At 36.2% G+C, this 105,593-nt stretch overlaps 2 protein-coding genes across 3 annotated transcripts in view; both read left to right on the forward strand.

The window, feature by feature from the left end:
- The first annotated feature begins 16,792 nt into the window (after positions 1-16,792).
- On the forward strand, positions 16,793-84,969 carry LOC121374913 (glutamate receptor-like). 2 transcript variants are annotated; one of them, XM_041502049.1, is made up of 17 exons: positions 16,793-20,809; positions 25,672-25,821; positions 43,419-43,673; positions 44,692-44,888; positions 45,400-45,453; positions 46,009-46,104; positions 46,846-47,055; positions 61,803-61,913; positions 63,061-63,168; positions 64,851-65,063; positions 66,761-67,110; positions 70,076-70,274; positions 75,664-75,908; positions 77,644-77,755; positions 78,620-78,757; positions 79,321-79,425; positions 84,190-84,969. In XM_041502049.1, exons 2-17 carry the CDS (start codon positions 25,701-25,703, stop codon positions 84,241-84,243), a joined length of 2,568 nt encoding a protein of 855 aa, XP_041357983.1. In that variant the 5' UTR covers positions 16,793-20,809; positions 25,672-25,700; the 3' UTR covers positions 84,244-84,969. The 2 variants fall into 2 exon arrangements, with proteins under 2 accessions (XP_041357983.1, XP_041357982.1); XM_041502048.1 differs by having other exon boundaries at positions 16,793-20,684.
- A 19,703-nt stretch (positions 84,970-104,672) lies between these two features.
- The window catches only part of LOC121374915 (glutamate receptor-like), a 90,794-nt gene continuing 89,873 nt past the window's right edge, over positions 104,673-105,593 (forward strand). The window contains exon 1 of the mRNA XM_041502050.1: positions 104,673-104,832. Coding sequence (XP_041357984.1) covers positions 104,745-104,832 — 88 coding nt within the window. The 5' untranslated portion in view covers positions 104,673-104,744. The remainder of the gene's footprint in view (positions 104,833-105,593) is intronic.

Consider the following 105,593-nt stretch of genomic DNA (forward strand, 5'->3'; position numbering starts at 1 on the left):
TTATTCCTAATATTTTGGAGTTATAGAATGATCTTGACAGTTTAACTCAAAATGAACCATGTCTGCGTACCTATAAAAAAATTAATAAAAAAGGAAAATCCCAATCCTTCATCTACTCTCTATCTTTATGGAAATCGTAAATGTAACATTATCCATTGTCAGCTTCGTAACTATGCTAGCAACTTAAACTATCATTTATTTTTAAGCCATCTTTCTGATAGCCCAAGCTGTGCATGTGAAGATAACTTTCATTATTTTTATCTCTGCCCTCTGTTTATCAGACAAAGATATGATTTATTTGCATCGTTACGGAATTACCTTGATATCTTAGACATTAATCTATTACTATCCGGGTCAATAAACCTACCAGTTGAAGAAAACAATTTAATTTTTAACACAGTACATAAATATATAGCTTGACTATCCCATTTCTATTCTATCTACTCTCTACCTTTTATTACTATATATTAAAAAATATTAATTATGTTAAATATTTTATGCCATTGGACATTGCTATTATGCTTTAGATATCTATGATTATGAATATTGTCTGATGTCCATCTTGTTTAGGAGAGCACTTATATAGGCTCCATAACCCGTGTGCGTTTACGTATAAGTAATCCGAAATGCGTAGTCTGTAAAAATAACGTTCTATGTGAATAGGTTGAGTAAAAAGGTTGAGTTTAACGACACCACTAGAACACACTGATTTATTAATCATCGGCTATTGAATGTCAAACATTTGGTAATTTTAACATGTTGTCTTAGCGAAGAAACCTGCTACATGTTTTCATTAGCAAGGGATCTTTTATATGCACCATCCCACAGACAGGATAGCATATACCACGGCCTTTGGTATACTAGTGATGGTACACTGGCACAAACATACCGTGCCCGTTACCACTGGGCTACGTCCCGCCCTTAGGTTGAGTGGATTCCGTCTATGCGTCTCCATATCCTTAATTATGGCTGTATGCGTATCACCAAATATGGACATATTACAAACAGAAAATTCCCTAAGTGCGTCACGACAGTTGGGACTTCCCATCCTACCAATGAGACCGAGAAAGGGGTGGGCGAATTGGATAGAAATAAGTAGCTATCAATATCAAATTTTTTAAAACTTATTTATGTATTGACTTAATACTAGTATTATATACCAATGATAAATAGTAAAAAAAAAAAATCAATCAAATACTGAATGAAAAGATTCGAGTCTTCCCATTTTTCTGTGTAGGCTTGGTTTCACAGAAACACATTATGTTTTAGGCATTGGACACATGGCTAAAATACATATCATTTTGGAATGTTTGGCCCAACAAAGCCGGAAATAGTTGGAGCAATTTCGTCGCACTATTGTTTCTGTAATAAAATTTCTATATGATTAATTTCATATTGACTTAAAATGTCACTTGAATGTGAACTAGACCAAAACGGCAAGCCACTGGCTATAAAAGGCCCGCAGATCCTACCGTACTCGCAAAAAGGTTTTACTGACGGATATGTCTACGCTTATAGACTGCGGAAAATGGAACTTGCGCTTAACCCAGCAAAACGATATCGTTATAGTAATAATCTGTATTTTAAAAGAAAACAAAATTCAATTATGGCAATAATTAATTCATCATAAACGTAAACAGAATACCACACGACTGCAAATATTTTGTGGCTTTAATTGGATTGTTTACTTTGTTATTGATATTTCACATTATTTCAAAAGGCTGAACATGCTTTATTACTCTTTAGAGAAAACAAAATCAATTATGGCAATAAATATGTTAACATGAACGTAAACAGAAACCCACGAGGCTACAGTTAAATATCTTGTGACATTTATTTTGTTTTCGACTTAATAACAATCATACCCTGAACATGCTTGATTTTCTATGTTGGGACTCAAAGACTTTTACATTATTTAGCGAACTAGTGTTTTGGTAAATATACGTCACAGCTTTAACAATACATGTTTTATTGAATAAACATGAAAACATATTCAAACTACCGTATCCTCTTATGCCCATTCACTCCGCTTACTACACACCTGTAACTCGCACATACCTATTGACTTAACCTATCACACACCTTTAACTCGCAACACTGAACAAGCCGATAACGACGTAACTCAGTTCACGTGACTCCTAACTATACTACCGGCCTCCGTGTCGTCGTGGTTAGGTCATCGGTCTACAGGCTGGTAGGTACTGGGTTCGGATTCCAGTCGAGGCATGGGGTTTTTCATCCAGATACCGACTCCGAAACCTGAGTGAGTGCTCCGCAAGGCTCAATGGGTAGGTGTAAACCACTTGCACCGACCAGGGATCCATAACTGGTTCAACAAAGGCCATGGTCTGTGCTATCCTGGCTGTGGGAAGCGCAAATAAAAGATCCCTTGCTGCTAATCGGAAAGAGTAACCCATGTAGTGGCGACAGCGGGTTTCCTCCCAAAATCTGTGTGGTCCTTAACCATATGTCTGACGCCATATAACCGTAAATAAAATGTGTTGAGTGCATCGTTAAATAAAACATTTCTTTCCTAACTATACTAGCCTGTAACCGTCATGTCTAACATTCTGTTGTATGGGAACTGTAATATTTAATCTGTAGCATCCTGTCGACCTATTACAGCATCTTAACTGTTGTTAAAATTGAGTTAAGGGCACTAAAATGCTATTTGGTCTTAAAAGAAATTATCTACATATTAGACAGTACACATTTTGTTTCGAAAAAAGGTAGTATCTGGCTAATATTATATACATTTTACCAGTCCGAGAGTGCCATATTAACTGAGATATGTGTCCAGGTCAACGTGCTTGAACCTTAACTAGATATAACACGGAAAACATGTTAACGGGACTATCGTGAGTTTTTAGCCCTAACAAGATTACGTTTGTTTCCCTTAATAAACACACATCCTGCTACAACCAACACCAACTAAAAAACCAATGATAACATGGTCCAAGCTGTTAACTTTTGATATTGATCAAAGGCCAATCACAAATTACTTCACTCTTTTTTACATCACCCCATCCCACTATGTATTTGATTTCAAGTTATTTTCGTGCTTATATCCAATTAAGGTTCAAGCACGCTGTCCAGGTCACACACAACAGCTAGCTGTCTGTCCAGGACTGTGGTTTGTGAGAGAGAAGAGTCGTTAAAACTCGTTCTCGGTGGGAGGTTGTACAGGGCTGGGAACCCAAGTATTTACCAGCCTTATGTCCGATTGCTTAACGACACACCGAGGCCGGTCTCACTATGTAACATTTTGTAACGCTAATGTCACCAACCTTTAAAATGACACAACGCTCGTCAATATCCCTCCTCCCGAAGTCTCGGTCATAGTGACGTAATTTGACCAATTGCATTAGATTTTTCTGCCTGTGGTTCCGTTTGCTTGGTCTAGTAATACATACTAGGTAGAACATCATCTGTTAAATAACACAGTTGAAATTACTGGCTGCATTTATCTTTATAAATAAAAAAAACGAAACAGTTATTTGGAAACGTTACGAACACCCTCTCCCTCCCACCTGTAACATTTCGTAATGCATATCATAATACCCTCTCATCACTAGAGCGTTACGTAATTGTAGAACGGCCCTAACGAAAACTTATCTTTATAAAATTACATCCATACAAACACTATACAGAACCCTCCCCTAAAATAAATAGAGAATAATACATGAGTGGCCGTTAGATACCATTTATCTCACAACGAGTTGTTTTAAAATGTATCTAAGGAGCAAAAGCGAGTTTGATACTCTTTTAAACGAGTTTTATCTAACGGACACGAATGTATTATTCTATTTTTTAAAACTCTCAAAAGCCAGGTTTTAAGCAAATATTTACATCTTTATCGACTAAAAGATATTTACAACCCTTTGCACTTGTAGCTGCCTTACGCGTCACAGACACATGATTGCCAGGTTAACTATACGTCACAGTGCAATCGATTTCCACAGCATTGGTGATTGGTCATCAACTAGGAGCAGCCAATCGTATGTCTTGAAATTGTTAACACACGCACGTGTGTAAACAACTATGTGTTATCAAAAATAATATCTCACATGGTGTTCTCACCAACGGGTGTGTAAGAAATTAAATTAACAACTTACCCTACTAACTATAATTTATAGTTACTACTGAAAACGTCTATATTGAAAGAACGTCTCTACAAAACACCCATTTGTATTGGTTGGTTGATTGATTGATTGATACTTATTTTCTTGCATGTATCCAATTAAGGTTCAAACACGCTGTCCTGGGCACACACTCAGCTGAGTGTGTCTAGTGGGTGTTTGATTGAAAACATATTCTATTTACAAAGAACAAAAGAATCGGGCACAAGTTTGCCAACTTACGAGGCCCTCTTCTATATAAATACAATACACATACAATATATAGGGCGACTTATATAGCTGTAAATTTGAACTGCATTTAAACAGTCCAGTGGGTTAGTGGTTAGTGAGAGAGAAGTCGGTGTAGTAGCCTTGCCATTGAGTCGTTAAAGTTACTCTGGGTTGGGGCCGGTACTGGGATACGAACCCAGTACATTAGAGCTTTAAGCCCGATGGCTTAATACTACAGATGTAATAGGTTCAGAGCAAGCTGTTGTAGAACACGTCAACACTACACCACCGATGCTGGTAGTGTTGTATTGTCGAACAACTTGGAGCACATCAAATTAGTCATGCGTTCAGCGACAGCTAGTGACGCTAAATCTCGCGAACTGTTTGATTGGTCCACGATGTGGTGATTTCATTTAACAGGAAGCGTCTAAACCAGTCTAGCGAAATAACCAGTCTAGCGAACATTTTTCCGCTCTGCCCAAACGCAGCCCAGTTCTGTGTTCACCGACAGCGAGAAACCCTAACGTTCGCGAATTATTTAACTGGTTGCTGATATGAATGTTCTGTTTAACAAGAAGCGCTTAAACCAGTCTAGGAAACTTTTTTTTTTTTTAAAAGCAAACTCGGTCTGACTGAATTTGGAAAAATGTAAAATTATATATTATGTAAAAAGATATTTGGACCAAACAAAAAGACGAAAAATCAAATCCCTGTATATAAAACACGAAATATATTACATATTACTACGAATCTAGGATTTTCTATATAGAAACCACAAAATACATTACATATACTACAAATCTAGGGTTTTCTAAATTTATATTTAATTTGTTTCATTAACTTACTGGTCTTCTTTAACGAACTGACAGTAGTAGGGGGGCCTGTTGCGCCTCATGACCTACTTTCCGTGACCTTGACCTTGATGACGTCACGGCCTTATCACGTGACCTCGTCCTACTGACCCTGACCTACTTAGACTGGCCTTGACCTTGATGACGTCACGGACTACTGTACCGTGTGGAACGTCCTACTGACCCGGCCTTGACCTACTTAGACTGACCTTGACCTACTTAGACTGGCCTACTGTGCCGTGTGCAACGTCCTACTGACCCGGCCTGACCTACTTAGACCGGCCCCTGACCTACTTAGACTGACCTTGACCTACTTAGACTGGCCTAATGTGCCGTGTGCAACGTCCTACTGACCCGGCCCTGACCTACTTAGACCTGCCCCCCCCCCCTCCAACCTACTTAGTCTAGCCATGACCTATTTAGCCCGGCCCCGATCCGTCGTACTTAGCAACGCCCGTGCTATCCTGTCTGTGGGAAGTGTAGGATCCCTTGCTACTAATGGGAAAGTGTAGCGGGTTTCCTCTCTAAAACTGTCCAAAATATGTTTGACATCCAATAGCTGATGATTCATAAATCAAGATGCTCTAGTGGTGTCGTTAAACAAAACCACTTCTAAGGACTCAGCCCGACGCGAGTTAGTGTGTTTAATTTTAGCGCACTGAATGTTGAATGGTTATAACTGCTTACATCCGGGAAGCGGTGGTATCCTATTTTATTGTTGGTGGCAATACTCTTAGGAACTAGAAGTTACATTCTTAAAGACGTGAAATAAGAAATGATTTAAATAGGTGTAAAATAGAATTCTCGTCCCACTATGTCTCCCGTGCTAGCAAGATTATTAAACCATTTTAACATACCCAAAGAACGCGCTTCGCCACTCGCATATATGTATATGTGGTTTAAATGACACGATTTGTTTACATGTGTGAAGTAGTCAACTGCGAACGAGTTCGCGTCCAACGCGGAAGGTATGCCGTTCGTATCTGAAGTGGGGAAATTAAAAAATGTCTATTTTTTTTTTTTAAATTAATAATTTATAGTTTATTTATTTGTTTTTATTTATTTGTTGCTTATTTATTTATTTATTTATTATGTTACGAATTTTTTTCAAGCAGCCTCCTTTCACCTTTGTACAGTCAGCCTATATATATCACCTGTAGGGCGGGGGTCTATATAGGTAGGTTGTTTTGAAATGTAACATTTCATGTTTAAACAGCAGTTTAATTAATTTATATTAGATTTTAGGGTACATATATATATTCACACTCATATATAAGGACATTTACGCTTTAAAACTGTACCATGTATACAGAGAAGATTTAAAACTAGTATGCCTTTAGAGGTGTATTGTGATTTTGTTTTTAGTCAGTATATGTGGATGTAACCTATTAAATATACAGAGATTGTGTTGTTCAATGGTTCAATGCTACCCATCATGTACACATCTAAAAATTTTGCAACAGGTGATCAATGTAATTTGCATGGTCCCCACAATTAGGCATGACTGATATACAGTGGATTTACTTGACATATGTTTTTCCCAGTATCCACAGTGAAATTTGAAATTTTCAAATCATTGGCAATATATATTGTAGTGAAAACAAAACACAGTTCCTACATCCATCCGTCCATCGTTTTGAGCTGAGAGACACTGGTCATACCTATCACACACATTCATTCAAACACTCCTGTCTTTTTTTCTTCTTTTTAAAAATATATTTTTGAGGGTACCGAGTTCCTTTTCCTAAGAGTTTTTTCAAGAAGCCTCTAATAACCCTGTGGGGACGGGACGTAACTCAGTGTTCCCTTGATGTGCGGTCGGTCTGGGATCGATCCCCGTCGGTGGGCCCATTGGGCTATATCCAGCCAGTGCTCCACAACTGGACAACGGCCGTGGTATGTACTATCCTGTCTGTGGGATAGTGTAGGATCCATTGTTATTATTCAAAAAGAGTAGCCCATGAAGTGGCGACAGCGGGTTTCCTCCCTCAATATGTTTGGTCCGTAAAATAAAATATATTGAGTAAATAAAACATTTCCTTCCTTGTAAACTAAAGATTAATTGAACACAAATATTTTCTTTTCTTTTAGTCATAGGAAAAGAAAGACATATTTGTCTCGAAGAAAGGAATGTTTGTTAAAAAGAAAGGCATATGTGTTAAGGAGAAGAAAGGAATGTTTGTTAAAGGAAGAAAGGAATGTGTGTGTGTGTGTGTGTGTGTGTGTGTGTGTGTGTGTGAAACACCCCAGCCCATTGCTTTGAAGAAAGAACGCGTGACTGCAACTCAACGCTCCAACCTAACCTATGATCTTTTAACTACATTTTAAACACAAGTATTTCCCTAGAGTACAAGCCAGTACAACCAGTGTATTATGTCTGGTATATCAAAGATCGTGGTATGTTCTGTCTTGTACACACAGCTCTTGCTACTATAAAGTAGCGGTAGAAATATCCAATCACAAATCTAGTCATAGAGTAAAAAACACAAAACACAAACGCAATGGTTTGGTTTTTCATTTATTTCTAAATTACAAATCACTGACACATATATAAAATGGGCACACATTAGGTTACATCGAGAGGCCTTAAGAGCGACATGTGAATAATATGAGTGTTCATTTCTCTTCATCTTCGTCCTCATCATCAGTATCATCATCATCGGTATCGTCGTCGTCTACTTCGTCCAAATATTCGCCGATCCAAGAACGATACTGATTTAATTTAGAACGAATCTGTGGTCTGACATCTCGGCTAGGATTCACAGATTGTAGAAGTTTCCTCGTGTTGGGGCCTTTGTCAAAGTAATGCATATAGGTCAGAAAGCGAGAGTACGTGTCTTTAAATAACTTCCATTGTAAAGTCTTCATGGTTCTTTCCATGGCATCTTGGGACATGTTATTTTCTTCGTAGCGTTTTTTCTTGCTTTCGATATAGTCATGATTGATGCCTTCGTTTTCCAGGTCGGGCGACAGCTCTTTTTCTTTTTCATTTCTTTCCTCACACGTTTTAAATCGCAGATGTCGCTGCAAGTCGCTTCCGTCTTTAAAGACCAGACCAAACGTATCGCAAGACTGCATCCTCTTGACTTTTTTCAGATAGGGTTCCACCTCATCTTCTTCTTCGTCGTCACTTTCGTAGGCGGGTATGCCTGGTAGTTTTCTTTTGAATGCGTTTCTTTGCATGATTTGCATGTAGAGCTCTTTCTTCGTCGGTGGCTGCAACTCTTCTGAGACATTCGCCGTTACGTTCGTGCTTTTATACCATTCAGACGGCCCCGTCTCTAAACCATTAGGTCGAAGGCGCCAATGTTCGAGCGTGGTCGGTTTCAAGCCCACCAAGAGATATCCGTAGGGCCTGTGGGTAGCTTCCTCAAACCGCTGCATGAAATGACGAGTATTTCCAGGATACATCTGCTGTGCCAAGGTTAGGACTTGCTGCTTGTCGATGGGGTTGTTAAACAGTGCCAGGTAATGACAGTTTCTTCTCTGTGTCGGGTCCTTGCTGTGATACAGGTTCTGGTTGATGGCAATCACAGAGAGGTTTCTGTGGTGACTTCCTTCCGTGAACAGGTCGGTGATGCGAGGGTCTTTTCCAACTGTAGACATCAGGTCGTCCAACACGATGAGATTTCTGACTCTCGAATCCAAATAACGATCCTTTTCCAAATTCTCGGGTATGCCTTGAACAAATTTCACTCGAGCAACCTTTTTGATCATATCATAGAGGGGTTGCCATCGTTTGTAGAGCCAGATGATGCGCTGGGGAGGCGGCTGGATTTTACCATCCCTTAGCAGTTTGTACAACAAAAATGTCTTTCCACACGACGTGGGTCCCGACACGATCATGGTGAACGGATGTAACAATCTTAGGGGCTGCTGCTGTTGCTGCTGCTGCTGCTGTTGTTGCTGCTGCTGCTGCTGTTGCTGCTGCTGCTGGGAAGACTTATTTTCAGATTCCAAGAGTATGTTTATTTCGTACGTGCCGAGTTAGGTCGTGGGTCCAAACATATTTTTTTTCGCAAATGCGACACTGATTCATGTTGTTGACTGTTGAAGTGTTCGACGTGAACTGACGATGTTGAAACTGCCATGCCCCCCTTTTATAGCCTTCTCAGAAATGCTTGTGCCGTTTTTGCCCAGTCTGCTCTCGTCGTTTCTGTTCCACGCCACTCTGTTCTCGTTTCCCTTTCAGATCGGCCTTGGCTTGCTCTACCACCTGTTGCGTTGGGGAGACCATGACAACATTGGGTGCCGGGGGTTTGTTCTGTTCCTCTTTTTCTTTTTTCCATGTAGGGTCATACAGTTCTAGACATCGATCCACACTGTACATGATCTGACTTTGCCCACCACGTTGAATTTCGAAGTGAGGTTGAAGTTTGCCTTGTGCCTGCAGTTTGTAGAAACGGGTCCATTTGTCTACGTCGGGAACGTACAACTTGTACTGGTCTGACATGTTGCTCCTCTGAAGGTTCTATCTCAAATGATGATGGTTTTTGACAGACATCCTATTTATAGAGATCCTGCATATCTCCAGCTATCCGTGACCACTGACCATACGGTTTTTGCTTTCATCTGATCCAGGTGACTGTCGTCCAAAACGAAGGCTAACAAAGGGGTGTTTTGTTTCAATATACGTTTTCTAGTTCTATTCATCACGGCAGGTCATACGAGCATTTTCATCATGTTCAGATATTCATTGTTAGACTGTAAACATCGACGTTTCTGTCCTGCTCCGACGTGAATACGTCCGTCCAGCAACCCTTGAACGATATTCCAAGGCCAACATTTGTTCTTCATTCATATCATTCAGTAATCCCAGAGTCATATAGTAATCGTGAATATTCGTCATCAGTTTTAAATAATTGTAATGTTTTAGAACGTATTCAGCCATGTTTCAAAACCAAAACCAATTTTTCGTCTTTCCCCTGGTTTAATGCTGAAATTGTTTCGTCAATTTGGCTTTTACATCCACACAGTTCGATCCACTGTTTAAGACTAAGGACAATACCTCGCTTGGTGGGGAAAATTTTCCCCTTGTCACTGTCAAATTTCCTTATGTGAATAGCAGTGTCCCCTTTCCATAACTTGGCCACCACATAGACGTTAGTTCCAAGTTCTAGACGACATTTCGCTTCATCTCTGGATTGAACGTAGATCTGATCGTTTTCGGCGAGCGAATGACAATGAAACCGTATCTAGCTTTTTATACTCTTTCGTGCCAGTCTAAGTAGGTCAGGGCCGGGTCAGTAGGACGTTGCACATGGCACAGTAGGCCAGTCTAAGTAGGTCAAGGTCAGTCTAAGTAGGTCAAGGCCGGGTCAGTAGGACGTTCCACACGGTACAGTAGTCCGTGACGTCACCAAGGTCAAGGCCAGTCTAAGTAGGTCAGGGTCAGTAGGACGAGGTCACGTGACAAGGCCGTGACGTCAACAAGGTCAAGGTCACGGAAAGTAGGTCATGAGGCGCAACAGGTCCCCCTACTACTACTGACTATTAGACATAAGTTATTTAAATTTGAGTGTACTTGGTTTTCAGCAGAAGTATGGTTTTAACAGCGGTTTACTAATCTGAACGACAATGATTGATTTCACGAATCTCTATCTAGTGCTTCGTCTATAGGAGGACAGCCACAACAAAGGAGAATCTCGTTTTTTGGACAATCCTTGCTGCATCGCCAAAAAGATCTATAGAAAGTCACATATTAATAAACAAATAATGAAACTCGTAACCAGTATCGCATTTGTCACGAAGTGGACACAGCCAATCTTCTAGTATGATGTTCCGGCGTTCTCTTTCTAATGGTACACAGTGATTTGTTTACCTGATAAGTTCTGGTCTAAAAGCTTATTATTATTTGGTTAATATTTAATTTCAATGATATTCATTTTAGTTGTATATAAATCATAAAAAGTGGAGTAAATTTTTAACGAGTTAAAAATATCTGTATTTTTAAACACACAAAACACAAATTAGATACACTGTCTTCAAGGCATAATCAATTATTAAGTGAACTGTCTTCAGAGCGTAGACTAGACTGTCTTCAGGATTATTGCAGTTACTCCCACAAGTAGTGTAAACCATTATTATTTTGATCATCCCTTTATTAGAGTACAAAATAGGTATATTATTGTATGAGCGAGAATGCCATACGGAATTATAAACGTTTGTATTCCCCAAGCGAGAGCAAAGGGTATAAAACAATTCCCAAACGAGTTCCATAAATTCCACAGATATACAGACAGACAGACAGACAGACAGACAGACAATTTATGTAATTACACGTAATCAATGCAAATAATATTAACTAGGTAAAACCTAAAAGTGAGCACAAGTGAAATAAATTAAAGGAACAGACCCTAGTTTTTAAACACTAAGCCATATTTTTTCACTATTAGAGCCGTTTATGATCACTGAAATCAAACATTACTTATATGTTATTGTTTAGATTATCCATTTCTGTACAACCGAAGTGTATCTGGTAATCCTGGTGTTTCTAATATCACAACATACATTTTTTTCATATTTTTAAAAACGCACGTGCGTCTGAGAAGTAACGGTTATGGAGTCGAATTTTAGTCTATTGCTCGGAGGTTTCCACCACTCTTGAAAAGTATTCCATAAAAAAGAGAAGAAAAATGGCAGTCGGCGAAAAATTACAGGCTTTTAATTTCTCCACGATATCTCAGCAAAGATATAGGTGACATGGTTACAATTTAGTATGTGGAATTTGTGTTATTATAATAGTTTTTTCAAAAAATTTGTCTGGACAAAATATGGGGAAATCTAACGGTAATTAAATGTAGGAGAATAATTTATCACAGTTGATAACATTAACAATGTGGTTCGGACTTTAGAGCATTACGTAATCATTGAATGGCGGGACGGAAGAATGTGACGTAATCTAAAACGTCATGACATGCGTTGATATGTAATGCATTCATGATGACGTCTCGTTAATTACGTTATATAGTTCAGAGACTTCAACCCATCTTGAAGAGTATTCCATAAAAAACAGGAAAATGGCAGACGGCGAGAAATTACACGTTTTTTGTCCTAGGTGATCTCAGCGAAGTCGATACAGGTGACATGGTTACAATCTGGTATGTGGAACCTGTGTCATTGTAATATTTTTTGCCACCTTTTCTGTCTTGGCAAAATTTTAGGAAACTAAATTTGTAATTAAAAGTAGGAGAGTAATTTATTATAAGTGTTAACAACGTGGTTAGGACTTTTAAAGCGTTACGTAATTGTTGATATATAATATATAATATTATTTTTTAATGGTCACACTTAGGTGAATGACCATTAGATTAATTCATGATCAGTGTTACAGCGTATTGTGGTACAAGTGTATTACAGTGAAAAATAGTCTAGAATAGCTAAATATTTTGCAATGTGCACATGACAAAAATAACAAAACGCTAAACGTGTACGCCTTTTTTCATACTATTGTATTTACTACACTTTATTTATTTATGAGCCTATTGATTTCCTAATTTCAGACAAAATAATTTAAAAAAAATTATTTCCCCAAAACTTGTACTTTTATTCTTACGTAAAACCAAATTTAAATTATTTACAAAAAAAACAACACACAACAAAACAACAAAAACAAACAAACTACAAAATACCAACAACAACATTTTTGTAGGAGGTTGGGACGGACTATTGTCATCATTCGCTGTATTGTCAGTGATAGTAACAATTGTCATAGTAACAATACTGCAATGATTAATCTTATTTACAAATATACTTCGCCAGTTTTCTAGCACATGGTATTTTATTATTTCTGCAAAATCGCGGTGTTCATTTATAGTTACTTTCTTACTTTGACAGTTGCCACCATTTTGACGAGGTATTACTAGGACAGGTCAAAAAAATGTTAAGCAAAATGGTTATAAATATAATTTATGACTTTTGACCATCAATAGAAAAAACTGAAAAATACAATGACAAGAAATAATGTTCAGATCTGATATCAACGATGAATTAAGAAATTCGTGTGATTTGTCAGACATTTTTACCGGTAACATTGTATTGGCGTCAACTGTAAAACTTGTCCCCTGTTACAGCGTTAGTTCAAAATAATTTAGCGTTGCTTCAAACAATCACTTGTGATTAACGCAATTTTTTAAGCAACCTAGATAGCAAATATATTAGTATTCGAATGTTAACCCATTTTAGTTGCACTAGCTGTTAATATAAAACAAATCATTTAAGTATTGACGTTAGGATTCGGGACGGACCAGAATGTAATATTAATATCGTGCGTCCGAGGTGTAAATATCTATTTTTCCAATATTAAATACTTAGAAAAATATATTTTTAAAGAAAAGAGCATTGTCAGTGTACTATTTACATTAGTATTTGTTTTAAATTATCGTCAACTAAAATTTGTTTTACGAATCATGTCATATTCGTTTGTTTATCATATTATTTAGTTTGTTCATGTACTAATAGATCACAATACGTGGCAAAACAAATTTATACTGTTAATATATTTATAAATAAACCGATTTGATTTTTAAACAAAAATACTCGTCTCACCCACCCACAATGCATATACGAATCCGCCATGTTTTTTTCTGGTCAAAATTGTATTTAGAATATTCAATGCATTCCTGTTTTTCACGGTAATGTATCGAATGTATTTTCTAGAAATATATCAACACGATCCCGATAATAAGGTATTTACGAAAGGAAGATTAATTTGCCTTTTTCTTCATTCGTCGCAGATCTGTTACCCATTTACTCCGATTTTTGTTTTTTTTAACGCGATTTTACTTCCGCTACAAAGTTTTGACAAATGTTTTCATTGCCTTCATATGGGACTCAGTATGTATAGGTCATTTCACTTTGTCATAAGCGCTCGCTGACGCTCGCTATTATTCACAAACTGTATAACCAACATTAAACGACGTCAGTTAAAATGAATGAATGAAAAATACATCGGCTATTGGATGCCAACCTAACGTTGAATACAATAAGCTAGTTTCCATTTATTATTTATAAGAATAAGACAATATAAATCCAGCAACCATTAATTAATTAAATTATTATGTAATACACATTTTGTTTTTTCTTTACTGGATGCAGTTTGCAGTGTCATAGTTGTATCGATGATGTCAATGTCACGAACTGCAACTGTCGCGGACTTGCAGTCAATAAGGATTAGTGACGTCACATAAAGATGGCGTGAAATAATACGATTGCACTTGTTTTCGTGCTTATATCCAATTAAAGGGACATTCCTGACTTTGTTGCAATGCTATAACGTTTCCGGCTAATAAAACCTTTTTTAATTGTTGGAATGACAATTTACTTACATTTCCTTGTCCAGAATATCCATATCTGTATATCCAATGTGTTTTTGGTCCCCCAAATGTTCGTAGTAGCTCAATATGCATTTTTGCCAAATATTTTTTCGTACGTATCAATTTATTTTCCCCTTCAAATGTCAAATAAAGTCTATTTTAAGACGACGGATTCCCTTCGACTTGTCATGCATTTGAAGCCCATCACGTGACCTTTTTGTGACGTAGAGCACATATAAATACCATGCTGCCTGGTCATTTCGTACCCTAGTCATTTCGTACCATTGCAAAAAGTCATTTCGTACCGTAGTTATTTCGTACCTTTGTGAAAAGTCTTTCCATACCATAGTCATTTCATACCAGTATATAAAAAACGAATCGACCATAGCATAAAAGCAGTGTTTTTTTGTTTTGTTTTTTAAATTTACTTTGACAGTTTGAAAATCAGAACACATTATTGTGCAGCATATCGTTATTGATTTACCATAACACCTGTCAACTGTTATTTCCATTTTACCTGAGAAGAGCCGTATTTGGTATGTACTACTAACGGCCAACTTCGATGGTTTCTGAAATCGGCTCCAATTGACCAAAGTGTGCTTTTTTTACATTCATAATTAATAAATATGCTAATAATAATAAATAAATAAATAAATATGAACAATGTTTTTCAGTTACCAGCTGAAATGGTCGAATATTACTTATTATTACTTATTATCTTATTTGTTTAAGAAATAAACAATAACAACCACTGAAAACATTGACTACCCTATCGATTACCAAATCAGCCAATTACTCATGTTTATTACTTATTTTTTATTTATTTTTTTCTGATCAGAAACGCCCCTTAAATTAACAACAAATTTGTTTCAGTGTATGGTACGAAATGACTTGATCATTTTTTAGGGACAAAATTAAATATTTAATGATTTATAAAGCGAGTTGCAGGTGGTGTTTGCATCTTATATACGTAATTAGATTGGGTACGATATGACTTTCAATTTTGCAATGGTACGAAAGGACCAAATTAGGTACGAAATGACTATAGTACAAAAGAACCAAGCTACGAAATGACTATGGTACGAAAGGACTAAGGTACGAAGTGACTAGCAACCGGCCGAAACGACCAGATACCCATAAAATTGCACCATCACAGTATTATGAGTATAATGCTTGGGTTGGGGCGAGTTGACTAATGGACAAAGTTCCGATCTTTCCAACATCTATAGATCTCTATAGCTATAAGTACAAGTGACCCTAACCCTAAATGCTAAATGTCCAAGCCGAAGGCAATAGAAAAGAGACCAGATCAAAAAGTTGCTGAAGTTGAAAAAAAAGAAGAAAAAAAAGAAGATTATTATGAAATCTTGGAATTGTTATCGGCATCATTTCTACTTGTTTCTTTTAAAATGCGTCCATTCGTATCGCTTAGTTTAACGAAAAACAAAATTGTAATACTACTGACTTGTAGGAAACAAATGGAAAGTCGTTGGTAATCAATGCAAAACGTCAATATTAAAAAATAAATAACATTAAAAACGTGCTTTCCATACGGTTCGTCCACTGGACAATTCGTCCACGGACGATTCGTCCACTCGATGACTGCATTTTTTTCATACATATTAATAGTTATTTCTTTGACATTGTAATCGTTTCTTAACATTATTTTGTGGTATACTATAACCAAAAAAGTAAAATAGAGTTAGAATTCAACATTAATATCCATTTTTTATTAACTGTTTGTATTCATTATCATGCCCCGGACGATTCGTCCACTCGCTCGTACATTATCTCGCATGTCACGATGTGGTAAATAGGTAATGCAAGCCTCCGCGTCGGAAGACTTTATTACGCCCCCCCCCCCCCCCCATGTCATGTTCTCCTTCAATGGCGTACATTATATCCACTGTACCCTCCCTCGTCACATATTATCCCCATATGCCTAATAACCTCGAAATAAAATAAAAACTCGGTGTCTTCAATTCCAATATAATTAAATGTACATTAAAAAACAATTCAACAAAACAACAAATGTCATTCAAACAAAGCGTGTTGTTTTAGACGCGACTTGATTCAACTTTCCGGATCTCGTTTCACGGACTGCGATTTTGTGTTTCCGTTGACTGGTGATCGCATTGAGTCAGTTTGTCGGAATCGAACGAAAGGATCGGCGATCTCCGTACCCCCCCCCCCCCCAAAAAAAAAAACCCAAAACAACAACCCCAAAACACAACAACAAAAAACCGCGCACTTACTGAAATGTGCATCTGCTAGATCGGGGAACTTTCTCGGAGTGAATCATTGCTAAAACTAGGTTGTAGAATCGAACTTTTTGTTGAACTTTGGAGTAATCATCTATCAAAAATCGGAGAAGTTGGGTCATAACCCCTACCCACTCCCCTATGAAAATCTCAACGGATTTACACGATTTGGAAAAACGACCCTTAGAGATCCAGAAAAATCGGAAAATCCGGCATATGCCGGAAAACTTTCACCCATAAAAACCCAGTGGACGAATCGTCCGGAACTGATTTTTTGTAGTGGACGAATCGTCTCGAGTTACTCAGTGGACGAATTTTCAGTGGACGAATCGTCCGTGGACAAATTGTCCAGTGGACGAATCGACTGCATCCCAAAAACGTGTACAACCTATGTTGAATATTGCATTGTGGGAAATTTGTGTTCTCGTCATCACTGCGACCTCTGACCTTCACCTTTCCGCGAGGATTTCAAATAATCGTGTCATGGGGAATCCCGAAAGTATTGGTCTATGTAAGTATTTCAATTTCGCACTTTTCATTGATTTTTTTACACAAATGTATTACAGGTGAGTTTACTAATCCATATTACTGTCTATTTTATTAGCTTTAAAGTCAGGAATGTCCCTTTAAGGTCCACACACAGCCGTCTAGGCTATTAGTTGTTAGTAAAGAGAAGTCTGCGTAGTGGCCTTACACCTACTCAACGACTCGTTAAACTCACTCTAGGTGGGAGCCGGTACCGGAAAGCGAAGCCGGTACCTACCAGGTTTAAATCCGATAGCTTAACCACTACACCACCGAACCCGGTTACAATATTATATTTGGGACACACATCGAGGGGGCGGGGTGGGGGTGTTATGGAGCGACAGGAAAGTATAAAAGGTGGGAGAAAAAGAGGTATGATGGGAAAGAGGGTCAGAGTATAGTAATTACTTAACCGTTTATTGTATGTAATAATAGTTGTTATTGCAATTAGTTATCGTTGTTGATGTGCATTTGTCCAAAACGTCTCTTTTTTTGCCATTCTTTGAAGACACGGGTTTGTGAAGACGATCCAACAACGTATTTCTCTGGAGACATCTGACAAATGACTCCTATCATTTTTAGTGGCAGAAGAACAAGCGCCCGAAGAGAATGGTCAGGAAAAAAGCAGATCTCTGATCCAGTGGTTTTAAATTACGCCGACTCTTGAATCCCCCAGTGTGTGACACACCAAGCATCATCAATCTTAGAACGCAAACGTGGACGTCAAAATCAGAGTCTATATAAAAGCCAAATCAAATCATTCTGCAAGAGACGGACGCATAATGTTTTAGCGCTCGGTTTATTGAACATATATTTTATTCTTAGTTTTCTCAAGAAACAGAATAATATTGTTTCATTGGATTCTGCTGAAACTCTCGAGGACAGACCGAAATGATCTCACATAGCGCAATGAGTGTGTAGGCGGATATATACATAACAGAACACTGGAAGTATAACTAGGTCAGTGATGAAGATGGCCCCTTGTCTTATACCGGGAACTGAATGCTGTTTAATAGCATTTCAAATCAGACGGGCAATTTTGACTTTTATAGACAAACTATTCCCAATGGCTCAACAAAACTGAAATGAAGTAGAGGTTTTTTATTGTCCCGTTATACGCTTAATATCATAATACCTTACCAATCGGTGTTATACCCAAAGCCACCAGGGTAGCTCTCATCAGAAATGTTCATTCATTTCAATCATTAATTCGTTCGTTCGTTCGTTCGTTTGTTCATTCATACATTCTTTTAGTTAGTTCAACAGCCAGTTACTATTCATAACCAATGACGTAGCCAGGATTTTATATGGGGATGGGGTGGGGTGGGGTGGGGTGGGAGGGGGGTCAACCCACACTATGTATATATGTATGTATGATTTATAAACTTTAATACAGTAAAAAAAAAGAGGTTTAATTAGGTGTGAAGGTATCATGGCCCCCGTGTCCCCCTCCCTACGCCACTGTTCATTAACAGCCACCTCCATTAAAAATAATATACTGCTTGTATCCAAATAAGTTATAAGCACGTTGTCCTGGGGACATACCTCAGAATTTGTCCAGAATTAATGAATACTTATTGATGATTAATGAGAGAGATGTCCATGTAGTAACCTTACAGCTTTTCATAAAACTGGTAAAATTAACTCTGGGTGAGAGCCGGTGCCGGGATGCGAACCGAATACCTTTGAACCTTAAGTCCGATGGCTTAATCAACAGCAACCAAGCAGTGGTGTAGCTAGTTTGGTCTTTAATTGGGTTGCACCAACATTGGGATTGGGTGGGGGTGGGGAACCACACTCTCTAATTGAAATTGATTGAAACAAATGTTATTGCTTTTTAAAAAACAAATAGATCATGCACAAGTGACATAACTTACTAGTCCCCCATAATACATATAAGTTACGACAGTAATATATTTTTGCAATTTAAATATGAATCACTTTCTCTATAAGTCTTGTTATTACGCAACAGGAAAATATAGGGTGTTTGGTGTGTGTTTGTGCGTGTGTGTGTGTGGTGGGGGGGGGGCATAACTCCCATCTCACCATTACAAACAAGGCCATCACCCTCTTCAGTTTGTTTTATTGTAAAACAAATAGTACTACTTTAAAAAGGTGAACTCATAATAAACTAATAAAGAAAGGTCCCCCCCCCCCCCCCCCAAAACCCAGCGATACAAAGCATTCGGCACGCCATACGTGCATCCTCGTGTTAAACGCTTAGCAGTTTAATAATGTGGCAGTAACTTTATGCCATTTTCCTTTTAGTATTAGACATATGACAGCTTAGCATTGTATGAAGTTTCCGATAATTCATTCGAGTGCCGTAGCAGGAATCCCCGGGGTTTATATCAAGCGAAATTAAGCATCATCGAAGCCGCAATATGGCCAAACAGTTGAGAAAAGTTGCATAAATCAATTTTGCCCAGCAAATGGCAAGTGTTTGGCGAAGAGACGAACCGTTGTCTGCAATAACAAGAAACACGCGCCGCTTGCACTTTGTCCTGTTCCAATACGTGAGAAACCCGAAGACCATTTCGGCACGTCTTCATGTAATATTTATACTTAAAAGCTTAAAAGCGCTGGGCTGTGAATTCCGTCACTGTTTAAACGTACACCATCCCGGTAATTATTCTCCTACGGGCAGTGTCTTCATTAATCCAGTTATTCCCGCGATCATGGACTCCTGTATAAAAACGTGATTATGGAGTGGATTAAAAGGCAAACAGAGATGGAATTCCGTGCTACACTTAGCCGTGAACATCCCCTCGTTTCAGTTTGAGAGCACACATTTACACACACACACACACAAGGAAGACCACACGATGGCACTGTTGGATAAGATTTCTCGTCGATCGCGCTCTCTCCCGCTAAACGACCGGTATCACCGAGTTCGCTTCATCTCCACTGTAGTATTTTTCGATTATTGAAATTGGAAGATGTATCAACGGTCAGGAGTCGTTATACCGAGAGAAGTAAATCACCATGGGCTGTTACTGCAGTTAATAACGCTACACCAGAAGACGTTTTAAACGATTTCTTTTAAAAACAACAACCAAAAAAACAAAGCCTAACAATGAGTTTACGGTTGCGGTGGTAAACGTCTCACGAAATGTGGATTGGATTTTTGTTTTTGATAACAGTATTCAAGACTTCACAATTGTTTTACGGAGGAGTCCTCACGCATGTGCAGTACGTATTTCCTACCCTGACAGTTCCTACACGCCGGATTGTTTTTTGTTGTCGTTTGAGTGAAGATTAACTACTCGTGGTGAAATTGCACCTGAGTGATGCCAATGGATGCCAGAATGGTTGTTCGTCAAGTGTTTGGAATAAGCATCGTGTCGTTGCTTATCACGGCCAAGGTACACAAGATCAACGTAGGTAAGTGGACGATTTTATTGATTGTACGGTCCATAGCCAAACTCTTGTTTCATGGTTTAGTTTCTGTGTGCTTTCTTTTTGTCAGGTACACAGGCTGCCGAATGTACACCTTTACTATTTAGCAGGTACATTTCTAAAAGAATGGGCGGGACGTAGACCGGTGGTAAAGCGCTAGGCTGATGCGTGGTCGGTTTAGAATCGATTGGGCTATTTCTCGTTCCAGCCAGTGTACCGCGACTGGTATATCAAAAACCGTGGTATGTGCTATCTTGTCCGTAGGATGGTGCATATAAAAAGATCCCTTGCTACTAACGGGTATGTACCAAATGTTTGACACACAATAGACGTTGATTAATAAATCAGTGTGCTCTAGTGGTGTCGTTAAATAAAACAGACTTTAACGTTTTCTAAACAAAATCTAGAGATCTTTCGATGAGCAATTTAATTGTAAAAAAAAGTCTTATTAATTTTGTACAGTACAGGTAAATACCTTAAAGGGACAATCGTGTGTTTTCGGCGTTAAGATGATGTCGACCAAATGACTTCTTAATCACTGTAATTAAATATTAAATACATGTATCTTTTTTAAAAATAAAATATTAGTTGTTGTATATTAAACGTGTTTCTGATCGTCCTAGTGTTTACAAACATCCAACGTCATTTTATTTTCTATTACTAGTATATATTTAGTCGTACCTACAATATTATTGGGATACCAAATCCAGTTTAGGCTACTTACAAATATTAGAACGATCAGAAACGCATTGATTATACAGACACTAATATTTGAAACAAGAACATATATTTAATATCTAATACTACTCTTTGCACAATTTTATTAGTCGGAAACATTTTACAATGGAACAAACTCAGGTTAGTCCCTTTAACTATATGTTATATTAATATGGACATACATTGACTATTTAGTATAGAAAGACTGCTTTACATTATATATATATATATAGATATATATATATATATATATATATATATATATATATATATATATATATATATATATATATATTTGCATTTATAAAAACCCTTGCTTTAAAACGTAAGGCAGTCTTTCTAAACTGTATTCATGGTAAAACGTGCTATATACATCAAAAATGAAACAATACATCATAATGGCCGATGTTAAGACAACATAAGTACAGGTAGAATTGTCTTTTCACAAACGTGTATACTTAATCATTAATGCGATTTAATACGGGTGTTGAGCCATCTGTACAAGTCTTAATTGGCCCATGTTTAAGACTTACGTGTATCTAAAATAAACTGTTCATATATTTGGCTCATTGTGTTTACTTTTGTGTATCATTTGTTGAAAAACATTCAGTTTGATAGAAAATATTTTTTGAGTGGTGCAAACAAACAAAGAAACAAACAAACAAAAACATCAACAGCAAAACACAAACAACCCACACCTTCCAAAAATAACGAACAACAAACGAACCACCAAACGAAACAAAAGCAACAAACTCCAAAGAAAAACAAATTCAAAACAAACCCAAACAAACAACAAAAACAATAATAAAAACAAATGAAAGAACAAACAGAGACATATAGTTGCAGGCATAAGCTGAACCGAGTTTAGTCGAATTCTGCAGAACCTTGACTGAAAACGTTGCTCTTGTATAATTTACCACCAGTATTTTCAATCGGTCCTAAATTATTTTTTGTTTGTTTTCGAAATATATTTAGCTGTTAATAAGAAGATACAAATAAATACGGCAATTAAACTAAAAACAGCAAGTCATAGAAATAACAAAATAAAAAAATAAAAAAATAAAAAAAAACCCAACAAAAACACCCAACTTGCACCAACAGACTAATTAGAAGCAGTGGTGGCAAGTGTAGATTCCCCAGTGCCTACGTTTTAAATCGAAGTATAATATAGATTTTTTTCATCAAAGGATATTTGGCGGAAGTTGAATACATAAAGCTTTTCCACCAATGACATCTTTCAATGTCCCAACCTCGGACTGGATCAGTTATGAACTAAGGCCAAAGTTATACAAAAACCATTTCTTTAAATACACGGCACTCGATACTTCTTACAAAGACTCCAGTAACTAAATTAAGGTAGTCTAACCCATTTCCTTTGTACAGTATTGTTGTACATACTATATACAGCACTTACGTAATACGTTCATTTCATAATTTTGTTTTCACGTTAAAGCTATTATGTCAGACTTGGGCTGGGTATATATTCACAGCACGCCAAGATTGCTTTCAGTTGTTTTAATTCTGTTGAATTCTTTTCATGGACTATATGTTCTTCGTGAACAGCCCTAGAGGCTATAAAGGATTCATTTTGTGGACCGTCTTTACAATATAACGTGCTTATGTATTGGACCATCTTTACATCTATCACATATATATCTCAATTGTAGTGCGGTCACCTATGGTGCGATGGGTTGTAGTATTGATCCCCGGTGGACTCAGTGGGTTTTCTCCGTCCCATGACTGATATTCCAAAGACTGTGGTATGTGCTGTCTTGTCTTTTGAAAATTGCATATAAAATATCCCTGGCTGCTGTTCAGTAGACGTTGCTATTTGTCGGCAGTGAGTTTCTGCTCTTGTATTCTAGACAAATGGTGGTTTAAAACTCGCTGAAGTGTCATTAAAAAAACATTCCTTTCTTTTCTCAGTTTAATGATTATATTACTTTGCTCTATCCCTTGGGAAACTATTTTCCACATTCACTTAACAGAAACAAACGTTAACTGCAGTTCTGGCGAGTGCTGTTAGGCAGTTTCACCAGACAATTTGTTGAGACTAAATGTACGAAAAGTAACACATCTAGGAGTCATGGCTGTAGTTTGATAGCTGTATGAAAGATTATACAGTTACAGGCGCCATGGCCATGGTTAACTGTGTAATTAAGTGTATGAAAGACTATGCAACTAGTTGAGTGATGCTTTAGTTAACTAAGAAACTAACTGTATGAAAGCTGACACACTTCGAAAAGTGTTGACTGTGGATAACTAAGCAACTGGCTGCATGGAAGTAGTGATGTATGGTGTGAACTATGTAACTAAAATAATATAATCGTGACAGTAATGCCTACGATTAACTTTGTAATTAATTGTATGAAAGTATTAGAGTTAAGAGAGTGATGCCTATAGTTAAGAAAGTAATTAACTCTCTATGGACGTTGATACGGTTAGGAGAGTGATACCTATAGTTCAGTTTGCAATTAACTCTATGGACGTTGCTACAGTTAGAATAGTGATACATAATATAGTTAACTGTGCAAAAAGAAATAATTTTTTTATTTAACGACACACTCAACGCATTTTATTTACGGTTATATGGCGTCAAACATGGTTAAGGACCACACAGATAATGAGAGAGGAAACCCGCCGTCGCCACCATCCCACAGACAGGATAGCATATACCACGGCCTTTGGTATACCAGTCGTGGTGCACTGGGTGCAACGAGAAATAACCCAATTGGCCCACCTACGGGGATCAATCCCAGACCGACCGCGCATCGAGCAAGCGCTGTACCACTGGGCTATATCCCACCCTCAGTTAACTATGCAATTAACTCTATCGAAATTGCTACAGTTAGAATAGTGATACATGTGGTTAACTATGCAATTAACTCTATAGAAGTTGCTACAGTTAGAATAGTGATACATGTGGTTAACTATGCAATTAACTCTATCGAAGTTGCTACAGTTAGAATAGTGATACATTGTGGTTAACTATGCAATTAACTCTATCGAAGTTGCTACTGTTAGAATAGTGATACATTGTGACTCTATCGAAGTTGCTACAGTTGAATAGTGATATATGTGGTTAGCTATGCAATTAACTCTATCGAAGTTGCTACAGTTAGAATAGTGATACATGTGGTTAGCTATGCAATTAACTCTATCGAAGTTGCTACAGTTAGAATAGTGATACATTGTGGTTAGCTATGCAATTAACTCTATCGAAGTTGCTACAGTTAGAATAGTGATATATGTGGTTAACTATGCAATTAACTCTATCGAAGTTGCTACAGTTAGAATAGTGATACATTGTGGTTAACTATGCAATTAACTCTATCGAAGTTGCTACTGTTAGAATAGTGATACATTGTGGTTAACTATGCAATTAACTCTATTGCAGTTGCTACAGTTAGAATAGTGATACATGTGGTTAGCTATGCAATTAACTCTATCGAAGTTGCTACAGTTAGAATAGTGATACATTGTGGTTAGCTATGCAATTAACTCTATCGAAGTTGCTACAGTTAGAATAGTGATACATCGTGGTTAACTATGCAATTAACTCTATCGAAATTGCTACAGTTAGAATAGTTAACTATGCAATTAACTCTATCGAAGTTGCTACAGATATAACAGTGATGCATATGAATAACTATGCAATTAGCTCTATCGAAGTTGCTACAGATATAACAGTGATGCATATGGATAACTATGCAATTAACTCTAGATGAATATTGTTAACTGTACAATTAACTCTATGGAAATTGATATAATTTGGAAAGTGATTGATGTTTTTAACTGTGCAATTAACTCAATGGAAATTGATATAATTTGGAGAGTGATGCATATTGTTAACTGTGCAATTAACTCAATGGAAATTGATATAATTTGGAGAGTGGTGCATATTGTTAACTGTGCAATTAACTATGGAAATTTATAGTTAGGAGAGTAATATCTATGGTAAGCTTTAAAGCTAAATGTGTTGAAGATGATACAATTAGAATAGTGGTACCAGTTATTAACTATGTAACTATGTACAATAGTATAATCAGGAGAGTAATGCCCATGGTTACTTATGTAATTAACCCTGTATAAAATTGCTACAGTTAAGGAGTGTAATGTCTATGTATAAAATATGCTATAATTAGGAGAGTGATGCCTATGGTTAACTATATAATTAACCATGTATAAAAGTCGCAAAGTTGAAGTATAAAATATGCTATAATTGGGTGAATAATGCCCGTGGTTTACATTACAGGAATAATTTACGACGATGCGAGTGTTCAGATGAAGAAGCTGCTGGAGGACGCTATGAACGACTACAACCAGCTGTCTCCCTACAACATGCGCCTGGAGGCTCACAGTCAGCTGGTGAATCTCGAGGACAGCTTCAACTTCACGAACGCTGGTAGAGTCTCGATTCTTTGTTAGTCTTTGTGTATAGCATTGCCATGATATGTTACAGATCAAGTTTAAGTTTCATAGTGATTTACCCATTTTTTGACAACGTTATTGTCATTGAACTTTGTTGAGCCCGATAGGGAACATGTATTGCTTTAACAAAACCGGCCTCGGTGGCATCGTGGTCAAGCCATCGGACATAAGGCTGGTAGATACAGGGTTTGCAGCCCGGTACCGGCTCCCACTGTATTCGGTATGTGTAAGACCACTATACCCTCTTCTAACTCAAAAACCACTAACACTTAACAACTAACCCACTGTCCTAGACAGACAACCCAGATAGCTGAGGTGTGTGCCCAGGACGAAAATTAATTGAAACGAAATGCTTTAGCAATACTCTCAGAATGCTCACGTTTCCACAGACAGGACAACACATACCACGGTTTTTGATATATAGATAGTGGGAGCACTGATTGGGACAGACCCACCCCCCCCCCCCCCCCCCCCCTCTCCAATAGGTTCGATCATACACACGATTGATGTACCCACTGAGATGATTTGTTTGACGAATTTCCAGCAAACACAGCACTCCAAGATTGCTTTCAGTTGTTTTAATTTCTGTTGAATTCTTTTCATGGACTATTTTTTTCTTCGTGAACAGTCCTAGAGACTATAAAGTATTCATTTTGTGGACTGTCCTTACAATATAACGTGCTTATTTATTGGACCATATTTACCATATTTTCGTGTTTCGGCCTTACCACTGTAACAAGTGGTCATTTCATGTTCCGACCTTACCACTATAACAAGTGGTCATTTCGTGTTTCAGCCTTACCACTATAACAAGTGGTTATTTCGTAGAGCGTCCTTCCCACTCTATACCTTATCTTTACTCACTCTTCTATTGGATGTAACTGGTGTCTGCAGCATAGAAATTAATTACGTTTGTATTGATATTGCCTGTGGGTGTGAGAGCGTTTTATTGCAAGAGGATATTATTTCGTTTACTGTGAATTAATATTTAAAGAGATGTGCCACTCTACTCCATGCGGTATTCGAATGATCTGTGATCATTTTTAAATATATAGTTGTGTTCGACATTAAGATTGGCACAGCAAACACCCTGTTTTAAAATGGATAAAAGTGTTAGTAGTCTTTTAGAGAGAGAGAGTAGTCTTTTAGAGAGAGAGAGAGAGAGAGAGAGAGAGAGAGAGAGAGAGAGAGAGAGAGAGAGAGAGAGAGAGAGAGAGAGAGAGAGAGAGAGATATGTGGTGAGGGAGGTACATGTAGTTATAATTATAACTATAATTATAATTAATAAACTTTGGTTATATGGTTATGTAGCTGAACAGTAAAAATGATGCTCATTGAGATAGTTTATAATTAACTTAATATTTAATATTTCCCCAAGTAGTCACTAATATTCTACTATTTGTAATTTGTTCAAATCATTTACTTTTATTGTACAACAATAGTCAATGTGTAAGTTTGTGCTACATTTCGTGAAGACTTTATAGGTATTGCGAAAAAAAAAATAACGGTATATATATATATATATATATATATATATATATATATATAATCTCTATCAAATGGCATATGGAATAAACAGTTTGCGCGACATGTCGATCATTCATTAAAAAATAAAATAAAATAAAATCAAAAATAAAATCAAAATCAAAATTGAAGTAATGAAGAAAAAGGTCAAACGAGTGCTATAAGTCAGATCTCTGGACAAGACCACGTCTGTAAATTATTTTAGACAATCGAGAAACCAATTCCATTTACTAGACTTAAAAATAGATTTTTACCGAAAATAAACTGACGGTTTGGACTTTGACAGAGATGCGAAATGGCAATGCATTCCACAGAGACCGGGACGCTGACAAGGCAGATTTGCCTGCTGAGTGTCCCCTTTGCGATGAACCTCTGGTCTGGCAGGGTCTGGGTCTAGGTCAGTCGGTAGGGCGCTCGCCTCAAGGCCTTGCGTCGTAGGATAGAACCACCCTAGTGAACCCATTCTCTGATTAGTAATTTTTCTGTTCCAATCAGTGCAGCACGACTGATGAATGAGAAAATGTATATAAAATATTCTTTACTGTTAATGTAAACATGTAGTTGGTTTTCTCTAAAACATCGTATCAAAAATTACCAAATATTTGACATCCAATAGCCGATGATTGATAAATCAATATGCTCTAGTTAAACAAAACTAACTTTCTTTTGTCAACTGAGCGTGGTTACACAGAGTACACGGTCTCTAAGACTATCAGAAGTTCCAATTGTTTTATATCCAGTAGCCGATGATTAATAAATCAATGTACTCCAGTGGTGTTGTTAAACAAACTTTAAGTTAATATTGTCTTGCACTATTTACTCCAACTTTTGGAATAGCTTGGGCCATCTGATTTAATTTTTACTTTAACGAAAGACTATTCTAGTGTAAAATGCATTAGGTTTTGGTTTGTGTTGAAAAACATTTTTAACAATGTAATGGTTTTGCCGGAAGGTACCGGGTGTGCAAACCCCTCTCACGCGAATCCTGAAAAGTTAGTGTTGAACGAGACTATATAATCTGTTTATATTTGTTTCAATCAGGGTGGATGGCGAGAGAGAGAGAGAGAGAGAGAGAGAGAGAGAGAGAGAGAGAGAGAGAGAGAGAGAGAGAGAGAGAGAGAGAGAGAGAGAGAGAGAGCTGTGTAATTGATATTTATGTTCGAGTTTATTTCCACCTACATTTAAAGAGCACACCTCAGCTATTTGGGGTGTCGATAATACGAACCTAGCCATAAACACGACGGATTAACCACCATGCTGCTGACCTAGATACGACATAAGAAACAATTAACATCCTAATCAAAGCAAGCTGGTGTGATAAACACTCGAGCGCATTTGAGCACCTGTTCTAATATGAAAATGTTTCTTGGGGTTTATATGGAAGGAGCTTTAAGGTATGTCTAATGAAAACAATCGGTTTCACAATATAATACACAGAAAATATGTAAATATGTAAATGCTGTTGGTTATTGAAACATTAATTAAATTATTATAAATTAAATTACATTAATATGCGACCATTGTAACATGTTTCTCACTTACAGTGCCCTTTTGACGAATAAATTTACACGTTAAATACATTTTCTTGTGCAGACTAACAGCATGTGTGTATACAATGTGTTTGCTATCTTGTGCTAATGATTGTAGCAGTCATGGTACATATATATATATATATATATATATATATATATATATATATATATATATATATATATATATATATATTTGTTTCGTACGTACAGGATTAGAGAAAAGTAAATCTTGTTTGGAATCCTACAAGCATTAGGACCACAACAAACACCTTGAGTCTACAGCTACTGATATTCCACACAGAAAACCCCCATCTTTAATGTGTAAATTTAGTCATCAAATAGGTTCTGTTAATTGTAAACATGTTACAATGGCAGCACACTCAGGCCAGTTCCCTGAAGAACTGTGCTATGAAAATTTTAATACAGAATACACTCATTTTCCGCGAACACCAACGCACTGACCATGATTCATACAATACAGTACAAATTGGCACAGATGGAACCTTTTTTGCACCAATTTGCATAGCATTAAATAGTTTGCTATCTTAAGCTTTAAGACACCCGAGCATAACAGATTTATAGGAGATCGCCCTTGGAAAAACTCCGGGGATTCTGTTTCATCATAAGAATCCATACAACTTGAGATGTATTGGTTTGCTCGACAAAGTATCGTTAAGTACTGCGACACACATCCAGATTCTGGTTATTTCCAGAGACACTCGTAGACAAGCGGGATTAATCAAACTTGGGGCCTCAGTAACTCTCGAGATTTACTCGAGATTTCTCTGGCTCTCTCCAGATCAAAGGTTACCGATGTTAAACGGTTTGTCTCTGCAACACTTCACACCACAATTCCCCCTGATTAATATAACGATAAATTGCATCCCTTTAATCAAAGGTCATTGATTGTGGACAAGAGTATATGATATTATAAACGTGCAACTATTTGCTACAGATCTAAATACTTTCTCAACTAATCTAGCTAAATCACAAAATAGGAATCTGCTAATGGAATTCAATTTTGATTCCAGACTACGACTGGTATAGCTGGCTGTTTACATCCCATTGATTAACCTGTAAGTAGTAAAATCATAAAACATTATCAATCGTCGGTTTACGCTCTGAGAGTTTTGCTATTCAGACACTTAAGGGTCTATTTCACGTTTATCAAAATTCACTCCAAATGTTTCAAACACGCTTTCCATAATATAACAAACTGAACACTGTTTAGTGAAACACATGCACTAAAAGTTGCTCTCGCATTTGTTATATAATTATATGCTATTCATATAATTATTCGACATATCTACGCTTGGTAATATATATATATACACACACACATATATATATATATATATATATATATATATATATATATATATATATATATATATATATATATTAGCCACACTTGATAATACTTGCGAGTTTTTGAGTGGTTTTGTTTTTTAAGATTCTGTTCAAACTTAAAATCGGATTAAAATTTGGTTAAAATGTTTATTACATTTCCGTAACAGCCAACAACACCTAGTAATATCCTTTAAATAATGCATTTGTATGGTCACTAAGTGAACTCATAGCAAAGTCAACACTATTTGTAAATCTAAATATATAAACATGTTTGTGAAATCGCCCGTACTTTTCGAAAATATATCGACTGAATACAGACATTTTCTTTCATCACAGTATAACACTTGGGGATATTTGTTGATTCAGTACACACATTTTGTATCATGACAGAGTAACCTAAGATATATAAAGTTCATACAAATGACTAAGATCGGTTATCTTGACTTTATTTTGCATTTTACCTGTTCTAGAAATGTTAACGTTAGAAGGATAAGAGGAAATGTTCATGAACACTGACCAACCACATAGTAAAATTACATGATTGAGCCTGCTTGCATTAAAAAAAACTTCTACCAAACCTAACAGGCACGAAAACACGATTCTAATGTTTCTACTCCACACCATGTGATTATTTCTAGAACAGGTCTTACATTAGGGTCACATTTCCTGCAATATAATAACTAGGCGCATACATCTTCGTTATAAAGCTACAAGACAAAAAGGTCACGTTTCTTATTACACTGATAAACAGCGCTTATTATCTCGTGAAGACGATCCCAGCTCTTTCGGAGTGGTCCATTAACCCTTTATGTGCCAGGAACGTAAATTATTGATGGCATATCAAAATGAATCATTGGTAATGCAAATATGAAATTTAAGGTGTTGATATCATCTACTACAAATGATGGAAAATGCCATATAAAATATAACTGTTTATAGGTCACAGAACCAAAGAAGAGAAGATTTAAATGTGAATGATCAAAACAGATTATATAATTTCCCGATGCATCATGTTTTAGAATTTACCCTTAAACAGAAACATGTGAAAAGCTTTCAGGAATCATAACCCAGATAAAACAACATTTATACTAGTTGAATGATTTGAAATCAACAGAAATTGAACTTGCTCAGTATTATTTCACAAGTATTGCCTTTCTTGATTTAATTCAACTATCCTGCCATGCAATTACAACAGATGAGCTAAACCTAAAAGGAAAGAAATTTAATATCATCTGTAATATAAGGGAAAAGCCCCAAACAAAGTTAACGATACCTTTGTATGCCAAAAGCTATTACATCTACAGCCGGCATTAATCAATTTATGTTGTGTTTGTATTGAATACCAAGTAGCTACCGCTCCCACTGCCGCAAATTACATAAAATACATCAGAACACGATCATGTATCAAACGTTTGGGCCTTATACTGACTCATCCAATTTGAATCAAACTTATCTTGATATTGGAGTTTAAATTATGTCCTTATTTTTTCCATGTCAAATTAAGTTTGTACCATAATTCTAAACTCGATTACCCCATGCAAGATAATGTTATCTCTTTCCTTGTGATATTCTGACAAATCCATCACGGAGATGAAAAGATATTTCACAAATTAATAATAATAATAAAATATATTTTTGCATGTTTGAAAAAAGGACTAAACCCCAGTTGATTTTAGATTGTTTCTGTCAATTGTGGTACCGTGAAACCAAGAATCGACGTCAGCATCATCAGAGATGGCTGTGACCACACTCCACTGGTTCACCTATTAGCTGTTAAAAATGAGTTTATGTGGGGGTCTGTACTGAGACGCGAACTTATTAGTCTTTTGTTAGTTAAGGTAAAGGGTTTGGAATAGTATTTTGACTTTAACATTATTGTACTACTTGTTGATACGGCCACTTTTTAGTTAGGTACTAGTATATAATAATGAATTATTACCCGTATATGGTTAAAATATCTAGGTGCAAACTGATACCTCCCACTAGCACACCAAATGGAACGTAACACCTCAGCGTCTACGATGGCATCATTAAGCAAACGAATTTAATGATATAAATTGAAATCGATTAATTAGTAATGAATAGCATACTAAACTCGCTACCATTTCGTTTCATGTTTATTTCCCTCGTGTAATAATTTTCATTGTTAATTGAAAATTATTTCACTCGGGACATAAACGTGATACAAAATGGAAGCTCGTTTAATATCCTATACTAATTTATCAAGTTAGAAAAGAACACCAGTTAAATTTATTTATTATTTTATTGTTATACCAGTAACCTTGTGTGTGTGCGCGCGTGCGCGCGTGCGTGCGTGCGTGCGTGCGTGCGTATATGTATGTGTGTGTGCGCACACACACGTTCATAGTGTGAATTTGCATGCCGTCATTTTATTAATTCGTATTATATTATGTTATGAAAAGAAGAAACGTGTAAAGCAATACTGATGTTTTTATACTCAAAAAACATTATCCAAATACCACATGGACTATCTGTACAATCAAATTGTTGTGACTTTTATTGTGGAAGAACTAACGGTTTACCAATGATCATCTAATATATCACTTTTATGGCTTACATTCTGGATAAACGAGTTTATTTGTTTTGTTTAGCGACATCACTAGAGAAGATTGATTTATCGGCTATTGGATGTCAAACATTTGGCCATTTTGACATCTAATCTTAGAGAGGAAACCCGCCCCCCCCCCCCCCCCCCCCCCCCCCCCCCCCCCCCACACACACACACACACTAGTAGCAAGTTTATATGCACCGTCCCACGGGTAGGATAGTACATACAACGGCCTTTGATATATCAGTCGTGTGAATGAGCGAATTAAGGTATACCAATAATCATCTAAATTTATCAATGTTGTGACTTTCATTCTGGATCAACGAATGGTACACCGATAACAATCTAAATAAATTACTCACTCAATAGTTCAGGAATATAATGATATTGTATTAAATTCGTTAGAACTATAGGGAAATCTATATGATACCACATATATCATAAACAGCTTGACACTCTATGAAATCATTTAATTTTCACATACATATTTTGTACTGGCATTATAAAGAGGGTCGTTTTGAAATTGCTTTCAGTTATCTGATTTTAGAATACAACGAGGTTTGTTAGATGATCAAATCTGTTGTAATTTCACGGTTGGGTTGAAGCAACCTGCAGCTATTATTGATAAGGACAATAATAAGCGATCCACCACCATCCGAGACGAATGGCCGAGGCCAAAGTGAGGTTGATGATTAAAAGACAAAACCCGCGAGACCATGGACCAGTTTGAGCTAGCAGTTTCGTCATGTGCATTCAAGCCTCGCTATTAGTGTGATGGACGACACAATAATGTAGATACATCGCGTCTGTAAACCAACCGGTACAGTCCCAGACAATGTCTCCTAACAAACAAATCCAATAGCAATAGCTCCTTAACAGTATACCAGCTGCAGAACTACTACTATCACTGCTACTAGTACTACTACTACTACTACTACTACTACTACTACTACTACTACTACTACTACTACTACTACCACTGCCACTGCCACTGCCACTGCCACTGCCACTGCTACTGTCACTATTACTATAACTACTACTATAACAACAACTACTATTAGTACTGCTACTTCCAGCTAACAGCAGCAGTAGTAGTAGCAGCAGCAGCAGCAGCAGTAGTAGTAGTAGTAGTAGTATTAGCAGCATTAGTTCTAGTAGTAGTAGTAGTAGTAGCAGTAACAGCAGCAGTAACAGAAGCAGCAGCAACAGCAGCAATAGTAGTAGTAGCAGTCGTAGTAGTAGTAGCAGCAGCAGTAGTAGTAGTAGTAGTCACAGTAGCAGTAGTCGTAGTAGCAGTAGTAGTAGTAGTAGTAGCAGTAGAAACAGTAACAACAGTAGCAGCAACAGCAGTAGCAGTAGCAGTAGCAGTAGTGGTTTTAGTCGTAGTTGGTGTATTAGTAATAGAAATAGTAGATATGATAGTGTAGTGATTATACAACAATAAATGATGCGTCAACAAAAACAACAGTAATAAAGAAATCAAACAATACAATACAACGCACGCACGCACGCGCACAAACACACACACAAACACACACGCACGCGCGCGCGCGCACACACACACACTTCTCGCCAAGTCGTTCGCCAGTCCTTGCGGACCTACATAATAGTATGCCATATGTTTTCAGTCAAACTGATGGAAAAATAAAAACAAAACAAAAAACGAGATTGCTTCTGACAGATATGCACGCATGTTTTCAATGCATTATACCTTTTCACTTCTTTAAATCCATAATCAGCATTATAACACACAAAAGAACGGAAATCGTAAACATACTGCAAAATGATGGTTCCAAGAGAGGAACTATGGGGACCTGTCTCCTAAAAATAAGGTGCCCTCTTACAATTTTACCCTTTTACCCTGAACAGCCCTTTTTTTTTATGGAATTGGTTCATGTGTCCTTTGCTCTTGTCTCCCATATTGAAATATCTCCTGGGTTCGACCCTGAAAGCTGTCAGTAATTAGATGAATCAGGATTTCTGTGACGTGTATTTCTTTTCTCCGGCACATGAGGCTGCATTTAATTTGATTGGCTACTAAAATACCTAATCCCCTTACGTGTTGAAACAGCGGTCCGCCGTGTTGACCTATTTCTATCAGATGTTCACAGACACACATCTGTTCGTCCTAACGTTAAAGACAAATTGCCAGATTAAGAAATGAAACCTTACTTAAGATGACAGGGTAGGTAGTTACCTCATCAGGATCCTAACTCGCTAATAAATCTCTCCCTGTTTGAAACAGATATTCGGTCAAACTAGCAGACGGATCACACCATCAGACGACTTACAGTGACAGACGTTATTCAAATCAATCGGGCAAGTCAGCGTTAAAGTCATTTCCGCTTCCGTTTCTCTTGATCTTTTTTTTTTTTAAAGAAGGATGTGCGATGTACCTAACGTAATATTGGATTACAAAGACGATTTATTTGAAACCTATTATGGGGCAGGATATTTATTTGTGTCTCAAGGTTATCTGTATTGTTTGAAGGATGGGGGAGGGGTAGGGCAACTGATTCATTAGTTTACGAAAAACCGTAAAGATCTAAGTATGGTTTGTGTAAAAGAAAACATTGTAATACAATTTGATTAAAAGTGAATAAATGGATGATTGATTGAAAGGAAATAATAGATCTAAAGGAGGAATTTGTTATCACATTGTAAAATCATATCTCTGCAAATAGAAGTGCCAAAGGGGTGCTTTTACAAGGTTAGGGATTGCTGCCACGAAACATTGTCGTGAGTGTTGTCTGTTGGTGGACTGCCATTCCACATGGCAATACATGATTAACGATTCCAATAGCAAGGACACACCACTGGGTATCAACCAATGGTAGATGAATACCATTCATTATGGATATTTACAGTACCGGCCTCGATGGTGTCGTGGTTAAGCCATTGGATATAAGGTTAGTAGGTACTGGGTTCGCAGCCCGGTACCGGCTCCCATCCAGACAGCTGAGGTGTGTGTGTGTGTGTGTGTGTGTGTGTGTGTGTGTGTGTGTGTGTGTGTGTGTGTGTGTGTGTGTTTATTGCTAGGTAGAACACTGAATTGTTGTAAGTAACACTATGCTATTCATGGTTCCAGCAATAAGGACGAGAATGTTTAAAAATAATTAACACGATATTTTGTTTGCAAAAAAAACAAATCAACGTTCTCGAAAAGTAATTCCTTTATCAAGTCTTAATTTTTTTTTTTTTATCAGTTACGTTATTTCTCGATTGTTGGGAGCAAAAAAATGTGAATTTTAATTGCAAAAAAATCTGAATCCGTATTGACAAAGAACAGGCTGCTATTTTGATATATATATTTTTTTATGTACTTTATCGCGAAGATTCTCCAGGAAACCTGAAACGATGCTAACACTTGACATTCTTGAGTTAATTATGCCAAGGTTATACGGATCGATTAATCTCTAGCTATTTATACATACGGGGACAGTGACGTGAAGCCTTCGACTTTCATAATGCACCTTTAAGAAACTGTTTTAAAATATGTGTTTATTATCTATATCATTATGCTATTTTATATTCGCCGCTGATTTCAAATATTAACATATATATTAAAATGTTCATTCATATATTTTGTTCATCATTATATTTCATTAACTGACTGTCATGACGTAAAAGGGACATTCCTAACTGTACATGCATTTAAACATGCTTCCGGCTTTTAATTAATAAAACTGGACATTAATTACATTTTCTTATTTAGAATATTAATGTCTGTACATCATGTCTTTCTGGTATTCCTAATGTATATAATAGCTTAAACAGTTTTTGTTAAATGTACAAAATGTTTGAAGACAACATCTAGTTTGGGCTGCTTATTTGAATTTTGTTGTCTGGTGTGTTTTTTTGTTTGTTTTTTGTTGGGTTTTTTAAACTTTATTACCCCAGATCACTGGCAATGTCAAGGTTGGGGTGCCTTGAGTCATCGTCTTACAAATGTACAATAATAATAAAATTATAACATATTTCATATATACATGTATGCACACATACACATACATATAGATACATACACATACATTGACAATATTGACAGAAAATATGTGAATTGGAACTGAATAAAATTAAAGTTTGTTTTGTTTAATGACACCACTAGAGCACATTGATTTATTAATGATCGGCTATTGTATGTTTTTGAGAGAAAACCCACTATTTTTTCATTACTATCAAGGGATCTTTTATATACACCATCCCACAGACAGGATATCACATACCACAGTCTTTGATATAGCAGTCGTATTGCACTTGCTTCAACGAAAGATAGTCCAATGGACCCACCGACGGGGATCGATCATAGACCGACCGTGCATCAAACGAGTACTTTACCACTGGGCTACGTCCTGTCCCTAGGAACTCTGAATAGTGATGACCTTTAATTAATGAAATTTGTTAAATTCTGGAGAGACGAGATGGTACTGTTTGCAGTCAGCAACACTCTAAATATAATTAGTATTAAGCAAAACCCCCAGGATATTCACTGTTAAAAATAGCAGGTACTCTTATCATATCATATTGCTTTGTCTTTATGTCCTTTGGTTATGTTTACCATCAGCGGGTTAGTCATCGTTTGAGTATGTAGGACATCGCCAATGACACATTGTCTTGTAGAAATGATAGCACGAGAACCTTTACAAATCGTAAAGTTGTTTCTCAAATTAGAATTGTAAAAGTTTTTTTGTTTTTTTTTGTTTTCACTAAGTACATATCAATTCATCTGTAATTTGTGAATATCTTCCTTCCAACTTAACTGAACAATGGCAACAATTATTAAAAGCAAAACCCCCCACTAATTTTAGCTATGTGTTTGTTAAAGTCGCAGACTCTAGTTTCAACCCATAAAAATGGACACACAGTTTAGTTAATCAACAAATATGTAACATATCTTGATAAAGTTAGAACAGAGTGGAACAAGAGTCTGTGACATTGAAACGGGGGAAATTCCCTTTAAAATTGACTAAAACTCGACTAACTCCATAATAATTACTTCTCAGACGCACGTGCGTTTTTAAAACTGAAAAATACATGTATTAAAAACACCAGGTACTCTTTGGATGTACAGAAATTAATAATCTAAACAATACAAATCTAAGCAAAGTATGATTTCAGTCATCAAAAACAGCTCCAAATGTGAAAAATATGCCATAGTGTTTTAAAAAAACTAGGGTCTGTCATCATAAGGATTCCGAAAGGTTTCACATCGATCTGCATCTCGGCACATTTGAAACAAAACTTTGTGCTCGAATAAAATGGTTTTTGCTGTGCTAATGCAGCACGTTTCTAGTGTATATATATATATATATATATATATATATATATATATATATATATATATGTATAAATTATATCCAAAAAGGAGCACGGTAGTTATTACCTTTTGTACACATGCATGACTACATCTTACATATATATATATATATATATATATATATATATATATATATGTTTTGGGCAAGCGGGTTCACATTCCCACTGTACGTGGAAACAAAAATTCAGAAATTTAATTCTCTGTATATGGCGAACTTCATAAAAGTCATCATTTAAAAAAAAAAAAAATCTTTCTTACAGATATCAGTAAGAAAGTTATTCACAAACGCAACACACCAGAACATACAATTTATGCATGCATATTGTATTCTTCATTTTTAAAATCTTTTCAGTCACAAATTCAATAATGTACAAAATAAGATAATAGTCTGTTTGCCAGGGCACTAATCATTGCAGATCGGTACCCACAATTGTTCTTTATGGTTTTTACATCTTTGGAAGATACTGACTGAGGATTCGAGGAGTACAAACCTGACACCCTTGAGCATTCTGAAATATTCAAGATGGCTGCCAAAACACAGAATTCGGACACTTTATTACATATAAAGAAACTGTTGATGTCTATTACAGAATTTTAGGGGTCAAGGAATTCATTTTGAACTATCCCCAACTAACCATTACATTTAAGTACCATTTATATCCATGATGGCCACCACTATACCCGTCAGAACAAGGCAATTAAATAAAACATATTTAACGAATAAACACGCACACACAAGAACCACTCACAGAACTACTCAGAACTCTCACGCTGATTCATAAGCTTTTCATGTAATAATTGATATGCCCTTATCATCTTGTTTAATAAATGTTATCAGTGGCGGATCCAGAAAATCCATTGGGTGGAGGGAGAGGCATGCGTAAGGCCAGACCTTTTTATTAGTTGTTCTTCGGATTCTCCAACGTAAAAAATTAAAAAAATTAAATTAAAATATAACTGTCGCAAAATGTATGGGGGGGGGGGGGGGGGGAGCTTTAGATCCGCCACTGGCTATTGTGTTTCTTGGAGTATCCGGATGCTTGTTTTATTTTATCTCCGAGACATGCTTCAGGACACGCAATTCTGTGTCGCCCTGATAAGGGGTAACGAGATGCACGCGCACACACGCTCCACACCGGACCCAATGGCGGGCGATGTCACGAGCTGATGGCCGTGGGTGAACATTAGGTGGATGCATGTACGCTGATCACAGATTACCTTGAACCCAACTTACACACTGATTGATGATGGACGGAGGCAAACAGAACGGATTTTTAGCTACTTAATCTTATTTAAGCAACCAGATGTTTCCAGATTCTCGGAATGTACTTTAAATGAATTTCCTCGTCTCCGACCGTGCAGATTAACTTAATTTTGTTCTGGTTACGGTTAAAATTATCTAAGTATCACGCAGCAGTAGGTGGTCCACTGTCTTGTGTTATATATTTTCCATTTGCTTTTCTGTTAAACAGCCGTTTTACATATATTTTTCATATGCAAAACCCCCACAAAACCCCCCAAAAAACTCAAACAAGTTAACGTTTTTTTGAGGCACATTGATTAATCATCGGCTAATGGATGTCAAACATTTGGTAATTTTAAAATATAGTTTAAGACAGGAAACCCGTAACATTTTTCTATTAGCAACAAGGGATATTTTATATGCACCATCCTTCTGACTGGATAGCATATATCACAACCTTTAATAAACTATGTGTGGAGCAATGGCAGTCTGTCCTATCAATGGAGATCGATCCTAGACCGACCGCGCACCAGGCGAGCGCTTTTCCATTGGGCTACGTAACGCCCTCTTTCTCGTATGATGGCCCGAATCTAAAAAGCTGATTTCTCTCATATATTAAACAATATATTCATTAAAATATGATATTTATGTCTAGACAAATGGAAAGCGGAGCATCGCAAGTCCAATTTCAATTTGGAAACAGCACTTTGTATTACATGGGTTTGAGAGAGAATATTAGGACGTGCTATCTTGGAATCGTCGGTTAATGGAGCAATTTATGTGGGTCCTTGCGGGCAAAGACGTTACAACAACGAACAGTGTAATGCCAAGCGAATTTAACACAGCAGGTTGGAATGGCATAATTATGTTCGAATCACCGTGCACATTATATTTTTATTGTATGTAATTGTCCGATTTCGTCTGACCATTACGTGTTATTGCGCTTGTTAAGCTATGCCATTTTCATCTTGACTTTGAGCCTTATATTGAGTCACTCTGTCAATTCTTCACACAATATCTTGGAGCTAAGATAGCTAAGTACACACGTGACAAAAGCCATTAATGCAGCAGAGTGCTTCCTAAAACATCAGATGACTTTACGTCTATCCAAATATTTTTTCTCTAAATGCCTCTTTAATAACCCTGTCTGAGGTGCATTTTCAATGTGTAGGAAATCTTTGGTACAGGAATTGGTAACATACCACTGATATTGTCGTTAAAATATGAGTACAGAAACTAAGGATTTGGATCTCTCTTTCAAACAAATACAACATACATGTGTCATGTTAAGATTGTGAAATCGGTAAAACAAAAGACCCCAACAGTTACTTAGTAACTTAAATTGTCAATAATTTTCAATAATGTCTTCTAAGGACTATTTCACTCAATGTTTTCATGGAATTTGTAATGTTTTACAATGGGGCTTCGGTAATTTCGTGAAATTCATGGCAGACCACTTCAACAACTTCATGAAATGTTCAAGAATTGCATGGGTGAATCAATGAAACAATAATTTTTGAACATTTCAGGATTTTCACAAAATCGCTGGGTTTACAATCTTATTGTATTAGGTACACCGAATCGTTCAAATTCCATAGTCTTATTTTTTTTTTCCAAGTGATTTGATTTGTACAAGTATGTCACTCACATGGCTAAGTTCGTAGCATGAATGCTAGTATGTCATTTAATCTGTAATGTGAACAAAGGAAACTCATGGAAATATACACTTTCGGTAATAAGAATTACCTTATATGAGATGACAACGAATTATTGATACCACAGTGTGGAATTCTGTGTGGAATTAAATAGTAATACGAAATTTAAACCTTGAATTGTTTTAGACTGGTGATTGTCAGCAAGAAATAAGGTCAATAATGCAACTTCCTTTACCACTTAGGAACAACAGATTTCATCATATTAAAAATGTGTATTTGCTTAACGACATAATACCCGTAACTGAATAAAACTCGATTATCCAAATATCTCTCCTAACTGTTTATCTATTAGATCTCTCTGTATCGGGAAATCCAATACCCGAGTGGCTCGTCTCTAGGTATATCAGAGATACGATCTTACATAAATATTTATATATATATATAGCACGTTTAGTTCACTAGAAAACACAACAAAACACAATACTCTTTGGAATCTGTATTAACCTTACGCTGACAAATATATTTGCCGCAGTAGTTAATTAACAACAACAATAATAACAACCCAGAACTGATCACTTAATTAGTTAATCACTAGGTGTCTAGTTTACACGATATTCTAATCACTTCACCGTGACACAACACCCACACGTGTTATATTTGAGAAACACTTCCAGGAGAACTTAATTAATAAAGGAATTACAACTCTATTCCTACTTGGTTAATTTTTAATTAACCCTTAACTACTCATTCAGTAACCTTGTAATACAGAATTAATACTGGTACATATCACCATAAAGACAATAACCTACAGTTTACCTATGTCCTCTAGGATGACTGGCTAAGCTTTAATAATTTTAGACAGTGAAGCCTACAATTTACTTCGTCAGTTTACCGGAAACACCGTCTAAATAATATTGGTATAATACAGTATTAAAATATTTAAAGTCACACCAATCACATCAAGGTTATACAACAGAGCAGAAAAATATATATTTACCAAGTCCAAACGGACTAACGTTCCCTGGGAGCCTTCCTTTTGTTTCTCCCCGATAAATCTAAATCCTAGCTATTTATTAAAAAAACGAATATCGCCTGGGGGTACAAGGCGGTACCGAATACCTACAAGTCATATTTCCACAGTGACCAAGATGGAATATTTTTCTTAGCTGGTCAGACTAGCTGTCGCCAATCGCTAAAAATCCCCGGTCGTAAAACAGAACTCGCGGAGATATTACGTAACTACTGGCCACATGGCCTCCGCATCTGGTCTGGGTGTGTATTGGCAACAGCTTGACCACCATCGCGCGGAGGTATTATGTAACAAGGTGCCCACCTCGTCTAAGTGCATATTGGGACTGCACACGGCCCTCTAAAACAATTAACATCGCCACAGGCGAAAAACAAATAAGAGCATGTTCCGTCACAATATATTATATAGATATATATATATAACTTTGACTCTTTGGTTCCTAAGCTATGGTAAGTACGTGAGCAGATACATGTCGCCGCCACATAAGTTACTCATACTCTTAACACAAACAAGACATTTTAATACAGTAAATACCACGGCCTTTCTCAACATACGTGTATACATATACATACCCCCCCCCACACACACACACGCACGCACACACACACACACACACACACACACACACACACATACAAAGAAACTCGTATACACCAATACATACATGAAGTATGCAAATATACCTGGCACGTTCATCTATATAAAACACATTTTTCCACTGATATCCATTCCTTCAATCATTTCTGATTGTCGTATCGCTGTAAGAGTTGTGTATGATGATTTTCATTGCAGTGTGTTACCACTTGTCTAATAATGTCTGTATGTTCATTTAGTTATTTTGTGGTACATGGTACATGATGATTGTTATTTCTGTGTGTTGCCACTTGTCTAATATTGTCTGCCTATTCCTTGAATCATTTTATGATTCTGTGACACGTGTATATGACGCTTGTCATTCAGTGTGTTACCACTCTTCTAATAATGTCTATCTTTTCTTTAAGTTATTTTAAGTGGTACATAGTTATTATATTTATTATTTCAGTGTTTTTTCCACTTGTCTAATAATGGCTATCTTTTCGTTAAGCTATTTTAAGTGGTACATGGTTATGACATTTGTCATTCAGTGTGTTACCACTTCTCTAATAATGTCTATCTTTTCTTTTAGTTATTTTATGTGGTACATAGTTATTATATGTGTTATTTTAGTGTTTTCCCACTTGTCTGTCTATTCGTTTAGTCGTTTCTGTATTTGTAAATTTCTCATTACAGAGTGTTGCCCTTGTTTAATAATGCCAGTATTTTCATTCATTTATTGTATATGGTACATATTTATCGCGCTTGTCATTTCAGTGTGTTCCCACTTATCTAATAATGTGGTGGCCATTATCGGCATCTCCAGCAAGACTCTCCTGGCCACCACCAAAGCCTTCTCCACCAGCCTCAAAGTGCCGTTCATCCTGCTCAACAGTCCAGCCGACCCTCTTGATCCGCAGTCCGTGTCGAAATTCCTATTTTTCATGAAACCCTCTCCATCCAGAGCGATAGCCGACGTTGTTCAGACGTATCATTGGGACGATATGCATTATTTCTATTATACCAACGAAGGTAAATATAGAAATGATTAGATCTCGTTTCGTTTGAGCACTTTGATCAAGTGTTTCGTGTATTGGATTAGAGATCAAATTGTGCTGTTGGAATCGGATGGGAATTCCTTTCTGATATTAATGCAGTTTTGAAAATTTATTCTCCTAGCGTACGTGACGTTATAGAAATAATGCTAATTTTCACACGCATTAATCATAATGAAGTAGGCAAGTTGTGCATTTTGTGTATGCGATCCGGCCTGTGGACATTTGGGTATTACCATTATGTTGGCGCCCTGATGATTAAGCGTTGTATATTTAGTGCCTTAATTTTGCTGCGATGTTCGTAAAACTTTAATACTCTGTCCTGTCAAGGAGGTTGAATCACTGTTTGTTTAACGGCGCCTCAACATAGTTTTAATCAACAACCACTGGGTCTCTGGCTCTTTTTTTCTCTCGTTTTGTTTTCCTTTCTAAGAAATAATGTGATAGCTGTGTATATGATGCCAACTGATGTCACCAGAAACAAAAAAAGAGGTTCCTTTCATAGTAAACTATGAAGTGAAAGTATATTTTAGATTTTCACTAATTAAAAGATGTCGTTGTTTATTTACAGCAGGCATTTGTCCTCTGTACAATTCCACAATGACTGAAACTTTTAAATACAGTGTACCTGTATCTTGGCCCCTATGTTCAAATCAGATATCATATGGAGTAAAATTCACAAGACTACTTATTCTTTATATACCAAAAGCATTGGTATATTATGGACAACCGTGACTGCTGTTAATTACAAAGGATACAATAGCAAGTGTTTGTGGGGACTTTTGTGTTTGTGTGTTGTTTTTTTTGTGAGGTTTTTAAAATTATGTAGGCAAAATGTCGCTCTAATATGCCAGACATCCAATAATCGCTGATTAATCACTACAATTTAATTGTAACCATCATTATTAAGTAAAATTTGACTTGTTTTCAAAACATGCACTATGAAGCAGTTTGAGCTGATTCCAAATAATGATACTAAATCATTTATTCCACAGGTCTGACTCGTTTAGAACAAGTATTTGACCATTTTCACAGACAGAAAATATCCCCCGACATCAGCGTGATGCACGTCACTTCCGCCAATGACACGTTCAACACACTGAAGCAGATTCACATGGAGAACAAGTCACGTGACATTCGGCTCGTTTTAGACCTATCATCAGATGACGCTGCAGAAGTCATTCTTAGACTGGTATGAATATCATGTATTGTGTTAATGTGCTTAGTGGATTTTTTTCGTGGTCAGATAAGTTTAAATGTGATAATGATTGTTTTTCTTTAAAACAACGCCCCCCCCCCCCCCCCCAAAAAAAAATCAATAAAAAAAAAATCCAAAAAATCCAACAAAACCCCCTACAAGTACAAAAAAACCCCAAATAAACAAAAAACAACAACAACAACAAAACAAAACACCTAATGCAAACAAAACAACAACAAATGTCCCACAAATACACAGGCCAAATTTCATTTAGGCTACTTTACACTAGGACGACCAGAAGCGCACTGAATATACTGACATTGATATTCTAAGCAAGAAACTATATATTTAGAATGTACTATTAGTGGTTTGAAGATTTTATTAGTCACACACATCTTACAATGGCAGCACACTCTTTTAGATTACTATTCAAATTAAATATACACACTAAATATTATTATACACACTGCTATTAATAGCCGTATATATACATTGTTTATTACAGAGAGATGCAGAAGACATTTTGAAGATACGATTTCACTTTATTGTTCCTTTAATGGTAAATATATATTTTATAAATTATTTATGATATAATAAAGAATGAAGCACATGTGTATAGTAAAAATATATATGTACTTTGAATCAAATGAATATATGCATTTTACATATTATATTGGAATCGATTAAATATGCAATCTTAGCATTATATGAATCAAACATACACATTATGCATGTACTTAAATGAATCATTTATACACATAGTGGATGTATTAAAATGGATCCTGATGTGACAGGAGAATTAAGCAAAATTACTCTTTTGTACTTTAATTATTCTTTAAAAGCTTTATAGAAATAAAATAATCTTTACTCATTCCGTTACTGCGTTCATGAATAGCCATGTTGAATAGTGTCTGAGACGATATCTATACCGTAGGGATCCTTTGAGGTAATATTGGCAAGCAATGCTTATTAGTTGTACAGCTACTACACTATGCAAAACGGAACAAATCGATGATGGATAATTCAGCTTATGTGGATCAGCTCAATAACAAAACAGTGCCACCTCCATACATTATTTATTATGTGATTAAGTATATTCGTTTTACATTTTCAGGACCTTAAAACGTTAAATCTGACACAGTTCAAAATAGGAGGAGTAAATATTACAGGATTCGAGTTAGACAGGTCCTCGATGTCTTCACCGTTTAAGGTAACTTTTTAAACAGTATGGTTTAGTATTAATGGAACTTTTCTTTGGTGTGTATGACATGTAATAAATCTGAACTATTTCTGATAAACAATAAAGGATGGGGATTTTTTTCCATAGCTCAAATGTATGTTTCTTGGCATATTCCTAGAAAACGAATACTATTATTGTAATTAATTAGATCTATATGCATTTTGTAGTAATTTGGACTGCATGCCAATACAAATTTCCAATAATAATATGTTTTAACTCCAACACCCGGGCACACACACGCACACACACGCACACACGCACGCACGCACGAACGCACACACACACACACACATATATATATATATACATATATATATATATATATATACCATATATATATATATATATATATATATATATATATATATATATATATATATATATATATATATATATATATATATATATATATATATATATATAAAGTGATAAATACAAATATATGTTTTACCCTCTTCCCCAATAAAAAAATAAAACAGCCCGTTAATAAATAACACAAAATAAATTCTGTATTCAAAAACCAAATGAGTATTTCGGTGGGAGGAAGACGACGCACACATGCATCACTATCTCAGCGGTATTCCCTGTTACAGTCGACCTATATGTACCCAATTCTCACGTAATCTCTTTAAGCCTTCGCTGTTCACAACGGGATTTCCCGCAACAACACTGGTCGTGTTATATTATCATAATACATTTTCTTTGTTTTAGATAGACAAAGCCTTCGCCAAAGATGCAGTTTTGGTTCTGACGAAATCTCTAGAGGAAATACTTAAAGAGATTGGAAGCATTCGACTATTCAAAAAAGTCAGTCGATGGCGTGGAATCAATAGACTGTATTTTGAGACGACCCCCAAATGTGGAACATCTCAGAACTGGGTTAAAGAACATGGGGAGAGACTCGCAAAGAAAATATCCACAGTGAGTTTAGATAATAAATGAAAATACATATGTAGCATTCCTTTTCCAGCCCAGCAGAAACATCTTTCATCAGTGATAATTATTCCATTATTCATGTATTTTATTATTTATAATCGGAATATGGATGTGTCAAAACCATTAAAACATTCAAAATATCTGCATAAAACAGAGTCTAGAGAATGTTTCAACACGGTCATTGCTTTTCCCGTAAATCACACTTTAGCAAGTCAGCAAATCAATTAATTTTGAAATAGTTTGTTCTTTGTGTCCATATTTCCTCTTGGATAGGTGTCAAAGGTAAATTTCCTGTATATTCAGTATACTCTGTTTTCAAGTAAAACAACTTTCTCTTCATTTTTAGTTACCTCAAAATGTACATTTCATTAACCCACAGAACGAACTTAACATTTCAACTTTAAATTCCTAAGGTCTTGAAACGTTGCCAACATCGTTGAGTTTAACAATAGGTGTTTTACACAGCGTTCTTATCCTAAGGACTAGTGATCGATAATCCCGATATGCAAAGAGAATAAATTTTATTTATGAGGCCACACTTATATTAACTGAGTTTACCGTGTTAATTAAGTTCTGGCTCCACATTAGCCGATCGTGCCCGTGAGAATAACCCCATCATGAGACAAAAGAATGCGGTTAAAAGATGATTTGTGTCCAGGGCATATCTATCTAAAATAAAAGAAAATAACACGATAGCACTTAACAGTTGTCTTGGTGATGTATTGCTAAAAAGTCATCGTTCTTAAAGCTGATAGGTATGGAGTCGCACCGCAATACCGGCTCTCATCCAGAACGGGTTTTAATGACTGTTGAAGTGTAAGAAGATTATTTACCGACTTATCTGCCAGTATCCATTAATAATTAACCACCAATCACTGTTCAGTACAGACAGCCAAGATAGCTGAGGTGTATGCCCATGACAGTGTGCTTGAACCCTAATTTCATCAAAGCACGAAAATAATAAACTGACATTGATGAAATGTCTCCGTAACGACACCTCAACACATATCAAAAAAGACTGATTCATCAGTGCATGTCATAACAGCTGTATACATTCTAATCATCTATCATGTGCTACTTTTGATAGTCAGCGAGTTGCCGTCAAAATTATGTATTTTTCAGTAAATGGTGTCCTCGGGAGTGGCTGTTCTCCTCTAGACAAAGCACTAAATAGAGGTTCATGGAATCAACCATTATTTTGCCAAATACCCATTTGCCTCTGATTTGTGAAATGCTACAGTCTAGATCAAGGAAAAACGTTTTGTCATTCTGATTGGTAGATCAGGTCTCGACCCTGGTAGTTAATCGGAACATTTTGGCTACCAAAATCTAGTTCGTGCTACCAGATTCCCAAAGCCGGTAGTATTTTCTTCACTGGTGTCTGAAATCCGTTTTTTCTGGGATGGGATATCGTGCCACGAGTGGCGCCATCAGTGTTAATGTTTCTCCTGCTCGGTGCACAGATAGAGACCTAGCAATATGATGTGCCACAAAATGTGTGCATTTTTCTTTGGCGAATATTCTGTAACACAGTGATTGATTAAAATCATTACAGATAATCCGGTGGATCCGCATTTTTTAAATATCCTGAATGATAAATTGGGTGTCAAACTATGGTAACATTCAAGAGTGAAATAAAAACACAGTGTAAAGAACTGTGTAAAAATACAAATAACGCAGATAGAAAAAATTAAAATTAAGAATAAAAGTCCGTATCACGTAAAACTTGTAATAAAAGTTCTGGATGGAATCGAAAGGATTCCATCACATTTCTTTGACCACATATATCTTTTCTAGTTTCTTTGAGATGATGGCACTCCATAAAAAATGTGGCGTACCGTCAGGGCACACTGGCAGAACAAACACTGAGGTGGAGAATCTTTCTTCATGATAAAGGAATGGGTCAAGTAGGTATGACCAATGCGAGCATGACACAAAACTATTTCATCCTTTCTGCACTGTCTATAGAAGGAATGCCACTCTCACAAGACTAGCTCGATAGCATGAAGCTTGTTCGCAACCGCATCGCTCGAATTATTTTGCCAAGTCGAAAAGATAAATTAGTTGATACTATGTTTAAACATATGATATGAATGAGATACCGTTTGTATATTGAATCAGTGAAGGTTCACCATCAGTTATATAACCAAATGAAATAACCAGTGTACGTCAAGTGTCGGTCAAACTTAGCTATCGGGTTTAATGTTGTCAGGTATGGATTTTATTTCCAAACACACGTACTCTAACCCAGAATGTGTGCACCACTATATTTAGTGGTAAGTATAGTGTGAGCCAAATACACGGACTGGTTCCTCATGACTAGTACATGCTTTTCATCTACTGTGGTATGACCTGTCCTGTATATGTGGAAATGTATAATTTATAAAAGTCTACACGGTAATAAAAGTAGCAGCGATTTTCTTTCAATCTAATCAGTTTTGGACAAGATATCCCAGTAAGCAGTTATATGCTCATGTTTGAACCTTAATAGAATTTCATCACTAAAATGCATTAAATGCGGGCAAAGCAATGTTCTTATAAAAATTGTGTTGCTTGTTTGAGCGCTATTTTCGTGCTTATGTCCATTTAAGATTCAGGCACGCTGACCGTGGCACATACCTCAGCTGTTAGTGTAGTGATCTTACATTTCCCCACAGACCTGTTAAGGCATGTTACATAATAGTAGTCTAGCTACCTTACATCCCACAATTATGTGATTATCTAATGATCCTTACAACACACGGCGGCTTGAAGTTCCATATACACTTGTACAACAGATAGCGGCAAACACAACAGATGGCGGTTTGAAGTCCCTTTTTCAGCTGCAGATGTCGAACTCTATATAACAGATAGCGGCAGCAACTGCAACGCTAAATGTAGTTAATGCTGATAGCGTTGTTACTCAAGATCGCTGTCGCTCACTCTTATATGGAATATGAAAATGGAAAGAACTCGGTTTTATAAACTGTTGCGATCAAGCTATGATAACTAGTTCAATGTTAGAGAAAAAAAACCCATTAGGCGTCACATAGGCTACGCTTTCCGATTAGTTGCAAGGGGACTTTTATATGGAATATGAAGATAAAAATAACGTGGGTTCACCGAGGTCGATCCAACCTCGAACAATCTCTAATCTTATGGGAAGTTCCACTATTGAGCTGCGTATGTCAGCGATATAGTAAGATTGCCATTTACAATGATTCCAATTAATTTAACACTCACACTACTACCCTCTCCCCCACGCCCACAATGGCACAGCAGTCTGTGATCTTTCTATCAGCGTCTAGGCTTCCTGTATTACTTCAGAAATTATTAGAATGGCTACCAGATTCTATCTGCAACATGAACACAGACATCTCTCTAGAATATTGATTTCTAAAGACGCAATTTAAAACGAAATAAAACTGATCGTGTTAAACTGCGAGAAAACATTAACTTAAAAACGAAATGCATTTTTAAATGAATAATACGTTTCTAAAAGAAATAATGTAACATAATTCCATGAAACTTAACTATTTCGTGCAAGAAGATGAATCATTTTACATCATTGTTGTTTTGTTTTTTTAATCAATGAGGAAATTAGTTGTGTTGTGGGAAACATGCCCTGAGCCTCTAGGTCTGCTTCATTAAAAACAATTGTTATTGACAGAATATTAGTAATATCCGTCTGTTACAAATATTGGCAGTGAAACAGAGATAGGATTAATATAAAATATACCAGTGTGTGTATTATATATGAATCCGCATCTGAATAATCAGGCTTAAAAAAGGTTTGTTTCAGAAAACGTAGTCCTGAATAAAAAAAGCTAGGATAGATCGGCGTTTTACTTATGTTTTGACCATATTGACCCTTACAGTTCCTGATGAAATGTTATTTATTTTATATACTCGTTTTACCTATATTTTAATGAAAAACAAATATGTAATATAAAAATAGGATCATCCCTTTTTTTTTGTCTAAGTAGGGTCGGGTTCCCGAAAACATAATTTTTAGGTTTAATAGGAAAATAGTTTGACATTCCAATAACCGATGATTAATAAAAATCAATGTACTCTAGTGTTGTCGTTAAACCAAACAAACTTTATTTTTAATAGGAAAATATGTATTCACATAGTAGACAGACATATAAATAAATAGATGGATAGATAAATATATATATATATATATATATATAGATAGATAGATACAGGCATGCAGACAGTTAAATGTTCATTAAATCAGAAATACATCCACACTATTGAATAACGTATGTTACCGCCTTTACCACATGGGATACACGGATAACTTGACGAACGGACGAACGTACGGCTTGATATTCATTGCAATGTTAGCCGATTTACTTCATTGTTGAAATAAATATAACTTAAATGATGCGAACAAATAAAAAGAAGAAAGAAACCTACTACGTTATGACTCCAGAGCCATTCTTATATCCGGAAGGCAAATGGGGTGGATGTATATCAAAGACCGTGGTATTTGCTGTCTTGTCTGTAGGAAAGTGCGTATAGAAAAATGTAGCGGATTTTCTCTAACACGACGTGTCAAAAACGACCAAATGTTTGACATCCAATAACCTATGATTTATAAATCAATGTGCTCTACTGGTGTCGTAAACTTTATTAGAACCAATGCACAGCTATGTCAATATTTTGGGCCACATCTAGTGGGAGTGGGAGTGGGTGTGGGGTTAAGACAGTTGCTCGCCAGAAATATACAATAATTGCGATTTTTATTTAAAAGTGTCTTTTTTATATAGATGTAAATGTTATAACATTGTGCCATGACTGTTTTTGTTTGTTAAAGGACCTGTTTTTGTATGCTTGTATTAGGTACGGCACGAAATATGCATTTAATAATTAAAAACGGAATTTTCGAATAAAACACCTCAACATCTGGTTCATCTGCTAGCCATGAAGTGTCTAATATATGATTACGGTAATTGTGATACATAGAATATATATAATTTTAGACAGGATATTGACCGACGCCACTCCTTACGTGTAGCAGCAATTCACAGAACGTACCAAGCCCTTTGACACACCAGTGGCGGGGCTCTGGCCAGAAGACATACTAATGGACAGACTTTACAAAGCCTGCTTATGACATACACGCGTGTAAATACATGTAATTACAATGCTTAAACACCTGCGTTTAAGAAAAACAGGCTTCGTAAATTTGGCCCATGAACTCTTGGAGATGGATATTACGATATACCGGACATGTATCAGTCAAACAGTCTAGCCACATCTTCATTTCATTTCAACTTATTTTCGTGCTTATATCCAATTAAGGTTCAAACACGCTGTCCTGGACACACACCTCAGCTATCTGGGCTCTCTGTCCAGGACAATGAGTTGGTTGTTAATTGTTAGTAAAAGAGAAGTGGGTGTAGCGGTCTTACATCGAGTCGTTAAAACTCGCTCTAGATGGGAGTCGGTACCGGGCTGCGAACCCTGTACCTACGAACCTTATGTTTGATGGCTTAATCACGACACCACCGAGGCCACATCTACTTCCTCTTTCCTTAAATATACGAGATATGATTTGTTCTCTATTTTATATACATTAGAACGTTAAGTGGATTTATCCTTTGTGCACTGTCCTTTAAGCACAATAAAGTACGCTCTGCTATTAGCGGCAGACTGTCTATTATTAGCAGTAAAGATATAACCATCGCAGACAAGAGAGATACTCGCTTGCAATCATTAGACATATGATCTTACAAAATCGTTCAACATTTTCAGCACCCCCTGGGGATAATTAGTAATATCTAATTATATCATAAAAATAGAAGTATAATGCTCACAATTAACTTCTTATGCATCTATCTTGTTTCTCGTCTGCTTGACACTCAAAGTTAAAGATATAGAGAATAATATATGATTGGCAGTTAGATACCATTTATCTCACAACGAGTTGTTTTCAAATGTATCTAACGAGCGAAAGCGAGTTTGATACGTTTTTAAACGAGTTGTGAGAAAAATGGTATCTAATGGACACGAATGTATTATTATATTTCTTACATATCCTCAAAAACCAGGTTTTTAGCAAATTTTAACATCTTTTTCGACTAAAAGTTGTAGCTAACTTATGCGTCACAGACACATGGTTGTCAGGTTAACTATACGTCACAGGGTAATATATTTCTACCGTGTTGTTTTTCGCTGGCTGCATGACACTGGTGACTTGATCATCACCTAGGAGCATCCAGCCGTATGTCTGAAATTGTTAACACACGTACGTTCTCCATTGTAATACCGAGTTCTAGTTTACTGGTTTGTATTATATAATAAAGTAGATAGTGTAGTAGAGTTATGCTATAATGGTGCAACATGTGGTACTAACATGCCACTTTGCATACAGTTAGGCCATCATGTTAGCTTTGTTTAATGGCACCACTAGAAAACATGGATTTATTAATCATCGGCTACTGGATGTCAAACATTTCCAAATTTTGACCCGTAGTGTTCAGAAGAAACCACCTACATTTTTCCATATGCACAGACAGGACAGCACATATACCAGCCATGGAACATTGGTTGGGACGGGATAAATATAGGCCATACACGTTAGTGAAGCAGCATATCCCAAACAACACCACAAACATAAATACTAATGGGGATAAAATAAGGAAACACATAAATAATAATCGAAAATATCGATTGGAACCCAAATCCTCATCGACAGTATCAGGAAGTTAATCGTGTTGCTGGCAGTCAACCGCACGCATAACTACTCTAACAGTGAATTCAATTTCGTCTCCAAAACCATGTGTTTCTTTTCATCAGTGTACAAATTGGTTACTCTCACGAGTTGTATAAACTGCTACTGTTTTTACTATGATTTTAGGTTGTATAAACTGTTACTATTTTTACTATGATTTTAGGTTGTATCAACTGTTACTGTTTTTACTATGATTTTAGAATCTATTGCACATGCTGGCTACCTCAAACTCAGCCACCTTTTTCCACCGCTAGACCCAGTCAAAGGCGACGCCTGAGGTAGTTCCCTGGTGTTGGGGCGTTCCTGAATCTTTTGAGAATAGGGTCACTTTAGTAGGTGGCAGACAGTCAGTGTGATTTTATTAAATAAATAAAACATATTATTAACACCGTGTGAATATTAAATTGCGGATAGTGCGTTGTGATTCAAACGCTCTAGTTCGCTATTTTCTAATTAGTAACTGGTGCATTGGGAATCACTTCCAGTTTAACAATATTCATTTGTAATGTTTTTTTTTGTGTCTACTGTACTTCTGGTTATCTTGAAAATCGATAGGGAATAAATGGATATTTGGTTCAAATTAGAAAAACTCCGGAAACATTTACCCTTTTGACACCTTCACTGGAGAAATGAACTCAAAAGAGAAATAAACAGATTATCACGTCTTATTGATCCGTCAGCCGACATGTTAAGTACAAAAAAACGAAACCGATCCGACTAATTTACGCTTTAACTCGGTGCCGAATACTGCTTTCCTTCCACTGCACCTTATTGTCTTCAACAATATGTGTGTAGGGAAAAGGTGCATTAATATAACAGATTGGGTCACAGGCATCTGAGAATAGAAAATTTGCCATTTTCTTCTCTAAATGTTAGGAACTCGCTTTTAAGGCCACCCAATGATACAATTTAAAAAACCACAGAGCTACATTACTCCGGATCGCACTAAATAGTTTCTGCCGACCGCTTCAAATATCATTCCTGAAGGTAGCGATTTTATTTTATGATATTTTCACATGTCGTAACTGACATCTGATAGCCAATTTTTAATACAAGTTAGAGTTTGTTTTGTTTAACAACACCACTAGAGCTCGTTGCTTTTTTAATCATCGGCTATTAGACGTCAAACATGTGATAATTCTGACATAATTTTAGAGAGAAAACCCGCTACGTGTTTCTATTAGTAGCAAGGGATCTTTTATATGCACCATCCTACAGACAGGATTGTACATACTATTGATATACCTGTCGTGGTGTACTGGCTGGTACGAGAAATAGCTCTATGGGTTCATCGACGGGGATCGATCCTAGATCGTCCGCGCATCAAGCGAGCGTTTTACCTCTAGGCTACCCCCTTCCCACACGATTGTTATTAGAGAAAGCGAATTTCATAATAATCTATTCAATAAATCCATTTAAGACACCAAAGTCATGTAGATAGACAATGGAATGGACAAATGAATGTTTAACAAAACCCCAGCATGAAACATATATTGACAAATAAAGGTAAACTGACACAACATCAGTATAGATATAGACAATAACTTACGATTTACGAGGAATTACAGATTATCTGTCCAGATTGAAATTAATGTTGTCAGTCACGAGCTTTAGCGAGTGACTGACAACATTAATTTCACAAGTGCCAGATAATCCGTAATTCCGAGTATCGAGTGGGTTATTGTATTTATTAGCCACAGTGTAAATAGTTTAGATACTTAAACTTTAAAAGTCTTACATTACACAAACTATATAGACGTGAATGTCTGAGGAAACAAATGACGTCACGAAAGAAAAGCAATGACGTCAAAGGCTATCTTTAGGTACACAAATCAAATGTAAGCAAGAGTTTCAAGTGGGAAGTGAATGAACTACAAAGAAATTGGTTTAGAGCATGTTTATCTAAACATTCACAGGTGTTTGTAACATCTCATCAACGAGACAGTCGACAGTCATCACCAAACTAACGTCATGACGTCAGCGGAGAAAGATAGCTTCTATCTTTCCCTAGAGAAAGATAGAAAATATATTTACCCGCATCTCACTGCCCATATGGGTAATAAATTTTAAAATTACGAATGAAACCGTCTATAAACTGCTGCCACATACATAAAAGATCCACATAAACATGCTTTGAAAGAAATTAAATTGCTTCACAGGTTTTGTTTTGTTACAAACAATATGTCACTGACAAATTTAAATTAATCGTATTCAAGTTTCACACTTTTACCACGGAGAGCGTTTGTGTTCTGTTATTTAATGCACGACAAATTCTCGGCATTTATTTATGTTCAATCAAGCAGACAAAGCGTCTTAGCATTACCCGACTTTTATGGGAATGGTGTTTGCAAAATTGGCTCATTTCACGGACACCATAAGCAATATTCCCTAGGTTTATTGTGCTTTTCGTCAAGCCAAGTTGTTAACCTTATAGCTTTCTTTAGAGCCCAGATTCCCCAATGGTATTGTTTACATGTCAAATAAACAGCAGATAAAAAGTAGCACAATTCATATAGTGACGTCATAAAGGATACCAGGATCAAACCTCAATAAGCTCAGATGTTACAAATCGCCTTCCACAGTTTCAGACTAGAGTTGATGCTTTGAACTCAAACTGACTTCTCTTGATGCTACTTTAAACTAGAAGAAACGTTTAGATATCTTTATTATTTTTTCTATGATACATAAATTCGATAATAGATTGATTTCGCAACCATACCGTAATGTTACTATAAGGATAGTGATAGGTCAGTGCTGTGAGTCGTTGAGTGTAGTTAATGACGTCACACTGTGACTCACAGCAATTTGCTTCCCGCTCTTTACGATTAATGGGTCTGCTAATTTTAATCAATTTCATGACTAATTAATACAAAATTTGATAAATAATAATAAATAAATAACACTTTTGAGAATGCCGTCATATTTAAGTTACTAAAAATGCCGATCTCCAAAAGTCGGTAAATGCTCTTTTATTGACACGTTTAGTATGATAGACTCTATCATGAATTACTTTCAATACCTATATACTATTTTCTTTTACATGTACATGAAGCTAAACTCACATCCACGTAACCTTTTTTTTTCAATACACAGTTTTTATTTGTAAACATTAAGACTTGTTTAAAACGAAATGAAGCAGTACTGCACAGCACCTTATTTCAACATTCGTTGTGCGTGTCTGGTTCATTAAAATATGCTGGTAAGCTTATACTAAATCTAAGATATCGTGCAAAAGGTCCTAATCTTGGGATGTAATGAGTCAAACTATATGGCTAATCTGGGATACCATGCAACTAAGTAATCATTCTCTATCAACAACAAACCGGCCTCGGTGGCGTCGTGGTAGGCCATCGGTCTACAGGCTGGTAGGTACTGGGTTCGGATCCCAGTCGAGGCATGGGATTTTTAATCCAGATACCGATTCCAAACCCTGAGTGAGTGCTCCCCAAGGCTCAATGGGCAGGTGTAAACCACTTGCACCGACCAGTGATCCATAACTGGTTCAACAAAGGCCATGGTTTGTGCTATCCTGCCTGTGGGAAGCGCAAATAAAAGATCCCTTGCTGCTAATCGGAAGAGTAGCCCATGTAGTGGCGACAGCGGGTTTCCTCTCAAAATCTGTGTGGTCCTTAACCATATGTCTGACGCCATATAACCGTAAATAAAATGTGTTGAGTGCGTCGTTAAATAAAACATTTCTTTCTTCTTTCTATCAACAACAAACAAGGAGTAAATAAAAACACAGAATATTGTTTAAATTAAAGTTAATATAGCTATACGTTTAATATTGTTACATGAGAAACCTGATATGAAATATGCGTGGGCAATCATTGCAATCATATGGAAAGGAAAGGTAAAAGTAGCCAGTGACATATGTTCTAAATATCCGAACATGTCAATAGTTGACAAGCTTCTGTATTAAATTATTATAACACGACAAGAAACTTACCCCCCCCCCCCCCCCCCACACACACACACAATATCGCATTCAGTCACCTCTTTAGCAAATGACGTTCAAGATGAAGTCTATGATAAAAGACAAAGCAATTTCTGAGTGTTGTTCTTTAAAGTTAGTAGACTTTTTTTTCTCGCTTGTACAGACAGAATACATGAATATTTAAAGCAAACGGTGTAAGAACGGGCCAGTAGAACAGATTGTTTTGTGAAGTGCGAACAGTGCGAGAACAAGCACATTTTATTTTGGATTGTACATGAATGACAAAAAAAGGTAAATGTTTTGGGTCTCAGTACCCCCGCTTACGCCCCCGACTCCTCGAGGCCTGTCCAGATATACAGTGTCGAACGAGGAGAACCAGGTAGATCTACATTACACCAGTCACGTCTTAGAGCAGCATTCTTCACAAAGTATTGGATGTTCTGTTTTCAGTATCAAATTTTTATTACACCAGGATAACATTAACTGACAAAGATATTTTATTTTAGCCTGCAGTCACTATATTTATTTTCAACAAATGATGACCAGATAAATTGCTATATTTTTGACGAAAAGTTCGTGCATTGGCTGATAATGCAGGCTTATCCTTACTTTGCCCACCAGGTGCATTCCTTGCCTGATTAGCTGACCAACTAGATGACTCTCCCCGATAGTTACTTTCCCGGAAAAAACCTGGCGGAAATTTCTTCTTATCACCCTGTTGTAAAGAGCTACCATGTACTGCCTGAGCTTTGTGTATTAACACGTAATCATCTGACACTATGCCTGCCTCCTCTATCTTTTTGACATCACGATCCTCTAAATGAATACGTAAGCTAACTGGTAATCCATTTTTAATGTCCTGTAAGATCAACAACTCCCGTAACTCGGTATATGACTCTATCTGATGAGACACCACCCATTTATCAAACATCCCTGCCTTCTTAGCCACAAACTCACTATAAGACTGACCCTGCGTTTTTCTCAACTCGCTATACCGTAAACGATAATCCTCAGGTCGTAATTCATACGCCCTCAACACTGCCGCCTTAACTAGGTCGTACTGACTTGCTCGCTCATCACTCATTGAATTATAAGCTACACTAGCCTTCCCCTTAAACTTAGACACGGCTAACAATGTCCACTTAGACTGCGGCCAATTTAGCTGCTTAGCGGCCCGTTCAAAAAGTTGGAAGAACATATCTACCTCCTGTTCGTCAAATACAGGCACTGATCTATAAGCCTCCGACATGTTAAACCCATTTCCGGCTTCCCGTCTAACTTCTTCAGTATTCAACTTTAACTCATGTTCCACTTTTAATTTTGCTAACTAGAATTCACTATCCCTATCTCTCTCCTCTCTCTCTCTCTCTCTCTCTCTCTCTCTCTCTCTCTCTCTCTCTCTCTCTCTCTCTCTCTCTCTCTCTCTCTCTCTCTCTCTCTCTCTCTCTCTTCTCTATCTACTCTCTCTCTCTCTCTCTCTCTCTCTCTCTCTCTCTCTCTCTCTCTCTCTCTTCCTTTTCTCTATCTCTATCTCTATCTTCTCTATCTGTATCTTCTTTCTCTCTATCCCTCTCTCTCTCTCTCTCTCTCTCTCTCTCTCTCTCTCTCTCTCTCTCTCTCCCTCTCTTCTCTTTCTCTATCCCTCTCTTCTCTTTCTCCCTCTCTCTCTCTATCTAATGCACGTTCTTCTCTTTCGTACTCAAGCTTTTTAAAAGCTAACTGTTGTTCCATACTCAAGTCATTTATCTCTTTCTCTGGTACAATCTCACTTTCTTCCATAACAGGACTATCACCAAAAACTTCCTGGATAATACTTGTCCGTATATCTCCTAATGTTTTAGCTGATGTTAAATCAATTTCCCGCTCACTCGCGAATTCAACTAACTCGGCCTTACGTGCTCGCTTAATCTCCACTACACTGAGCGTATGCCTATCCAGCAAATTCTTATCCATGTTTAGATATGACGCACTTATTATTAATTAATTTTCTAGTGAACAACGTTGCTACTTCTAGTTATTTGTAAAAATAATTTATAAAGCCCCCATTTACAAACAATACTTTTTTAAATATGCATGTCCCGTTTCAGATCTGGGACGAGCGCCCCAATTTTCACTCCTGTCACGGGGATCCTACAATACCCGTAACTGAATGAAACACGATTATCCAAATATCTCTCCTAACTGTATATCTATTAGATCTCTCTGTAACGGGCAGTTCAAAAAACCCGCGTGGCTCGTCTAGGTATGATCAGAGATAAGATCTTGTATAAAGTATATATTATTATAGCACGTTTAGTTCACTAGAAAACACAACAAACACAATACACTTTGGAATCTGTATTAATACTACGCTGACAAATGTACTGCCGCAGTAGTTAATTAACAACAACAAATAATAACAACCCAGAACTGATCACTTAATTAGTTAATCTCTAGGTGTCTAGTTTACACAATATTGTAATCACTTCACCGTGACACAACACCCACACGTGTGATAATTGAGAAACGCTTCCAGGGGAACTTAATTAATAAAGGAATTACAACTCTATTCCTACCTGGTTAATTTTTAATTAACCCGTAACTACTCATTCAGTAACCTTGTAACACAGAATTAATACTGGTACCTATCACAATAAAGACAATAACCTACAGTTTACCTAGGTCCTCTAGGATGACTGGCTAAGCTTTAATAATTATTTAAACAGTGAGCCTACAGTTTACTGCGTCAGATGACCGGCAGCATCGTCTAAATAATATTGGTATAATACAGTATTAAAATATTTAAAGTCACATCAATCACATCAAGGTTATACACAGAGCAGAAATAATATATAATTACTAAGTCCAAACGGACAACGTTCCCCCTGGAAGCCTTCCTATGTTTCTCCCCGATATCTCTAAAACCCTAGCTATTTATTATAAAATCCCAGACTGGTCCGGAGACAGCACGCGGAACCGAATCTTATGATGTATATATTTCCACAGTAACCAAGCGGTATTTTTTTTCTTACAAGCCTAGACTTACTGTCGCCTAGTTCGCCAAATATACCCCGATCGTACCGAACTAGCGGAGGTATTACGTAACTACTGGCCACATGGCCTGCACACCTAGTCCGGGTGTGTATTGGAAAGTACAGCTCGACGACCGTCGCGCAGAGGTATTACGTAACAAGGTCCACCTAGGCTTAAGTGCATATTGAGACTGCACACGGCCCTCTAAAACAATTAATATCGCCACAGGCGAAAACAAAATTAAGAACATATTCCGTCACAAGCCTCTTAGGACGTAACTAGTTTATGACCAGCATATGAATGTTATATTGTTAAAAGTTCATTATTCGTTTTCTGGCTATCCAGAGATCGGCCCCGGGACAGACATGCTCAAAGCCTTAGTGGTATGTAAGCATGTACACAAAATTACCTGACCTGACTTATTCGTTTTTTTTCCAGTTAATTGTTTTAACGTTTAGAAACCGTTTAGAAGACAATTTTTCATTTAAAAATAAGAAATGAATTGTAATTTAAGAACTATTTGGTTTTGGTGTATAAATATAGTAGGCGACAAGACATTCCATCATGACTAAACGTACTATTCCAGAAAGCGGTAAAGTGTTAAATAAAAGGATTGATTTTATAATTTGTGGGTTTGTTTTTTGTGGATTGCAGAACTAATAAATTATCTGGTTATTGTCTTAAGATATCGGTGTTATCCTGCTCAGGAGGGGTGGGATGTAGCCCCATAGTAAAACGCTCTCCTGATGCGCGGTTGTCCTATGATCGATCCCCGTCAGTGACCCATTGGGCTATTTCTCATTCCAGTTAGTGCACCACGACTGGTATATTAAAGGCCGTGGTATGTGTTATCCTGTCTGGGATGGCACATATAATAGATCCCTTGGTACTACAGGGAACAAATGTAGCGGGTTTCCTTTCTATAGTCGATGATAAATAAATCAATGTGATCCAGTGGTGTCGTTAAATATAACAAACTTCAACTTTATCCTGCACAGGATAAAGCCGATATCCCAAGAATGTAACCAGTTATTCTCTATGTACTTTGTTATGTTTCAGTTAGAATTTAACGGCGACAGCGGAAAGGTGGCCTTCAACGGAAGAAACGGACAAAGAAAAGAGTTCCAGCTGAATGTTTTAGAGGTTACAATGTATCTTGGTGCGGCAAATGTGAGTATCAAGTCACTAAGTCAAATATCACTTACAGGCATTTAGACAACCTACAACCTTAATTAGCTTTATTAGACCTAGGGTCGAATACAACTAATGGAAACGCCCAAAGAAAAAAACCGATCATTGCAGAAACTAATCTGTTTTTATCGACATTCCAACACATTGAAATATTAGTATACATTTATTTTTCCTGGTCTCCTATTTTTATCTCGCCAACTAGGTCACAAATTCTGCTTCTTAGGCCTAATATTAGTAAAGTAAACCAAATCTACGAATGACGGAATACAGTTGGTGCCAGTGGGAATACCATTGTCGTATGTAATGTCAGATATGACATGAATATTATTAACGAGGAGTCCACAATTTTATGTGTGTCTGTCTGCGTATACGGACATCGATTTGCCTTCAACTGTGAAAAATTGCTCATATCTGCAAACTACTCTTACAGTTTTGTGTGTATTCGTCTTTATTTATTATTTGAAGGAGATAGCATACTATAGACAAAGAAAGAAACAATTATAACACATTATTAAATGCTTATTCCTATATTGTGACTTATTAAAAAGTATGACCGTATTTCGAATAACATAAATTATTTAAAAAATAGCGGTGGAATACAAAAATAGTATATATACAAAGCCTATTTCTGTCTTACACACGAGAAACTACGTACATTTAACAATGCTTAACACCTGCATTTAAGAAAAACAGGCTTCATAAATTCGACCCATGTTTTTTTTTATAGCAATCTAAAAACATCACAAAGAAACACTCCTTCAACCCCGCCCCCCCCCCCCCCCCCCCACTCCTCCGAAAACAACAAACAACAGGTAACAACGAAATAAAGACCCCTCAACAAATAATAAATTGTAACTTACTACTACCCTTCAGGGCCGTAGCTAGGACGTTTTGTTGGGGAGGGGCAACTGAGTAGTTAATAGTCTAAAACTCCCTAAACGGTTAAGAAGAGAATTTTCTTTAAGTTTCTATAATTGTTTCCGGCCCTGCCCTTATGCTGATACATCATTTTTAGTAACATATATATTTTCCCACTATATTCTGCACTATGTGTTAAACTATCATATGTTTTCACTTTGACGGGGTTTTTTTGCTTGAGATAGTCTCAGATATTTTGATGTTTAAGGTTGGATTGTGGAACGACAATGGCTTCCAACCACAGAGGCCGACACTGATTCTGGACAAGGCAAACCGAACAATAGACAACCGGACCAGGATTGTGATATCTATAGAGGTAATGATCACCAGGCGTACAGAAACATATCATGAGGAATATGTTACAATTATACTTAGGTTAAAAATACTTTAAAATTATATATGGATGTGATTAATGGGTGATTGTGGGGTTTTTTACCTACCTGTAGAAAACTGCATTGAAATGACCTAGGACATTTTCTACATCTGAATGACAGAATATTAAAACATGATCAGGGCCGTATCTCTGAACAATGCAGAGTCGAATGGGCATTTGGCAAAATTTCGTTTTTGTCAAGCTAACATGAGCCAGGGCGAAAGTTCCATACTGCTGTAAATTCCAAACACTTCATAACCTGGGTCATTCTAATCATGAAGTGGAGATTGTCGTTATAAACATCCGCCCGAAGACTACTAAACTCTTGAAGACATCTTCATGCTTCACAGAGTGAATAGGGAACACAATAAGTGTTGGGTGTACCACTGGAGGACCTTCAGTGACCATACAACCAGTGAGTAATTTGCTGTAACACGGTCTGTCCCCAGTCTGTTTTTCCTTTTCCAGTTAGACTGTGAATGAATATTTAGCCATGCCCTATCTTATAAAATATGTCTTGCTGTTAACTGAAAGTCGTAACCTATTATATATTGCCTGTTTTAGGACAGTATATCATGTACACACACACACGCACACGCACCCGCGTCCACACACGTATGCACATACATACATACATACATACATACATATGCCAGCGGTATGGTTTATCGGTATTTTAAGGGCCTATTGGTTAGTTGTTAGATATTAGTGAGGGACGTCTATATAGTGTTGTTGTTAGATGTTAGTGAGGGACGTCTATACAGTGTGCGTCACCACAACTGTTTAAATATCCAGTGGACTCTGCCTTGTCCAGGTTTAGATTTGTGAAATGTCTGGGAGTGGCAGTCCTCTTATAGGCAACGTAGAAATGATGTATCGCCCTGGGAAGTGATAGTCATTTCATAGGCTAACCATCTGACAGTCTCAACATTGTCAAACTGAATTTGACTTTGTCTTGTATAGAGATACGATTTCTTAAAAAGTTGAACGTACAATTAAAAAAAAAAAAAAAGATCCAGGCGCTTGGCAACAAAGATAGATCTTTACAATTAACTATTTAAAACAAAGTCAATATAATATTATCTCTATCAACATAGCCCTATGTGTAGAAATATGAATTTGATGCCAGTTTGCGATTACTGTTTTATCATTCCGATTTAATGTTTTGTCAAGTGGTGAGGCGCTTGCATCGTATGATTGAAACACCTGAATGAACCCATTGTCTATTTGTTTTTCTCCGCCCCAACCAGTGCCCCGCGACTGATATGGTGGTAGTGTCTGTCCTGTCTGTGGGAATATGCATATAAAATACCCTTTCTGTTAATGGAAAAATTATTACACCTTTTTCTAAGACATTGTATAAACAATTCTCAAATGACTGACGTCCAGTAGCTAATTATTAATACATCACTGATCTAATGCTGTCGTTAAACAAAATAAACATTTTAACTTTGTTTTGTCAACTGTGAATGCTTATCAACCAATCAACCATTTGGCACATGTTTAAATCCACTGAAGGTTCAAGCACGCCTGTCTTGAGCACATTCTCCGAGATCCCCCGGCGGATGTGTCCAACACAGGCCGAGCGTACTTACAATGTGTTCACGGTGTACGTTTACCTGCAGGAGGCGCCATACATGACGCGGAGGAAGACGACGGAGCACGGCTACCCCGTGGTGGGCGTGGAGCGATACCTCGGCTTCTGTGCCGAGCTGGCGAACAAGGTGGCGCTGAACGTGGGATACGAGTATCACCTGAGGATGGTGTGGGACTCCGAGTACGGCAAGACGAACAAGGACGGCACGTGGAACGGAATGATTGGGGAGCTCATTCGGCACGTATGTACACGGGTTCCACGAATGCCTAAACAGATTTTGCATAGACAGTGGAATCTCTTTAGAGAAACAAATTCTATAACTACCTACACTAGTATTTCTATCATTTTAGCATCGTTTCCCAACTTACCATAGACAGCGAAATCTCTGTATAGAGAAATTCTATAACTAATTATACTAGTATTTCTATCATTTGAGCATCTTTCCCAAACTTTCCATAGATAGGGAAATCTCAAAAGAAACAAATTCTGTAACTACCTACACTAGTATTTCTATCATTTGAGCATCATTTCCAAACTTTCCATAGATAGTGAAATCTCTATAGAAAGAAATTATGTAACTACCTACACTAATATTTCTATCATTTTAGTATCGTTTCTGAACTTTCCATAGACGGTGAAATCTCTGTATAGAAACGCATTCTGTAACTACCCATACTAGTATTTCTATTATTTGAGCATCATTTCCAAACTTTCCATAGATAGGGAAATCTCTATAGAAACAAATTATGTAACTACCTACACTAATATTTCTATCATTTTAGTATCGTTTCTGAACTTTCCATAGACGGTGAAATCTCTGTATAGAAACGCATTCTGTAACTACCCACACTAGTATTTCTATCATTTGAGCATCATTTCCAAACTTTGCATAGATAGGGAAATCTCTATAGAAACAAATTATGTAACTACCTACACTAGTATTTCTATCATTTGAGCATCATTTCCAAACTTTCCATAGATAGTGACATCTCTATAGAAACAAATTATGTAACTACCTACACTAATATTTCTATCATTTTAGCCTTCGTTTCTAAACTTTCCATAGACAGCGAAATATCTGTATGGAAACAAATTCTGTAACTACCTACACTAGTATTTCTGTCATTTTGGCATCATTTCCAAACGTTCCATAGGCAGTGAAACCTCTGTATAGAAACACATTGTATAACTACCTACACTAGTATTTCTATCATTTCAACATCGTTCCCTGCTTGAATCCAATTAAAGGACGTTTCACTGTCCTGGACACTTAATGAAATAATGTTTTGTTCCGTCCCAGCCAGTGTTTCATGCTTGGTACATCCCAGCCGTGATTATATATAATTTCCTGTCTATGAGAAGTGTATATAAAAGAACATTTGCTACTTTGTCGTTAGGATGAGCCTATTGTGGGTACTGTAGGCTTCCTCTCTCTCTTTAACTGTTGAATTTTTATATTGATGTTGACCATCGCTACGTTGTCTTTACCATGCTTTGACATCCAATAGCCGATGTATTTTTTCGTGCTGGAGTGTCATTAACCATTCATTCATTCCTGTCACTCTCGACCATATGTTAAAATAACCATGTTAGACATCAAATAGCTGTAGTAGTTTAAAATGTACTGAGGTGCCCATTGAACAAATATTCTAGCGATCGACCAAGTAATGAAATTACCATATTATGTTAAATACCAAATAGCGGTAATTTCTAAATGTGCCAAGTTGTCTTTAAATATCCTTTCCTTTCTTTTAAATAATCCTTTTGTCATGTTACACATGCACAGAGCACATACATTTCTGATTATCAATAATGTCTACACAAAATTAACTGTAGTAAAATGATGAATGTGCATACAAATGTATATTTTTAATTATAAATAATGCACTGTATATACACAATTAACTGTAATACAAATATGATGATTGTAACCCACAGGATGCGGACATCGCCGTGGCACCCCTGACGATAACCTCGGACAGGGAGAAGGTTCTCGACTTCACGAAGCCCTTCATGAGTCTGGGCATCAGCATCATGTTCAAGAAGCCGGAGGACCAGGAGCCGCACGTGTTTTCGTTCATGGAGCCGCTGTCCCAGGAGATCTGGCTGTGCACGGCGTTCGCCTTCATCGGCGTCAGCGTCGTCCTCTTCCTCGTCAGCAGGTTCAGCAGCGTCGAGTGGCAGCTGGACGGACCCGAGCACAAGCTCACCAACGTCTTCACCATCGGCAACAGCCTCTGGTTCTCACTCGGTGCCTTCATGCAGCAAGGTTGTGATGTTTTACCAAAGTGAGTATCGTTGTACTTCATTCTCGCTCTAGCCAGTGTATCACAACTGGTACATCAAAGGCCGTGGTATATGCTATCCTGTCTATGGGATGATGCATATAAAAGATCCCTTGTTGCAAATCGAAAAGAGTAGCCCATGAAGTGGCGACAGCGGGTTTACTCTCTCAATATCTATGTGGTCCTTAACCGACGCCATATAACCGTAAATAAAATGTGTTGAGTGTGTCGTTAAATAATATTTTGTATTTCGTTGTACTTCATTACAGTATTGTTACATGTCACCTGGCTGACATAAGTATGCACGTCAAATATTTCAAACTTCGTGTAGCAAGGATCTGATGTTTTACAAAAGTGAGTATCATTACTCTTCGAAATCATTAAGTAAGGTAGTAATGTTTTGCCAAAGTTAGTAGGCTTACTGTCACGTGCACCTGGCTAGCGTAAAGTATGTCAAACTTCGTGTAGCAAGGTTGTGATATTTTACCAAAGTGAGTATTTTTACGCTTCATACCTTATGGACGTGTTGTATTTCCATAGTGAGTATTGTTACATGTCTCTTGGATATCATACACATGTACGTAACGTATTTCAGACTTCGTGTAGCAAGGTTGTAATGTTTTACCAAAGTAAGTATTGCTACGCTTCATACAGCACTGATGAGGTGCTTTCCCATAGCGAGCATTGTCAGTTAACAATGTCATTGTGTCTTACCAAAATACTGTTATTTGGCTAACATATAGTCCTTTGGCTAATATGGAGAAAAAAAGAAGTTTTATTTAACGACGCACTCCAGACATTTTATTTACGGTTATATGGCGTCAGACATAGTGTTAAGGACCACACAGATATTGACACAGGAAACCCGCTGTCGCCACTTCATCGGCTACTCTTTTCGATTTGCAGCAAGGGATCTTTTATATGCACCATCCCACAGATAGGGTAGTACATACTACGGCCATTGATCTACCAGAAGTGGTGCACTGGCTGGAACGAGAAATAGTCCAATGGGCCCATTGACAGGGATCAATCCCACACCGACCGCGCATCGAGCGAGCGCTGTACCACTGGGCTACGTCCCGCCGCTGGCTAATAATGGTGTCAGGTAGCTAACATACATATCCATGCTAACTTTTGCGATAAATTATTCCAAATGACTTAATATAAACAACCATGCAAGAGTCTAGCTAACTTTATTAATAGTCAGGAAAATACTGCCATTTTGCACGTTTATTTTCTGATCTAATATTTTAATTCCATATTAAAGTTTCATTTTAGATGTCTGTTTTATTTTATTCAACTAAAATACCGCACATTATTAATGCATAACCAAATTTGTAACGGAAATCTTCTGTTTTATATTATGCAGATGTGTCTAATGTATTTTTATGAGTTCGGAAATCGACTACTAGCATTACAACTAATACATCCTGCTTACTGGTGTTTATGGCAATTTATCAGTTAAATCTTATCCTATGTAATACAACCATTATGAGCTTAAGTTGGATTTACACTACACAGAATGCCTTAAAACTAAACATGCTAAACAAAAACATATATCAATGCCCCGACGGCAATGTTTCGTGGTGGTTTGTCTATGGTTCAAAAAACAAAACCAATTATAGAGACCGATTTAGAAGCACTGGTGTATTTTTAATGGACTAGGATGTAATGCTTAAAAATCTATTTAACATCATCCTACAGATGAGCTCTATGGGAAATGACAGCCGAGATTATGTTGTGTTTTTATCTTCTTCGATCTAAGCCTCGCGAATTGATTTCGCTATTCTATCCGTGATGCGCTATTGAAATCACATTTGCGATGTTTGAAGTAACACAGCGCGCTGTCGGTAGAATTCTATCAGTTTAATGATCCAGATTTCATTATTGTTTGCTGAAGCAGGTGATCTTACGCGTGTTGATGACAGATCTGTTGAAATGCATCTCATGCGTAAATATGACCTATTGATTTCGAATTTATCTACATTAATCACATTGACATATATGAATTTTAAAACGGTAAATAAAATGTGTTGGGTCACAGCTAACGTATTCCTTTGGGTAAAGGGATGACAATGATATTGATAACTCATATCTGACATCGATCAAAACGCATATGGTTTCTTTGGTAAAAGAAACATTTGTTGTAAGGCAAATTCAGTCTGCTGACTAATGTTAGCTTGCATTAGTCTTTTGTTTTCAAAGCAATTGCTAGGAAATATCAAAAATAGTTAAACTCGGCTGCATTTTTGGTATCGATGTGAGTTTATTAACGAATCTGATTCGAAATGTATTTACTATGTATAACGTCATGTAGTCACTAACTTACTCGAATCTTTACTCTGCACTATACATTTATCAGAATCCAGATGTCTGATTGTCGTGGTAAAAGGACGCAATTAAAATACTTTGCTATCAGTTACAAGCATATTTTTCTACAATTTCTAAATAAACCTGTATAATACGGTCGTTGAAGTATGTGGAATAATGTTGAGATTGCACCCAATGCTTAGATAGCCTCACACGTCTACTTGTGTCCCCACCTTTCACATTTCAAATACTTAATTAACACTTGTTTGCTAATAACTATGAAATATGTCTGTATACAAAACCGTCTTATTTTATTTTCAAATCCGACCACCATCATATCAGTGATATTAAAACTGTCTTTAAACATTTTGTTCTGTTATGTATCAGGTCGAATTGTCACCAGTTGTGTTTGCCATTTTCCTATCTGTATCAGGTCGAATTGTTACCAGTTGTGTCTGTTATTTTCCGATCTAAATTTGGTTGACTTGTCACTAGCTGTTAGATAATGTCTGGTATTTCCAGATCTGTATGAGGTTGAATTGTCATTTGTATGGCATTATTGATATCTGTATTAGGTCGACTTGTCACCAGTTGTTATATACCATATTGTTATATCTGTATCAGGGCAAATTGTTACCAGTGTGTATGTTATTTTCAGATCTGTATCAGGGCGAATTGTTACTAGCGTGTGGTGGTTCTTCACCCTCATCGTCATATCTTCCTACACTGCCAATCTCGCCGCCTACTTGACCAACCTCAGGATGACGTCACCGATCTCGTCTGCCGAAGACTTGGCCAAACAGACGGAAATCAAATATGGAGTGCGGAAAGGAGGAAGCACGTATATGTTTTTTAATGTGCGTATACTTTCATAGCTCAGTACATGTTCACCTTATTCAGTATAGGTTTGGATACCACCGTTTAACCATTATGGTATTTCAGGATGGCAACATAAATACACACAAACGCTCACACACACACACACACACACACACACACACACGCACGCACACGCGCACACACACACACACACACACACACACACACCAAAAAACTCCAAATACCTAGTAGTGTATGTTTGAAAAGTATATATGCACCGAGTTAAGATACATTCAGAAAACGACATTGCATGCATAATTTCAAAATGTATTCAGTATTCTGTATATTACTGTAGAATCTAATCATTGAACATTCATAGAATGATATATACCAAAATTAACACTGCATTATCTGTGCAACAGGAATGTTACCGACACTATCATCACTGGTTTTTAAAGCGACATTCTTGAGTTTGCTGCAATTTGTAAGATGTTATTGACTAACAGATACTTTTAACAATTGTAATTACATATCAAATATATTTTTTTGGCATAACATATTAGTGGCTGTATATTGAATGTGTTTCTGATCGTTCTAATATTTGTACCATGTTAAATTTCATGTTATTTCCTAAAATATAATGTTTTTGTACGTACGAAATTATTTGAAGACAAAATCCAGTTTGGGCTTCTTGCAAATATTAAGACAACCATAAACACATTGAATATACAGACACTGATATTCTAAACAAGAAAATATATTTAATATGTAAGTTTTATCGTAGAAATATTTTATTAGCCGGAAACATCTTACAATGCAGCAAACTCAGGAATGTCCCTTTAAACAAATAGACCATTTACTTTTGAACTTAACATTTTGCAGATTAAAGATCATATGAACAATACATTAGAATTATGGCCTTATGAAGGTAGCTAGTGTTGTATATTACATATATAGTGTACTCCATTACTAATAATAATTTCTATCAATGTTTAATATGTGACAGACTGCCACTAACCGACTCTTTTTTTTATAAACTCACCACAATTCTCCTGCTAGATCATCAGTATTTTATTATTAAATTAAGCATTTAGTATTTATTTACTTTAAAAAATTTAAATCATAAAAGCTCCTCAAAATCCAAACATTTTAATACTTAATAATATACTAAAAAACAAACAATTCCTCAATTAATGAATACTTGGATAAATAGATTCATCTAACACGAAGATCTTAAACAAACAAGAAATAAAAAGTTATTCATCCTCAGTATAATCATATGTTCATGAATTTCCGTTTGACTAAATATTAACTCTTGTTTCTTTAGAATATTATTAATTCGCATTTTATCAGGTAATTTCCCCCAATTCGGTTCCATGCTGTCCCTTTCACGATCCACAACTGGCCCCAGACAACGTTACAGGGCCGTAAAACAAACAGTTCATGAGACTGTGATTTATTAAATTGCTTCCGATTGATTTCACTGTTGGTTTTGGAGAGTCGCGTGCCACCACGATCAAAGTGCGTTCGTGGATGCTGGAAGAAAGCGATTCTTGCAGCAGAGATAATTTCCACTCATCCATCAGTGTGGCTTTAATGATTGATTTCAGTTAAAGAAGCGTTCAGGTGTATGGATGTCTGGTGTCTTTTGTGTCTTCTGCTTCGTCTTCTTCTTCTTACTATTATTTGCGTAATACATCTGGGTAATTGTTAATTAAAATGTGCGGCACTAAAGAAGATATTTTAATGCATCTCTCTCTCTCTCTCTCTCTCTCTCTCTCTCTCTCTCTCTCTCTCTCTCTCTCTCTCTCTCTCTCTCTCTCTCCAATAATGCATCGTTCTTGCACCACAACTCCCAGACTAGTTTACTAAATCAAAATGAGCACAGGACAGAGGTCAGTGAAATAAATACCTAACGAATTAGTGTTTACAATTACAATAGAGGTATAATGCTAGTACCCAATTCTACTTCAATGCATTATATTTTAACTTGGACAGTGGATTAATTATTAGTGGTTAGTGAGAGAGGTGTCGCGGTGGCCTACCCACCCCTTCACCCCAAATGAGCCGTTAAAGGTAATCAATGATGGAGCCGGAATTGTATTGCAATTCCATCCTTGAATGACCTTTAATGGCTCATTTGAGGAGTATAAGGTCACCACGCCATCTTTTGTCTCTCTCTAACCACTACAACGCTGGTATTGTAAATCAGAACGACAAAACCGTAATACACGATCAGGGCCGTGTCTATGCACAACGCAGATTCGAATGGGCATTTGTCAAAATACTGGTTGATTCCATGAATTACTAACTAGTGCCTCGTCTATAGGAGGACTGCCATGCTCGAGGAGATCCTTTACTGGGAATTGCGAAGGGTGATAGCAGTCGATGGAGCGCTCGTGCGAGGTACTCAGGATGAAGGATCCAACATCATTGTGCATTCATTCTTTCACTGGCTTCTTCCCGTCCCAACCACTATATCAAGTCATGTATGTGCTGTCCTGTCGGTGGGAAAGTATTAATAAAAATCCCTTGCTACTAATGAAAAGGAAAATGTAGAGGGTTTCACCTCAGACTGTATGTTAGAATTACCAAAATTAATGTTTGACATCCAGTAGCCGATGCTGAATTAATCAACGTGCCCTAGTGGTGTTGGTATACAAAACAAACATTAGCTGTAATGTGAATCTAATAAACGCCGGCAAAAAGGCCGATGAGTTAACTACTAAGTAACGCTAAGGAGGTAGGTATCCGATAACCGGCCAAGCTGGAATGATAAGAGACGATTGATTATTCCCGTTACATTTCCGTCATAATTTGTGTTCATTCATACATGTTCAGCAATATTATAAAGCACAATTTCAAGCCATACACTACGACATTCTGAACATATACTGGTACACGTGAATTCAATTCACCCGAGGAACATGTCTCAGACAATGCAGTAGCTGTACAGGGAGATAACTCTTTACTCCGACTATACATAGATCAATCGATGGATGAATGCTTAATGACACCCGGGCACAAAAATACATCTACTTTTGTCAAACAAATGTAAAAATAGTTATGAATGATCAACATGAATATAAAAATTAAAAAGTTAAATTAAAACACAGCGTAAAAAGCTATGCAAAAAGACAAATACCATAGGCAGGTAAAATTACAATTTAGAATAAAAGTCAGCATCTCTGAAACGTTTCAACACAAGTTCAGGATGGAATTGAATGATTCCATATAATTTCTTCTGCCGAATTGATCTTTCCTCGTCAGCTTAAGACGATTACACTCCACCAAAAAGTGGTGAACCAGCCGTTAATACTGGCAGTGCTCATACTGAGGTGGGAGATCCTTCTTCAGAACTAAATTAATGTATCAAGTATGTATGACCACACGAAGTATTTTATTTTTCCGGCACCAAAGACGGCACCAAAGACGATTTGGCAGATGAATCTGCATTTTCAATACCCATTTGGCTGGGCACCCAACAAAATACATATTTATTCCAGCTTCATATTATGTAAAGTTTGGAGACACGAAAGTGAATGTGTGAAAATAATATATTTGAATCAACCAGAATCCTTAATTTTCTCCAAGGCTTTAATGATTGCTCAGGTTTTGTCACAAAACAACAAATGCCGAATCAGGCCATCTCATGGAAATCATTGCACCTGATGGAAAGACTGTAGCACAAGCCTCGGGATTCCCATCCCGTAATCAATACGTAGGAAAAGGAATGTAATCACGGTGCTTGTGTTGAATTATCACGAAGTGTGTTTCTATAAATACCTGGATCTTCAGATGCACAAGGCGAAAATACAATTTTCGGTGGTTTGATACACCTAGGCGGCCAAAACAAAAACAATATGAAGGCATTTTCAAAATGTAGCAGAATATTGAACTGTCTTGGAGCTAACGTAATTCTCAATAATATCTGATTGCAAGACGCACGCTAAACTGATGTATAAAGCGTTTTTGCTGGAATTAGAGTTGCATGCTAATGCCAGCTACTTTGAGGTGAATAGCATTGTCGTTATGTTAAGCAATTACATGTCCTTCTTTAGCAGGCAGCAGAAGCAGCTAGTTGTTTAGATGATGAAATACAAATTCCAGACGTTTTGTTTATTAAATGCCTCTAACATTCGCGAACACCAGATATTATCACTGTTCACGACAGTAATTACTGAATGCATGTCATCAAAGCTGTACTTATAATAAATTCCGTCCGGTGCTAGTAATACTAGTCTGTGAGTGGCAGTCCTCTTTTGGTGGTGCATCAGGAATCAAATATCCAGTAAAGGATCTCCACAGAAATGGCTATCCTCCAGAAAGAAAGAAGTGTTTTGTTTAACGACGCAATCAACACATTTTATTACGGTTATATGGCGTCAGACATATGGTTAAGGACCACACAGATTGAGAGAGGAAACCCGCTGTCGCCACTTCATGGGCTACTCTTTTCGATTAGCAGCAAAGGATCTTTTATATGCACCATCCCACAGACAGGGTAGTACATACCACGGCCTTTGATATACCAGTCGTGGTGTCCTATGAACGAGGCACTATGCCGCAATAGACAGAGATTCATGGAATCAACCCCTATTTTGTAAAATTCCCATTCGACTCTGCATTGTGCAGAGATACGGCTCTGATCATGTATTACGGTTTTGTTATTCAGATGTTTTACCATTCGTCAATGAACCCATTCTCTAGCTGTGTTCCCTACATCTCACCCAGTGTTCAATGACTGGTATATCAAAGACTGTGGTATGTGGCGTCCTATCTCTGGTAAAATACTCTGTTATTAACAAACTTAAAAACTGCTTTAAATTTTTTTCTTAACGATGGGAAATATAGCTGTAAATGGCTTTATTACCCATATAGTTAAAAACATCTTGGTACATATCAAAGTGATACGTCCCACTAGAACACAAAGTGGGACGTAACACTTCGATGTCACACGATGACGTCTTCGATTGGCGCACTACAACCTTACAGGAACGTCAACCAAACGAGCTGAGTGATATAAATTAAGATGAATTATGGGTAATAAATAGGATATTAAACTTGCAACCATTTCGTATCATGTTTATGTCCCTCGCTAAAGCTCGTGACAATTGAAAAATATTTTACAAAGGGACATAAACATGTTACAAAATGGAAGCTCGTTTAAAATCCTATAAATATGGGATACATTTCAAAGAAAGTGCTTGGAAGATGGATCAGAGTGTGAGGATTGGAAGGCTTAATAAACATGTTGTTATATACGGCAATCAAGACATCAAAATTTTAACAATTCAACAGTTGGAATTTTAATGTACACCTATTTTGTTAGAAACAGAATATTAGTCAGGATTACCAAATGTTTGACACCTAACAGCCAATGATTAATGAAGCAATGCGCTCTAATGGTATCTATCTGTGCTGCAGGGTTCAACAGTTTCGTTGTATCAGCGCATGATGTCCTTCATGGGATCCCAGCCATCGGTGTTCGTGGAATCAAACGAAGAAGGGATTAGACGAGTTAGAGATCCGAAGGAAAAATATGCTTTTTTAATTGAATCAACAACAAATGAATTCTATAACAGCAGGGAACCGTGCGACACCATGCAAATAGGTAACAACCTCGACTCCAAGGGATACGGGATCGCTACGCCAATGGGCTCAGAAATACGGTACGTACAGAAACTGCTGCTCATTACGTAAGTACTACTTACGTAATGAGCAGCAGTTTCAAGTAGAAAAAAGGCTATAAATATAAATTAAATAGATAGATAAAATTACTTCATAGCAAATACTGTATAAGGCACATACAACAAAAATAATAATACATATAGTACAAATACCAAGTATAATAATTCGAGATACATGAAAATTACTGTATATATAATTTTTTAAAGTGTAAAATTAAAATAGAAAAACTATTGGGCTATATATTTTTATAACTATTTGTTGTAAGACTTACAGCATCCATGCCCCACTACAGTTACCCTCTAAATCTCCGGGAAGAGATAACTAATTTGTCTTATGCTGTCATGTGCTCAACGTTATTAACATGTAATATTTAAGATTTATTTTTGTGAAAACTGTAAAGACAAAACTAATTTGTCTTGTTACCAGCTCAATTTTAATGTCATATTTAATATGATTTACAGTTATATTCCCCCTTATCTTTCGAATGCACCGGTGCTCAGATTCATAAAACTTACTAAGCCTAGTTGGTTGCTAAAGTAGCCAAACATATATCATTTTTCTGTTTGTTTTATTTCTAAATACAGAGCCGCAAATTTACTGACCTATAAAATGTTGCAGATTACTCTCGCTCTCTCTCTCGGTACTTTTATTTGGTATTCATTATTCCGATATTTCAGAACGCCTATTGATTTTTTTTCTCTCTTATTGTTTTCTAACACAACATGCTTTATAATCTTAACTTATCTTTTGTTTTGGTTCAGTTTATTCAGTTACAATTCACAGACGAATTAGATAGCCCGCAGTCTCCGATACCAGTTAGACAAATACGCGAAAACGGAGTAAAATCAATACATCGGAAACAAAATGATGAATTTTACAGTAAAGCAAAGAAAACAATGTAATGTCTATTTTAAAACTCTGTTTTAGCAACTGTTAAATGTATAGCATGCAAGGTGTGTCAAAATGATAATAAATACTAGTAGTATACTACCAGGAACATAACATATGATTGAACATTTTTAAATAACTACTCTCCCATATTTATAAAAAGAAAAAAATATTTCAGTATAATTGACTGATGATAATAGTAAGAATTTAAAAAAAAAACAAATCTGATTTTTACAAATAATGTTTTAAAATGTGTATATTTTGTCAAATATTTGACAACTTGGATTCCAAAAGGAACATTACAAGTATTCAGATGAAAAACAATTTATGAAACATAAGTGTCATTTAGCAGCAGCAGCAGCATTATCATCAACAACAATAATAAACAACAATACATGGAATACTACTAACAACAGATGAAAAATAAAACAATTTATGAAACATAAGTGTCATTTAGCAGCAGCAGCATTATCATCAACAACAATAATAAACAACAATACATGGAATATTACTAACAACAGATGAAAAATAAAACAATTTATGAAACATACATGTTAAAGCGCACGCCTGATGCGCGGTCGGTCTAGGATCGATGCCCGTCGGTGGGCCCATTGGGCTAATTCTCGTTCCACCTAGTCCTCCACGACTGCTATATCAAAGGCCGTGGTATGTGTTATCCTGTCTGTGGGATGGTGCACATAAAAGATCCCTTGCTACTAATGGAAATATGTTTAACATCCAAAAGCCGATGATTAATAAATCAATGTGCTCTAGTGGTGTCGTTCAACAAAACGAACTTTAAAAAGAAATATGTTTGTGTCATTATAGAGATATGTTAACGCTTGCAACCCTGGAACTACGAGAACATGGAATACTGGAAGCTATGAGGAAGAAATGGTGGCACCCGAAGAAGGCTTGTCCAGAACCGAAGAAATTGTCAGTAAGTCTACAGTCAACTACGTTGAGTTTGTTTTGTTACTTTACTGTCTGTAACATGGGGTCGAGTGTATACGTATTACCGGTTATATGCTAGTAATTCGACTGTCAATCTAGATGTCTGTTACCTTATGTATGATCATGTCGTTTTTAAAGCATATATACCTACTATATTATACGAATAATGAATATATTAATGAATATATTAAATAATGAACGAATTTACTAATGAATAAATGAAGGCCGCAGTTTCTTATATGAATAATAAATAAATAAATGAATGGATATACTAAAGAATGAATCAATTTACTAACCATGTCCGGGTGTCTTGTACGAATAATGAATGAACGAATAACTGAATGAAATAATGAAGTTACTAATGAATCAATGAAAACACGTTTACGACACTCCAATATGGAGAACCGCAACCGGCTTTAATTTGGTGTCAAAGATAACTATACGAATTAATTAACCAGTGTATCATACAAATATAAATATATTTACAAAACGTCAGTTTAGAGATGACAGTTTCTGTTGATTTGCCGTGTTCTCTTGCCGCAGACCAATCTGCCATATACATACCTTAAATACAGAAAACGTCTTGAATACATTGGCTTGCATGCGTAGTATTGCTGAAATGTGTAAATACTGTACATGTATATATCTTATAACGTATTTACGTGTGGTATACGTTTGGTTTGGTTTATCTCTTTCACTTCAAGGAATACAACAGATATTAATGTAACTGTGTATTTGTAGCATTGGACATACTGATATTAGTAAAGACACATTTGTTCCTTCTAAAAGACTTTGAGTAATATAATTCACAAATAAGTATTACAAACATTTTTTTTTTTTTCGTTTCCAGGATAAAACTGACAACTCACTGACACTAACTAAAGTTGCTGGTATTTTCTACATCCTAATAGTAGGACTAGGACTCTCCGTTATTGCTGCCATACTCGAGTTCCTCTATAAAACAAGAGTGGATTCCAGAAAACAAAATGTATGTACAGTGATTTGTTGATTCATCATAATGTTTATGTTTAAAGTGTCTCTTATTTTGTGTATAGGCTTCTACTTTCATATTTTGATAGCATCTGAACGACAAAACCGTAATACGTGATCAAGGCTGTATCTCTGCACAATCCAGAGTCGGGTGGGCATTTGGTAAAATAGTTATCGATTCTATGAGTCTCTATCTCGTGCCACGTCTAAAGGAGGACAGCCACTCCTGAGGAGATCGTATACCGGAGATTCCCTTCTTCTTGCCCGGACATACCACACCCCATCACACCACACCACACCACACCACACCACACCGCACCACTGCACTGCACTGCACTGCACTGCACTGCACTGCACACACCCGACTACAAACAACACCACACCATGCCCATTTTCATTTTCTGCCTAAGACGTTTAATATATCTGTAACTAGAATAAAATCATAATTTAAATGTTTATGAAAATTCATTTGTTTCTATTCTACATTATTGATAATGTTACGATTGATTTATTGCTAATGCTATATATTTTAAACGTATGAGTAATTTTATTTCGTTTCAGAAAACGTTTCGTTCCGAGGCTAGATCCAAGTTCCGGTTATCAATTAGCGGTCACTCTGACGACGAATCCATGGGCGTAAGAACACCTCTGAAAATAGGCGCTACGGTTGGTTTCTATAATCCTTGTGTTGTGTTTGTTTCTCTGTGGTTGTGTCTGACAAACTTGTAAAAAAATTGATTGCATGATGTTGTGGGCTACGTGAAGATATAAGTTATTTCAAACATGTTTTTTCTATAGATTGCTAATTGCAAAATTACAACATCACAATAAAGTACCGAGGTTTTAAGAGTACATGGGATATCATGTTTTTTTACTACAAAATTCAAAATGTAAACATTGTGAAATATTTGTCCAAGATTATAGCTGTAAACAATTACAAAAAAAACAAAGAAAACCCCAACCCCCCCCCCCCCCCCCCCCCCCCCCAAAACCCCAACAAAAAAACAATTACGTAGTTAATTTGTATGGTATACAGTAACATTTCCTCATATTTACTGCAACTGATAAATACTTGTTGTTCATTGCCGGTTATACATTTCGCGAGTTCGTCAATAAAAAACTGAATATAGCGGTACAGGTTGTGTTACACTGGTACAGCAAACAGATAGTAATGAACAGGTATAAATATAAAACAAATTTTGTTCCACATACTAAACTGACACGACTGTGATAACATTTTGAGTTTGACAACCTTTGACTTCCAAAAGGTCTTTAGCCTCTAGAATAGAATAGAATAGAATAGAATAGAATAGAATAGATGTTTAACGGCACCCCAGCACGAAATATACATCGGCTATTGGGTGTTCTTTAGCCTCTAAAACATATCCAGTGTGACACACCGAACACCCTCACGGCTAACATTTCAATAAACGAGGTAATCTTTATTCCTATAATATCTTCCAGTCTGAATTGGCTGGTTGCCTAGACTGGTCAAATTAATTAATGAGAAGTGTTGCTTGTCCAAGACGTACAAAAATTACTCTAGGTTTGGTTTGCGCTTGATAAACAGAGGATGATGAAGACTATGTTATATGTCACGTATTGGAAGATCTGCTTAATCAAATACTCAATGGCCGCATAGTTAAAAGTTCGAAAAGTCAATATATTATTGTTCACTGATTTATAACTTCAGTTTGTATTATAGTAATATAATTCAGACAGCATATTCATATCCCAACCATCCAAATGAAACAGAAACACAAAGCAACAGCAATTAAAACTACACTCGAACTCTCCCCCCCCCCCCCCCCAAAAAAAAAAAAAGAGAGACCCCACAGAAAACTCCCACAAGGAACAACATGTTCTTGTTTTTGTTCAAAATCGTAAGCCCATGTCAGCTACATTCCAAATGTTATTTAACCAAGTGATACATTCAGTTGACTCACTATCAAACCATCAATGGTCCCCCAAGTTAGCAATTTGTTATACCTTTCAGTAAATTAAATTAGCAATAAAACATTACAATCAAATCAACCACAACCACTTTCCCTGTGTTTGATTTGTAACATTTTGAACGTCGTCTTTGTTAAAGACAGATATTACTATTTGGAATCAAGCCAAGATATTATAACAAAATAGTATTACAGATTGGAATTATATGACTACAAACACTTTTTTGGGGTAGATTTAGCATCAAAAAGCAATAGATGGTATTATTCTTAATAACTAATGGAAACGAACAAAAAATATAAACGCCCTCCCCCCGAAAAATAAAAAAAAACATTAAATAAAAAAATCTCACTTTAAGGCTTTTGCATAAATGCAGTCATATTTCAAATTAAACCTCAGCATTTATTTAGAGTTAGTGTCTGACCTACAGTTCCTCATAAATGAGTATTCATATCATTGTCTGAGTAACAGTTACACATGAGTACATGCCCATATCGCCAGCTCAACTACAGCTACGCGTGGCTAGACACCAATTTGATTGTCTGAATTTGCGCTACATATATGAGCACACCGATCAGTTTTATTAGCTAGACTTTCACGTGGTATCATTATCTATACTACATTTCCACGTGAATGAATACCAATGTCATTGTCTGACATAAAATTCCACAAGGATGAACACTCAAGTCATTATCCGAACACGTATGTCATTGTCAAACCTACACTTCCACGCAAATGAACACCCATGTCATGTTTCAGAACCACCGTTCCATTCGATTGAACACCCATGCCATGTTTCAGAACCACCGTTCCATTCGATTGAACACCCATGCCATTGTCTGCAATAGTCAGTTATTTAATCTTTACGGCATCTCAGGGTGAAACTGTAATTGAAAATGTCGGTTGATCGGACATCCCGGGACATAAATATTAACCCGCTCGGCCTAAATCTTTATTTCATTCTGCTGCTGGCGGAACATCACATTACAAACATTTTCACAGAATTCTGCTCAGCAGAGGGGGATCTTGGTGATAAAAATCGGAATCCCCGAACAAATTTTCTACGATGTAGAAGATTAATGATCTCTCTTTCCGGATGCACCAGAAATAGGGGTTTTCCTCCCCGAAGAATTGAGCGCTAGTATTTGTGAAACGTTTAATGTATTTCAGGCCGGGTTTCCCAAACTCAGAGCAAATGGATCAATAGACCATTTGTCTTGGGCAAGTAATATGTAGTTTAGATCAGAGCTCGCAAATCAGCGTCAAGTGTCACAGCACCAAATAAGGGATGAATGAGAATAACTAAGGACGATCGGTGTTACTAAGCAACTTGAGAAATGAGTGTGTACAGCCAATGACATTTAAATATTGTTGAAGCTAGTTTGGGGGATTCATAAGAGCGTTTGTGAGTCGCTAGATAGAATGGGGGGGGGGGGGGGATATTAGTATGGATTTTCTCTCTCCCCGTTGTTAAGAGAGAAAAAAGAAAGAGAATTGGATTGCGTTTATTTTACGTTTTATTGGATGGAATTCAAATGGAATATGCACTGCTGAACGCGAGAAAAATTACACATAACTTATACTGGTGGGATTTTGGTGTCCTTTTATCAAAGTACGATTTTTCTTTCTTTTAAGTCAATGAATTTGTGCGGAACTTCAAACATATACATCGTTCATATGCACTTTTCTTATATTACATGCTTACCACGAACTAAATGTTGCAACAAAAAGCACACAAAAAATAGATACAAGAAAACGTTATTGTCTATACAAGTTGTTCCATAACCTTCCGACACCATATAACCGTAACTACAATGTGTTGAGTGTATCGTTAAATAAAACATTTCCTGTTCCATAACCTGACTTTTATAATGTTTTCAAACCAATATCTTCTTCATGCAATCTACTTTCATAGGAATATGTGTCGTTAAAGATTTCATGTTTTGTCATATCTTGAAGTCTAAAGCTTTATGATAAAGATTAAAGTTTGTTTTGTGTAACGACACTACTAGAGCACATTGATTTATTAATCATCGGCTATTGGATGTCAAACTTTTGTAAATTTTGACATATAGTCTTAGAGTGGAAACCTATTGCATTTCTTCATTAACAGCAATGGATCTTTTATATGCACCATCCCACTAACAGGATAGCACATACCACGGCCTTTGATATATCAGTTGTAGTACACTGGCTGGAATGAGAAATAACCCAATGGGACCACCAACGGGGATCGATCCCAAACCGACCGTGCATCAAGCTTTTGTACATAATTTATTAGTTTTATTTATTTTTCTTTTATTCGAAACATATATCGATGCATAATAATATAATTTACAGCAGAAATATACGTAAAACCTCATCAGTGTGTTAAGATTTACTAGATTTAGCACATTAAATGTTAATCTTTGTATTACCAATGAAATCAACGATTAAAAAAGCAAAGAAAAATGTCCATATCAACATGTCGATTTTTCATATTTCAGCATTATTATGAGAGTTTTAACTAGGGGTGTCACCATACACCGATGCATCACGATACTATTGCTAATGACAAGATACACAATACCCTTGCTTGTGTATGGATTCATATTTTGATCATTTATCGATTCCTGTTTTAGTTTCTTATCTATTTACTAACACCAATTCATACTGAGATGTACTTATTGATAAAAAAAAGGTTTCCTTCAAGAAAAGACAGTGAAATGGACATATTATATGCTTGCTTACGTCAATATGTCTATGATGTGATGTCTCCACACTTAAACTGTGTTTAATCAGTATTTCACTTTTATCATGTGTATTTCTTATTTTAAAAATCATTTCAACCAAGCTTCAACTTCTTGTTTTAGTGAGAAAACACCATGCATAGGGTATCGTAATACCTATCGTATCTCTGGTTATGTATCATGATACCTATCGTATCGCGGGTTATGTATCATGATATCTATCGTATCACGAGTTATGTATCGTGATACCTATCGTATCGCGGGTTGTGTATCGTGATACCTATCGTATCGCGGGTTATGTATCATGATACCTATCGTATCACTGGTTATATATCGTGATACCTATCGTATCGCGGATTGTGTGTCGTGATATCTATCGTATCGCTGGTTATGTATCGTGACACGTATCGTATCGTGAGGTAGTGATATCGTGACACCTTTAGGTTTAACTGCGATATGCATCGTTATTAATGAACAAAACTCAATTTCTATAAGCACGGGCCCTGGAATTAGCTTTGATTTTATAGTTACGTCCCTTTGTTTAGCCTGTGGCGAAGTTTACCAATTCTGTCTGCGGAATTGTAATACATACAAACCAAATTATTGTTTCTTTTTATTCGTGATTCCTCTTATCCTTTTTTTTTTCTTCATTTCATCCTTTTTTGTGTCTTGCTTTCCATACAAAATAAAACCAGTTTTCGTTGAAAATATAATCACAGTGTTCACTAACATATTTCTGTTTATATTTCAGTTTTCCTACACCAACGTGGAAACTAGAACGGGAAAAACACAGACAATAGTATGACGGGGTCAAAGGTCAACATTCTTGTGTGTCTTTCAAAGATATCTCCCGTGCAGCCATTGATCAACTTCTCATGATCTGTTATGCAACTTCTTCATTTTCATATTTTCGGGAGCTGTTCAAAAAAGATCGTGAGAGGGTGGGGAGATAAGATGCAATATTCTCCAGTACTCATTGCCCACAGAATGAAATTTAAATTTTATTAGGATTAATACACATACAACAACAAACATGAAACATGAAACATAACTGGAGTACCCCACCTCTCTCCTGAGGTTTTCTTTTTGAACGGCTATAACACTCATCTCATCACACAATTAATTCATTGTGACAATTATTATGAATGTTTTAAGGTGTCTTGTAGTAAATTCTAGTGTAACTGTAAATACACAAATATTGCCTTGCTCACTTTGCTCTGAATAATTAAAATCTCTGCTGAATCTTGCATATTATGTTGTATTTTCTCATATATATGCACATGTAACTAGTATCATGTCATTTGTAGATACCATGGCATAATTAACACATTTGGTCTTTCTATCTGTCGGACTATATCTGAATGTATTTATTCTTCTCTCACTTCCTTTCTCTCTCGCTCATATCTTTCTGTCTATCTGTAGACATGTCTGTATATATATATATATATATATAAAATACTCTCTCTCTCTCTCTCTCTCTCTCTCTCTCTCTCTCTCTCTCTCTCTCTCTCTCTCTCTCTCTCTCTCTCTCTCTCTCTCTCTCTCTCTCTCTCTCTCTCTCTCTCTCTGTATATATTAATATTCATGTATATTTCATGGTATATATATATATAAATTCGATAAACGTTTTCCAATTTTATAATTACAAACTAGCACTGTTGTAGTAACATGAGTGGCAAGTGTATGGTTTGTCTAACAATTACAAATATGACTAGTAAAGTAAAATGTTATGATTTTGAAATTTATTACACGAAAACTGTTATATGTTTATGTATTAATATATGGAAACTGCATTAAAATAAATCTGTTGTGAATTCCTCTTTCATCTTTGACTATAAAGCTGGTGATTATCATGATGGTGATTATCATGATGATGCTAAAGAAGATGATGATCATCTAATAAGTCATGGTTATATCAACGTTTTAATACATCTCTGGAAGTCTGACACAATACAATGCTATTGTATTATAGTATAGTATTGTATTGTATTGTATTGTATTATTATTATTATTATTATTATTATTATTATTATTACTATTATTGACTTTACATTCCTGCCTAAATGCTGTTGAATATTTGAAATAGATATATAGACTCTACTTCTAAAAATTCCAAGATGTGCTTTTTTTCAAATATGTGTGTATAATTAATTATAAATGTATTTTATCGAATAAATAAATAAGATGTACCTACCAGTTTTGTTATATATCATTGTGTAAATTTTAATGTAAATTGCACATTTAAAATTAAAAAAACAACTACCAAAACAACAACACCAAAACAAACAAACAAACCAAACTCAAAACAAAAACATTTTTGTTGTAAACTTAAATTCGAAACTACCTTTAGATGCATACTACTAATTCAAATCTCATAGACGGCAATAGTAACATGTGGCTAAAAGTGCTACATATTATCTTTAAATGAACATAATATACACCATCGATACAAATACTAAAACAACACTACCTTTAATAATGACAGTATTCAGTATTCTGGTTTCAAATTAGGAACACTTCGAACTTTGACACCTGGCGAGATGCTAGTAAATAAAATGAATACACGTATAATACTAATTTATCGATAATTAACATACACCCAAACTTATTTCTTTTATTATTTACATATTTTAAAATATATATTACTACTCGGTGTTGATAGAAAACTTTTCAAAATGTATGCAAGAAATCATCTCGTTGGGTAAAGGGAAATAACTCGATACGATGCAAGTAACGTCTAAGAAATGGGATTCTGCTACATTAACGGGAACAAGTGTTAATTCACTGAAGGATCACAATCACAGGACTCGACGTTTAATCGCCACTGGCGGTCGTCACACTTAGCAATCAATGGACAAGATAACGTGGTCTGCATTCAGTCAACACCACTGAAGACGCCGTGATACTAAGCTCATTATTCTCTGGAGCAGATAATGCAGTTGTTTTCTTTTTATTCTCCATGTCACCCACACTCTTACTAATTTCATAGTGCTTTATATATAATGACATAAAAGGAATGATCCAGGATCCACACGAGACAAGCAAGTAATCAACAACATCCTAAGTAGCTTGTGTCATTCTGTTGTCAAGATTAATTATTTTTAAAACTCCCAATTCCATACTGGCCATGCCAGAGTTTTGCCTTGAGATAGACGTTCCTAAACCTTGAAAGGATATAGGCACGTACATACAGTTTAAGGCCCAATTCCATCCGTACTCCCTCTTTCCAACCTTCACAAAAACGACATTTTGACAATTGGAAAATTGGAGATGAATTGTACGTTCCAGGTGCTAGTAATAAGAGTGTATGTGTATGGAGAACGCATGTCCAACATATTAATTCATAAAGTACTTTTATAATCTTATTTCACATACAATTAGATTTTCTAATTACCCTTACCAAAGGGTGTATATATCAAATCGAATTCTACATCCGGCAATTGTAACATATGTGGGTAACACTTGTACTTTCAAGTTTTCAATCAAGATATATATATATATATATATATATATATATATATATATATATATATATATATATATATATATATATATATATATATTGATGTATGAATATCTCTCTCTCTCTCTCTCTCTCTCTCTCTCTCTCTCTCTCTCTCTCTCTCTCTCTCTCTCTCTCTCTCTCTCTCTCTCTCTCTCTCTCTATATATATATATATATATATATATTGATGTATGAATATCTATATATTGTGTGTATGTCGAGGTTGACTGTTACATACATAGATATTAACGCACTGGCACAGGGGATAATTAAATCCTTTCTGGCCTCACAAATTGTCCCATACCCATGTATGTATGTATGTATGTATGTATGTATGTATATTGTTTCTTAAAATTAATAGCAACCTGTGGCACCGAATCGTCCGCAAATTGTGAGACTAACCACGATGCGCTCTGAGCTATCGAGGCATCCATAAAAGGATGCTCTTTAACTCAACTACATGCATGGGGCTTACAATCTACGCGGTCGATCCCGCTTACATGCACGAAACAGTGGGCAGACCTGGCACTGGCTAGTATGTATTGATGTATGAATATCTATATATTGTATGTATGTCGAGGTTGACTGTTACATACATAAATATTAACGCACTGGCACAGGGGATAATTAAATCCTTTCTGGCCTCACAAATTGTCCCATTCCCATGTATGTATGTATGTATGTATGTATGTATATTATTTCTTAAAATTAATAGCAGGCATGTCCGACTACCATAGTTCCACACGGAAATTGTAATAGTACTTGGCATATGTCTTTATACTAGTTCATATATTATGAAGTAACTGATTATAGTTGAAATCAAATGTACTTTCCAACGACAACACCAATTTATGACAAGTCATGAACAACTGAATCGTAAATGTATAGAAAATAATACAATTTAATGGTTGTACTGAAACAATAGCAATAAATTGGAAATAAATGTTGTGTACATATGACACGGTGTTCAATAATTTAATAACTGTTATTGCGTGCTTCTTTGAAAATTAATAATGTGCCATTTCTATGGTGATTATCATTCCTTCTGTTCCAGCATTTGATGCTTGAATACATTAAATCGCGAATTACAAATGACAGCTAATTGATTTATGGAATTGTTTGACTGGTCAAACTTTACGTTATCAGTGTCTAATTAAGTATGTTCTTGTAACATGAATTTGCAGCACACACCAGCTCGTTCTAGTGTTTTAATTAGCTCAAACGTTTTTATTTCCCTATTTCAAATTAGGACGACCACAAACACCCTGTTATATAGAGAGACACTGATATTCTGAACAAGGAAATGTATTTAATGTGCAATCATAGTCGTCAGAAAGGTTCTATTAGTCAAACACATGTTATGGCAAACAGTTCAGGGCACTCTTTTAACGTAGTATAGTTCAGCAATTATACACTTTCATGCTTCACATTAGTACCTCAAGTCGCGTCATTACCCACTCCCCTAAAACAACAACAACAACAACAACAAAAAAAACACAAAAACGAACACCCCCAACAAAAAACATCCCCACTTCCCAAAAATAAATTAAAAATAAACAGCAAAAAGGAGAAGAAAAAATAATCAAAATGCAATCATAAACCAATAAAAAACCCACCTCAAAACAGTTGCAAACAGGAACAAAAAACAACTCCAAAACAAACAAACAAAAATAAAACATAAAAAAACAACCAAAAACACCCTAATACTTTGTGCATTTTTCTTTGTAATGCTAAAGAAAACATCGGCATCTCCAGTGGCATCGATAATAAAATATAACTTGTATTGTTCTTCAAACGTTAGGTGCTTTTACATCCAGCATTTTCACTGTAGACGAACCATTTTCTAATTTGAATAAATATTCTTGTCCGCCAGTAGGTGAGCCATTTGCTGCACTTCGCTGTTTTTTCTGTTGTATTTTAATGAACGGAGGAAACTGCAAGTGGGTTGTGAGGAAATGTAAATTGAAGAGATCTATAAATGTGTGATGAAGAGGATGTCACAATTTATAAGGTATGTGTGTGTGTATGGTGGGGGGGGGGGGGGGGGGGGGGGGGGGGTGTTCAGATAAAAAAGTAACATCGATAACTCTAAAAACACATGACTGTTTGAGATACTAAATATACTGAGTCAAATTAAAAACTTCACAGCCGTTTTATCTTGGCTGATTAGCAAATACGACAGAAAAACATGTTAAATAAGGTATTTTTTATTTATGACGTCCAAAGAAAGAATAGGAATAAATGTTAAGTCAAAAATCTGTTCGATGCCCCCACAGCATTCGCCAAACCACAAACAGTCAACATGGTAATTCACAAGCAGGATCGTCTGATGAAATCACAGGTTCAGTAGCGCGTATGTCCTCCATGTGTACCAACAACTACAAGGCAACGCCTCCTCGTGGACCGCCTGATGCGTGTAAAGACTGCATGCAGGATACGGCGCCATTGTTCCACTAATGAGGCACCAAGTTCCTGCAAAGTCTGTTGAGGGTTTCTGAGAATGCGCAAGCGTCTTCCCTACACATCTCAGACGTGCTCGATGGGATTCAGGTCGGGCGACCTTGAAGGCCAATCCATGACATTGATGTACATTTGTGAGGCGTGGCATCGAAACAGGTCGTAACAAATATCATTTTAATGTGTTTGTTCATTGTGTCAGACTACTGTGACCAAGTGACGATGCAAACACGTGTGCTAGTATAGTCGCGTGACCAGTGGCACGTGCAAATCCACTTTTGTCTCAATTGTGCTGTGCACGTGCTATGGATCGGGTCAAATGGGCTGTGATGGGCTTCAAATGGAGTTTCGACAATGCCATTACAATATTTATTCCTAAAAAAATACCTGCTTTCAATTTTAGATTGTGAAGGTTTTAATATGACTCAGTATATAAGCAAATATATTCCAAATGTGTTGCTACAATTCATTACAACAACTCGCGCCATTAAACAATAAATACAAACAGAAACCCATATTTAATATTCACTTTCAACAGATGATATAAAATTAGGACCATCGAATGTCTTAAAAAAAAACAACCCTGAAAATTAAATACAACATTTTCCACGCTGAATCGATTCTTTTGAAACATTTTTTATTTTCTTATTTACCGAATCCTGGCGAATGGTGCCAAAATATACATAAACCGAGATGTTTGTTCGCTGAATTATACCACACGTCGGCTAACACGCCAGGATTGAAGACATTCGGGTAATGGTGTTAATAATCACTTCAATTATTCCCCCTAGAATACCACCTCGGGGAAATGATCTCTTAAAATGCTTAATGGACGTACACATTGCATCTTAATGCCGAGGCGGGACAGAACCGTACACTAGTTACTTCCAGCTAACTTCATTTCAACAAAATGCAAAGAACAGCCATAATGTTGCAGAGCACCATGGCAAGATATTTGACGTTATTCGAGTGAAATGTTACAGCATCGTCTCAATCAATAATATGTTTCATTCGGTACAAGTTACGGACATTGCACAGACAGGACTGATGGCAATGTTCAGGTCTCGCGAGCCTTCGGTAATATTGGGAAGTAGGTGTAAATATGTGGTCATTAATATAGGCAAGCGACAAACATCACCTACATGTATCGTACGGATTTAGTAAACCCTTAAATTCATCCACATCATTTATCATTTCCAAGGTTAATGGCTTCTCGTCAATATTATACATAATGCGTTAGCTGTTAATACATATCTACCAAATAAAAAAAGAAATTATTTTGCACTCATTAACCTTTGATCACCACATTTTAGGAAGTATAGGTCATATTTAAAAATACTTGTTTTAATGTCGGATGGAATTTGAATCTTTGCCCTTGTATTCCTTTTAAGTCATTCACATTAGGAAGTAAAGTAATACAGTTTTGTATGAGGCAGGAGGAGCTACATTATTACCACGCATAACAAATTCCTTAATTAACCCATTTTGAATTTGTGAAGTTTAAATAGTTTTGGTGTCGGACATTGATAAAAATCAAAGATCCCAACTTAAAAGAATCAGTGCAACATTATATCAAAACTATATGAAGGCACTTTGATTAACTAATGTTTTTTCATAGCCAAGAAACATATTTGAAATCTAGATTAGCTCATTTACGTCTCTGATTAACCCTTTGTGTTCTATTATATTAGTATACTTCATTAATAAATCACAGTCATATCTCTTTAAGGGGCACTCCTGACTTTATAAACGTTTAAACATGGTCCCTGCTAAGAAGGCTTTTAATGAGTAAAACTGGATATTAATTACATTTTGTTACTTAGAATATTGTTTGTGTGTCATGTGTTTCTGGTATTCATAATGTTTATAGTAGCTTAAACAAAATGTGGTTTTTTTTACATGTATAAAATTACTGAAGGTAAAATCTTGTTTGAGTTGCTAATTTGAATTCTGTGGCCTCATATTGACCACTTTTGAAATATGCCCTGCACCACTTGTCAGCTTCCTATCATGACTAGTGTTGACAAGGAACCAATGAGCTTTCAAATGATATATATTGCGGGTGTGAGTGGACGGGGGTCATTAAACTCATAAAAATAATACTCCTTTGAGGGATTTGTCGATCACTTATTACCACCGGTGTCTTTTCATAACCTCAGTAACGCCAGGCAGAAATAGTAACCGTATGTAATAATACATTTTAATTTTATATAGTTCACCTCATTGCCTTAACATTAATCATAATGCATATATTTATAAACGTTTTCAGGTAACATTAACTATATATATATATATATGTATATATGTATATGTATATATGTATATGTATATATGTATATGTGTATATGTATATGTGTATATGTATATGTGTATATATATATATATATGTGTGTGTGTGTGTGTGTGTGTGTGTGTGTGTGTGTGTGTGTGTGTATATGTATATGCATAATGACAATATATCTGTATTCTTATTGGCCAAAAACCAGTCACATGACATTCCGTAAATAGTGATATTGCCTTGATACGGTCTCACCGGTCCGATCAAAAGTGATATTGCCCTGGGAGATTTAACCAATATAAATAAAGACAAAATTCTATCCAATTAATGAGTAGGTAACGTAATGCAACTTCAACTGCTAATTCTAATGTAAACAACCACAAACGTGTGACAAAACGCTGTGAAGTCCTTCAACAAAAAAGATAACATATTTATTCATACAGAGTATAATTCCGCAAATACGACAAATACAAGGTCAGTAATCGTCAAATTGTGTAAGGAATATCTCGCAGATTTAGAAACGTACATGATATATCAAAATGCAGTTGCAATCGGCACTCTCAGGATTTTATGTTACAAATAAAATGCATTTGGAGGTAATCGGTAACCGTAGTATTAATATATGTTTTGCTATTAATATGATTTTGACACTCTTGCTCGTTATAATGTCTCGAATTTGATTTTTGTGTTGGTTTCAACTGTTTATTTCCGCATTCCTCTGCTTCTCATACAACGTCATAGGATTACGTGACGTCACTAAATCACATCAGTTTTAACGCATTGCAGGAAATTATAAGCATTGGCGTATTTTTATTCTGATAGACAAAGCAGGAATGTGGATAACATTATACATAAAACAATTATTGAAATTTCGGGCAATATCATATTTTATGGACCGAAAAAAATGATATTGACCTATTGGCCTCGGTCAATATCAATTTTTTCGGTCCATAAAACATGATATTGTCCTCAGTGACGGTCAATAATTGATAAATAACTAAATAAATATAAATAAATAAATATATATATATATATATATATATATATTATTACCAGTGTTTTTCGGTATCGTCAATATCATATATTAGGAATAAAAATTGTATTATGCGAGCCTTTGGCGAGCATAATACATTATTTTCATTCCTAATATATGATATTGACGATACCGAAATACACGAGGGTAATAATCTCTTTATCATATAAGCTCAAGCTTAATACAACGTGTTTTTGTAAACTGTACACGCAACTTTAATTCCAGTCCGCCAATACTAGATATTCAAATGACGTAAGAATATGTGGCTCGGTGTATTTTTGAATGGAAATGACGTTAAACTCGAATGACGTCATTTTGGATGTCCTTACATCAAAATAAAGTTATGCCTAACGTTTTTTGTTTTCTGAACGCTGGACAGCTTTCGGTTTCAAACTGCCATTGAAATGTTTTTATTTGATGACTATGAATGCATACGTCAATCATGGAGTGTCACCCAAGTACGTTTGCTTAAATGTCAATAAACCTAGTGCCGAGACCTCGACTAATTTACATCTAATTTGCAAAGTTATCAAATTCTTAAAGTATGTGATCTGAAAAATATCACATACTTTGATTGCACTGAAAATGTAAGATATTATATGATAAATAAATAAATAAATAAATAAATAAATATATATATATATATATATATATATATATATATATATATATATATATATATTTATTTATTTATTTATTCACTTATTTATAAAACACATTTCTGATTGCTCTAGTTTCCAATCCAAAAATATTTAGACCATGTGGCTGTTTAGTCTGGTTTTCGGACAATGAACATATAGGCATACAAGCCACAGTTCAGAACTATTTCGTTAGAACTCTACTTGAATTGTGTCAAATATGTCATCCACATGAGATCTTCCGGTTTGAGGTCAAGCAGAAAGTCGACCATTGACTGGTGAATAAAGTTTGATTACTCGATTGTACGATCGTGGCATTTACACAAAACAACGACTATTGATTGAATCTGGAAATGCTTTCAAACCTATCTGGCTTGTCAATATCACTCTTGAAACGTTATTAAAAACTTCACGGAATTCCAAACATACCGTTTACAAACATCCGTTCCAATTAGTGTTGAGGTATATATATTTTTGTAACATTAAAACGTGTACTCGAACGATGTCAAAGGAAACAAACTGTGTTGGTAAAAGTCTAGGATGTAGTGCTCAAAGGATGACATTAAAATATGTTGTATTACTGAGAAAACCATAGTCTATTGGCGATATTTGAAGCATACAGCACTGGTGATATACACACCCCCCCCCCCCCCCCACGCACGCAAACCAACAGCAACACCCCTACCCACAATTAAAAGAAAAGGAAAATCCTAAACAAACCATATTGTTCGAAGGTGTGATATCGCTACAGGGTGTGATATTCAAATCATATTATATGGGTGAAACATACTGCACTGGTGATGTACGAATTGTATCATACTGTAGCGGTAACACTACACAAATTTGTGGCATGTAGTAATTGGTGACACATTAAAAACATTTTAATAAAACGTAAAATACTGGACCAGTGAAAAGCACAATGGCGACATTTGAAATACATTTTAATATAATGTTGATATAAAATAATTATTGTGCTGGATACTTTTGAAATATATTGTTCTGCTACAATTCGTTCTTGCAGTGGAATATATTTCAATGTTTTACCTTTTTCCAGAGACCAAGAAGCAAAGTAGAGTTTAAACAGACATTACGGCAATAGTTTAGTACAAATACAGCAAATCAGATGTTTTCCAATATCTGAAACATGAAATGACTACATGTATGTTTAAATGTTTTTTTTAACGTCTGTATAAATTATTTTAAAGTGTTGAATGAGCTTAGCCACGGATATACATATAAATACAATGTTGCAATTACTTACTTTTCATACTGAATAAAATAAGAGTTTAAAATAGTACATGGTTATTACGTCGTAGTCAAATTAAGTAGCCTATTGTTTTTTTAAATCAAGTAAAAATGTAAATCTGTTAATCATTGTTGCTGTATCGACTTGGGCCAAAATATCGATTGATATAGCAATGTAGCAATGCATTTCGATGGTGCAGAATCCAATCTAAATGCCTTTGAATTTTTTTTGTTAGGTGAACTTTGGCCCAGTGCGTGATGACAAATTACAAACCTCGTGGGATTCCGGTTTGCGTTATGGAATATATTAATACAGCAGTGGTACCGGTGTCACAGAGTCATTAACATGGCCGTGCTATTCGTGGAGTCAGGTTCGCCCCTGGGACGTTATTAAACAGTACATCGGAGGGGATGTAGCTCAGTGGTTAGGGTGGGGGCCTGAAGTGCGATGGGTTCAATGATTGATCGTCCTCTGTGTACTCTGGATTTTGTCTTTCTAACCAATGAACTACAATTGGTACATCAAAAGTTGCAGTATGTACTGTCCAGTCGATGGAAAATTGCTTATGATGAAGTGACGGACTTAACAGCTGTGGTGGCAGTACTCATGACGGGTGCCACCGGTAGGGCAGGGTATGCTCACTTTTCGCGAACACCTGATATCATCACCGTTTTGACAGTTATTCACGAGTTATCACAACTGTTTTATTGTGTTTAGTGCGTCGTTAAATAAAACATTTCCTTCCTCCCACATATGTATTTATTCCAATGAACTCTGTCCTGTGCTAGTTTTGATTCAGCCATCTAGTCTGAGAGTGACAGTCATCGTTTCTGGCGATGTACTGCCCAGCAAAGGATTTCAGGAGTTGCTGTCATCCTATAGACGAGGCATACTGCAGAGATACGGTCTTGATCACATACAACGGTTTCATCGTTCAAGTTTATAAAAGACCCCTTGTGGGTTTTTGTTATGTCCATAAGTCAGATACAAAATAGACCTACCTTAATATGTGCTGAGTATTGTTAAACAAATATTCATTTCCTTAGACCTCTATACAGACATTTACTTATGTTTATTTCCAATATTTTTGACTAGGTTTGTTTGGAAGTAATCAGTCTACTATTTTGTGCATGGTTACATACACTAAAGGTTCAAACTCGCCTAGCCTGAACACAGTCTTATAATTTCTCAGACTGTTCTACGGATTCTGAACGGGGTGGGGGTGGGGGGGGGGGGGGGGGGGGGGAATGAAAGTTAGGGTAGTGCTGAATGACTATAGCGTCCTTGAGTAGATAGTGCATCCCTGCTTCAGCGCCATGTAGCCATGTAGCACTGTTTGTGTCTCCATATCAGCCCAGTGGAAGACACTCTGATGGTTAATTCAGTAGTCAGTAGCCTTCCTTAACACTATCCACTTCACACGGTGACTTAATACATAAGAGAAAAAGAAACTTCGATAACACAGATATTGATACGGAAAAGCTATTAACGTGCCCCTATCTTCAAAACGTTCAGGCAGGTCCCCCTGGGCTTAACCTCTTGATAACTAGTGACCAAGTCCAAGGGCGATTAAAGGTTATATTATGTAGTCAAAGCAATACAACTGTTTGAACAAAGCTGAGACAGGTTACAATCAGAAGGTTTAGTTGCTACACCATATACTATGAGTTGGCTAAATACAGGTATATCATGTTCCAGGTAGAGCACAAACATGAGGTTTCTTTGCAAATCTATTTCCAGCTGCCATTGATGTTGATATTCTGTTGATTAATATTAGCAGTGTATTTGTCTACCTCGTCAGTAAACATGGAAAAAGAGTGAAACTACCTCGAAGACAGCTGAGTATCGCATTGCATTTAACAGATTCAAACCCTAGTTTTGCCATCAACCCTCAAGTTTACTTAATATTGCAGTCGTATCTCCATGTTGTTTTACGTTGCTTTCAGCGACTAAATTACATTGCATTAACAGCTATACACTAAATAAAGGTGTAGATAATTTACTGGAAAAGTTAATAGTATTTTCACAAATAAACACTGCAACATATCAATAGCAATCAAAGTAGTAGTTGTTTTTACTATGACACGAATGGTTCTGGTTTAATGCAAGACAACCGTATACAAATTCTGCATTCCTGAGCTTCAATGTTTTTCGTTTTTAGTACTATAATATAGCATAAAGACGTATAAGAGATGCGATTATGGATGTCCTAATGTTTTTCTTATTTTGATTTCATTATTTAACATTTTGTTTTAAAGATTAGAAAATGGTTAATTAGATATGGGTTTGTGTGTGTGTGTGTGTGTGTGTGTGTGTGTGTGTGTGTTAGTTTGTTAGGTTTTTTTTTTTCTATTTTAAAAGGTCTTTTCATGGTCTTCATTAATAACTGTCTTGAAGATTTACTTCAAGACATTATTCAAAATGCAATCATCATGCTAAATTAAAGAATTGTTTTTAATTCTACATGCCCAAAAAACGCTGCTGCAGTAAATGTAAACTCACTGCGTGTCTTCCGCAGATGACGTGCCAAGGACGCCATAAAAACCTTTTATTATTGACCATCCTTTGAGGATAATTTCATTAAATACTCCTTTTACAGGCGAAGATTCCTGTATGAAACTATTAAATGTTGATGTCCTGACGCCTCGCTCGCGATGTGTTATACCGTCTGCGCTAACTTCTGAATTTAATTTGCCACTGCAGTTTAACCGGCCTACGTAATAGAAATGCATGGTTGTTTAGTGCTCACATCTTGGCTTTATGGAAATATCTGTTGACAGACATACGATTTGGTTTTTATTGTTGTGATTAATATTTCCTTGAATACTAAGTTCTCGAAATAATATACTGAGCACCAAAGGAAGCATATTTAAATATATTTAGACCCCACAACAAAATCATTTTGGACAAAATTTCGGATAAAATCAACTACAACTTTTACACAAGGAGCCCAGTTACTACTCAATCGTTACCTAGGTAAATCACAACCCACAGTTATTTTTCTAATGGGAAACATATTTTATCCAAGATGATTATGACAACAACTGAAATTTGTATTGGTTTATAAATGCACCACTGGTGATCAGTTTGCAATGTCTTACCACTGTACAAATCCAATGTCTTAAGACTGTAATGGGTGTTGTTTTTTTTTCGTCCAAAACATGTATTATTTGTACAAAACTGGGAATACAATGTCATATGTATATGAAAAAAGGAGAAAAGGATGCAGAAAACGGGGATAACTTATGCAAAACAGGGAATAACTACGCGTGGGAATGCTTCGAAAAGCAGGGAAAAGGCATTAAGAAGAAGGTTCTTCTTAAATACAACATAGAATACGTATACAAAACAGGAACGTTTCATCAACACAGCCTATTTATATAAACTATGGAAAGTCTATACCAGACCCCGGGCATGGAGATCTCTCTTGTTTATAATGTGACGTCAATATATATCTATAAATTATCATAATGAAACTAGGATTAAAAATACCAAATATTAATCAGCAAGGTAACAAATAAATAAGTTAAAATTAATTAACGTCTTAATGGGTAGGTGTAAGACCACTACATCGTTTTCTCTGTTACTAACCACTAACAACTACCAACTAACCCACTGTCCTGGACAGACAGCCCAGATAGCTGGCGTGTGTACCCAGGACAGCGTCCTTAACCTTAATTGGACATAAGTCTGAAAATAAGTTGAAATAAATTATTGAAGTAGAAAAAGGTTAACATGTGCTGATAACATAAGTTACAGAAGCATTACGAGGGGTCAGTGGATTTTCATGTACCCACAAAGGGTACATAAAAATCCATTTACCCCAAGTAATGCTTCTACAATGAATTTATTTTGCCAACATGTTAACTGTATTATTAATAACTAATAATAACTATAACCAATTAACGCTAAGCTGTAACGATTATTAATATGACCATGCTGACGCGTAAGAAATCACTCGACAGTGTGAAACAAAATATCATCGACAACAACAGCTATTAACCTGAAATGTCTTAAACACGTCAGTGTTTGAAAGATACACCAAAGAAGAAATATGAGAAAAGAATGCACTTAATAAATAACACAACAGCAATGTTGAAATCAATCGAATTCCTAATAATGATCATCGGTCTAGTTCTAGTTAAACTTAAGGGTCTCATCATTAAAAAATATGTTAACATTTTGGATGGTATAGTTTTAAAAAATAGACGTATTTTGTATATAGTTAAAATAATTACATGTGTATATGTATACTTTATTGATTATGGGTTTCTTCCTTTTTCATTTATTGCTCCAGCATTACTTTGGTTGACAGTAAACTGATACACATTAAAAAGGTATAAGAGAATTGCGTGGTGTATAAGGGTTTGACCTTACACAAAGACGAAGTAAATAAAAGTAGCTCCCTGTACAACAGAGTCCAAAATTGAGTTTCAAGCATACAAGCATTGCTCACTGTGAAGTTGGACATATATCTTCCCCATAATTAGTCTGTTTCTTAAGCAGTGCTTTTAAATACTAATTTGTAATTGTTTCAATGAAAACATTGCATGAATGATGTCAAAATATGTCAATTGTTCAGATGTAATCACAGATATCATCCCGTAAAATTATTTTGAATGGCTATCATAAAATAGTTTCCATCTAATGATCTGCCGTAAGGAATGAATGAAGTTGTTTTTAATCGAAAAGTGTGATTACAGCTTCAGCGTCGTTGATTCACCGTTGCAAAGAAATCGTTCCATTTTAATTAGAGCTTCTTCGTAATCTCACACCAAATCGAAATCAATGATATTTAACGCAATCGCTGTGACGTCATTGCAACCTAGAATCGGCCTATTAAAACACATTTGACTAAATATGTCTTTGCATTGCTTTCGTGCTTAGTTTGCTCAGAATAAACTAAACTTAATGGTTTTGGCGATTTGTTTGTCGAAGTGCCAATTCGTATCATATTGGACATTCTGTGAATATCATAAGACTAATACCAGGTGCTTGATCATCGAAATAATTATAGGAAGCCGGTAATCATTGGTGAAATGGTGTTTGTAGCTGTTGGTTGTTCGACCTTTTCAAGCTTGCAGCACCATCTCATGGGTTTCACATAAATTAAAGTTATCTAAGTCAAGGACAAATGATAGTTGAACTGACGGAGGTGCATCTTTTTTTTATTTAAAATCTTTTTTTTTTTTGTTCTGAACCGTTCAAGAGATAATTACATGGCATAGACGAATTGGATCCGAATACCTCACCGATCAAAACGAATATCAAATCTAAAAAAAATTATGCATTGCAAACCAATACTATTGCCGATAATAACTAACCCATCCACGTCTAATTAACAGATATATGCAGTTATGAATCCATTTTATCCTAACTAAAAAAGTTCATACTACAGCTGTGCTCACATATTTAGGTCAAGTTTACAAAAGCAAAGTGTAGTGCAGTTGTTAGAGTGATTGCATATAATACTATAGAATATAGAATCAATCCCAATGGTCGGTAGACCAAATGAGTTATGTCACATTGTTACCACTTGTCAAGGATTGTGATATGTGCTACCCTGTATGTAAAAAATATATATATAAAAGATGCGTTGCAGTCATTCGGAAAGAGGATTTCTTTTCTCATCCTTATTAAGAGTCCCAATCATTAAAAGTTTAAATCATAATAGCAACTGCCTAAACTCTGGGCTGGGTTATCATTAAAGGGACATACCCTAGTTTCAGCCCATGACCATTAACACTAACTTTAGTTAATCTACAAAATCTGGATAAAGTTACAATTGAGTGAAACATGAGTCTGTGACATTGAAATGGTAAAATACCCTATTAAAAATAGACTAAATCTCGACTCCATAACTGCTACTTCTCAGACGCACATGCGTTTTAAAAAATATGAAAAATTATTTTTGTGATATTAAAACCACCAGGATGACCAAAACCACTTCGAATGTATAATCTAAACAATAAAATCTAAGTAACGTATGATTTCAGGTATCAAAAACGGCTCTAATAGTGAAAAATATGCCTTAGTGTTTAAAAACTAGGGTATATCCCTTTAAACAAACAATCGTTCGACAGTAATGTACCAATCAGTAATAATGTAACGGCATATAGAACAAATATCAGACACGTTTATAATCCGGCCCGTAGGAACAATACATCTGCAGTTGGGGGAGAGGAGGGGAAACAATATCTAATTTTGTTTTAAGTAAGATAAAGAACAGTACATTTTCATCCTCAAAACAAGTTCAGGTAGTTATAGTCTGCGTTAAAAGAGAACTAATCAATTGACTTATAACTCTATAAAGTAGACTGTTGAGTTTTCAATTTATATCAACTCAAATAACATTTTGCACTAAAAACTAAAAGAAAATATGTAAATAAACAAATTTGTTAACAAATTACCATCATATTATATAAATTAAATCTTATTTCTAATAGAGGGGTAAAGTAAAAAAAAAAAAAAAAGCCATGTAATAAAAATGTAGTATACAGCGACTAAAGATAAAACGGCACGTGATTTTCGTTAGCTGTTCCATCAGTTGTCTTTACACCTGTATCAAAAATAAGATTTAACCTATCCAATTTGATTGTAATTTGCAAAGAAACGTTTTTATTTGCACAGAATGTTTTTTTTTCAAAAACATTTATTTGAGTTAGTATGGGTGTAAAACTTAATAATATGTTTTAATATGAATTTTAAATTTATTCATTATGGAGTTGTAAGTCAGTTCATCGGTTCTCTTTTGACACAAACGGAATATTGTCGGTGGCTTAATTTCAAAGCACACGAAAGGCCCCCTTTGGGATCTTCCAAATCTATACTAGTTTTAACCGTATTCTGACATTTCACATACCGGCCTCGGTATTGTCGTGGTTAAGCCAATGACCTTGAGGCTGATCGGTACTGGGTTCGCAGCCCGGTGCCGATTCCCACCCAGAGCGATTACACCGACCGACTCTTTCACTAACAACTAACCATTAACCCACTGTCTTGGACAGACAGCCCAAATAGCTGATGTGTGTGCCCAGGACAGCGTGCTTGAACCTTAATTGGATATAGGCGCAAAAATAGGTATATATCAATGAAATGACATTTCACAAACGTGATATTGTGTGTAAATTATGCGCATGCAGGAACATCTGCACCTTAAATATTAGGCACAAAAATGATGTTCCATGTCACAACTTTGGGCATTCTGTTGCCTTCAGTGAAATAAAATGGTAAAATGCATTGGCATATAAAATATATTTACTCACCCTAAAGTTGCTTTCAGTTGTGTACTAAGTTCGCATTTGGTCCTTTTTTTAAAACAAGGAAGCCATGCTTTAAACCTGACTACTACCCGAATGAAAGTGATAATGACGAATTTTAATTAAACACAAGAATAATAAACTAAATAATGTAAGTAATACGATTACTATGGAAACTAGTGCTTATTTCTACTACTACTACTACTACTACTACTACTACTACTACTACTACTACTACTACTACTACTACTACTACTACTACTACTACTATATCTATTACTACTACTACTACTACTACTACTACTACTACTACTAAAAAGAAAGAAAGAAATATTTTGTTTAACGAGGCACTCAACACATTTTATTTACGGTTATTTGCGTCAGACATATGGTTAAGGACCACACAGATTTTGAGAGGAAACCCGCTGTCGCCACTTCATAGGCTACTCTTTCCGATTAGCAGCAAGGGATCTTTTATTTGCGCGTCCCACAGGCAGGATAGCAAAAACCATGGCCTTTGTTGAACCAGTTATGGATCACTGATCGGTACAAGTGGTTTACACCTACCCATTGAGCCTTGCTAAGCACTCACTCAGAGTTTGGAGTCGGTATCTGAATTACAAATAAGATGCCTCGACTGGGATCCGAACCCAGTACCTACCAGCCTGTTGACCGATGGTTTATCCACGACGCCACCGAGGCCGGTGCTACTACTGCTACTACTACTACTACTACTACTACTACTACTACTACTACTACTATGTCTATTACTACTACTACTATATCTATTACTACTACTACTACTACTACTATGTCTACTATTACTACTACAACAACAACAACAACAACAACAATTACTACTACTACTACTACTACTACTACTACTACTACTACTACTACTACTACCATTATAAATACTAGTACTATCAATATTACTACTACTGTTACGTTTACTAACTTCTACTAGAGACACCAAAGGTCAATTTACACTTTGATTGTCGACCTCATACGACACTTGGTTTATTTAATTAGGTCAACTGAGAAGCGTTGAACGAACGCGCAACAAAATTAAATATATGAACTATGTTAAAACTGCACTGACTTCACTGAAAAACGTGGGTTACGTTTGAACAGAAGCAGAATTGGACGAGTCACCTACTCGCCAATAAGAGTCGGCGATCAAGTACGAATCCAGCTTAGTAGTATTAGTATTAGTAGTGGTAGTGGTAGCGGTAGTGGTAGTGGTAATGGTAGTAGTGGTAATTGTAGTGTAATTGTAACGGTTATGGTAGTGTAACTGTAACGGTTATGGTAGTGTAGTTGTAACGGTAATGGTAGTGGTGGTGATGGTGGTGGTGGTGGTGGTGGTGGTGGTGGTAGTAGTAGTAGTAGTAGTAGTAGTAGTAGGCATAGAAGTTGGTGTAGTAGTAGAAGGCATAGTAGTTGTACTGCTAGTAGTGTTAGATGAAGGTAAATAAATAAATGAAAAATAGGTAAATAACACGACTAATGGAAAGTGACATCTTGAACAAACTGGATGCCAACCATGACGATTATCTCTGTTATTTATATTAAAAGTAAATATTAACATGACATGTTTTGAAAACGTCTGTATGGAGGACTCGAATGAATCGATGAATTACACTCGTTTCATGGGTAGTATTAAAGCATTGACACGGCACTGGCCGTTTTCCTCCGCCTAACGCTCGCTTCCATCTCGCTCTACCATTGCCGACCGGCCACAACGCATCATATTGATTTTTCTCCAAGACAAAACCGAGTTAGGCATCGCGGGAAGCGTGTTCCTGAAACCATGGACGCCTGGTCCATATCATCTATGGTCTATGTTCATTTTACAACACATTAGAGTCTTCCAAAGTGTAATTGAATTTATATAAAAACTACTAGTATATTTGATTATTGCAGCACCAAACAGACTATTATACTATTTTACTAGGTTATATAATAAATGGAGAATAATAGAAGACTTATTAAATTACAGAACACGAGTTTGAGTATTAGAAGATATGGGTTTTTTTGCAAATGGTGATTTCAAGACACATGAAACCGATCGCTAGTCGGTTCAATGATATGCTGTTTTTGAATGAGGAAGGAAACGTCATGCAGATGTCGTTAGCCGGAGAATGGTTTGTTCTAAAAGCAAGAGTTAATGGTTTTCCTGTGTTATAATTACTGCTATCTCTGGGGACACGGCAATGGGACTGCTCCAAGGAAATATGGATTAAACTCGACATACCGCCACGTCGACTTCACGTCAAGTATTCTAATGTGTTTGCTCAAATTCCTCACCGTGTTCTAATGAAAAGATAATCACAACTTTGGCTGGTAACGTCATTTTATTTTGCTTTTGTTTCTTCTTTTTCAATTTTTGTTTTGTTCAAACTTTGTGACATGATCATTCTGTAATAAATAAATCTTCCAACGGCTAGTTATGAGAATACATTAGTATTTTTGCCCAAAGGATGGATCGAACTAGAGATGGTTGCGAACCATGCCAATTATTCATTGGCCGTTGTTTGTAAGAGTTTATCGCTCTTGTAGGTCGTATTTACACACATAATCGACAAGTCGTGGCTGTCCTCTCTCACCCAAATTGTGTGTGCCTTCCGACTTATGTGGTGAATCAGCGAGAAAATATTGGTAATAATTCTATATTTGACGGACATGATTTCAAACAAAATGTACACAGTCGATCGTAGACATCCCTGGAAGTGTCTGGAAAAATTGGATCTCGACCGCGCATGCGCATTCGCTCTTTTCGCTTCATTCTCAAATATTAGCTGTGTGCGATGGGGAGCGATGCGGACCACGATTGTTAAGCTTCGTAATGGCCAAAACGTTGCTTCTTCTAGGGGCAATAATAGAAGGACATGAGAAAAATAAGTGTTTGTGTTTTTCTCCTTTTTCTCTGGACAAGGCTGGATTGGGCGAACGGTCTTCTTGATCAGGTGCCAATAGGTGAGTACCACGGCACACAGTGCCGCCATTATCTTACGTTGCTTGTATGTCTGTAGAGTTAGTTATTAGATTTTTACATCCTTACAAACATCCATATACACACAACTATAACGTGATGTCCAGAACTGTTCAGTGTAATGAATGGTAGCAATAATTGAAGGTAAACTTACATCACTTTTTATCTCTTAAGATTTTATTTGTTTTCGTTTCGTAGAATGAATAGCTGAAGCAATAATTATTATCGTAATAAATAAATATATGTATATATGGGAAATGGTTGAAGAATAGATACGGTGAACTACAGTCATGTGTTAGGTTCATTTTAAAAAGGTGCATAGCTAACATTGTAACTTATCATTTCTATATTTGCAATTTTTTTCGTTTGGTTAGAAAATCATGTTAAAATTACTTTTCCAAAACAGTTTCGCTTTATCTTTATCAGCATTCACCTTTGTCTATAAATTAACTTCAGTTTAGTCATTATTCATGTTACTATTGCATTAATGAATCCAGAAATCATTTCAATAGGATTCCTTCTCTTTATATATCTCATTCACAAGTTAGTCTGATCGTCAGTACATATTACCTTTATTTAGTAGCAGATAAAATTATTCCATGTTTGGTGTGAAGGGAAAGATGCGATACAACCAAACATCTGATACTGATGTTTGCACTTTATGTATTGAATGCGGGGGTGGATATCGGTGTTCGCCCCCACGTGCTATTCGACATGTAATACATGGCTTATTTCACGGCATGTG

Source organism: Gigantopelta aegis, chromosome 6 (genome assembly GCF_016097555.1).
Source record: "Gigantopelta aegis isolate Gae_Host chromosome 6, Gae_host_genome, whole genome shotgun sequence".
NCBI lineage: Eukaryota > Metazoa > Mollusca > Gastropoda > Neomphalida > Peltospiridae > Gigantopelta > Gigantopelta aegis.

Coding starts and splice junctions, on each gene's coding strand:
- LOC121374913 (XM_041502048.1), top strand. CDS start 20,591: ATGCCAATGGATGCCAGAATGGTTGTTCGTCAAGTGTTTGGAATAAGC. Junction 25,822..43,418: donor CTTCAACTTCACGAACGCTG/GTAGAGTCTCGA, acceptor TTGTCATTTCAG/TGTGTTCCCACTTATCTAAT. Junction 45,454..46,008: donor ACTTTATTGTTCCTTTAATG/GTAAATATATAT, acceptor TTACATTTTCAG/GACCTTAAAACGTTAAATCT.